Source organism: Solea solea, chromosome 7 (assembly GCF_958295425.1).
Source record: "Solea solea chromosome 7, fSolSol10.1, whole genome shotgun sequence".
In the NCBI taxonomy this organism is placed as follows: Eukaryota; Metazoa; Chordata; class Actinopteri; order Pleuronectiformes; family Soleidae; genus Solea; species Solea solea.
The window spans coordinates 9,489,894-9,633,729 of record NC_081140.1 but is presented as its reverse complement, the minus strand read 5'-3'; the positions used below and the strand labels follow the sequence as shown (position 1 = coordinate 9,633,729).

The window sequence follows — 143,836 nt, the reverse complement described above, 5'->3', positions numbered from 1 at the left end:
TGGAAGGAGAACCATGTGGTCTGTGCAGATATGAACACACACACACACACACACACACACACCAAATAAAAATGCTGATGATCTGTATAAAAAGATATTAACATATACAATTTAAAAAAAACGACAAATCCCGAGGGACAAAAGGGAACAATCTCTGTTTGAAAGTAAAAACAGAGGAGAATTCGAGAGACAGCGCACACATTTACATCCTTTCCTTCCCTCCCTCTCTCTCTCTCTCTCTCTCTCTCTCCCTTCCTTTCTCTCTCTCTCTCTCTCTCTCTCTCGCTCTCTCTTCCTCACACACACAGATACATACATACACAGACAGAGCCCCCACTCACACAGGAGTAGATAGTGAGAGCAGAAGGAGCAGGGTGGCAGGAGTGAAGCAGGAGGGCTGCTGCTGATTGCACAAAGCCAGGGAAGGAGTGCACAATCCTGGGGAGAAGAGCAGCTGTGAAATGACTGGAAGGGAGCCTGCCAGCCACTCCTGCAGAGACCTGAAGGTAAGCCTTGTGCGCGGCTGATGAGGAGAAGAGCAGAGGAAGAGGCTCAGAGAGGAAGGCAGAAGAGGAGAGGGAAGGTTTAAAAGCCGCTGATGCATGATACGACTGTGGCTCCACATCCAAGCTGCCTCGGCTCAATTTGTCTCTGGATGGCATCGCATGCTGTGATTGCATTATGTGTTTCATTGCACTGCCACAAATCCAATCTGGAGTGGGTTGCCTGGTATAAAAAAAAAAAAAAAAGTGCACGTTACTTGAGGAGAGATCAAAAACTGCAAGAGTCAGATATATCGAATCAGAGGCATGAGGGCAGATAGCAAGAGGGGATGGGAGACAATTTAAGACACTTCGAAAGCGGGCGAGCAGGAACTCTTGCCTCCTTCGCCATATGGCCCCTTCATCTGTTGTCATTGACTCCTTCATCTTGTGTCATTGCAGAGATACATAGATCATCACCATGCATCTCCTTGCCCTCACAGTGGGGGCTGGGTAATCAAAAAGCCGATGGATTTCTCTGACGCAAGCAGTGAAAAGCCTGTCAACAGTCCTGCTGCTTCTGCCTGTTCTCGTGTACGATGCTGTAGTTCTCTCAGTGCAATGCAGGAGATTTACAAGAGCAGCAGGAACAAGTGAATGTGCATCTATCTGTGCTTTGATACAATAGAGAGTGTGTGTGTGTGTGTGTGTGTGTGTGTGTGTGTGTGGAGGAGGGGGGGTGGTGTACCACACAGTGGCACGCAGTGCTGCATGTTTCAGCTCCTACATGTTTTTAAATGCTCAATAAAAACAGCAGATAAAGCAGTGTGTGGTAGTGATATAGCTCTTGGCAGTTTTTCATGAATATTGTAAGCCACACGGAAGACATTGAGAGAAAATCATTCATATCGATTCCCTGGAAAACACTCTCTGGACTGAAGATTAGCCAACATCTGATGTACACCTCTATTTTCTCCCCGGCTGTATGGCACCAGTTCAGAGTTGTCACTGTAAAACTTTGATGACAATGCAGGGGCGTAAGCACCCGCATTAACAGAGCACACTTTACCCTGACCTTCTTTGTATCCTCACCATCGGAGGAATGTCAAGTGTCCAGATAGTGTGCGGACTCCATCATTAGTTTGTCGCGTCATGGACAAATAAAGCCATCTATGTAGCACTAAAATATGACATTACCAGCTCAAATCCTTCGTAGCACAAGGACTCTGACTCTAACAATTAGTAATTTCATGTATTTTATACAAAACCTGCCTATTTGCCATACTTCAGCCTACTTTTGTTCACTGTACTATGACCTGGCTCACAGCTGGTTGAAATATGGGCTATTTAAAGAGTGTATGTGGGAGTGTGGGCTACTGAGATGTAACGGTTTTTGATGGATGGCCTTTTGACCTTATTATCACTGCTGTCATTGTAGCTGCAACTCAGTGCTGTGTGTGTGTACCTGGAGCCTCTCCTGCTCAGTTATTATCCATGCCCTGATCTCCCTAACGAGAGGACAAAAGAGGGCAGAGGGTTGATGTAATGCGCAGCAGAATCTTAGAAGACTCTCCAAAGAGAAGACACACAGTGAATAATTAATTGGATCTGTTTATTTAGTCAAGACTTTGTGTCTCAAGGGGATGTGGGGAAAGCTCTGCTCTTCAGCAGATCCACATTCCCTAATACCACAGCGGCACATTTGTGTCAAAAGCTTAGCCAGGCATGATGTGTGTGTGTGTTTTTTTTTTCATATTTAGTAGCCAGGAAAATGTGTGCATGTCAGAGAGCTGCATAAAAATGCAATGTTTTGTCATGTGGCGGTTCACAGACCTTTATGCAAATGCTTTATTTATGCAACAGAACTAGTTGCCATGTATTTATACTTCTTGAGCTCTAGTTTGTACACTTTACTTTTGGAAAAATAACTCTGTGTAGCATTGAAGTCATAGCCTTGTGTTTTATGTAAAGAATGTAATGAATACACACAATCTTGTCAACCCCTAAAGAAAACGTCGCTATAAATCTGCATCTAATGCAAATTCAGGCATCAGTGTCTACTGTGTTTTAAAGTGTCATCCATGGTACTTACATGCCAGATTGATGGTACGAGGCCCACACACTTCTTGCTGCATGCATTTATACACTATTCATAAAAGTTAATACAACACGCAGAGCTGCTGCTGCAGCCTACAGCACCAACATGAAACATAAATTGCCCCCCTCTGCGTGCTCGAGAGTTGCATGGATCTCCTTTTTGTCCTACTCACCTACAGTAAGTCAACGTGAATGATGAATGGACAAAAAGGTGAACCTACTCACCACTGACCATATACTTTAGTGTGTGTCTGTTGTTTGACGCGTGTGCATGTGCATTTTGCTTAGTTTTAATTGTGACCTGTCAGGGGACCACAGATGAAAATTAGCCCCAGGATATATCTGGTGCAATGCATCAAATGGCAACATTTATGTTTTTTTTTTATTGTACATGGTCCCTTCATACACACACACACACACACACACACACACACACACACTCACATACACTATAATGTCTCTCTATAATTGTAGAGATGTATCATATGGATTACACTCCCTCAGCCCTATGCCTCACTGTAACCATCACACGCAAATACCTTTTCTTAATCTGAGCCAAATCCTAATTCTCTTAAATCAGCACACACACGCGCACACATTCATGATATGTGTAAAATTCTCAACACATATACAGTATATGACCCTAAAGGTCTTTCTTTGTGGAGAGCCGCTTCACATTTCCGCATGAGTAAACATGTCTGTAGTTCTGTTACTGTAAATAAGAGTCCAGGTCACTCTCGCATTGTACGCATGCATACTTAATCTCTGTAGTATTTCAGGGCTGAGTTGTCTTCCTCACACACAGTAATCTCAAGCAAGTTTACACAGTAACCATCGTCTCTCCAAGAGCGTGCCACCATCTTGACTGAAAAGTGTTGTGTTACAGGGAGCATACACAGGCAGCACTTATTATTTATCCATTAATAACTGAATTGTCGACTACTTTGATGATCAATTAACATTTTTGAGTATTTTTTTTCTCTAATTAAATAAGCTCTCAGATTTTTCAGCTCCACTATATTAGGTTTTCGTTGCCTTCATATTTCAAAGAAAATTGAGATTTTTAATCCTCCATTCATCGAGATTGACAGAGAAATCAAATATTTAGTTGTGGCCCTACATACAAGGTCCCAGTGGACCGGCACAAAAATAGCCTCATCGCAAAATGTACGCCATGCATCTGTGAAAATTACCTGAGCTCATTTCTAATAGTTTTTATACTGACCAAGTGGTAGTTCTGGAATTAATAACATTTACATGACAGAAATGCCAGACTGTTGAGTGTGATGCGTTGCAGATTATACCTACAAGTGTGAAAATGCACATTCCCAGGCATGTCCTGGCTCATCTGTCGCCAACAGGTTATGTAGAAGAAAGCGAAAGGTTTGCAGTATCTCATTCCTGGCTCAGACGTTGTGGCTGCACCAGCCTTTATATGGTTAGTTTAATGAAGGCGGATGCCTCATTCCATTCATGAGAACTCCTTTGTTAAGCCTGAGAGACAATGTCAGAGATGTGTTACACCGTCTTGTGTCATCAGCTCATCAGCATTCAGGTCGGGCCAGTTATACGAAAAATCACACAGGAGTTCATGCCGATTGTGTTACACAGCTCCTGCAATCTTATCATGTAAATTCTTGTAAATACACGTACAGTTGGATATTGTTTCATACTATGTATGATATACAGGACAAGGACCTAGTTATCACAGTCCCTAGTTGTCCTGTATTACACATTCAGGTCTAATCCACATCTGGAGGCTTTTACATAACCATTTATGAAGCGTCAGCATTCATCACCCAGGGGAAGCACGTCCCTGTATATGTGCAGCTCATTAACCCACATAGCAACTAACACTGTGTGTTAATAAGGCCTGAGTGACAGCATGGATTTTTTTCTTATATATTTTATTTAATTGTTAGGGGTTTTTTTTTAAAGTAATTGCTGGGGGGGTAGGGGGGGTTCAGCACCAACGCGCTTCACATTTAAACAACTAAGATTAATTTGCACCGTGCACTGTGCCGTCAGCACAGTGGGTTTAAACAAGCGTATCTGAGGATTTTGCACACGCAACTGCAGGGTCACTGTCTCATTACATGACTGGGGATGTGCTGACTATCGAGGAGGAGGCTCCTCAAAGGGACATGTACAGGGACACAGTGAAGCATGGCAGGAATTTCAATCAAGATCGTTGGACCTTTTGGCCCCTCGAGGATTCTGCATGTGCTGCCGGGCTCTGCAGCCCAGCCCCACCCCGCTAATGGCCTCCTATCCTCTCTGTTCCCCCCCGTCCTTTACAGTGAGATGAGGCATATGAATAAAGAACCTCATGCATTGTTTGGTACGATGAAGTTTGAGGACGATGAATCAATGGATTTGATTTATGAACAAATACGAAGAGAAATCACACTGTATGTGTTACTTGACGCAGATTAGTATGTCTCACATACTCTAAGTCACTCATTCCTCATCATTATTCCAGTTTATTATTTTTGCTTCAAATACAGATCGCAGTGGCATATAAGGAATCGGATCTAAAGCCATAAATCACAGCAATGAGAGACACACACCTGATAAAAGGACAAAATAGTGTCGGGGAACATGTCCACCCACCGACATCTCTCATCTCTCTTCATCACTCTTCAGGCCAGCAGGTTTGAAGAGGGTGTTATTTGGCTCCAATAGGTGTTGGGATTTGAATCTCATCCACTCTCACTTCAACATTTGAAATCTTGGTTGTCACATTTTTTTCGTAGCAGAGCACGTGACACCGTCCCCCCCCCCCCCAAAGGTTTTGTGCAAAGTGTAGGCTACTGTAAGAGGGAGATTGAAAGCAGGACAGAGAGACTGCTGTGTGTGTGTGTGTTTGTCATTAAGGAAATTGTTTCTCGCGTGTGAGTCAAACGTCTCGATGCAGCAATGTCACTCCAGAGAAGGTCAGCCATGAGAAGGACACAACTGGATACACTCAGCTCACTATCGGGCATAATGGGGATGGTAGAAACTTTGTGTGTGTGTAATTGATTTGTCCCGGGTGTGTGTGTGTGTGTGAGTGTGTTCCTTTTGCCTGGAGCCAAACTAGCTGGGGCCATTTTAAGTCATTTGACCCACCCAACCTCAAAGTGTCATAAGTGAGCAGAGATAGGGATGAGGCCATGTTATTTCATGGGGCCAGTCTTAGCCCCGGACATAATTATGACCGGTCCTGCAACCATGACTCGTTGCTTTCACTCAAGGGGTGGAGTGAATGAGGGAAAAGGATAAAGGAAGTAGAAAGTTGTAGTGCCACCATGGACCACAGTCAGAGACAGCAGATAAGCTGGATTGACTCAGCCAGTGTAGATGCCAATCTGATGCAGTGATTCAGTGAAAAGAGTGGCTGTTTCATTACTTTTAAAAAGTGCAAAACCGCTGCAGTGTGGTCCTTCTCTCTTTTCAATCCCTCTGTCTTTTTTTCTTCTTTCTTTTCTGTTTTCCCCTGTGCACTCAGTGTAAGCATTGTATTTGATGAATCAACAGAAAATCACAGGCTATGACCTCAAAATCCATGGATGGGTGCCCAATAGTGGTCAAATCTGTACTGTAAACTAGAGATGCAGTGCTGAGTGTGCAACATAATACTGCCATTTGTAAGCCGGTCATGCTCAGCAGCAGGGTTACAACCCGGAGAAGAGGAGAAGAGGAAGACTCAGGAAGACAGAAAACACAACATGTTGTTTTTGTTTTTTTTGTTTTTTTGTTTTTTTTGGGGGGGAGGGGGTCATATTTTTCAACAGTTAATCATTCGAACCACAGCGTTTGTACTTGAGGGCAGCGAGCAGCATTGGTTGTATTAGTAAAACTTTACAATTTCAAGCAGGAAACAGTGTTTCTGAACAGAGGCTAAATTGGTTACATCTGTATAATGGGAAATAAATAAAAAAGAAAAAGAATTAAACAGTTAACGTTGATCAAGTGAGAATTATAATTCAGGCAATCAGTCTGTTGAGGTCTTATTGGGGCACTGATTAGAATTGATAAAATCCAACTCTTGGCTCCACTCCAGGCCAGCTGACCACACGCGTTTCTGAAGTTGTGGTCGTATAATTGTACAAAATTAAATTGCAGAGCTAGTCAGTGCATTACATGCCCTGTTGGAAAATTATAGATTTTGCCAAAGGTTAGAAGGAACAAGCCAAATTTTGTTGTGTGTTGTACAGATTATTTTTTGAAGCGTGCACGGTCAGCAAGACACAGGGAAATATACGAACTATAGATATCCCTTAGGAAGCAAGTTCCCTGGATTTGCTATGTTTGTCTTGGCCTTAAGGACATCATATGAGTGCTCTTGTTATCAGGACACAAACACAATCCAGCCAAAGGAGCCAGTCACTCTCCCATTAACAAGATAAATGCTTGTTACCCTCTTAAAGCACTAAGATAAATCACCCCGGCTGTTATCCATGTTCAAACACCTCTCATTTGGGCTCGTTGAGCCTGCTGCTGGAAACTGACGGTGCAATCACAGCCTCACTGAAAATATACACAGGTCTGAAGTTCACTGATCTCCGGGGAGTCATGTATAATTCATGAGAGAACCTAAAATGATTCAAAAAGCAACCCCTGTAATGTATTCTGTGAGGTTTTCCCAGAAGCTCGTGCTTGTGTGTGTGTGTGTGTGTGTGTGTGTGCTACATCTCTGCTGTCTGTCTGTCTTTTCCCCGCTCAGATGCCTGTCACGTCACTGTGCCCTTTGCTTTGGACCATCAATGTCAACACCGCATTCCTGTGTGGATCTGATTTGTGACGTGTTCTCCTCACTTCCCTGCGCTTGCTTTTGCTCTCCCTCCTCTTGCTTGTCAGCGATCAAACAGAGTAACATCAAAGACAGATGACAAGGAAATTGCAGATGTTGTTAAGGCCCTAAACCAACAGCAAAGGTATTTTTTTTTTTACTAAATTAAGAGTAGTTTATTGTCGAACAAAACCCAGAGGCTCTGTAAGTCAATTGCCTCTTGTGGAGCTCCAAAGGTGTTGCTGCTAAAATTAGGGCTTTATCAGAGGTTTGCCACACACTCGCCTCCATACCCCACTCCCCTTCATAACTACAGCAGTGGCTGTTATTCCCACATCAGTCAGGAGGCTTTGATGGAGTTCTTTTTTTTCTCCCTTTCCTGTCTCTTTGGACACATCACAACAGTTTACCTGCTTTGAAAAATCCATCTCAGCAGAGCAGAGAAATGACATCATACATTGTGCACTAGTAGCGCATCACCTAGAGCTGTGCATCCAAAACAACCACAAAGACGACACGTGCAGACATTTCATTTCAATTCATTTCATTTTATTTCATCGTCTGCGTGTTCTATTACGCTTTGATTCAATTCACATCAAAAGGGGCAACTGGATTGACGCCGGTATCCTTTATTTTTTTCAAGATGCCCCTGCATGATGTAAGAGTGCACAATGTTTGTGTGCAAACATTTGTGCGTCAATACAATAACTGTGCAAGCATGCATTGTCTGCTTGAGGTCACACATAGCTGGAGCACCTGGAGATTATGCCAATAATAAGCCTCCTCTTTGAGAAAAATGATGCAGTGCAAATTGCTGCACCTGAGACCAATTCCTCATTGTACAAGCAAAATAGAAAACAGTACGGGACACTTGGTCATCTTCCATGTGACGATAACAGCAAATGTCTAACTTTAGTATTCCAGCTGCGACAATGCAGCACCCTTATCCTCCCACTGTGTGGCTACTGTTTGGAGCACGCATACAATTTTTGTCATCATCATGATCACTGTTGTTATCACCAGAATGATACATGTTGTGATACTGAGCTACACACTGTGAAGATACATCTGCTAATTTCATTTCTCTCTTAATTTCATTGTAAGAGCGCAGGACACAGATTTTCGAGTAAAAACAAAGGTTGCCGTATAAATAGCTCCTTCAATATTAAAAAGTCATCAGCAAACATCTTACTGTGTTGAACATCTGACCTTTCAGTTCACACTGCCTTTGTGTGTTTCTTTGGGCTCTAATTACACGACAGCGAATATTGACATATTGACAAATTGTAACAATTAAAATGACAAGTAGATATTGTGCCGGAGGGGGCTGCACTGCATATCAACAAAACATTGTTAGCGTTGACACAATGTGTGTGCTTCACAAAGTGGATGTGCAATTTGGATTGCTGAGGGTTGAAAGGTTGAAAGGCCTAATGGATGTAGATTGTTTGCAACAGTCACTGGGGACTGGATCTTTGACCTTTGACCTCTGATGTACCAGTTGAATTGAAAGTTGCTGATCAGCGAATTCAAGCTCTTTCTGACACTGCAGATGGCAACAAGATATCTATGATTATTCATATAAAGCATGTGTTATGTAAGACACTAATGTATTTGTTTTGTTTCCGTAGGTGTTGAGCTTCAGCTGAGAATGGCAGGAGATTCTCGAGTCCTCATGGACCACAACATGGAGATAGGAGTCACGCCCGCACAGGTAACCTGCACAGCCTATGCCTAGACACCAACTCCTGTGTTTCCAAAATGGATATAAAAGAAATGGTGGGAATTATGTGTCATGCCCTGTCCCTGGGATTGGTGGCCTCAGGTCTCACCTTGTTTGAGGGACTGCTGGACGCTCTGTGCATCTGGGTCCTGAAAGGCCTGCTGCTGAGAGCCAACCACACAGTCACGTAATCCCCCCCACTCTAATTCCCAAATACACGCAGATGCACACATGTGGTTGTGAATGTTAATGTTGTTGCTGTCGTAATCGGTGTCTATTGGTATGGTATTATTGCTGATGTTGTTACCGTCATCGAATCATGTTGTCTTGTCCAACCTACTTGTTTTCACTCTCCTCCCTTGCCCCACCCAACCCCATCCGGTTAAGTGGCTTCACATCGCACCATAAAAACAAATAATTTATTAAGTGAATAAATGAACAGGTCGAGTATGACAGCCTCTTTCTGTGCAGAGCAAATCTGTCCCACACAAGGCGTCCAGTCAGTTACACTGCATGCCCAAGTTGTTGACCGGAACAAACGGGGGGGAGTGGTGGGTGGGAGACATGAGATATGATAGACTGGGGGTGGGGGGTGGGGGGTAAAAACACGAGAAAGATAAGGATAATCCACGGGATAGGAACGTGTCTTTATGTTAGTGATAAAGAAAAACCAGACGGATGGCTTTAAAGAATGTTAAAAAGGCCGAGATATTCTGCAGATATACAGTACGTCACAGAGGAAATCAGTGGTGCAGATTATAGATTAAGTTTCCGACAAAACCCAAGCGCCTCTCTTCTACCCAATAATGAATGGTGGAGTTGCACCACTCATCTGATAATCCTGCTGATTGGGATTTACCGTGAAACCAAGCATGGACAGAGAGGCTCAATAAGGGACAACACCAACCACTTACCACTGCCACGCAGAGAGATCTAATGAATTTGTTTATGACCACCGTCCCCAGGGACTGTATTGACTACAAAGGCCAAAGATTGGATGGCACTGGTTGTGACAGCTTCATCTATCACTCAATTAACCTCAGCTGGAAGTGTGGAAATGAAGGAGCCTATTTTGGTTGTCTACAAGCAGTGTACAGCCACCTTCACATTAAAGGATCTTGTCAGTGGAAAGTTTGACTGACTGTGATATACTGTTGGTAATAAGGAAGCCCAGTGACATTTAGTGAGTGCATTGTCATCAAGCCCACAAATTGCAATGCAGGTCAACATGCACCGTCTTTTAATTGCTCTGTCATAATGTGCCTTAAACAGGGACCCCTTCAAATCAATATCCTTAAGTGTATTTGTATGTACACAGGTCAGCAGTGAAAGGGCATCCAGTATCTGAGTGAAACCCCTTACTAAATCAGTCTGACAGATTTTATTACCCGGGCTCTCCAAACGAAAGGCACAGCAAGGATATTGTAGTGTCCTCTCTTGCTAAACTGACACAGATTGTCTTTGTGATAGCACAAGGAGGAGAACTTGGTGTAAGCACAAAAAGAATGGAAGTTTCTGGGTCAATAACATTTGTACAAGTGGTCTCATGTTACGTGTGCAAGAACATGTGCAAGAACTCATACAAAACAAAAGCAAATTAACACGACGCCCATCCCCCGACAGTCAAAATCCACTGTTTAAATAAACCTCTTCATTAGCAGAAGCCAACATTATTGTGCCTGCTATCCACACCACCCTTGGAATATGATCCAACAGTCATTACATAGCCTACCATTTTAAATGTTTATGCATATGTTAACAGTACAGTATGTCATATTTAGCATTATCTATTGGTGAAATTGCAGGTTTCAGATACCCTGACCTTCCAAGCATGAAGAACCTATGGTAACCTTCAATTTCCAGTGGTGCTTAGTTTGTTGATGCTCCAACATCGTTATTATAACATTATTTCATGTAATTTAAATACTTTTACCTAAATCGTACACACTGATGTCACCAAGGGTATAACTAGAAGTAGTATTCCGGCATTTCCTCCTTTTGTCCCAGTGTTTAAAGTGAAATTGTAATAACACGAAACTACATATTAAACACTAACTCTATTTTATCGTATCGCAATACCTGAACCAACAAGGGACACTGTGTTGCAACAAGCATAGTTACTATATATGCAATGTGGCTAACAATGAGAGGGACAAATGGCTTTCTCTCACACAGTTTGTCACAACTCTACAGAGGGATGGGTCACAGGTGTCTGATTAGAAACAGAGGCGAGGAACAAGGGCCTTTCTCTCTCATGACAAAGCATTTTATTTATCAGCTCGTGTTTTTTTTGTTTTTTTTTGCTTTGTTTGAAAATGCATAGATTCAAATCTGTATACACCTTTGGTCCACAATGATCTGACAGAAGTGTGCAAACAACAGCCTATTGTTTACATCAGCTCACATCCGTGTGTCAATGGTCAATTTTTAAAGTGTCCTTAACCCTTTTTCCTGTTTGTATCTGTTTGTTATGTATGAGTAAGTCCAAGAAGATGGTCAAAGAAAATGGCCAATTAAGTCCCTACATGTTTTCATGTGTTTTAGCTCACGTGCCCAGGCATATGGCGTTCCTTATAAGGATGGCAAAAGGGTTTATTGGGGAAAGATGGGAGATGTGTTCCAATCCAGGCCTGTCAGTGTCCCATAGGGTGTGAGGAAGGGAGCACAGGGGACAGAGAGAGGCAGGGCACAGCTGTGGAGCCAGATTGTCCAGCTGGAGCTGGGCCAGCATTGACAAAGACCTGTGTGTCCCTGTGTCCCGTGTTATGTCCTTCAGGTTCAGTTTTCACGTGTATACAGATACATATATATATTTATATCTATATACACACACAAATCAATTAGGCCAATATAAAGTACACCCACCATTCAAAACTGCCACTATTTTCTCAGCTTTGGGTTTTTGATTGACCATAATCCTTCTCCTCACTTTGCTTCCTTCCTTTTGAATCTCTCCTGTTCCATTTAGGTGAAGAAGCTTCCTAAACACTTGCGGGATGCTCCAATCACGACAGAGAGAACCCACTTGATTTCTGACCCAGCGAGGAAGCCACGGCAGCGATATGTGCAGAAGGACGGCAAGTGCAATGTCCACCACGGAAATGTACAAGAGACCTACCGTTACTTCAGTGACTTGTTTACTACGCTGGTGGATCTACGCTGGCGTCTAAGTTTTTTCATCTTCACTTTGGTCTATATTGTCAACTGGCTTTTCTTTGGCTTCCTTTGGTGGCTGATAGCACTCATCCGTGGCGATTTGTTGCATGCTGACGAGGAGGGCTGGACTCCATGTGTGGAGAACCTTAACAGTTTTGTCTCAGCCTTCCTCTTCTCCATTGAAACTGAGACCACAATTGGGTATGGTTACCGTGTGATCACAGAAAAATGCCCTGAGGGTATCATACTGCTTTTGGTGCAGGCTATCTTGGGTTCTATTGTGAATGCCATGATGGTGGGCTGCATGTTTGTGAAAATTTCACAGCCAAAGAACCGCGCAGAGACCCTCATGTTTTCACACAAGGCTGTTATCGCAGTGCGAGACAACAAGATGTGCCTGATGTTTCGGGTGGGGGACCTAAGGAACTCTCACATCGTGGAGGCATCAATCCGAGCAAAGCTGATCCGGTCACAGCAGACCAAGGAGGGGGAGTTCATCCCACTCAACCAGACCGACATCAACATCGGCTTTGACACGGGAGACGACCGGCTGTTCCTGGTGTCGCCACTAATCATCTCTCACGAGATCAATGAGAAGAGCCCCTTCTGGCAGATGTCATTCACTCAAATGGAGAAGGAGGAGTTTGAGATCGTGGTTATCCTTGAGGGAATGGTGGAGGCCACAGGTATGAAACTGGGGGTAGTAAGGGGTGGAAGATGGAGATGAGGGTTATGGGAATGGATAAACACAAAGACGGTTTGAATGGAAAGATGCACGGATGACAGATAGATAGCAAGAGACAGAGATGGACGGATGATTGCTGGAAGTGAGTTGAGTGGGTGGAATGGGAGGATGGTTAAATGGACGGAAAGGCAGAAGTGGCTTGCATGGAAAGTTGCACTGCTTAAAAGAGGACGAGCACAAGTGAGTGTCTGTGCGAGCTTCAGGTTGTAAAAGATAATATAGTAATGGATGGAAAGACGGAGAGACTAACATTAACAGATAATCGACTCTTAAAGTGAGACATGAATAATAGTAATGCATTTCGGATTTAAGTTAGTGGAGAATTTAATGAGGATTTTATAAGTTTTATAATTCACTCGCAGTTGCGTTCTGAAGAAAGATGGAAAGCGTTCTTTTTGCCGTCGTTTCTGACCTGCATGAAGTCATTTGCAAATTAGTTTTTAAGCAACAATTAAAGCAAGGCAAACAATTGAAAGCCGATCATAATAAATGTTTCCTTGTGCTCAAAAGACCCCGCATTTCCCCTGTTACTACTTCATGGTTATGTCTTGATAGTGTTTATTTCAAAATGAATGAAGCGTAAACACCCACAGTGCGGGTCTGTGTTTTGGGTAAAAGACAAGCAGTTCTTAAAAGTGCTCCAGGCTGGTTACATTTAAGAGGCAGACATGGCCACGTGGTACAGTAAAGTTCCACAAAGCTCTTATTTCCCTGCAGCCAGTCAAGGCAGCAAAAGGAAACATGTAGCATCTGCATCTCTAAGTCAAAAGCATGCAATTAACCTTATTATTCACCCCTTTACCTTGATGAATACAGGTATCTTCACGGCATGGCCCATGACAAGATGTTAATTTGATGATCTCACATGTTTTCTGTGGGGCATTGGCTGAATCGTTTATTGTTTATAAGCACAATGAATGCACGGTTTATTGTTCAGGGATTATCTGTTCAAGGACTAATTATAATACTAATACAATGCATTATACATGTTACTTTGAATATCATTGTACTCTGCATCAGTGAGTGAGACCGGCTGATGATGAGCGTGTAGAAGTACATAACTGTTGTTTTAAAAAAAAAAAAAAAAAAAAAGGCACACAACTGCCAAGCTATTTAATGCAGCCAGGCATGGTGTTGCAAGTATCTGAATATTTCTGCTCTATTTCTTTTTAGTTTCTTTTCCTTCCCCCCCCCACCAAAGCACCAGTGGTCATGTCATCATGCTTCCTGCTCATGCTGCTGCATTCTTCACTCTGACATTAAATCACATTTTGCTTCACCGACAGGGACCATGGCATCAGGCAGGGTTTATGTTGTCACTGTCCTTGAATGCTAGGCAACGCACCAATACGACCATCAAAACTAGCCCTCCCAGTATCCGTGTGTCCCCTGTTAACCCTATTGTGACTTCACAAACAGACTGGAGGATGTGAGCTTTTTATGGTTAGTTTATGGGTAATTGGCGTTCAAATAATTTGTCAGGACTGTGTGTTGTGCATTCACAGTCTCTGCACACCTTGGTTGTAATGAGTGGTTATTTAAGTGTTTATAATCAAGTAACAGAATTATCGCAGGGATAAAAATGTCAAGTGTGTTGCGATGCATGAGCTGTTAAACGCAGCATGCCTCGACTAATCAGTGCAGTTTGGCTATAAATATTTACAAATTGATGAATTGACAAATAAATGAGGCTGTAAGGACATTCAAAGCCGACTAAGCAACTCCACGTGCTGTGTTTTAAGTGATGAATCTGCTCTGTCAGTGTGGTTAGGCATCAATTGATAGTCTGGTCATTCCTTAGGTCTCATTCAGATTTGCGCCTTTGTTTTTGTCATGATTCTAATAATACAACATAAGTCCAGGTGTCTCATATCAAGCAAAAATTTATAATTTAATGAGTATTTTGGGAATGAGAAACTAAACAATAAGCGTCACTTTACATATGAGTACTTTTGTTCCCAGTGATCAAATGCCATTACAAAAAAGCAATAATAACTTGTATCTTAGTAACAATCCCATTTCCAACATTTCAAAATTGATTAAGGCATTTACTGGATAGATTTTATTTGTGGACAGCGATTAAACTTTTACTTTTTTTGCCATCACAGCTATTGTACTAAATAGTGAAAGATGCCTCCGCAGATGTGTCCTGTCTGTATACTTGTTATTCTACATATACAATCACGAAACCCGACATGATCGTTTTTGGCCCTAAACCATAAAGTTAAGCACAATATTTAGCTCTAAACAAAAAAGTGATTACGACACTGTTTACGGTTACCGGTGCCAAGCCCAGTCATATTTGTTAGTGTTGCCAACAACAATCCTTGTTTTCATTCTTGTACTAGCTCTGGAAATAACAAGTTTATACCAGTGTTGTTTTCGTCAACGATGACGCAGCGAGTGCACATGTCCGCGGCCCCAGGAAGTGGCGAGGTCCGGGCGGGGGTTTGCTGTAAACCACCTTCGCCCCAAGCCCTTCCAAGCCGATCTAGAGTCGGTCACGGCAAACCACCGGTGGAGGAAATTTCATGTCAAACTTATGTGTGACACTGTTGTATGATGAAGTCGGTAATCTCCAATCCTTATTGACCTAAATGGATTTGTTACTATACAAGACTATACTTCTTTTTTTTCTTCTTTTTTTTAAACTAAAACTGACTAAAACTTTTTTGAGTTAGAAATGACTAAAACATGACTAAAACTTTCACATATAGAAATGACTAAAACGTGACTAAAACTATTACATGTAGAAATGACTAAAACGTGACTAAAACTATCACATATAGAAATGACTAAAACGTGACTAAAACTATCACATATAGAAATGACTAAAACGTGACTAAAACTTTCACGTGTAGAAATGACTAAAACGTGACTAAAACTATCACATATAGGAATGACTAAAATGTGACTAAACTATCACATATAGGAATGACTAAAACGTGACTAAAACTATCACATATAGAAATGACTAAAACGTGACTAAAACTATCACATATAAAAAGGACTAAAACTATCACATATAGAAATAACTAAAACGTGACTGAAACTATCACATATAGAAATTACTAAAATATGACTAAAACTAATAAGCGTTTTAGTCCAAAAGACTAAAACTAAGACTAAATCTAGAATAGCTGCCAAAAACAACACTGGTTTATACCAGCTGATCTCTGGGTTAGTCCTCATCTTTCATTTATAAAAAAAATAAATGAATGAGTCCTGAAATAATTTTTCTTAAATATCGTTGATGTTTAACCAGGAGTGTCTTCATTGGAATTCCTTTATTTACACTTTTCAGGTAAATTGTTTATTCATAAGTATGGCTTATTACTATCTGGCCAAGGTGTTTGGAACCTCCACATATCAGCAAGGAAAGCATTTAGAGAAAAGTCACGTGTGTTGGCTGTATTGAGCTATGCCTCTAGTTTCCCCTTATTTATGGAAAAGGTGATACATCATGTGACATGTATTAAGTTGAGCTTAGTTTAATCTGAACTAAGCCTATCACACTGGGGAGGCACGGATAACCAAACACAGGGGAAACATGTCAGGGCATGGTAGACATTTACAATCGACAAAAGGTAACTCAAGGGATGACACACTAGGAAGAAACAACAAAGTGAAACAACAAAGGAAAACAACGTAGTTCCAATTTCAGGCCAACTTACTTTGACATTATGTTGCAGAGCATATAAATACATACAGCCATACAGCACTGACAAGTGCTCTTATTATGTGTCCAAATGAGGTTATTCCTTAATGGGATCACAGCATCTACCTGTGAGAAAATGACAGCACCAAATCATCTCACATTTGTCAAAGTTGCATATTCCGTGTTATCCTCTCTACTCTAAGTAGAGTAAGTGTTCCTCGTGACCCTGAACTCTGCAAAAGTTTGGTCTATCATATTTTCTATGAGTGTAGAGTCTAGAGTGGTACAACCATGGTTGCTATGGCAGTGGTTACTGGGCCTTGTCGTAGTCTTTACAGCTATTCAAGAGATTAAGTGAGCTATTGCGTATTATTCTAAAACGCTAACAGATATTGTGCAGGTCCAAGATTTGACCCACACACCATATTGTGAACCAACAATGAGTATGATTTTATCTGCTACACTGCTAATATGATGACTTAACTATAGCTTATTTATACATTATCCATGTATCCATTTAAATTTGACTTCACTTTCTCCCCGTTATCATTTAATATGTTGGGTTTTAAAAAATGTTTCCACACAAGCCAGCAGCTCAGTGTATACACTGTAGTATAGAATGGAGTATTTGTCGTGTGCACTTAAAATAATGTTATAGATCCAAAACAAATCTGTCAGGAGAGAATAATGACTAATATTACAGAGTACAAGCTATAACATATGCCTGCTACTTCCCGTCACATTCACTGGCAGAGAGAAATCCAAAAGCATGACGAGAAGGATAGTTAATGAAATGGCAAAAAACAACAACAGGAAAAGAAGTTAACATTGAGTGTGACCATTTACAAATTCAGCACCATGGACAGTGCAGTAGATTAGCCCTTGTGTTTCAAAACTGAAACCATTGATGGACATAAAATGAGTGTGTGTCCATTTAATGGGCACTCAGAGCTGCAGAAATCTGCAAAGCTGTCCATGAGCAACACCTCGCTTTTTATGAATGCTGATGTCAAGAGTGCCAACTCAATGATTCTGTAAATGATTAGAATTATATTTTGTTTTCCATGTCCCCAAACACACAACCCAAAATATTCTCTGCAAATCAGGACGCACATCACATAACCACCCCTGGATCAACACTGGATATCTTTGAAAATCGGATAATCTATTAAATTTATATAACCACTTCATAAGGTACACATGACACCCTAAGAATGGGTCATGGGCACCCAGTGAGGGCTTCTGCTTCAAGGTTCAAGGTTCAAAGTCTTCTGCATACCTTGATTGTAATGTGTGGTTATTTGATTCAAAGCAGTCTGGCCATTCTCCTCTGACCTCTGGCATCAACAAGGGATTTTTGCTGCTGCTTTTTCAGACCACTCTCTGTAAACAGTAGAGATGGTTGTGCCACATTTTTAGTCACATAAAATCACCATTCTTCCGTATTTGGATTCTCTGTTTTAACTTCAGCAAGTCCAAGTGACCAAGTCTACACTGATTAAGTTGCTGCCATGTGATTGGGTGATTAGATAGTGGTGTTAACAAGCAATTGCACAGGTATATATAATTAAATGACTGGCGAGTGTATATTCCAGTTTTCGACCACGATTTGTGTGTAGGAGTTTTGTAGAATGCTATGGAGCTCTATCATTGTGCAGCTTGCAAAACCTGTGACAACATCGCTTCATCTGTTTGTCATTGTTTTGACAGCATCCTTGAGGGACTCACAAAATTGCTGCTGTGGGAGAAAACCTGGTTTCTATCTAAAGATATTATTTTACACTGTATCGTTGGTTTCCAGTCCAATGTCTGCCAGACAACAATAGTTTGAGAAGTACACAAGCTGGCCTCCTTTCGTTTTATTCCAACACTGATGCACATCAGCATGGTGGCATTCTGGCAGCGATACTTGACCTCCTTGTACAACCTGTCAGAAATCACCTCCGTTTCATGCAGAGACTGTGATGGGCATTTTCCAACCGCAATCAATCAATCAGCTTGTGTTTTGTTTAGGGAAAAGTGGTAGATTTAAAAGATTAATTTACTTTGCAGGATTTGTATTGTAAAATTACACGGAAGCCACCGAGTATCACAAGTCGATGTGGCTTTACATCAGAGGTGCACACGATGCACAATATAGTGAAACAAGATTCAAAGATAACAAACAGACAAACATTAGATGTCATTATTTAGGGGCTTGTGTCAGAATCAGAATACTTGCATCTCTGGTGTTATGACATAAGAACATAATTGTCCATAGTATAAGAGCAGAGAGGTATTGCACATTATATATATCGCATGGATTATTGTAGGTATTTTGTTGATGCACAATTAATGAAGAGTGTCTGGCTCATAGAAATGAGTCCAATTCCAGTCCATTGGTTCAGAATGTTAGACACTTCAACAGTTTGATGGCAAATGGCAGGAATGATTTCTTGTGGCGCTCTGTGGTGCAACGTGGTGGAATGAGTCCGTCACTGTCTGTGCTTCTGTGTTGGACAAGCAAGCTATTGAGAGAGTGGGAGGAGTTGTCCAGGTTGCTACGTAGCTTGGCAAGAATTTTCCTGTCTGACACTGTTGCCAGTTCTATACCCTTACAATATCACCCGTCTTTCAGGTCAGTTTATTAAGTCTGTTGGTATCCAGTGCTCTCAGCCTGCTGCCCCAGCATGCAATAGCAAACAGGATAGTACTGGCCATCTCAGACTCATTAAACATGCTGAGGATTTTTGTGGAAAGGTTAAAGGACTACAGCCTCCGCAGAAAGTAGAGACAAGTCCACTGCCGCTTCTCTTACCACTCCAGCTGCAATCCTTATCGGTCGGCCTGGACAGTGTGAAAGTCAGCGATGGAATATCAGGTGTTTCAGTGAAACACATTATACTACACTCTGTATTCCATCTGACTCAGGTCCATCTTGTAGGCCAGATATCTCACACTACCCGTGATGAGAAAGGGATACACATTTTAAATTGCCTAGCTTTTTTTTTTAAGATTGTTTACAGCAGGCTCACAACCTTGTGGAGCTCACTGTCTGTGCTCCACAAGTGGCACAAGTTGGAGTGGCAGCAGCAAACAAATAAGTAGTCATCTGAAATCTTGACATTTCTTCTCTCCTCAACATTTCCACTGCTCAACCCCCATTATTTCTGGAGGTTGACATACATTGGTACTTTTCTCCGCAGCTATACATCACCGTATCACCTGAGTGACAGGCAGTAAGAGAGGTGGCACACATTTTACACGTCTTATCTTTCTTCTCTAGACACGACATCACAGCACACACTGTCTAACGTATATGTCCATGTTTGACTTTCTTTAGGATCAGTCAAACTTCAACCATATACTAGCTTACATGCATCAAACAAAGGTCTTCATAGAATCCCAGGTTTTCTGCCTCCCTACGATTCTTGCAGGCCTTCACGGGGGGGAACATTCCTCCATGCTGTGACTCTTCTGCCTCTGCTTTGCCTGCTTGTGGCAGATTGATCTTTAGGTTTGAATTTCTATTTTTAGCACCTTTTGGAGAACCGTTCAGTTTCAGTTGAAATTGTTGCTGTGTAGACCTATAATTCTAGAGAGACAGTAAACAATGGTCTCTAAAGGTCTGGTAACCCTAATACTACCTAAAGATAATTACTTGACACTAACCCTACTATGATCTGCAACACTATATATCAAACAGCACAGAAGAGATTAGTAAGTGATAACAAAAATTTCCCTTTGCATGAATTAGTCAGATGCATGTGGGCTAAAGGTCATAAGCTCTCAGGGTGCACAACATGAAAGCAGCAGCAGCAGCAGCAGCAGCATGTATTTGCAGTAGTTACGCCCGCAATGACATTTGAATATTCTGGCTCGTCAAAATTGTTAATGTGCAGGTGTCTAATAACAGTGATGACACATTTCCTTCTGTTGTGCTAGTAAGGCAGCATGCACACTTCCAGTAACCTGACAGTGACTCACCTAAGAAGAACATTTGCAATTTCAACATTTTAATTACACCTGCAGATGACGAGATAAACTGTTGACCATAAACTAAGGAGAAGCCCCATAACAGATTTGATTTCTCTGGTTTCACACGTAACATGATAATGTCACACGTCCTGCACACGCTATACTATATATGGTATGACGATAAACAGAGTGAGAGCTCGGTTGACGCAATAATAATGATGCCATTATAACTTTAAACATGCACATTCATACTTTGCAATAACAGCAGTGATTAAAAAAGATTATACTCTTCCATGTACATGATAAATTAGTGGTGTGTGAATGAGAACTAATGATGCTTTCTGACCGACAGATACTGCAGCGTTTGCGTTGACTACTTAAAATAAGCTGTTTTATATACAAAAAAATTAATAATAGTTTGCTATTTGTAGAATTGCACAGGGTGTAGATTGTGGGTCACCTTTGAAAGAAAAGAAAAATACAACATTGCTTGTCGTTGTTTTTCTTTGACAAAGAAGTCTGCAGGACAAATGCAATGAATGGCTGACAAAACTAGTTGTTCTTTAAAGCAAGACGAGCGAGTGCAGAAAACTTCAAATTATGGGGCAATATCAATACTGTCTAGTAAAGTATTGAAAAACAGAACAAAAGCTTTTGCAGGCAAGTAAATACCTAGCGAGTACAATTCCCACAGCCTTTCAGAAATGGTCCAAAACACTAGAGCACAGGAGAGACTGTGGCAGGTGCTCGTCCTGAGGTCTGACAATAAATGAATGCAGATATTGTAATTCTATTGCTAATGTGACCGTGTGGCTGTACCACACGTTCACATATATTACTCTTATGCACATATTATTCTCCCTCTCGCACATATTGTCCCTTTGTTTCACATGAAGTTACATATACTGGAGTCCTGTCCTACATGTATTAATTGATAATTTGAAAGTATCATGAGAAACATAATTATAGTGTGTGGAAGACAAGTATTTGAATATGAGAGCATACAAGTATTTCTGGGTACATTTAAGTTTGCGTTGTGTAGTAGTCAATGTCCAATTCTGATAAGTGCGAAATCCTTTTCATATTCTCCTTTTTATTCATATTTGGGAATTGATTCTGTCACATTTCGACCAAATCCCTCACATATTGGCAGCTCCTAAAGTATATTTACCACGCAATAACAGACCGCCCATTTCTACACAAACATCTCGACATTTCAAGTCAAAAGCAACTTGATATGTACCAAAAAGTGATAAAACAGCAAATCGGCAATCAGGCTGCAAAGTATTTAACTGGAATATAATAAAACCAACACATCAAACTCTTTGTCAAAACAGCGTAGAAACATGTGTCACTGCGAGGGTCATTGTCTTTGATTTTTTTTTTAATACAGTCACAGAAATAAACATTTCACTTCACAAGTTAAAAGTGGAAACTAGGCCACTCGTATTCAGAGGGAAAGCTGAAGAAAGACGTGAGGCTCAACATCAAATTAGAAATCTATGTCTATTTTGGAGCACATGCTCAGTGTTATGGGAGATACAGTGCATTATGTAACCCTGGCTGAGGAGGTTGTTGTCCTTTTAAAGGGGTAGGCCTCACTAAATTCCATATCTGTAGGCTTGATTGGTGCCTGTCATATGTTACCGTCTTCATTAGCTGTACACGTTCCTCAGTGGGAGGATAAATTCCACAGATTCTATAATGAAGTCAGACTGCAGTGAGAAAGTAATAGTGGCACATCTCCTTAAGAAGCTTATCTCTTCAAGTTCCCAGTGCGAGGTGTGAGAGTAAATTAGATGCTTGTTTTGTGTGTAGGATTATTCGCCAACTTGCCTTACAATTCATGCACGGATTTGTTTTTGCATTACCTAGCATCTGTAACATTTATTTATATTATTTATGCTAAAGCTGTGTCCCCCAAGAGAGAACAATGGTGCCTGTAGCTTAACCACTAATGAGAAGCACCTCTTGTTTCCACTCAACCCAAGACTCGTAGCATGCAGCTCAGTAACAATGAACCACCTCATTTGAGAATAATTGTGTGCTTTGTAATTCCCATTTGCTGCTATACTTCTTAATAGTGTTTGTTTTTACAGTGGAGACTTGAATGTGTTTTTGCACAGCACACATTTTTTAAAGTTTGTCTGATCTTGTCTGTGTGTGTGTGTGTGTGTGTGTACAGAGACAATTTACCAGTGACGTTATTAGTTGTGCCTGCAATAACTCAAAGAGTCACCTCCATGTTTTCACTGACTAGTAATGAAAATAGTGTAATGTAGAGTAAAGTAAAACTGTGTTTTAACATCTGTAGCACATTCTGCAAATATCTTTGCTATTTTATCTTCAACTTGCTAATTAGCAAAAACATATTAAAGATATCTCTGTTTCGATAAGTGGTGTTACCAATGTCCTTGATTATAAAAGCATGATGAAGGTTTAGCAGGAATAGTTATTAGCCTTTCTGTGTGTAGTTCCTGTACAGCCATGAATAATTGACTGGTGCTGTCTCTCTTTCTCCCTCCATCTCTTTCCATCTGTGTGTGTGTGTGTGTGTGTGTACCTGCCCACTCTGTTTGCCTCTTTTCTTTCCCTGTGCATGTGTGTGACGCATTGATTTTGTGTGTTTTGTTTTGTGTGTATGTGCTACGCGTATGCCTATCCATGCATGTGACAGGAATGACATGCCAGGCACGGAGTTCCTACCTGGACACAGAGGTGCTTTGGGGCTACCGCTTCACGCCGGTTCTCTCATTGGAGAAGGGCTTCTACGAGGTAGACTACAACAACTTCCACGATGTCTACGAGACCAACACTCCCACCTGCAGCGCTAAGGAGCTGGCTGCTAAGCTTCGGGTGGAGCCATTGCTGCCTCAGCTTTCGCTCCTCAGCCCCGAGCCTAAAATTCATACTTTTGACCCTCTGGACTGCCTGTCCAACCAGGACCCACTAAGCCAGGATGAGGACAAGGACGTGGAGAGAAATTCAGGGGCAGACAGAGGAGAGACCAATGGCTTAGCTGCAGCTCGGGATGAGCCACCCCTTGCTGATGGATTGTCTGGCTGATTGGCCACTTCAGTGAGAGCAAAGACTGGACAAGACGACAGGACAGTGTAATGCTTAATTTAGTCAATGGTCAGCAGACATCCATCTCCAGTCCCTGAATCATGCAATATTCTGATACTAGAGGGTCAATCTATAGTATAGATTGGTTTTGTAGTGATGTACACATACAGACGCACTCGTACAATATCTATATCTACACTTTAAGGTCAGTGGTTCAGGTTGTCTTTTTATAATCACAATGACCACTTACTGCTGTAACAGCTCAAGTTGTATTACTTAAACCTGAGCTAAAACTGGTAGCCATGACAGAGTACCATGGGGCTTATTATGGATACTCCAATATTCTCGATTTAGAGCGTGTTTATTCACCTTCATTTAAACAAAGTATCGGTCTCGTAAACTTAACTACTGTGTCTGACGGCAGCTTCTGCGTGCTAATGGGACCTTGTTTTTGATCATGTCAAAAGAATTGTGGGAGATCATTATTTCCTTTCTTTGTCAGTGTTGAGTCTGAAACCCAACTCGCCTATAGGATGAAACATAAAGGCCTCTAGTTCACATATGCAAGAGAAGATGTAAGAAGCTGTTCTATAAAAGGCAACTTGTACAAGCAACCGCAATCCAATTTTGTTTTCTGTGTCCATGGTTGTACCATTGTAAAAACTGTCATTCTGTGTCTGAGAGCCTTGACCCAAAAGGAACCAGCAAGTACCTCATTTTATACCAATTTTCAGGGTTTGAAATTAATACAAAAGAGTTACATGCTGGTAAATACTATGCTACTGACTAACTACATGAAAACATCATGGTTGGTGAATTATTTAATTTCCCTCCCTGCTGTGGGAACTAAAACATTAATTTTCTTTTTCTTGGTAAAGCACAATTTCCCTTGAGATTACCCCCACACTGACCCAACCACCCACCTGCTACTGGCTGATGCATGTCAGCCCTAATTACAAGTGACGTTCAAATGTAGGTGCAAATATTTATATGAAATATTTATGCTCTGCTATTTGAAATTTACTATTTTTTACACCATACATGAATATTTCAGACACACGCAAAACAAAATGCTCCATGTATCCTTTTGTGTTTGTTTTCTTTTTTCATTTAAAATATTCAAAAAGACATGAGGCTTTTGAGGCTGCACAACAGCAGTGATGATGGGAGCAGGATTTCTGTCATGAATGATGTACCTGGCTGACCCGAACACCTGCGGTAACCTTCACCTAATGACTTGAAATCTTCTTTTCCACCCACACTCAGTTCAATTTGCACTTTGACCACTTTTTCCACAAGCCTCCCCGGGTTGTTTGCCTAACATAGTTTACGGCTCTTGAAACTACGGTTTTGAAAGATGACACTTGTCCTGTGAAGGCCAGTTTTGGACTTTTTTTCTGGAAACAGACACACACAGAGTCAGAGCTTGCATGCATGAATCACCCCTTGTGCCCTCCCCATTACCAAGTAAGTTTAATACATTAAGAAATACAGGGTATTTTTTAGGCATGCAAATTATGAAATTTCTACAATATATTACCAGATAATGTATTAATATCCAATTACCATTTATGAAAAGAAAATGGATATTCTGCATACTTCAAAAACTCCTGCTCCCAAATGCTATGTTTTTATTTATTTTATTTATGTTTTCTTATTATTATTATTATCAATGTATTTATTTTTCACTGTCACATTAGAGCATCTTATATCCCCTTTGCTAAATAATTGGTTTGTCAGTAGAGATCGTCTTTCATTGCTGGAATGTCATCTGTTTTCTGTGTGTTCTCATGGGAATAAACATAATATGGCCAAAACAACAACACGATCTTGTTAGGTAACATGTGTATGCGCGAGTGAATGTAAACGGGAGTGTACAAGACAGTGCCATTATGCACTGGAAAGCGCCTAATACAGCATGTGTGATGCTGATCTCCATCAGCAGCGGTGTGACAAAATGACAGGTTTACCATTTATTGGCTCTTGGTAAAAACATTGTTTACACACCATCTACCTGAAATTCAGGAAAAGAAGACCTGACCAACCTGTAATTATCTGCACACAGGCTATTTCTTTTGTTTTTTTGCACTGAAGCTTGGGGCAAAAACTGCTTAATGCATACTAAAGAAACACATATTATATGAAGGCTAACATCAAGAACGTTGTCGCCCCCTCTCCATGTCCAATTTTGAATTACACAGCAGCAAAATCTCGATTCATCTCAGCAGCTCGCCAAACACGTACTGTGCTGAACACGAAAATCTGACAGTATTTTTCCAAGCCTGTTATAAAAGGAAAATAACCGATGGCTTCACACAGGGTGACATGATTGTCTTCAGGAGTTAAACACCAGCCCTGAGTCAGCTTTGTGTGCAATCACCACATTCAACCCCAGGAAGACACAATCGCTGAAAACAGCTGGGAAACTAATTAAGAAGGTTGGCCACAGCTATTAACTAGTGACAGCCAAGACCCTGCAGAAGTTACTGAGGTAATCACATTTATGCAGCAGCTAGAGACGACCTACAACCAGTCATAAAACAAAACGCAGTGTCACATTTGGTGTCCAGCGTGTCACAGAAAAACGCTTAATCACAGCGGTGTGTGCTGCTGTGCTGTCAAGGCTATTCTTGTCTGAGCTATTAAATTCAGAAGGTAGATCGTCAGCAAGCTGACAGTCCCTGATTTAAATCTGAATAATGTACAACGGTGAATATCATGCATCCATTGAATGGTGCATTGAAAAAAAAGTACCAGGGCAGGTGCTTGTACGTGTATGAGAGACAGGAAAGGGGTGTAGAAACTCGATCCGTCATCACAACCCTGAGCCAGTGGTGCACACGTACAAACAATGACACAACATAAACACAACAAAACACAACATTATTTAGGCTTTTGCTAAGGTAGATGTGCCCTTTATACAATAGAAAACAAAAGTATGAAAGGAAGAGAACAAAGACAAATGAAATAGCTAAATCTGACGAATGGCTCCATAGCAACAGACTAACTAGCTTTTGTTCTTTCTCTCTCTCCACAGCTTACTAATACTCTTCCTTTCTCCTTTAAATAATGCATGCTCATGATGACAAAGGAAGCACATAGGCCTTTAACAACCGTGTAGTCAGAATAAAACATTCGGACTAAGAAAATGAATTAGAGTCTGGAGGTACAGTCCATAATCTTGCTCCATCCATCTTTGACTCCCTTGATTTTGCTCAACCAAGCTGACCGAAACCCAGGCTACAACTCTCACATGAATGTGACACAATCATGCAGGGAAAAGTGAACAACTAGAGTTTTAACACAAGATTGCATGGCTTTCTTTCCTTTTCTGTTACCCATCAAGAGCAGTGGAATGAAGCAATTTTTATTTTAAGGGTATGATCCTTGACTCAGCATATGATACATGTTTATGTGAGAAAACAAGTTAAGGGGATTATTGTGTGACAGACGCTGGTGTTTGTATGATTTGTTTGTTTTCTTGTGGCTTCTCTCTCTCTCTAGGGTTTACAATGATCTGCATGTTTGATTTGGCAGAGATGTTTTGTTCATGATAAAAACAGAGAAATGGGTTCTTCAAACACAAGGGGAAATCATCTGGTACTTAGCACTGCAATATCCACAGAGAGTAATGTGCTCTGGATTGTCTTTAAAATGGTTAATGTTATTCAGAATGCAGATGTTAAAGTAAGTTCACGAATGCTGCTGTTTTGTTGTTTTTTTGTGTGTGGATATAATGAAACATAATACATATATACCAGGTTAAGTAGAATTTATTCCTTTTTACATGGTGGTAATGGGGGCGGGTGGGGGTTCAGGTCCTAAATGTCTGCAATCATAAAAATATGGATCCCTCAAGAAAAAGGTTGGGAATAACTGATAAAAGCACAAGATGAAAAGGAAAGCTCCCACACCCCACTGTCCTTTCTTTAGTAACTGTGACTCCCTGCTGCAATTATATCTTATTAAACATTCAAATCTCTTCTTACATGGTTCTGTAATGGTTCCCGTGTCTTCATCCCCTTGCTTATCCCACTGGCAAAAGACTATGTATGTCATTTCTTTTCCAAGACTGAAGCTTGTAATTTAGTACTTGTGCCCATTCTCCACAGCTCCTTTCACACAAGACCTGGTGGGTTTCCTTCCTCGGAAACAAAAGGTGTAAGCTCCAGACTCCAGCAGTGAACGTGCAATGCAGCTCCACACAGACCAAGCGATTAACCAATCACAATTCTTTCTTTCTTTTTTGCATAGTGAATGACGTGTTTGCAGTAGGTCCGTTTAAAAGAAAATAGTGTTCATAAATGTCTGAAAGTTAACATCATCCACTGGAGGCCAATCATGCCATATGTTAGTTAGGGTTTGGGCATATGGAAGGAGAACAACATTGTGAGTTAATAGGAGATTGTTGAAGAATCTCTTTCCAAAGCTTAGGATGGAACAGGCAGACAGATACAAGACCTTTGTATTTTTTCCAGCCAGGAGACAGAGGTCTGCCCTTTGATGTGCTTGGGTGATGGCAGCCTTTGATGAGGATTTCCATGGCTGCAGGGTGGCTGTGGCTTCAAACTGAGCAGTCGGAGTTTCACCTGCTAAGAAGAAATGTGAACATTTCAAGGATGTGCACACTCTGCACAGCCAGGGCTGGAGTTAAAGCAATCGTTTGACATTTTGGGAAATGGGTTTATTTCTCGCAGAGCGGGCGCGTACGTTAATAAGAGGGTTGATACAGCTCCGTGCTAATGAGAAGCTTTAACAAGCAGCAGGTTAGTTTAGCTTAACACTGAAGACTGGAAATAGCTTATCTGGATGGCTCCGGAGGTAACAACTCCTTAATTATCATGAAATATCTTGTATGTTTAATTAACTTTAGCCTCTCCTTACGTTAAACTCTGAAAGAAAACCAATAACCACTCTCCCAAAATCGAGCCACCTAAAAAGGAATTAAAAAACAATTGCCTTGAGCAGCTGTAATTTTTGAAAAATGATCTATGTGCAAATTTTCCTCGCCCCAGGCTTTGTTCAAAAGTGTATGAGCCAATGGAATGCACAGACTCAGATTAATTAACGCTGACCTTTTAGCGTCAGTGCCATCACTTCTGTATTAATGCTGCAGTGAAACAAAGTGAATGTAGAGCTTTCCGTGTGACATTGAGAGATAAGGCCACTTCAGACGACGGACTCATCATCATGCCACAGCACAGGGCAATGCAGCAAAGAAAGATTGACTTCATGGAAAAGGTTTGTTTACTCATGTTTTCTTTGTATTTGTTTTGGTTTATTAGGCAAACTATGGGACTTTTATATAGTAAGAACATGCAGGGCAAGTATCATAACCTTACCTTATCAGACATTAAATATTTAAAAAATGATAAAATCATATACAGCACATTTTTATTTCCTCAATGTTTCTCTAGCCTGCACAGATTTTAACCTCCCTCAGAGTCACAGAGAACAAGTGACCCCGTGCTTAACATCCAGCCTTACTTTGAAACTTGGTAAGTGCAGAATCATGAGTATACGCTTTCACTTCATCCCACTTTTCTTGAACCAGTAATGATATAAAACATATCCGTGTCTCTTATTGACTTGTAAATGTATGAGAAGATGGTTTGGAACGGATGCGTTTGCCTTTAAGTGATGGATTTAATCCCACTTGCGGACCCAAGAATGTGTAGGAGAGCGTGTGAGACGTCTGTGAGATGTGAGGGATCCTACATCAATGATGGAGATAAATCAATAGTTTCACACAACGGCTTCAAATGAAGGTTCACTTTGACTGGAGCTCCATTTCCAAGAAGCACTTTTGCTCTAACAGGATTTTAAGGCTCTATAAGAGCTGTGCTTTGTGTGCAAGGTTTTAGTAGCAATAGTTAAACCATCTGCCGATGAGAAAAGATTCAGCATGCTCTTTTCATAACAGCAGATAATAAAAGCAGAAAAACTGAAACTAATCATGTGAATCAATATACAAGTCAATAAAGCGGCCTCTTTTTCCGTGGAAATCGTAGTTATATTAAAATATGATATATCACAGCCCGCAGAGATGGTAATGTATAATGTTGCATTTGCAGAAAATAACTGGGTTTATTTGAGGATATCATCCAATCATACGACATAGAATACAATTGGTTTTATACACATTTAATCGAGATAACACTGAGAAGCCTGTACAGTAAACCTGCACTTTAAATCACATTAATTAACTTAAACTGCATTCTATACCAGCTCGTCTCTAAGAGGCAACTGAAAACAAATGACCTCATGCAGAGATAAGTTTGTACTTCCTATATTTATGTTTTCATTTCTCTCCTCCGTGTTGAGTAGGTAACCCCGATGACTCCTCTCCCTTCTGCGCACAATGCCAGAACAGGAAAGACCGCTGTCCGGTTCTCACCTACCCGCACATGACTAACAGGTTTGAGAACAAATGTTTCTACAGCAGCCGGGACACACGTGCGTTTAGCAGATGCTTACCACACAAAAGAAGAATGTTTCTGCCCACATACTGTATATCTTTCCAGCATGTAAAGGCCACCAAAAAACAGAGGGGTGAGCACAGGAGTTCTGTTTGTTGCCTTCTGCAATCTGACATTAGATGTCCAATTGTTACACATAGGAACTTTGAGTCCAAACTAATGGAACAAATGCATACCATACTTCACAATTCTATCCCCTTTGCTTTGTCATAGAGCCACAATGACTGTGCAGTTGTTTAGGCCTTGGGGGAAAGTGCAACAAAGTTGAATAATGTACATTTCCCCCATATGCGCAGAATTTACTTCAATGATCAAATCAGTGTACTGCATGTATGTTACAAATTTGGACTTAATTTAACTGATTTAAAAACTTTTGCGGGCTGTTTGGGTTATGAGAGATATCATTCATCTTCATCTTCTACCACTTTATCCTCCACATGAGCGCTGGTGCCAATCTCAGGTTACTGCAAAGGCAAGAGTGCTAACCACTACACCAACTGTGTGGCCTATTGAAGATAAATCATATATTTATAGATGTGACTGAATTAACACTCAAACTACCAGATATGTTACTACTAGAATGTTGACAGCGGTCATTGTGACTTTTCAGGTGTCATTTGTGCATAGTATCAATAATTGATGTACATTCTAAAAAAGAAATGGTTCTTTAATGGTAAAATAGGTGATAAACATCAGGACAAAAAAATAACATATGACTTGACTTGTGACTTTGTTCCCTCTTAATTCTTGTTTGAACCTTGTTTGAAGGCTCTAGCTACAATAAAACCAGTTAACAGGGACGTGCACCTGGGGGTAAAAATGGGCATGGTAAACACTATGCATTATTCAAGATGACCACCATTGTACATCAAAATACCATGTAAGTTGTTAGTGCAATAATATTTTAAGTCAGGAGTCCCATAGTTTAATAGGATTTATTTCATTTTATGCCCATTTATGTTAAATCTTTTGACTTCTAGCACTTCCTGCATGTAGTAGCCCTCCTTTATGAGGCATACTATAATCACATCAAGCATAAACAGGACATACATTGCTGCTGGTTCAGGAGCATTCGCGGCAGGTCGTTTATAGTGCATTGCTGAGGGAAAGGCTCCCTTCAGTCTCCTTTATGCAAACGAAGCTGATGAGTCTCAGAGACTCTTGGAGTCCCAGAAGCTTTACGTGTCTTCAACACGTGCTTCCTTGTCACTGCACATCCTCCCCGCAGACAGGCTACTTGTTTTGCCTGTGACCTTTTAACAGATTCCTCTGGCACCGCTGCAGCCTGCAGTCATTTGCAGTGTCCTCTGTCACAAGCAGCATAGTAAACGTTTCCAAAAGTGTCATAAACTGTATGTCAAGCATCAGAGGCAGGCATTCCATGGTTTTTACTTACACTGTGCATGTTGTTTTAATGATGGAACTTAACATGGGTGAAGAATCACCAACATACCCCCCCCCCCACACACACACACACACATATGCCGTGATTTGTTTGTTTGCCTTTAAGCATTGGATTAAGACTATATTTAGACAAATGAAGTATGCTAACGAGCACCTAGCCTCTGGTAGGCATATCTGACAGTCTCCAACACATGCTGTGCCATATGCGTAATCTTTATCCCAAATCCCTTTTTTGTCTGTTTCCTTTTTTGTTGACCGTGTTGTGATGCTATTGTTTATGGAGTTGTTTAACATAATGTTGGTTCACAAGGGCATTGGTGTGAGGGGAATTCTCACGTCATTATTTGCTGGACTGCATCTCAAGTTGACACCTATAAGATTCTTACATAACTGTCCTCTTTCCAACAGAGATGAGAAAGAATGTGTACCCTGTGATGCTCGAGTACCTTTTTCAGCTAAAACCATGATCAGCATCAGTCTGTCACTTAATGTTTGTTCCATGTAATAAGTTGGCATACAGATTTTATAGTTTTATCCCAGATGAAAATAAAAATTATAAAAATGACTAGTTTTCTTTTCAGTAGAATTTTGGAGTAGAGCTGCTTTCTAGGTTCAAACAGAGGTGCACAGTAATGAAATATTCAAGACTAAATGCGTCACCAATAATTTAACATCATAGCTCACAGCATTGCGAAAATCAATGGAAGCTATCTTCGGAAAAAAACTGAAATCTTTGCCAACTATTCTCTGGAAGCACCTCAGGTCATTAAGACAATCATTTCATTTTCTTACTGTCATGTAAACAAGTTAGCCCGACTTACATCAAGCTAGTCTTAGTCGGACTAACATGCCTGGATAATGATATTCATAGTCCGATTACTCCTGCATGTATTAGTCGGGCTGGAGTTGGACTTGGCGTTCCAAAGTAGAAGGAGACGACACTCTGCAGTACTGTTGCCGGAAATCGTTTTCTTTGGGCAAAACAGCAATAAAGTATTAAAAAAAATGTCAGAGATAAATCAAACATTTTGTATAACTGGATAAAAATTTATTTATTTAATGTATTAAGAATATGAAACCAAAGACAGCTTGGCCAGTAGTCATAATATTTTAGTTCCAAGTTCACCAGATAAAGATTTGCAATACAGAATAGAAGAAATAAAACTGTTTAAAATATTTAGTGTTGCATTTTGTGCAGTTAATTTTCATTTGACAACTTGATTAACTACAGATAAACCAACTTAAGTGAGCCCAATAAATGGTCATTATGCCGATATTTGTTTTAGTACAGGCAAACAGCTGCTCCTAACAGACACATATTCAGAAAGTCATTTTAATATATTTTCACATTTCTATCTGCACTTCCTTAAAAAGTGCGGTCACGCTATTCTTTGTTGTTAATCATGTGTGAGTGTAAGGAATAGGCCGTCACTTGAATGCATCGGTGTCAAAGCATTATGCAGCAAACCTCCTCTTCTACTTAGCTTTGTTAGAAAGAATAATACTCGACACCTGAGGCCATGTGAAACAGCAGGGGTCACGTTAAAGATAAAAAGACCATTTTCACAATGACAGCTTTGCATACCTGTTTACTCTGCTCTTGTGGGGCAGTTTCTTAACTTCTTAACTGAATTTCTGTAACGTACTGGTGTGGCAATAATCTCCAGCCGTTCAATTTTCATTATACATAATTTCATCATGTATTATAAAAAGTTAAAACTTTACTTTTCATCGATGCTGTTTTCACCATCGAGTGAGAGACTTTAGGTTTAGCCTCAGGCAGTAATTTTACAAGATTACAATGACTGTTTTCGTTTTTATGCATGTCAATATTTTTGTTAAAAAAAATAACGAGAAAAGAAAAAAAAGAAGTGCTTAGAAATGATCAAGGGCCTTTGCCTAGTGGCTCAGCGGATTGAGACATATACACATTTGGTGCTTAATGAAACCTCATCCCTCATATGTCCTGTGCTCACACTCCACACCATCTAATCAGGCAAAAATCCTGTGATAGCCCTCCCCTGATAGCTCTCAAGAGATGATGAATAATGTTTAGTGAGTCCAAATCCATCAGCCTAGTGATGTGCCATTTATCTGCCTGCTGTTAAAATCATGATGGGTTGAAAATCAGCTCTTTTTTTGGGCACTTATGTGTTGCCTCCACTTCACTGTTGCAGGTGATGAAGCAATAATATTCAAAAAATAATCCTATAGAACGGCAAGTTTTACTTTTACTGCTCGGGCTGGTGGATGATTTAAAAAAATAAACTATGGACAATTTACAGCTATAAAAAAAATGAAAAACCTGGAAATTGTTTGACATTTTTGGGGAGATTGCTTTCTGACACTCTTGCTGACATTTATGTCAGCTTTTGTATGGTCGATAAACAGGATTTAATGTGTTGATTTGTGAGTTTTGAATGAGCTGGTAGCTGCAGTTTGCCATGACCAGACAAAACCATTTCAGCCAGGTTTCCCCATTGTCAGACTGGGAGCTAAGCTGAAAGGGTAGAAATAAAACTCTACATTAATACGTATAATTCCACAAATACAGTTAGTTCTGACCAGTTGCGAGAAAGTAATTTATGTAATGTGTAGTATCACTCCACCTCACAGTTTCTCATAATAACAATAATTAAACTGACTAGCAGGTGACATCAAGCTACACAGTCAGGCCTGCTTTACACTGGATGCATACGTGTGCATGACTTTAATCTCAGTAAACTCATGTTAACAGATTAGAGAATTCCCACTACCAGGAATATTATATAAAACTGACACCTGACAGCTTTAGTGTTCAGGCTGAATTTGAACACATGAAAAAGATAAATATTATGTTTTTAAAACTAACATGCAAAAGTGATACACAGCAGTCCCACTGTGCTTATGTGACATCAACAAGAGAGATCATGGCACTTAATATAAGCATGGAGAGAAGAAAAGAACCCAAAAGCATGACAGGCGCAGATGCTCAGTTCAAAAAGAGCATTCAGTTTACTTGTTCCTAAAAAAAACAAATACCAGATGTTCAGTGGAATCAGGCAAACAACAATAAAAGAATAAAAAAAAAACAGCAAGCTAGAACACACAGATTAAAAACTAAGAGACTGCTGGAGAGCTTGGAGTAAACACAACACAACCTGACAGCGGTCAGGTGAAAGTGAGCCGATATATATGCACAGGGAACTAACGAGCGGCAGCTGAGGAGAAGGGGGCGTGGAGCAACAGGTGAGGGGAATGAGCTGATTGCGTCGAGAGCAGGATCTGAAAATGACAGGATAGTTAGTGATAAGACTTAAACACTAATATCAGAAAATAAAAAGGAAGAATTGCTGAGAATTGTTACACTTATAATGCATCATGGACACAAAAAAATAGCCTTTAAACAAAAAACAACTGAAAGTTGAATTAAAAAGTCACTCTACTGAGAGCAGGGAAACTATGGAGCACTGTCATATCAAGCTGTTAAACCCGCCACATTCTGACCTGACCCGCGTAGCTTATTGTTTGTGTTGCCAGGCAACACTCGGTACGTCCAGTTGTGGAACTACTAAGTAAGTTGGGCTGATGTTAAGAACAACATCAGTGATGATGTGATATCGCTTAGTTCTTTAATTCGACAAGCAAGAGCAACTGAGACGAAGGGACCTCTCTGATACAAAAGCTGACAACCTGTAACTATTTAGAACCAGAAGCAGAAATACATTATCCCGGGGGGGGGGGGACAATTGCTTTCGCTACAGCTAATGCAACCAAGAACAGAAAATAACAGAGATTCTACATAATATATTAAAGAACATACAATATACTCAGAATAAAAAAAAAAAGTACCAATAAGTACTGTCTATAAACAGTATTAGAAAAAAGAAACTGTCCCAAAACTGAAGCACAGTGGACATCTTTGTTGTACAGGGATATCATTACACAGTGGTTACGGCACAGTAGTACACAATACAGTAGTCATTACAATTGGTAAGTAATTAACTGGCGAGTAGTAATAACAGTCATTACCTATTGATTGGTTGGAATGACTTGCTGTGACGCTCTTTGGTGCATCTCGGTGGGATCAAAATAATCCATCCAGCTTCTACCGCTTTATCCTCCACATGAGGGTCACGGGGGGGGAGCTGTGGCAATCTCAGCCGACATAGGGCGACAGGCGGGATCACACCCTGGACAGTTAGCTAGTCCATCACAGGGCCACATATAGAGACAAACAACCATGCACTCTCACACTCACACCTACGGTCAATTTAGAGTGTCCAGTTGACCTAATCTCCACATTCCATGTTTTTGGACTGTGCGAGGAAGCCGGAGAACCCGGAGAAAACCCGAGCATACACGGGGAGGACATGCAAACTGCCGTGTCGCTAACCCGGGTCTTCTTGCTGCAAAGGCAAGCGTGGGATAGAAATAATAATAATTGAAATACTTAAAGACAATGATTGGTTTCTCAAGTATTTTTAAAATGTTGTAGTCTGCATATTGTAGCCGTGTACCAGTCCTGACAGGCAGCTTATCCGTGTCTGTGTCCGTGTTTTGTGCATGGCTGATTCTATGTGTCTGTGCATGTATTAATTTGAGGGCTCAGCTGTAAAAGATCTTTAATTAGTATTGGGTGGCTCCTTGTATTCTGATTATTCTCAGTGGGACGTGGCTCTGTGAAACTGGAAATGGAGGACAGCCTTTCACGTCATTTATTCAACCGTTCTGTTTATTCATCAAGTGCAACGGATTCATATTTTCCTCTGTTGTTGTACGATATGCATCTGGGACCATCTTGTGGCCATTCATCTAGAACTTTTTCTAATTAATCTCCAATATGAGACAATGCCTTGCAGATAATTGCCTCAGCTTGGTTTTCCACCAAGGTAGCATTCAGGATGCCAGCAGAGCAACGCTGGTGTCAAAATCTGCAGTTTGCGAAACACTAATGCTCCATCTGACAAATGCCTCTTGATGGCTCTTGTTAATGTCATTCTTCATCCACACATAACCCTCTGGGAGATGTTAAGGGTGAAGGGGCTAGCAGCCATCTGTGGTCTGTCAGAATCAACAAGAAAATGTCATGTGACTTTATGAGCACGTGGGAGGCATTGGTGGCAGTGGGAAACACTTTTTTGTCATGTAGTGTATGACTGAGCTCAGAAAGGATATAGGATATATATATATATATATATATATACTCATATACACAGCACTGTTTTTATGTCAGGTAGGACTGAATGTGTTGTGTATCGAGCACATGCAAGATTATCGGCTGCAGTCAATACAAAGTCCATTCATACAGTAGTTAAGACACTCCACCTATATGTGTCACGCTCCTTTAACAGAAAAAACAAATGGAAAAAAAATTAAATAGTAATGGGTGTGGATTTATATGGTGCTTTTCTAATCTCGATGACCACTCGCTTTCACTTACACAACACGTTTGTGCACTGTTTGCATTCAAACACATCCACAACATAGCAGCACAGTCACCAGGAGCAAGTCTGAGCTGTACCGTCTTGTCCAAGGACACTTTTCAGATTCCATTTCCCCATGTTGGCTGGTTTACTAACGCTCCTGTCACTTCAGATCCCGGCTTGACTCGATGTATGGCAATCACCTCACCTGGCTTCACTGATCTCCTCCCCACCTGCGGCTCATTCTCCCTAATGAGGCAGCAGTGTGTCTCTTACTCCCTTGCTCTCGCTGTCTCTGCTTTCCCGCTCTCTGCCACGTTGTCGTGTGTGTTTTGCTTCGCGTGCAAGTGTCCTTAGTTTTTCTGCTTGTTTTTCGACCTTGATTCCCCCCCCCACCCCCCCGCCCCCCCTTTGATTTTGTTTGCTTTCATTATTGCAGTGTATTGCCAGTATCCTGGTTTCTGCCAAGTAAACTGACTGAACAGGTTTTTCAAAAGACTCTACCATATACATTTGTAGCGCTGATGTGAAGAATTCATTAGTAAATAACCTTTCCTTCACCAGTTTCTTAATGAGTGTGTTGCCTTGAATTTAGAAAGCAAATGAGGGAAGTAATTTGGCCGATTGAGACATAAAATTATTTGAGGGTCATATTAATTATGAGCTACAATTTTCCTGCCACTGTAGTTTGTGACTTTAATAAACATACATAAGTCTGAAGAAGTTCACACAAACCTTATAAATCAGTTTCCAGCTAAATTTGTTTTGGTACTTGGAAAACATCTGATACCGACAAGCTCAAACGTGGACATATTGCCGGCAGAGGAAGACACTAAATTCAATGAATCGGCTGCCTAATCATGTTTGTTCTGTCTGAGGTAAATCCTCTGAGAGCAGAAGTTGTTCAAAGAACTATTTCCACTTGTATTAAGTTCGTCATGTGGAGCAGTTATTAAAAAATTGAACACTGAGATGAAGACAGATTCATATCTCTTATTATATATTGAATTAGACAATATTTTATTTTGTATAAATATTGTATTCTGAAATTGTTCTCAGCCAGAAGGGAGAGCCACATTTTCTACACCTCAGTTCTCAATTTTGTCCATAGCAATAAGTCAACCGAAAAAAGAAATGGGAATTATCGTGTTTCATTTGTACGGAGCCCCAGACATGACAAAAAAAAAACACAAAATAGATAAACATGCGCACAAATAATCATAATAATCATTCTCATGAATTACCTGGAGAGCTGCACAAGTAAAGCGAGCGAAGAGGGCTGAAGCTTCGGGATGGACAGAGATGAGTGATTGAGTTTTATTTTAGGTTGGGAATGAATAACAAAGAATAACAAAGATATTCTCAAAAGCCTGGCATTGCGTTACATTAAGTGTCGTGCCTAGGTAGTTATCCCCGACAGGATTTGTATCCCCTCCTGCGGGAGTGCGCATGCATTTAGCGAAGCGGAGATGGAGGGCTCTGCTACGTTGCTACCTGAAAAGCAGTGAAGCTCTTAATATTCTGCTTAAATGCCTCTCGCTGTTAATATGGTTGATGCAGATGGACTGGTGATCGGTCCAGGATGTACCCCACCTATTGCCCTATGTCAGCTGATTGGCACAGTGCCCCCCACTACCCTCATGTGGAGGATAAAGCAGTAGAAGATGGATGGATGGATGGATGGATGAACATTATATTTATTTCGTGAAATTAGTATTTCATGGCCAGAGTTTTTTTTTTCCCCATAATGTCAAGTCTGGGGCTCCAGCAGCAATTTCCGACCTACCGATGTTAGCTACCGATGATTTGCAACCTTTCAATTGCAAATCATTTTTTACAGTGCGTGTACATTTGACATTGCCCACAGAAATCCAAGGCCAAAGGACTTTAAGCATGATTTAACAGCGAAACCAAGAATGACACAAAACGACAAAGAAATGGAAAGACAAGATTAATTTAAAACGTGACAAAATATCTGCATTGCTTTCACGGCACATTGGCTCTTTTTTCTTCAACAGTATGTTACTGTGGAGTCTATATAATGAATAGGCTGCTGCTTCAGGTTCAACCTAGATTCCACTTTGAGATGGACAGCACATCAATCTTCCTCTTCTTTCGGCTTCTTCCTTTAGAGGTCGCCACAGTGGATCATTTGCATCCATCTTGCCCTATCCGGTGTGTCCTCACCATCTGTCATGTCCTCTTTCACAACATCCATGAACCTTCTCTGTGGTCTTCCTCTTTTCCTCCTGCCCGGCAGCTCCATCTTCAACGTCCTTTGTCCGATACACTCCCTATCCCTCCTCTGCTCATTAATATGAAGCAAGTCGGTTAGTTACAGATCCAAACTAGATGATTGGTCGAGTTTATTACAGTATTGCGAGGCATTATTTCAGACACACAATTTTGTAATGCTGGTTTTAAGGATCTACTTCATATAGTTAAAATCAATCTTGTGCAGGTCATCCCGATCCTCAGCCTAAAGGTTTGAGTAGAAACAGTGGAAATGTTTTCAAGCAGGACTTTGATGTTGGGCTATCAGAACATAAAATGTCCATGTGACTGGGATCTAGACAACAACTCTCTCCTGGACAAGAAGGCAGACAGCTGCAGACAACATACACGTGCGTGTAGTATATTCCTCTTATACCTTCAAGTTGGCTTGTGTCCGTCTACTCTACCAGTTGCACATACCACTCAGAAAATGTGTCCTATTTCCCGCATTGCAGATATCAAATCATGGATATCTCAGCACTTTCCTCAATTCAGTTATGAAAAATCGGAGGTATACTTTTATTCGATGCTCTGAATATAGTTGGCTCTGTGACCACAAATTAGAGCCTCCTGTCTGGATATTTCACACAGGCTGCAAGAAACGTAGGAGTCATCATTTATTGTAAACTCTGCTTTGAAATGATCTCCACAAATTGATGTATTTATTTATCCTAGACTAGATTATTGTAATGCTTCATACTGTGGGGTCAGTCAGGGTTCCCTCCATTAGCAGAACCACACTGGCCCTCTCTTCACTGGCCCCCCTATAAGCTTCTGTGTTGATTGTAACTTTGAGGTTAAAACCTTATATCTCTGAGCTTTTAAGTTGGTATGTACCTGTCTGGCCGCTGAGATCAATGGAGCTCTACTGGTCATTTCAAAATCTCAATATGTGACAAAAGGAGATGAAGTCTTGACACTCTGGAGCTCTATCCCTATATAAATCTCACCTCATCTTTTAAATCAAGTCTTAAAACCTTGTTTTAATCAAAGCTTTTGCTTTGGGAATATATGATTTTCACATATTTAGATTTGATTACAGTTGGTGCAATTCAAGCATTGTGGCCCAAATTGGAAGGTACGTAAACATTTGGATAGATCATTAAACCTGTTCACAAAATGTCACGTATGACCCTTAATGGATTTCTTAAATAAACATTTTAGTTGTAGGCTGTCAAAGTGTAAAAATAAAAATTGTATTTGCCTTCTGCAGTAATACTTTGTGACTGCCAAGTGAAGCTTTCTCAGACAACTTCCTGCAGGAGAACTGTCTCACTGATCATCTCAGCTAGCTCAGAGTATCTGTATTTTTTTCCAGAGCACAGAGTCTAGTAAGGTTGCCAAGCTTGCTGTTACAGCACTGCTGCAACACAGACACCTCAGGCAACTGCCAAGAGTTCCAAAAAAAAAAAAAAAGTCATGGGATATAGCGCAAAATCAAAAGGAAAAGGAAAACATTTGATGGAGATGGCACATGACAACATGGGTCCCCTTTAATGGGCCAAACTCTGAAACTGATACTGTGTTACAGTTGATGCCAACCCATGCTGCTTCACGGACAAATGCACAGGTGGCGAGGGAGGAGAAGGTTTTTCTGTATTTCCTGTTCTGCATTAGAGCCTGATCTTTAAGGAGAGTTGTGAAATTGTCTGCAGGTTACCACAACGCCACGCACCGACATTTTCCACATCAGGTAACACAGAGATGTATGCATCTCTGTGTTATTTTGACTTTGAACTGAACATTAACATGTTTAGTCTGTAATTTAATTCACATTTCAATGGTTTGATATTAAAACAACAGTGGGGGCCCAATTTTAATGAAAGCTGCCCTTGACACCTTCTGTACTGCATACAAAACTGCCATATGCTGCACAACACTGCCAAAGCACTGTTGCATGCCAAATTTGTCCGTGTACTACACACATTCATTATTAGACTGCTGCACTATGATTATGCTAATATACCAATGCGGATGTCTATGTGGGAGACCATGCTTACGCTCCGCTGCACATTCAAGTAAACTAGATGTTCACTCCATGCATTGCTTTTACGTAGTATTTCTCCATTTGTGATCTCTGTCACTGCAGCCACATACATGAAAACAACAACCAAAGGGTGGTGGATTTGACACACAAACACACAGTATATACAGAGTGTATATAAGAATATAGTTTCTTATATCCCTTTTTCAGCACAACCTAGACAATCGGATGAAAGAAATAAATAAAAAAATGTCACCAGCTATATACAAAAATTACTCAAAGTGTTCAAAATCGGACTGAATTTGTGAAATATGGAAATACATCACAGTTCAAAGTTCCCTTGTGAACAAAATGATAAGAAAAACAGTCATTTTTTCACAAAATGACTCAAAAAACAGTCATTTTGTGCCAATGACTGCTACTTTATATCACTGCTAAAAATGCGATGTATGAAATGAATCATAACTTTGACTCAACAACACATAAGAAGACAAAGCAACACATTGTTTTTTTAAAGCCTGACTATGTGACCTATAAACACACACCACCAGGATGCCCATATAAGGATGTTGTGTATTATTCCCATGGTAATCTACCATGGGTGCACCTGCGGCACAGATCTGCCACGTGCACTAAGGGTTAAGAGGTCATTTTCGGACAGAATTTTAGTGACCCTGTCATCTATATCGTATCTTGTAATGTTAAGGGTGATAAATTTAAGTGAGATGGGAAGACGTGATTATTGGCTTTTTATAAGCTTTAGGGTGAAATCTGCCCCCCATCCCCCACAGGAATCACACACCCAGGCTATATAGCTTGGACCGTGGCCTCGTTTTGCATTGAAGATGATAAATTTTTAAAGAATGTTTCTAAAATTAATCCGTAGCCAGTGAAAGATGGGTCAAGATAGGATTGGTAACGTAATGTTTCTTTGATTAGATTAAGCCTTGAGGCTGCATTTACGAGCAGTTGAGACAACTGTGGTTTGGGCAGGATTACTATAAATGAGATAAAGCCACAGAGAACTGTCTCACAGGCAGCCGAGCATAAAAAGAGCATATTTCAGAGGATTCTTTAATTAAGAAATACTGCCCTGCACCTTAACAAGCAAAACAGAGGTGTGTGCTTTAAATGAACTGTCTCAAAAAATATATATAATTACGAGGTGTCTCGATTCATCAACCCCGCTCATCTGGTGTTCAGAGACGGAGAAAATTAAATAGTCAACTATACTGCTGTTTGACGAGAGCTTTGTTGAAAAACGTCAACGTTACGAAACAAGAAGTGTGTGAGTGTGTGTGTGTGTGTGTGTGTGTGTGTGTGTGTCTATGCTAATTAACTGGGACAGGAACCAAGGGAGAGTGGATCTCCAGCTGCTCCTCCCCGCCTCTGTACCCCTGGGTTAACTCAGTCCTCTGAGACCAACATGCACACTTTCTCTCTCTCTCTCTCTCTCTCTCTCTCTCTCTCTCTCTCTCTCTCTCTCTCTCTCTCTCTCTCTCTCATACACTCACCCACGTACAAGACATGCGCACACACACACACACACACGAGAGACACAGAAAAATAAAAAAAGGTGTCATAGTGAGAAGAAGAGATGGCGACTTGGAGATTAAATGAGGCTAAATGGGAGTCAAAGGGGAAATTTGCAGCTCGACATAGACTGTTCAACTTGCTGTCAGAACGCAGCCCCTGGGATACTGTGATTATCGCCGAATACGGAACGGCTCTGAACTGTCGCTGCACACTTAAGACACACTGTACATGATCCATGAATCTTCGACCCAGCTGAACATAATTCTAGACCAATGGAGTGTCCGAAATGTATTTCTACTTGTCAAGATGATACAGCAAATGGTTACCAACTGTAGTATTTCTGCTGCTGTCTGAGGAAACTCAAGTTGTTCGGTAGGAAATGTTTCTAGTTGTCTTGTTGCTGATCGTGTTGCATCAAAGCTGCAACCTTCCAACCCGTCTGTCCCAACAAATCAAGGCTGTGTCCTTCATATGTTTGCTGCACCTCCTTGGACAGAATAAAACTAATTCAGGTTTGTCAGACATGGTCTCATTTTGAATAATATGTGGAAGTGAAGCCCTCAGAGGAAAATGGATTATTTGTCTGAGGCCAAGAATGTGTGGCCCTCTCGCTGCTGAACATATTGACGTTACTCCCTGGACACTGCCTTCTATTTAATCATATGTGGCTCAGACTGGTTTACTCTTTTTACCTTTCCTTTGATTCCTGCCAACTCATGTAGGTTTTATACTTTTATATGAAGACTGTATATACTGTATATCATGTGCTGCCGTGATCGTCATCATGGAGGGGACAGGTACGTTACAACAAGATAGGCAAAATAGGGAACTGCCTGTAGCCTCCTGAGAATCTTCAGGGCCCTGACCCCGACCCCCACAGTCGCCTGAAACAGCATCGCAAAGGGAAGTGGTGGTTTCTGTCTGTGCCTTTTATAGAGCAGGGGGTTCAGAAAAATCAGCAAATAGGCCCACAAGATGAGCTCCACTGGTTCTAATGACAGCATCATCTATCACTGTCATTTACAGGCACAGGGAAGAGAAAGCCTGAATAAGTCTAAAGTTAGCCCCAGATGGCAGAAGCTGAGCTCACTGCACAGTACAGTGGGAGTCTTGTTCTCTGTTAATATGCAGCAAAACTGGTGACAGAAACATGGAAAATAAATACATGGAGACAGTGGCTGTTATTGCAGCAATAAAAAAAAAAATCTTGAACGCTCAACGACATAAGGTACACGCAAGATGTACCAGTATTTTCAAAGAGAACTTCATGCTCCCAGGGGCACAGTATGAACTCTTCATTTGTCTTGCTGTCCTTAAATCCAGCTGCAAGAACCAAAGTTCATTTAAAGTGAGAAGAAAGTGTTGTTGTGGCATTTGCACTGTCACTCACCAAAACAGCATTAAACCATGTGTACAAAATAGACACTTCCATTACCCGTGACAGTGCTGACAAGTGGATTCTGAAAAGAAGCTCTTTTGCTCCACTTGCCTCTGAATATCATTTAGACAGCTGGGGAACAAAAATTAGGCATTTTGAAATGGTACACTTCTGTACACTTTTGTAGGATCATTATTCAAACCTCGGTATTATAAGCAGACAGGGAGAGGGAGAGAATTGACCTCTTGATAACGTGGGTGGGCATTACCACATGGAGAGGTGGTTGACAGGTACAAAAGGCTTCCGCTTCCTCCCCCCAAAACAGTCGATTGGATATTGAAAAGGCAACAACACATTATGTAAAAGCCGGCGTTGCAAGCCAAAAAAAGCCCCATCAGAGTTTAATATTCCACACAATTATGCAGAGCAGTTAGCAGCAGAGTCTATTTCACAGAGAAAGACGGAGGCAGAACAGACTCACGTGTTTCCCCCCCCCCCCCCCCCCCGCAAGCTCACAATATTGCCACACACAGACTTTTATTTACCTGTATATAACAAAAACAGTAAGATCCTGCGCAGCATGACAGATCACATCACCGCTCCTCTCGGACCGTTCGTCTCGATTTACAGTCAACATGACTTGATAAGTGAGGTGCTGCCATGTGTATTGAACAAATACTCTCTGTGTGCTGCAATGGAACACGAAACATAAGGGACTGTCAATGTTGCGTCTATACTGGTGTGTCACCACACCGTTGATGTGTAAATATTAAATAGATTTATATATAGAAGCTGCAATGAACAGTGGTATCATATAAAAGCAGATATGCTATAAAGAAGAATGGAAACCAAGCCTAATACTCATCTCTCTCTCTGCCTCACTCTCTCTTTCCAGAGAGAGGAACACGGGTGGCGTCTGTCCTGCAGTAAGTCAAAGTATAATGTACTCCAGTTGCTCTAATGCTCAGATTTTATTGACTGTTGTGGGGGAGGAGGGTCTGAGCACTGGCTGCCTGGGATGTAGTCAAAGATTTCAGACTGTTAAAGCTTAGATCCTCTACCATTCTGGTGAAACTGCATCCATCTCTGCAGTGCATATACAGAGGGAGTCTGGAGTTACAGTTTGGAAATACAGGCCTTTGTTTTACAGTGTGACAACTTAATTAAAAACACAACAAATCCTTATCAACTTTATTTTATACAGATGTCCTGATAAAACTTAATACTACGCTTAGGTTTTCTTCACCTCACTCATTTATCCTCTCAATTCTATCAGGGTGTTTGAGTTAAAATATACAGGTTCCTTGAATCGTTTGAGTCAAATATCACTGAAAATAAGTGACATGTTCAGACAGAAACTTTGTGTTTTTTAAATCCTTTTGCCTTTTCATACCTTGTGATACCACCTACTGTGTGTCCATACATCAACCAGAATTTAGTGAAACCCAATCGCAACAGTGACATTTACACTGCTAACCCTAACCCTCAAAATAAACCCTACAGTGTTATAGGAGCATATAACAAGACTTTTATCCTTTTTGTTTTTTATTGTAACATAGAAAATCAAGGTCCAGTAATGTACCATGTGGTGGTAAAACAGTGTATATATATATATATATATAAGAATATACAAATGCACGGGACAAGAGGCACGACGAATGATTTCAAGAGTCTTTATTTTCCTCTTGAAAAAGCAGGCAAAAACAAAATTGCTTCTTCACAGAAGGAGAAACTAAACTAGACTAAACTTGATGAAAACAAAAATCACTTCTTTACAGGAGGAAAAACAAGACTTGACTTGGCACTTGCGCTATGGCGACACAAACTTGGACTCTGACATGTTCTCTCCAAAGCATAAACAACACACTGAAGAAACTGGGGACACTTTATAGGGAAGAGGGAATCAAGGGCAGGTGCAAGAGATTACTAAAGGATCACCAGGTGAAGTGCATGAGGGAATTAGGGGAGATGTGTCAAAACAACTGAGGAAACTATGCGACAGGAAGACATGACATTTACCAAAATAAAAGGGAAAGTGAAAATCAAACCTAAACTAACAAAAGACCTGAGCTAAACAAGACGAAACATGAACAACTGCTACTAGTTTAATAACTTCGATGTCTAACAGTTTAACAATTTAAATGTCATTTGTGCAAACTCTGTTTTACTGCCAACCAGCAAATAACACAGCGTGTAGCACTTTGACACCTCAGTTGCCAAAAGAGTTACTAGCCTCGATTATGGGTCAGATATGGGTAATTAATGTTACCATGAAAAAGCCTCAGTACCCCTCTAAGAAATATCTTGACCAGAGGAACATTAAAAGCAGGGTTGGCGCCCCAGTGGGCAAAGGACCCATGTATAGGGGGATGCATGTTTTCCCCCTTTCACACTTCACTTTCCTGTCCAATAAAGGCAAAAAATAGCTTTATGCAGAGGAGATATGTTAAAATGGAGACTTATGAAAGCAGAGAGGACATTGTTTTTCTTTAACTTTAAACTTTTCTTAACAGGAGAGCAAAACACAAGGCTACAGTCAAGGTTAACTATTGATCTCTCTCCCATCGCTCGCTCCTCATCATGTGATAGTTCTCTGCTGCTACTGCTGCGGACTCACAACAAGTGAATATTACGCTGTGTTCCTGAAATATAATGGAGGATGGGACTGTAATGTATGTGCACGAACACAATGTAACGAAGGGTGTAAGTGCAACTCAGTTTTTGTCCATGTTCCAGAAACTTTGGCAACCGCACTCTCCATTGTTTTGAATTTGGAATGTACCAACCGTTTTAAACACTGAAGGTCGCTGTTGAACATATTTTACATAACCCTCTTTAAGTTTAAAAATAACAGAGGATTTACAAATGTGGTAGGGCCATGCTTTCTATTTGCCAATTAAATACCATAAATGTTTTTCTTCATTTTTAACTTTATCTGTAAAAAAAGGGCATTTTTTTTAAACCAAACTTTTAAGCATTTATTTGTGTGTGTGTGTACCATTTAAACAGACACATTTCTATTTCTACCTTAACGAGGGCACACAGAAACCCTGAAAATCTTAAGTACACTTTAATGGCACACGACTCTGCCACTACAGTGTGATGTTGCCTGCTGCAGCATCCGGGCCATGCAGTACATGATCCCTGCAGTAACGCAAACATATTAAAAAATAAATAAAAAATAGTGGTTTCAGTGTTGTAGAGGGGCAGAGCACACTGTCGCCTGACAGACAGACAGACTGACAGACAGACAGAGTGGTGCCAGGGCAAAACTCCACCCCCTTTGGCATGACAGAAGGACAGGACTGTCAAGTCACACTCAATGTGTAAAGACAGATAACTGCCTTGCAGTGTGTGGCTCAGATATGCAAACAACCAAGAGATCTGCTCATGGAGCCAGAACAAATCACTACATCCAAACACTAACTAAGTTGTGATTTTTATTCATTGCTGCGTCTGAGGGGAATTGCATGAAACTGACTTTTTCATATAACAGTATTAAAGCAGCTTTGAGAGGGAAGTGTACAAATCCTCAAGTTGTCTCACTGCATTGACTGCCTGACTTCATTGGGTTTGTGGAAAACATTATTGGTCCAACAGGTTTGTGGTGTCAAATGTGGACTCAAAGCATGTCCTGTGTCTCCTTGTAATTTAATTAAGAATTAATTAAAAGAAAACCCTAATGCAATATTCATCAAACCTGATAGTAAAATATTAATTGTTACATTTCATATTCTAATTTTTGCTGTAATCATCGTGGTGTTTGATGCTTTTTTTTTAATGAGTGCAGCAAAAACAAACACTGAGCTCAAATAAAACGGCCCTTTGGCTGCCTGTGTGGAAACAATGATGGCGTGTTAGCCTTTAAATCAGCTGAGCTGGCTGACCTTTTTGGTTGTGCAACAGATACATGGAACCACTTAGCATAAAGTGTTCTGAATTAGTCTGTTTCTATTTTTTTCACGTCGCTATTTTTAACTGCTAACCATTTTAAAGAAAACTGAAGCGTCACAATGTTTTGGGGGGTTTTTGTGTGTGTGTCCAGAGCCTCACTTTAGAGAGGAATGCATTAAAATCATACTCATCACAGGCAGTGTCCACATCCGAGTCAGGAAAAGGGGTTTTATGAGGGAAAGTGTAGAACAAGCAAAACTCCCACTGGAGAAAAGCTGCTTTTTTTTCGTTTCTCCCTCACTCTTCGTATTTCCTACTCATTCTCTGGGTTCCCATGGTAGTGTTGTGTTTGCATGAGCACCTGACTCACGGCAGCTCTCCAGGTTGTGGGGGAGTTATCAGTGAGCCAAGCCAGATGCCCTCTCTCTAGGTAGCCGGCTACACTCTGCACCTCTTCCCACTCAAACTGTCCACTGGGCTCCTTCCACAGACACAGCATAGCACCATAGAGTCACATTGTGTGTGTGTTTTTCTTTCTTTCTTTTTTTACTATGTTGAGAATAAAGGGGGCCTCAGGTGTCTTCACTAGATCACTGTGTACCTGACATCATCGGGTCATTGACTTAAGGGAGAGAGCTAACACCACTCACAGCTCTGCTGCTTTTTTTTTTTTTGGCATTTTGCACCTTAAAAGAAAGTGTTCTAGCCCCCGTCAGGGTGTTCAATACCTTATATTTTATTTTACAGTCATTCCCATTTCCTTGTTTTCTTTTTGTATGTGAGATGCAATATAAAAATAATAAAATATGTGTTTGATTATACTGTGCTATAATTATAGTGTGCATCATGTGCAAAATCCTCTCATCATCTGTCAGAGCACCATCACTTCCAAGGAGAAAACAAAATAAGACATGGCACCAACAGACTGAAAGCACTGTGCAGAGAGCAGATGGTGTAATGAGATATACTGTAATGACAATCACACTGTCAGAGCTTTGGCCCATATGAGAGTGCACTAACACAGAGGCACAGCAATCATCACAGATACAGACCATGTATTTGTCTATGAAATTGCAGGTTTTTTCTTTTTTGTAAAAATCTAAATTGGTGCATTCTGGGTTACAGATGAGTGTGAGTCTGCCATGGAGTTCAAAGCTATGCATTTGAAATGCATGTTATTGTTTAGGGCAGCATATGGGCTCATATGGCCACCGTCACATGCATAAACAGGCTTGTAAGCCTCAGTCGTCGGAGCGCAGAGTGATCAGTGCCAGGGTTAGGAGTGCAAAACGTACTATACATGCACTCAAGGTACCATAAAATGCCTTGGTTAAGTGCACTGGTCAGTACATAACATGTTCACTATTCAGTTATGTTAATTCAAAGATATGCTAGTTCTCCTGGAAAGTCTGAACTGGTTTTTCAGTTGTCATACAAACAGCCCGCTATATACAGCACAGGATTTAAGTCCATGTTGTGTGAGGGAAGTGTGCACAGGCCACCTAGCATGACATTACAACACTTTCTGTTCTTTTGTTGGGGAAACACATGAATATCAACAGTACCGCTAATTTCATTTTTTTTATTTTTTTTTATTAAATGAATGTGAATGACTTATGCTTAAGTGCTTTTGTTTACGTCTGAATGTAAGAATAAGAATATTATCCCCTCGACACATGATGAATGGCCCTCACAAATGAAATGATGAACTTTTAAATGGCCTGAAAAGAATGGTTGTGTTTGTACTGAACGTGAGGGAAAGTGGTTCTGTCTCTGTGGTGCTACAAATATCATAGTCCCCCGTATCAGCACTGTGCAGGCAAGATACACAAACTCAGGACCAAATGAACATAGAGCTGAGCAAATGCACCCTAGCAGAAGAGCACATGGCATGAAAACCCCTCCCTTCACGTGTTCTGCTTTAGCAATATAGCCGGCAATAACGGAGCACATTTGCCAAAAGTCATCTTTCTTCCAGTCTGACCTTGAGTACAAGGTCTGCATCACTATTCAGAAGATCCCTCCATGCACTCAAGTGGACCTCACTTGAGATTTTACTCTAATGCACTCAAAGCAGAATATCATTTATGCGGCACAACGAGAAAAAAAATGCTATTATTGTCAATAGTGTGTAGTAATTGCTGATGTATTGCGTAGTATTACACTGTTTACTGGAAGACTGTATGGCTGTTCACTTCACGTGTACCGTGACTCTGATCATGGATGATGAGCCAGGTCACAGCTGACGAGTAAGCCCAGTTCACACTGTAAACGCCATGGGCACAACTCCATTCATATTAACCCTGAGAAAGAGCTGTGTGTGGATAAACAAGAAACCATCATTAACAAATGAAGTGGCAAATGCGTGCTCATCATTGTTAGTCTTCCAGATGTTCCAGATGCTGTGTGTGAGTGTGTGTGTGTTCCCATTTGCACACGTACTTGTGCTGGTTTTGCTGTTCTCATTACCCCAGGCACTTCAAGATGGGCTGCTGCATGACTGCACCATGTGCAGTGCAGTATAGTACCAACTGTTCAATATGAGCGCAACAGAGGCTGTCTGCCATCCAGTGTTGAAAAGTAGTACTACGTTCTAAGTGTGCCAAACAAACAAGCAGCTCACAACTCAGTTGTAGTGACTCCCGACAGCAGATTGTGAGCCAATGATTCAGAAGAATAAATGTGAATAGGACAGCAAAGGGACAATAAATGAGAATCATTGTTTTCCCCCCTTTTAATGAAACTTTCTTTTAAAAAACAAATATAATAAATAAAAAATTATCTCATCTAACAATTGTAAAAAATACAACTTGTATTTCCAGTCTGAAGACGTTTTAAATTCACATGAATTTCATCCACTCGTGAATCAAATTTGACCAGGTTTTCATTTTCATTTCACTTCTTAAATTAATGTGTGCATGAAGAGAGTTCACACAGGATCCCCATTGATTCTACCTCAGCAAATATATTAAAAAAAAAATATCACTTGATAATTACACAAATTGTCAATTTTCTTGATTAATCTGAGATGTGCCATATGTAACTCTACAGCAATTGGTCCATACTGTCACATGGGCCCTAACACCAACATGTATAAGTAATAGAATTGATCATGATCCATCGTAATCAGACGTTACTGTGTGACGTTCAGTGACACGTGCTCAGGTCCATCCACACAGCAAGGCAAACAAAACGAGTGACGCAGTGTAAAATGATCGTTTGTGTCAATGGATATTGGTGGATTCTGGTCAAACAACAAAAGTATTTCTAACAATTACAATCTGAATCTATCAGTAGCCTAAACAAGCATGTTTGGTGGACATACTTTAGCGTAAACAACTGGCCCACTTTATTACAGTGCAGCAGCATTAAGTCTTGTATCCCTCAGCAGAAGGCACATTTGGATTCAGTTTAAATAAAACGATGCAAACTAAATGCATAAACCATTTGGTGTTTTATCATTGTGTGTGTGTGTGTGTATATCATGAATGTGGGTGCAGGTACAAAATGGCTCCGGAATCCTCCAGTCTTTTTAAGGCCTCAGCTTCATGATTAAGGTCATGGTAAGAATTCTGCATGAGAAAGGGGAAAAGGCGCATCAGTATTTAAAGAGCTGAATAATAACCACAGCTGAAAGATGACGTCTACTACACCCACCTTCATAGACTTCATGGTGTCACGTCCATAGTAATGAATGGGTTGCCTCTGGGTATTTGATTTAGGGTAACCAAAACCAGCAATGTGCACCACGTCACAGTAGTTGAGAGCGACAAACACAGCGAGGATGCCCGTGGTAGGATGCACTGGCATCTGAAACAAACAAAACATAATGACACACTCCAGGGGAAAAAAAAGTACCTTAGTGCATAATTTGAAATGTTCTAAATGAAAAAGACACAATGTCAGACCAAACCAGCATCGCAAAGACTGCACCACATTTCACTGGGATTTCACAAAAAGAAGAGATAAAAATGCACAAAAAAAATCCTCTTCTATGGAGAAAAGACTTCATAATTACAGTAAACGTGCAGTGGAATTAAGCTGCGCACTATAAAAGCAGTGCTAAAATGTATGAAATGAGGAAAAAAGCTTCCATGTGCATGTGCTGTGTAGGGAAGGCTGCTATTGTCAAGCAGGCTTTGAGATCACAACTCAACTGCATTCACCAAGTTTACCACTAGATGGTAGTAGAGGGCAACAGAAACTGCCCTCCAACACCTTATTTTATTTCATTTCAGATACATAATTCTTTCTTTTCTCAGTGGTAGGCTGTGTTGTTTCTGCACTTCTGCCAAATGACTGCTGTGTAATATAAAACACCCAGAACCACAGCATTCTGTGTCTGAGGAGTCACTGCACATTAGCAGGTCTTACGCTCAAATAAAGGTCACTTGATGCCAGGAACAACTACAGGCCAAGTTCTCACTTAAACACTTGATGTTGACGTTGGTTCATCTTCAGCTAAAATTTGTCTTCATATTCTATCATAGAAAGATTTCATTGCTCTGAGTGCTCAAACACAAAGGACTCAGCGACAGTGGTTAACAAAGTCAGCGATAACCGGCAAAAAGCCAATGGTGTTCAATGTGCCGTTAATGAACCGCAACATCCCGAGTTCAAATAAATCCCTAGAACCAAATCTTTGTTAGTCCCCATCTCCTCCATTGCTATCACTTGTGTCGGTCTAACTGCAGTGGTAAAAGGCAGAAAATCATCATGAGTGCTCGGTATGGCTTTTCCCCCTTCAGCGTATGAGTCATAATTGTTTCCAAAAGCTGCCGTCAGATGCTTTACCCAAACCAAAAATTGCTCAAGTGCAACCCAAATTACATCTCTTGAGTGGCTGAGTGTAAATGACACAACTAGTTTCATGCCTTTTTTCCACTGATTTACTCGTAAACGTTTATGTCCCAAAAACACACACTGATAATGTTCCGATCGGCTGACTCTCATTCATAGTTGCACAGCCCAGTAATAAACTACAGCAAAGCGGCATAACTCTAAGTTTACCTCTGGCTTTTCAGTCATTCATACATCTGTATGTGCCTAAAATCTTTAGGTTTTACCAAACGTATAGAGAAATGGGGCATTCACCAGTTCAAGTGATAATGTTCTATCCTGTACTTTCCCTTATATTATGAAAACTTATTTGAACATTTTCACTAGTTGCTCAAGGAATAATAAATTAGTCTTTTTGTAAAAAAGAAAATATGTATTTAGGATTGTTTGGCCCTGACTGAGTTGTGTGGTCTACTGCCTGCAACCATGGTTGGTATCATAGCTGCTGTCCAGACAGGATAAGTGCAAAAAAAAAAGAAAGAAAGAAAGACAAAGCCACAATTTTAAAACGGGATGAACTCCAACCATGATGACACTTCAGACTGTAAATGACAAAACATCCTAGTGGAGACATTCTGTGTGAAATGGCTTGTTTTTGTTTTCGGAAGAGAAAATAGTCATGTCTCGAGTAATCGTATTAAAAATAAACATTTGCCCTAAAAGTGCTAAAATACATCCATTCCTTGTCACTTGAGTTTTGCCTTCCTGGAAAAATGGACCAAAATAAAGAGCCATAATCTGATCGCGAGGAAAAACAAGGACTAAAAAAAAAACAATGATGCAATGTTGAATGAGTTTGGACATGTTTGTTGTGTTGTCCCTGGCAGGCGCATCCTGGTGTTACCTGGCATTTCTCATATGAATGTCAATGATTAACCATGTTCACAGAGGCCGGGGGGGGGGGGCGGGGGGGTTGTGAACACGCATCAGTGTTCACAACAACTGACTTCTCCTCCAGCTACAGTATAGTGACTGATTTAACCGAGCGATTGATAAAAGCAGAACTGAAGCACACTATAGATTTAGATAATTTGGTACAGTATGTATACATAGTATAGTGTATACTTTGATTTGATATAATCTTTTTGATTTGAATAATAAACCTATTGAAAAATTCGATATTTTCCGATATTGTCCGTCTCGTGACTTTTCTCTGTCTATTTTCTTCCACGTAAACAGTCGCTCTACTGGTTTCCTTTTTTACTTACAGTATTTTCTTCATTATGTAACATTTATTTATTTATCTGTTAATTTGTACTATTAAATAATGCATTTTTTGATGCACATGTTTGGATTTAAGATGAGATCACAGAAGTGCCAGGCAGATTTGAAAAAGACTGCAAACACAAAACGTTTTAAAAACTCATGAGATTGTACATTTTTCATGATACTGAACTTGTGTCAAATATCTGGAAAACAGCTATTTAAACAAATTAGTCTTTGTCCCTTAGTCTTTTTATGCCCTTTTCCTCCACAGGTGCTTATTAAAAATGCTACTGTTGTCGTTACAGTCGCACTGCATCTGAACAATTGGCAGAAAACCTCCAATTTAGCATTCATTCAACGTACAGCTACAGTATAAGGCCATACTTAACCTTCATGATATCACAGCCTCTAGCAACAAGGGACAGGAATAAGAAATGTGCATGCAAGCACTAGCAGAGGTGTATGTGTGTGTGACTATGGATTTATCTTTATACACATGTGCAGGGATAAACAGCTCTTTCAGGGAAACTCTTGGGTTTTTTGTTTTTTTTTAAATACCAGGCGAATTCATCGACATTTATTTCTCATTCACTCAGCCTCACGTTAATACATAAAACCCCACTGAGTGAACAAATCCTTCAAGACTTTTTGAAACAGCAGCAGCTGTGATTGAACATGCAAGTATTTAAACGGGCAGCTCTTCAGGGGGGCGCTTGTTTGCTGGTGGCGGAGAAAACATTTTAAATATTGCACGAATCACTTAGCCAAAATTTGTGATGGTGTTTAAATTACAACTGCGAAGTTTCATTTTCAGCAGTCGTGAAGAATGAAACTTTTCACAGGTGCCCTCTTAGTGTTTTCATCCGTAACGCTGCTGTATGAAACCGTCTCACTTTACCACCTCAAACTGCTACGCTGAAAAACACAGGGTTGTGTGAACTCATTTGGCAATGGTTTGAATGTAACAGACATGAATTGCATTCATCTCCGACCACTTTATCCTCCACATGAAGGACAAGGGTGTGCTGGTGCCAATCCCAGCTGATATAAGGGCAAAAGGCAGCGTGCACACTGGACAGGACTGGACTTTTTTTATATTTAAAAGTTAGGAACTACATTTAAAAGGAAAAGTACACAAAAAGTCCGCAAGTAAATGTAATCTCCTCTGGTTGCTCCCCTAATTTAGTTTCGATCACAAATGTATTCATTTAATACAAAAGGAGTTTCAGTTACTAAAGTACAGAAGAACTGAAACTTCCTTTCTTAAGGAGGGGATCACAGAGCAACCGCCTTGATAAGAAACTGAAACACAGCGTCTTCCTGTCAGTCTGTCATGCTTTTTTTTTTTTCTCTTACACTTGGAGCCTGATGAGCATCCCGCAATGGGACACAGCTGAAATTCTGTGTGTATTAACCTCATGTGGCCACGAGCACCAGCCCGGTGCATAGTTTGGACACAGGCTCATGAAGCTTTGTTAAGAGGGGGACGAGGACCGGCTGTACACAGTCGTCACTGTGGGCCAGACACTCACAAGCTCAAATCAGGAATGTGTTTGGGGAGACGAGTGGGAGCATAAGAGTGTTGTGTGTACAAGTGTCCCTCCTGTGAAGGGTGCAAACAAAGAAAGGAAGAAAAGGGAAAGTTCATTCTTGGATGAGAAATAATTTGAAGAGGACTTCAAATAGAAGGAATATCTAGTTCCCCATACAATATCACACCTCTTTTGGAAGAAACACAGTAGCACTGAATGAATCTTATAGTTATAAGATTATAGTTATATAGTTGTATAGATATTCAAAGCGACACTGGATGTGTTGTTGCATAATGAACACTGAGAATACAATTGTAAAAACTGAGTTCAACTTTTTTTTAAATGTCTCGAAAAAAATCACTTTACCTTACGTTTTTAATCAGGTAAAGTTTGCATTTGGCATTTGATAAATACATGGTAAATAAATCATAAATAAATTACAAATCATAAGGTCCTCCCCGAACAAGCCCCACATTGCATATGAGATGCAATGGGCCAATAAAAACATCATTCCAAATTGAGTAATGGTTCGAGTCAATTCCCAGCATGATTCAAAATCCAAACCCCTCAGCCAAAGAGGGAGTTTAGGTTCAATTTGTGAAACAAAAACAAATCAATGGCAAAAAAAGAAAAAAAGTATTGCGTCATGTTTTCTCATTGCACAATCACTGGTCTCCAATAACTGTAAGTTTGTAAGTTTCCTGCATGTGTTGAGTTTGTTGCCCTTTCTTCATTTAATTGGGTCAAAAAACATAAACACAAGAAAGATGGTGGAGAAAAACTGTGAGAAAATCTAAACACTGTCCTGGAAAACAGCAATAATCAGCTGTGCAGAGAGGCAACACTGAGAATGGTCCATGTTCTGGAATCAGAGTGTCTGGTTAAAAATTATACAATATTTTGGATGTCCTTCAAAAGTGTATAATTTCCCAGGGATTCTCTGTGCAGCCTTGAAGACAGAAGCAGCTTATCTTGTAATGAGATGCCAGAATGCCAAGCAGAGGCGAATCTTTATCGTCGTTTGCAGTAATTGGACCCAAAAGTTCACTGTTGACCAGCATGGCTACATTTCAGGAAAATAAACTGCTTATCACAGCACTCAGGACATATCAGTCAAGTAGCTGTGGCTAATCAGCGGATGCACCATCTAAGCTTGTTATGATTCACATGGGAAACCGGGAAGAGCAAAAGGAGATTAAAGAGAAAAAATACAAACAGGGGAGAAGCAAGTGGGAAAATTGCATCTGTGGATGCCAGAAATGGTCAGTGTTAATGAGCTGCAACACAGAGAACGCGTCACTACCACACTGTTGAGTTTGTGTATATTGTCAGTTCTACACTGATTACATTAGAGATGTGATTGGTCTGAGTAAAGACAGAGAAATAAACACCAGAATGTCTGCATGCATCTGCAGCACCTCGATTCTCACCACAGTGGCACAGAAGCACTCACTCACCTGTTTACCTTTGGGGTACAGAGGAATCTGAAGCAGGTCCTCTGCAGTCTTCTGCAGAAAGTGAGGGTCCAGCACTCTGATTTTACCAAAGTCACCCAACCACATTTGAGGCGGTGGCTTCCAAAAGCCTTTCCTGACCTGAATTTTACACATAAACAACAAGAGGATGATAAGGGGCTGGACGCTATGCACTAAGAAACAGAGGACAAAAGAAACAGAGAGAGAGAGGAAACTGTTGCTATTTTTAGCTCACATACGGACTTCAGTTTGTACAACAGAGATGCAAATTAAAGCCATGACTCTCTTTTGTCTCAAGGCAAGCACACTGATGTGGAAGTTAGCATATGACCCTGCAACTATAAGCACGGGGAGTCTGGAGGTGCCTGGAGCAGAAAAATGCAATGGAAAAAAAACAAAAAAAACATTTAACTCTAAAGACACTGAATTCAAACATTTCAAGTATTTGTTCACGACACGGATGGCTGGAAAAGGAGTGCGGTTGTGTGAGAGAGTGAAAGGCGAGTATGTGTGTGTGAGTGTGAGAGAGAGAGCGCATTCTCACACATATCCTGTACCCTCTTCTCATTATAGAGGATTTCTTTGAGCCACCGCAGATCTTGCTGTTTGAAAGGCACCAGGACCATGAGTGTGCCGGGCTCGTTGTGCAGTCCAGGATCGTAGGAGGCTGATTCAGGGTAGAAGAACCTCATGGTGGTCTTGTTCCCGACATCCTCCTCATAGTCTTTCACTGGGGCATTATTAAGCCTGAGGCAGGGACATGACACTAGATTCAGGACAAGAATTTCCCAGATTGTTTTATTGAGAGCAAATGTCCAGTCATTGGTGGAGTTAAGAAAGTTTCTGAACAACAATTAATTCAAATTAAAAAAGAAAATGTTGTTTTGGGAAAGGGAGGGGCAAATGGAGAAGTCCTATATTCAGTGTCAACATTTCATGTTTAAATTTTTAACACTCCCACTGTTGTACTGGTTTGGGAAAGTGGACTCCAGTTAATGATAATTATGAGCAAATAAAATAATAAACTTCATGTAGAAAAAGACTGATGAAAAGTATGGGAACTTGTTTGTGTCGACCATAGAATACAAATTTCCTCTGAGCCCAACGTGTTTAAACGTCACCAGTACAACATGTGTTATGTGCTAGTTTAAACCAGATCTGCCAACTTTTGCACCACACACACACCTCGATTTTTTTGGACTAATTTGTTCTTCTGCGAAGTAAACCACTCTCGCAGAACAACAACAACAAACCAGAGAGGCATATACCGCAAAAACAGTAGCCAGACATTAGTGAGCAAGTCACTAATGAGCAAAAAATGGCAGAAAAAGTGTAGCTGAAATCTTGAATCCACTAGAAAACAACTTCTAGTGTTTTCGCAGCCCAGCCTCGAGGAGAGGGGTGGGAGTGGGATCGCCTGCATGTTTTTTCAGAGTTTTGCTTTTGCTTGATTTTTTTTTTTCAAACACAATCCAACAAAGCACATAATATTGGATCATTTAATGATATGCATTATTATTATTATGAGAAGTGATGTGGTCATTTGTTAAATTGTATTTCCTTTGTGTGTAATTCAGTGTCTATCAGTGTTAGCTTGTAGAGGGTTCAGAAAAATGTTTTGCAGCTTCACAGCACATATTTTTATTGTTTTTGTGCTGAATATCATGAACATGTGCTGCTGTGATGATCCCCTCATTCTGAGCTCATATTTGGCAGCTCCGAGTTTAAATAAATTATTGTGAAATAAACTGTCCCTGTAAATAAAAGAACGATCGAGATTGTGTGACTGCTTAGGACTTCACATTTGATACAGTCCAGCATTCACATCCTTGCTTCAATGCCTTTGACAAATCTTTGCCACAACCGCATAATCATTCGTTCCTTGACCAATAATTAACCAGTTGCACAGACTAAGACTGTCTTTGGTTGAATGACTAGTCTGCATGGAAACTTTCAAGTCTCAACAGGCTTTAACATAGTCTTTCTATGACATAAGGTCCTCCCCGAATGACATCAAACTCTCAGGCATGTATTGAATTCAGATTTTCAATAAAGACATAGCCAGGGAATGTTTAGCTCAACAAAGGAGGAGAGATGTAGGGGGATTGGGGTAAAAAAAAAAAAAAAAAAAAAGAGGGGAGAGAAACACATTGTGGCCAGGCCAAATTTTGGCTGTTTGAAAGAGGCTTATAAAAACTGCATGTGTTCATTCCAAGGCTGTAAAGTCAGATGCCTGACAGTGCCTTTGTCCTTGGGTAGACTCTGTGTTTTCTTTCCTCCTTTTTAAAGAACTTGATTTGACCCAAACATCTGCTAATTACGGACAGGGCGGTTCTGTGCCGGGGTCAGGAAGTCACCCAGCCCATCATTAGTCTCCAGCCAAGGGAATTAATATCCTTCTTTTTCACTTTCTATGGTCTGGTCCAATTTCCCAACTATCTTGAAACATGATGAACACTAAGGGAAGTTTGCCTACCTTATTTATTCCTTCCAATGCATCAAATAACAGTAAAACACTTAGTAAATGTGATAACACAAAATACCACATGCTATTCTTGCTTACCGAATGACCACATCATATTTGTTGATGACGCTCCCCAGCGAGCTGTTTTTAATGGCAAAGCCATTTCCTATGACTGCACAGGTTCTGCATTCGAGCCTGTGGAGAAACACCAGACACACACACACCAATGTATATTTCATGAATATTAAATATTTGCATAAAAAACACACAGCATGGATCTGTGCCGTAGGTGCACCCATGGTAATTTTCCGTGGGAATAATACACAGCTCAGGCTTTAGAGATGTGCCTTTTTTTCATTAATTTTTTATTGCATTTTTAGTAGTGATATAAGTAGCAATAATTGTGCAGAAGTCACAAAATAGACCGTTCTTTTCTATTTTGTAAATAAAAACGAGCCAAAGGAACTCTGAATTGTGATGTATTTCCAAATTTCATAAATTCAATCCAAGTTTAAACATTTTCAGTGCTTTTTCCTCAGGTGTTTATATAGATGGTGAAAAGGATTATTTTTTCCATCAAGGCTGTGCTGAAAATGATATAAGGCACTCTATTTTACATATTCTTATAGCCTCTGTATATACTGTACGCTTTAACATAGTAATGGGAAAGAGTTATTCTAAGGGTTAACCTGACTGACTTCTTCCTTCCTTCCTTCCTTCAAGAGCAATAATTATGTTGCTTCACTCAGGTGTCAATGTACCATGGAGCATGTATACAATATAATAATATATACACATATCTATATGTAAAATTAAATTTTAAATGTAAACATGGTTAAAGCAACGTGCTAAACCAACTGTGTTCCCACACTTACTTTTCAATGTTGTCTGGCATCTCGTAACTTGCAGTTACAGCAAGAACTTTTGTTAGCAGCAGCTCTGGTAGGAGAAGTGAGAAATGGAGCAATTGAAAAGGAGCGCATGCTTGAAAACGCAAGAAAACCAGGTGCATTTTACATGAAAGAGGCACTTGTGTAGTGTTTCAGCTGTGCCGAGGGCTTAAAATACCACGTGTCATAAATCTAATCTATGGTCCATGCTTACACGTAGATTAGGGTGGTCCTTATTGGGGACCAAAAAAATAAATTCAAATTTTCATTGCTCTTACCCTCTAATTATGTTGTACTTCCTAAAATAATGGCACATGTCAATTATTGAGACAGTGAATTGATGTTTACCAATGTTTAAAATTACCAATTGATGAACAATGCAAAACATTCCTTTCAATTTAGTGTTTTTTTGCCCAATGTAAACAACCCGAATAGAATCCCAATTCAGAAATCATTGTGTCTCATTGTCATCTCTGATATTGGCATCAGTATATTCATCACTGGAGGCATCTTGATGATCACTGATGTCAATGAGATTCCAGTGAAGTTTGAACCTTTTAAAGAGTTGAATTTCCGGGGGACAACAAATACGAGCGCCTGGATTTGGAAGCTGAAACTGATTTTAACCGTGGTTGATTTCAAACGATCACTAAACTATTATAATTGTCACAGCACAAATCAGTGAGACAGAACAAAATGTCATGGGCTATACCCAGACAGACATGCATTAATTTGATTGATTGGTATTTCTGTCCCTTTTTCCCACACTGGCCAGGTAATACAGCCAGGCAATAAAATACGGGTCCACTATGGCCCAGTAAATGGATATTTTTAATAAATTAAAAATGGTGACCTAAAGCCCTGTGTGAAGGGGTCCAAGATAAGGCTGCATTCCAGACGGGATACGCAACAAGAATTCCATTGATTTGAATTGATGAAATTATCAAATTAGTTTGAAATTCCCCATATTTTGATGCCCTTGAGCTACCAGTAAATATTATGCTACAAGTGCAAGATTTGGTATGTCGTGTTATGTCCCTAAATGGAATAAGAAAAAGTTAACATACCACTGTCCTTAATTCCATAAGGTAATGCCAGCTTTGAAAGATGCTCCCGCCAGAAGAAATCATCCAATTTCAGAAAGAGCTGCGTCCGCCTGCCAATGCTGCAAGAGAAATGTCAGACCACCAGTATTACAACATTTCACTGCAGTGCGCATGGTTCCATTGTACATATAACAGCGTAAAAAACGTACCACACGAGGGTCTGTGGATAACTGAGGAGGGGAGGGCATGAATATGGGCATGGTAACTATCAAACCACACAATGTAACACACTGTACTGCCAAACAGTGCAGTGTTCATACCGGCACATGGAAAACAGATTCATGTGCTTGACTGATGCCTTAACTTTCCCTAATGTTCTGGTGTCTATTAAGCAGGTAAACCAGACTCATTATAGGCAAAGCAGCCATTCACATGATGTCATTCAATAGCAATTTCCCTCATTAATATCCTGTTGGCATTTTTGTGCTGAGGAGAGGGAAAAGAAAACAATAACATACATAGAGCCTGTGGTGTGAAGCGAATGTGGCAATGAAGCAACTGCCGGTTTCAGACTACGGCTGTTTATGATCGCCTGTCTTTTGACAGTGAGTCTCTTAGACATTTATTACCCTTGTGTGCCAGCTCACTCTCCGCAGGCGACCAGGATAAAACTCCAGGGAGGGGTTTAATTAGAGAAATGTCACTGTGATTGCCTGGAAGGCCTCCCTGTTACCGTAATGACTGATGTGAAAATCCAAGAGCAGCCAACCAGAAGCTTGACGCAAATCATGTTCTCTCATAGGTGCAAACACAAGGATTTTAAATCTTTTTCAAAGGTTAAATGCAAAGCCAGTCAGACTGTTTCAAAGGTTAAATGCAAAGCCAGTCATTTCTGCTGCCGGGGCTCCTTTTCTCAATCAAAACAATAACAAAAGACCTAGTTTGATGACATCAACGAGCAGCGTGACGGGAGAAACTCAGTTCGAGTAAGTGATTACTCTTGGTCTTTTTCCCAGAGTCGTTTTGTATTCCAGCATTTCTTAAGTTGCATAAACCACCAGCATGACACAGTCCAACTGACTAACACTCTCACACTCCTCCCCTCTCATCCCCCTCTGATAATGTCATTAAAAGTAAACAATGAACAATAACTTTAAAAAAAAGTGTAGCATGTATTGTTACGCAGGTATAGACTTCTAAACTTAGTGGTTTATTTAGCCGCAGCTACTGAAGAGCATGATTATACACCTACATGATTAACAGTGTTTAAAACTGTATTATTTATGGACATTTTTAAGTTATAACAGAGAAAGGGCGAAAATATATACTTATGGATTTAAAAATTGTAGGAAACATTCTAGCTCATGTATATCCACTATTCCAAAAAAACTGAGGAAATAGCTGAGGAAATTGATAACAGGGCAAGAGGCTTTGGTACAATGATGGGTTAACAATGCATTGTCCGACCTGTTGCCACACTGTTCTCCCTTAATAAGCCATTCACTCCCTACACACACACACAGACATGCCATTACTCACTTCAAGTTAAGGCTCTCCCACTTCTTTTGGGTTACCCAGTCGCCACACAGTGTTTTGCTACTGTTCAGATGCGTGCTCGTGCCCACGTAACTGAAAGACAATCACAGTGGCATGAAAACTTCTGCCAAATCCATACAAAAAAAAGTGTACCAAGACTAATTGGCTCCACTATCCTCTTTTAAAAAAAGTGCAATCATGGGCCTGTGTGAGAGCCCAAATTGGATGTCTTCTTAATGTTTTGTGACTCAGCTCAGCACAGACCTCAGATGTTAAGTGTTTTACCAGAAATGGGCATTTCTGTGATTATGTGACTCAATAGATAGATACGTAGATACTTTATTCATCTCACAGAGAAATTCACAATTTACCAATTTACCAATACCAGAAGAAAAGAAAGAAATGGTTGTATTCTGTTTGTGTGTGTGTGTGTGTGTGTGTGCATAATTACCTCTGAAATAGGGCATTGGAACAGTAGTATGCGACAAAGACGAAGACGAGGAGAACTAGCCGAAGGCACCATGCTGGAGTCAACAACAAAGACAAAACCAGATGCAAACATGCAAAAATTAAATAAAAAAAAAAAAAAAAAGGAAAAGAGGATCATCACAATTCAAGTCACAAGATTCACAACACATGCTTGCTTCATCATCTTAACATTCTCGACACAAGATGGGTTTTGTTACATAAAAAAATACTCATTTAAATAACTGAAGTGAAATAGACTGAAATAGATCTTGGGGGAGAAAATGTTGTTCAACATTGTGTCACTCCCATTAAAATAACTGACAAACAAAACTCTGATGCAAAATAGTGCTTTTTGTTACTTAAAGATAAGAGCAGATATATACAGTATAAGCACATTTGTCAGGATGCACACTGAGATTACTGAGTGTGTGCATTCTGAAAACCAAGTCACCAACATGGGACATAGTTTTATCACAGGACAAGTGACTTCCATTTCACAATTTTACCAAACTTGTATGGAAACCACAGGCAGCTCAATGAATTCAAACACTGTGCATGTGTGACTGAACACACACACCTGCATACCACACTTGTTTCTGTTCAATGTGAAAAATACAGCTTGGCGCCAGACATCTTATCTAAGTCCAAGTTTAGTCTCGAGAAAAGAAAAACATCAACCACGGTTAGTTAAAATGTAATTTTTTATTTTTATTTTTTTTAAACTGTAATCTGAGTAGTACATTTCTTGAGTTTCTGCTATTGCTCACATCACATCAATCTAAAAAAAAACGTTTAGTTGACTTCTGGGACCTCTTCTTCATGTACTCCTTGGTCCGCAAATAGCTACACTGGGCAGGAGGTTACCCTGGTAATGGGCACAAAATAGAGGTAGGCATTTGTTTTAGACTGAACACTTAATATCCTACCACTTCTGAAAAGATTATTCCAAAGCACTACCATGGACTTAAAACACAGCAGTTAATTTAGTCTGAGCAGACTTCCCACCCCACCATCCCTGAGATTACAGCTTAGATCAGATTGAAAAGCATTTGACACAACACACATCTGACTATTTAAAGCACAATGTGCATCTTCTGCTCCGGATTCATGACGTGCAGACCAGGCCAGTCCATCCAAGCAAATGTCAGCAGTGAGCATGCCTGACACTGCTCCAGAATCAACACATCGCTGAAAATCAACACCATAGTGTAGAAGTGCACAGCTGAATGGCTATTTTAAGTTGTGCATGCATGCACATGTGCTTGCTACATTGCAACAACAGTAACGTAATATGGCTGTAAATCTACTAGTAAATCATGCAAGCCTAAACCTGGAGACAGTCAAGGAGTGGAAACCACAGAATCGATTAACACCACCACAGGGACGTTTGGTGGATTATACACTCAGGCTCCTCCCAGCAAAATTAAAATTAAATGCGAAATGATTTGACACTGCCGCCTCATCCTTTATCCTGGGCCACATAAGAGGCGGGGCTGCATTTTCTTTAGTTGTTGTTTAGGAAATGATGAACACACTCAAGAATGTGGAAAAGAGTAACTTCAAATTTGTCTTTTTAAATTTCAAGCACAATGATTCTTCCTCCTCTGGTTAACGTTAGGCACATAATGTTCCCCTAAAAAGCAACCATTAACCTCCTCTCCCTCAAAATGTAAGTATATAAACCTAAATAGATGTATTTTCCCTAAAAATGTGAAGCTGACAGAAAACTGTTGAGCTCTTATTTCACTGCCATAAAAACTGCAGTCTAACTCTATCCTCGCCTCCACTCCACAGATTATCCTTTTGATTTTAACGCTGTGTAAGCAATCCATATATTTCCATGTTCTTGCTGTGGTTGGTACTGGGAAAACATTTTGTGCCAAAGCATTAAGTTTTAGTGGACTTCTTTCTCCTTAAGAAAATGTATGCGTGTGCTAAGATCTGTGAGTTCAATCCCACTGCTTAAAGGAGCAGATCAATCAAAACGTTCAGTCCTTCCTGGAGGCAGCTTCTTCATCGTGGTAAACTGTGCAGGTGGAGTATACTCAACTTCCAGCTGACTCACACAGTAATGGCTTATATTCTGTTTAGCCTCAAATGAATGAAAACTTTTACTTTATTTTAATTCATAGGATGAATCCAAATGTCTGGACTTCACTGCACTTGCAGACTGGCTGCTTTTGAAGGTGCATTCCCGGCAAGTCTGAGTGCTGAGGACCATCCAAACCCACATTTCATCATGTGCACAAGGGGCCTGACGTTGACTGTAAGCAGACTCACAGAGAGTCAGCTTGAGGTGCAGACTTCACTGATTTAATTGCCCACAATACAAACACGACTGATTTTTTCCATTTAGTGACTAAAGAAAAGTATAATGTGAACATAATTCCTTGACTGAAATGTGTAAGCCAGAGCAAATATGAAAGCTAAACAAAGCAGGATTTTTACCCAATTTCCACAGCTGCGGGGTTATTGTAATATGCAATAGGTTAAATGTCTTGTTGGGGGAGATTGGGGCCTGTCTCCACTCTCCCTACCATCTGTTGGCAGAAATTCAGCCTTGCAAGATCAGGGCTGCCGACCCGGAGTCCAGGTATACGCAATAAGATCAAAGAAGCGATGGCGATGCAGAGAAATTGTCTGAGGAAGCGAGGAAGAGGAAACAACTGTCTGACCGAGTGAGGGCCTCACATAAGTAAACATCAGAGCTGCTTTTTTCAAATGGCGAGAATTCAACACAGAAGCATGCAAAATGGATGCTGACTGGCATGGACATGGTTTCCACGGCTTGTGTTCGCTGGCTCCATTGAAAACAAATGCATAGAGGGGAAGGGAAGACGAGCATCAGTGGTGACTTTTTATGACAGCGGGAACAAAGCGATAGACAGTGAGCTCCATTGAGTTGAAGGCTAAAAAGTGACTGGTCTTGCAAAGTTCCACTTTAAACAACAGTGCGATAAAGAAGAATGTAGAACAACGGGCTGTGAAATAAATGATATTTATTTTTATTATTCTAGTCCTGTGCACTGTCCGCAAACACAAAAAAAACTCTCCAAGTCAGCCGAAACCTGTCAAATCATAGTGTTTCTTGCTTTACTGAATTAATGACAAACAATAACGAACAATAAAGGACTGAATAACAAGGTGGTATGCACAACTCCTTTTATGGTCAAACAATTTTTTTTTTCCCATCCAAATTGGTGACATTGGGAGAGCTAAAAGACTAAGTCAACTTTTTACAGACATGGGATCAAGTCACACATGTGCAAGTCTCAAGTAAGTCTCAAGTCTCAACCTTCAAGTCTCAAGCAAGTCCCAAGTCATTTTGTCTTATTATCGCAGTCTAACCTGCAGTATCCGGTCTTCATAAAGAGAAAAGATATTAGCAAAGGTCAAATAATGGTATTATTGGCCAATTTATCTAACCTGTATGTATTTACTTAATTTGCTCCGTCTCAAAACCATTACTTCATTTACTCAATTGTTAACACATCTTTACTGAATTTACTGTTTGTAATTACTCTATCTATACCACATTTACTCAATTTTAAAGCCATATTTACTTAATTTAGCCTCTCAGTTTTTCACGTGTACACATGTTAAGTTACTTCATTACTGTTATATGTCTGTCAGTGTCCACTTTTCGTGCCGTTTTTCATTTCTCCAAAACATTTAAAAAAAAAAAAAAAAAGTAGTGAGGGGCTTGACCATGGGCTTGACTGATTGACAGGGTGGTCATCCAATAATGACCATACCAATCCCAGCATGATCTCACATAGCGGGTAATATCGAATATTTTATATTATAATTTTTTTTATCTTTGAATTGAAAACATAAAATGAACAACAATCAAGTAATTCAGGCCATCATGTCTCAAGTCAAGTCGAGTCTCAAGTCTTTTATTTTTTGTCAAGTCAAGTCACAAGTCATTAAAACAGTGACTTCAACTCGAGTCCAAGTCGCTATGACTGGAGTCCTCCTCTTATAGACTTGATATACAGTCTATGAGTTACACAGGTTGGCCAATGGCCTATTCACAAATTTGAATTTAAATGTAGCGTTAATAAACGGCAACAGTCATGGAGGTTAGTTTTATTCATTCTATGATCAGTATGAAAGGCTACAGCAGCACCATTGTTGTGACAGAGTCACAAAATACACTATGTTCTTTAGATTTTTTTCAATTTCACCATGAAATCAATACGTTTGGTGTCCAAATGCCTTACTATTCTGCCTTCAAACTAGCATAAACACTGCAAACCGATGCTTGAGATTTTCACAAAATGACAAAAGGTAACTGTAAAATGAGAAAGCTGCAAAGTTATCTTGTGCCAACAAAGTATTTAAATCACATCTTACCTTTTCCCTCTTTCATTTCAATGAGTCTGCGAGTCTGTGCTCTCTCCTGTGTAGTAGAAACAAAAAATAATGAATAAAACAGTCTGCAGAAAGTAAACTGAAACAGGAACATGACTGGCAGAGATAATTGTATGAAGGAAATGCAATTGTACTCTGGTCTAACGATAGATGCAGATGCATAATTAAATGATGAACTGCAGAAACAGCATCCTTCCTCAAGAATATATTTTTCAAACATAAAATTAAACCAGCTGGTTTAAGCTCCTGAAATATGTTCTGCTTTTCCCATGTACAGTATAGTGTTTTTTAGATTGTCAGTTATAAAGTTAGTTTATTATGAAAATTAGGATTACTTCCATCAATACCCTTTTACCTTAATGGCAAGATTGAAAGAGCTACACCAGCTGGGCATGAAGTAGCTCTAACAGAGCGTGAAGCAAAGAGGACAGAGAATACACAAAAAAATACCACAGGCAAAACAAGAGCAGAGAATGGTTACAGTGACTGATGATGCGTGATATGCTGTGTGGGAGAGCAGAAGGGTCAAGAGATGTACTGGACAGTTCAGGGACACTGGCAGGAAGTCCTCGATATGTGAGGGACCATCAGAGTATAAGCAGAGGAGGATTTCTGAACCATCAAATGTGCCCCTCACCACAGATGTTCTTGAAGCACTGCGGTCCAAGTATGGATCATGAAAAAAAAAATGCAGACAGACCACTTTAAAACCTCTTCTTCCCTGTTGCCCCAGGGGCAGACTCTGTGTGACACATACATATCAAAACATGTCTTCCTTTGATCAATAGGACATGTTGCTCAGAAACAGATAAAAGCTCATAAAAGCCATTATTATGTTCACCAAACACAGATTAAACACCAATTGATCAAACCAGCACGAGCCGAAAACAAGGGCGAATGTCCATCAAACCGCATCATACCCATTTGCATCCTTCTGACAAGCTGTCAATCACCCAGATTGGCCAATGTTAGCCAGAACTATGGCCCTGAACAGGCTGAGGCTCAGAGTTGTCTTTGATGCTCCAGAGCACAGAGCCACAAATATATTGATTTTTGAGTAGGGTTAGGGTTTTATTCTCCAATTCAAAACAAGTTTTTTTAGGCCAATAGTGACATGTAAATAAAAATAAATGGGTTGAATAATTTGGTACCCATAGTAATCTTAAATGGCACATATAGTGCCAAACTAGGGAACGTCTACAGTGAAACTTACACTTCTGGTGGAATCACAAGAGTTACCTTTATTTTGATACCAAGATAATTCACATAGAGCTTGGGAGAAGAGGTTAAGAGCTTAGTCACACACTGGAGTGATTAAAGATGACTCAGGCTGCTACCACTGAATAGCACAGTGGAAGTAATTCCGGCAAAAGCACTGCATGGGAAAATGTTGTCAGTGATTTATTGGTTTAAGCTCCTTCCTCCCAAATTCCAGTTGAAGGTGAGAGTAGAGAGGCCTTTGAAAAAAAAAACAACTTAAGAGTTCACTAAATGAATCATTAAATACACAAAGTGTGCATTTTGATATTTCTGTATTTTATTCTTCTCTGTAAATGTAACCCTGTTAAATGTGTAGCTTCCTGGCTTGGCCTGGGCCCTCTTGTAAAAGAGATTTTAATCTTGATGACGTTTTCCTGATTATATAAAGGGAAGAAGAAGCTCTGTACTAAAATGTATTAAAAGCAGGTTTCAGCAAGGTCATAAGCACAATCAATATTGCATGATTTGCATTTATGAGAATCACTCACACATACAGTATGTCACCATGACAACATGTCCTTGTACTCTTAATCATCTCTGAATACATTTTTTCAGTTTATTGGTTTGATTCTGAAGGGATTAGAAGTGAATGTCCTCAGCAAAGACGTACATGTCCTTTACATTTAAATCCTTTTCACCAACCAACCGATTCTTCTCAACCACAATCCCACTGGGGAAATCATTTGTGTGTGTTTTATGCAAAAATGAAACAAACCAGAAAGCCACCTCTAAAATGCATAATCCCTTGATTTAATCCTCATTTGTAACATTTTGACCACTTTCACCACAAATGCTCTAAAGCAACTGCAGACTATTATCAGCCCTTAGGTTCCTGAAAGCATCATGTGAAAAGGGTATTTGTGGCAGTCATGGTGAGGGTACGTCAGGTTTAGGGAAGTGATCCTCTTTGTCAACTTCCACAGATTTCATACTACTTGTTATTAGGGCTGAACAATTTTAAAATAATTATCTAATTGTGATTATGTTTGACAGGGATTGCGATATGATTCACGATATCAGAGGGAACTGTCATTTTCACATCACTATTCTCATTTTCATTCGAAAAACATGTTTGGAGTGAAGACAATAACTAATCTAAAATGATATTTTGACACACATTTTGGCTTTAACAAATATTGCTCCTCCTGCAGAATAGGCTGTATTGTGATTTCGCTAACATTTTTTTGATTAATTGTTAATTTTCCACACAAAGCTAAACAATTCCATAGATACACACTATATTTTCCAAAATGCTTTACTTTTATATCTGGTTGAGTATTGATTGATACAATACTACCCATCGATTATAATTTCTATCAGGTACTAAGTATCATGGTTGTGCAATATGACAACTGAGAAAGACATCATGGTCGCAATGGTCGCAAGTTCAACTCCACCCCTGGCTGATTGTACTCAATTCCATTGCAATTACAATACGCTTTTTTTTTTAAAGCGTATTGATTAATGTACTGATGTTTATTTAGTTGTACCACTATATTTACATTTACAGCAATACTTTTCATCCTCTGGATGGCACTTTAAAAAAAAAGAGTCTTGGAAGTGGAAGTTCCAAGATTGGAACTGAGTCGCAAAACAAAAAGAGAAGCTCAAAAGAGATGATCCTATAGTCTCATCAATGTGAGCAATACAGCTTAAGTAATGATTAGTTACTATCACATCAGTACTTATTATCAGCCAAAGTCCCAGGTGTCAGTGCAGGTATCAGGACTGAAATCCATATTATGTGCCTACATGATAATAAACAAAGCACAAGCAGGATTTTATTATTAATCATTCGTTAACATAGTTACTAAGTAAGAGACTAACATAAGGAAGACAGGGACCATCATTTAGCCAACTCACTACAGGGGCAATGTGAAAAGTTTAACCTGAGGGTGGGGCTGTAAAGCCAGACACTGGATGATTTTTACCACAAGACAGACATGGCAATGAGGATGTTTCATTAAATTGTCATATGGCTCGATGAAACCAGTGTGCACCCTGGAACAAAATTTAAATGTGGGCCAAGAATATAAATACTTTAGACTTAACTTTAAATTTTAAACCCTTCTAGACAAGACTTTGACTGAAGGTAATTCCTCAAATTGAAGGGCCTTATTCGTGTGGTCATTGTCATTTCAGCATTACAAACTCTGTCCTCTCACAGGGTTTGATTTCACCAAGTTCAATAACTTTAATATTGTTTTAATTTCATGAATCTGTAAAAGAAAACACCCACACAGGGACTCACGGAGGCCTGTGGGCTTTCACTGCAGAGGGCAGAACACCAGAGAATGATTTAATTCATTTGCCTTTTTTTTTTTCAGGCAGCATTGACTGAGAGACTTTTTACTGCAGAGAACATGACATGGTGGGTTAGCTGATTTCTCCAAGTTATCATGTGATAAATATCTCTGAGAGCCATTAAATGCAACATCTGTGGATTAAAAGGTCCTCTGTGTGTGTGGCTGCTGCTGCTACAGTGACTGAACCAAACAAACTGTTCACCGACAAATTGCTATTACGCAGCAATTTAGAATTTATAAATGATCTAACCGACAATGTCTGTGTAAGAAAGTCAGAAGGCGCTCGTCAAACAAACCATTGCTTTAGCAAATGAAGTCAAAGAGTACGTAAACAAGAGCGAGGTGACATGAAGCTGCTTCTAACCTGAACCTGACCATAAATGTTTGTTCCCAAAAAAACCCATATGTGGCCCAAATCCTCTTCCGTAAACTATATATATTGAAATTGCATGCAATATCATCCTAAACCTTTTTAAATTGCAACATCACTCTGCAACATGATTTTTTATATAAACAGTTCATTTTTCCCAAACTGTCCGCCCCCTCCTGACCAGGCTAGAGGTTCACTGGCCCCCAGGTCATCCTGAGTTTGAGGTCCCCGATAAGGGGCATATCAACACAACGTGAACAAATTGAATCAAAATAATTGAAAATGCAATATGACCAAGTGCAATATACAAATCAAAAGTGCAAGTGCAATTATTTGATCACGGTAAAATGTGTGAGAAAACGTTCATTTGTTGAAAGACTCTTTTTTTAAAATGACAGTAAAGATGCAAACATGATTATTCGTACCGAGTCTGAATCATATCTCGGTTGCATTGCATTGTTTAAAAAGGAGGAGCCACTTCCTATTCAACTTTTTGCATGCAGTCTATAAATTGCACATATTATACATAATCTGCCGCCATATCTACAGAAACAAGTACACAAGTCGGACTATATTTGTCCAGTACAGCTGTCACATCCAGACGGTAATTGGTGACTGATTTGAGAATGACTGCTTCACTGCAGAGTCAATACTGAACAGGGAAAACAGGTTGTCTGTCAGACAGCTTAAAATGCCACAAAGCCGTACAGATTTAATGCATTTAAAACATTAACAATTGAACTATTCTCTTGTTTATTATCCTCAAATCAAGCACGACTAACGCGCAAACTTACAAAGAATTCAAAGGTCTTTCGTTGCTCAGCTCAGAATGGGAATTCTTCCCCCCTCATCCTAAAAGTTGGCAGACTTAAAAGAGTTCAAGAGTGTGTGAATTAGGAGAACTTGCACACTTTCACCTGTTTTGTCCAATTTATGATGAATTAAGAATACCTATACTGAATGGAATCTCTACAAAGTCCAGAAAAGTTCTCGTGCACTGAAGACAGAATGGAATGGTGGGTTTATGTATATGTTTTATAGATACCAATGTTTATAATGGCTGGGAAAAAACATCAGGGAGGTTTATTTGTTAAATAATATTCATGTTCTATCTTGACATAATGGTATAATTGTGTCATGATATGTTCTATGCATGACACAATAAAAAAAAAACGTGTTATCAATGATATTATACATTTAAAATAACTATTAAAGCAGTATTTTTTTTCGTGACCAGATTTTACAAAGGTTAACAATGTGATAATGCCATGGCAGCTCCCTGGCCACTGATCTGTAAGTACTGGCTAAAACCATTTTCCAGTGTAAGAGTCCTGAGGTTTACTGCCAGACTGAGACCTCAGGTTGAAACTTGTGGTTGAAAGTATGTCATTATCACAAAATATTTTCCATTCCTACCCACACTCTATCCATACGTGAGACGGAAAAAATCAAACCAGACTAAATGTACAAATCCAAACTTGTTCCAGCCAAATTTCATTTGACAACTTGTGATCCAGTGAGGCCAGTTCCAGCAGATCAGTGCTGTTCCTCTGGCACAGCATGTACCAAAATCCTGACGCACACACTGCAGCTACAGGGGCTTTAACAGTCTTACCAGCAGACGAGGAGATCCAAATCCGTGGAGCGAGCCTGCTCTGCTGTCCGATACAACCAAGTTCAAGCTTCCTTTGGTGACACTCACTGTGGGGAACGGGAAAACGACCAAATCTGTCCACTCTGCCCGCGGCGCAAGAAGAAAATCAGCAATGTGATGAGGGCATCGAACGTCCACCGGTCTGAGCAGCGGAGCGGAAACAACCAACGAACACCCAGACCGCAGGGTCGCTGCTGTGCGCTCGTGTGACTGGCATCAAATCCTCGGGCAGATGTTATGTAGCGGTTCGTTGCTTCATTTTCAGTTCTTTACAGCGCCGTCTCTTCTCGGCGCAGGGACGCATGCGCACACGCACAGCCGCTGGCTGATCCAAATACCAGCAAAAGCTTCGTCCCGCTGCTGTTGCTGCTGGTATGATGGAAGGAAGGCATGTTAGGGGAATGTCCCATGTGATCTACAGCTTATTGTAATTATTTTCCCCACGAGTCTCCAGTCTGATCCAAACTGGAGCAGAAGGGACAACATCTGGAAACCTTTGGTGTTGGCTGTGTTTTCCTCTTCTTCTTCTTCTTCTTCTTCTTCTCCTCCTCCTTCTTCTTCTTCTAACATACATTGAGAAACACAGTGAAGTACTCAGATCTTTTACTCAGAGTTCAGCAATGCCACAAGTAAAAAAGAAAAAGTGACCTTAGTTTGAAAATAAACTCAATGTACCACAAAAAAAGAGAGAAAATAAAGTGCAGAAGGACCTGTGTCAGAATAACATGGATGTGTCCCAGAGAGACCCCAGGTGGTGCTTTGACCAATAAATGGGCCCCTTCTTAAATAGGCTTTCTAATTTACATTAAAATGTGCATGCATGTATGGTTATTAAAATAAATAACAAGATTTGCCACGGCAACGTGGTTGTTTTTGCTTAATAAGAAACCCTTCAGCCCTGGTTTATGCAGATGTCAGCTTAATCTACAGTGAATTACATTTTTTTTTTTTTTTTTTTAATGATCTGTTTATATTCTGTGTGCATGATTGGATAAATGTTTGAAATGTAGTGGAACAGAAGTAATGTCCTGTTCTGTCATCCATGTCATTTTATCGTGACTTATTTTTAAGTCTTTTTCGTTCCTGTGTGCACTTTACTTTTCTCCTCTGTGATTACCCAAAGCATTTCACCTGTGTCTTGTTCATAGTCTCCCTAATTCCTCAGTGTATATAACCACTCCCTCTTCCTTTGTCTGATTGTGAGTTCGTCTTCGTCCATTGTCAGAGTGATATATGTTTTTTGAGCTTTCCCCTTGTTTTTGATTCTCGGCAGTGGATTATTTGCACGTCCGTGCTTCAGTGACTCTGTTAATCTCTGCTTCCTGTTCTAGTCTGTGTCCTGTTCAGCGATGATCCCGCGCCTGCACTCCCCCATCGGTGGGCAGCACGCCGCCCCAACTTCTCAGGTTGGGGCGGAATACGCCCTTTTTTGACCAAGTGCCGTATTCACTTCGAGCTTAATCCTGCTGCTTTTCCCACTGAACGGGCTAGAGTTGCATATGTCATCTCGCATCTGAGGGACAGAGCTGAAGCATGGGCTATTGCTGAGTGGGACAGACAGACCAGCATTTGCCACTCAGTTAATGACTTCATGGACATGTTACGTAAGATCTTCCACCATGTGGCACCTGGTAGAGAGCCGGCCAGGTCCTTGGTCAGTCTACGACTGGGGGCACAGCGGGTGTGTGATTTCACCATCCGGTTCAGGACTCGGTTGGAATGAGCCAGCGCTCATTGACGCCTTCCTGCATGCCCTCAGTCCATTGCTACGAGATCGACTCATTCCTCTGGATATTCCCGATGACCTTGATTCACTTGTCAGCCGTCTTCGTCTCCGGGAGCAAGACAGCGATTGCCGTGCAGGCGCTCCCTCTCCTCGTCCCTGTCAACCTCGTGACCTCAGCCGCCACTCTGAGATTCCTAAGCAGGTTGGTCGGACTCACCTCGACCCAGCCGAACGCAGCTGCCGCCTTTTTGGGGGGCTCCCAGTGTGTCTCTGTTCTCAGGTGCTTGGTTGGGGGCATGCTTCTAAGTGGTATTGCCATTCGGTAGGATCGTGTACCGCTCAACTTGTGGGTCGGCGCTTCTGGTGGCCGGGGATGCACCGTGACGTCAGGGAGTTTGTGGCAGTGTGTAAGTCTTCCCATGCCCAGCCTCATGGGAAACTCCTTCCTCTGCCGGTACCATCTTGGCCCTGGTCCCACATCTCCCTGGATTTTGTCACCGGGTTTCCACCATCGAAGGGAAAGACCTGCATTTTGACTGTGGTTGATCGATTCTCCATGGCACACTTCATTCCCTTGGCCAAGCTCCTGTCTGCCAAACAAACAGCAGAGGTGATCCTCAGGGAGGTATTTAAGCTCCATGGACTGCCCCTGGACATTGTCTTGGACCGTGGCCCCCATCTCACGCTTCTGGACTGAATTCTGCCTTCTCATCGGGGCCCGGTCCAGCCTGTCCTCTGGCTACCACCCGCAGTCAAACGGCCAGTCGGAACGACACAACCAGGAGCTCAAGACCTCACTCCGCTGTCTGGTATCTAACACTCCTGCTTAATGGGTCAAACCACTTCCCTGGGTAGAATATGCCCACAACTCTCTGGTCTATTCATCTACTGGTTTTTCTCCGTTCAAATGCTGTTATGTTTACCAACCCCCTCTGTTCCCCTCACTTAACTGTGATGTCTGTGTCCCCTCTGCGCAGGTTCTGGTAGGGTGGTGTCACCGTGTCTGGGCCCGAGTGTGAAGTTTTTAAGAGGGCAGCTGACCACCTTCGCTCCGCGGCTCCTCCCTACCACGCGGGATCTCCATCTGCGTCACCCCTGCAAAAAGCTGTCTCCCCGCTTCATTGGTCCCTTCCCCATCAGTAAGGTCATTAACCCCGTAGCCGTTCATCTCAGACTTCCCCCTTCCATGCGTGTTCACCCCACTTTCCATGTTTCCAGAGTCAAGCCTGTACGTGTCTCTTCCCTCCATCCTCCCCCCGGGTTCTTGAAGGCGAGCCAGTCTATACCGTTTGGCGGTTTTTGGACTCTTGCCACCGGGGACGCGGGTTCCACTACCTGGTCGACTGGGAGGGTTATGGTCCTGAGGAGAGGTCGTGGGTCCCAAGAGAAGTCGTGGGACATTCTCGACCTCTCTCTCAAGGGAATTTAATCGCTCTCGGTTGGCCTCGTACCCCTCCCTTTATGTTTTGTTCCCAAGATCCTGGGACGTTTGTCTCCCCTCCTTGTCTTCCATTTTTTCTTGGTTAAGTTTTAGTGTTTATTGTTCTATGTTTAGTGTTCAGTGTTTAATGTTTAGTGTTTGGTGCTTTACGTTTAGGGTCTGTGTTTTGTGTTTAGTGCTTGTGTGCTAGTGTTTGTGTGCTAAAAATAAACTCTTTTTACTTACCACCATCCTGCATCTGGGTCCAGTCCTGTACGTTATAAGTAAGACCAAGCAAATAAAAAAAAAAACAGTTCCTATTCAACAGCACTTGATTTAATCAGTTTCTTCCTCTGAAGACTGTGTCAAATGCAGCCTCTATGGTCATGTGGAAGGGAAACCTAGCCTTTTCTGCTGAGGTTGAGAAATGGAGATCATGTACTTTGAACGAACTGCTTCAGGTATTGATTTAGAAATCCCTGTGAAAGCATGTTGCTCATTGTTACTGAACTCAATCACTCCTGTTGATTAGTTTTGTCTGTTTTAGGCCACATGTGTCAGGGCAGTACTCAGTCTGCTGGAAAGGCATTTGTAGGCTCCTCAAACACATTTAGGAGTGGTCCCTCTTCTCTTGGGATAATTTGCGACAGGCTGTGCACCAGCGATGTATTGAACGTGTTCATCAACGCAGCTCGGTTTAACTTTGACTTGACTTTGACTGATTGTCCCCAAGACGAAATTCTTTTTCACAGCACTGCACTTGTTTAACAGTTGCAACAACACTACAGCAATAGACTTACTCACATGCATACTTAATACTTAAAACAGAATACAAAACAGTTCTGATCATATGTGATGTGGAACACTTTAAATCTTATGTCTATTTTTTAATGATTAAGTTATTTTCCCATGATGACCTTTGATCTAGGCAGATCCACCACAGTTGCACAGTAATGTAACATGCCCATGGGCTGACAGTGACGGTGCTGGAGCTGAGCTACACAGGATAATAAACTTTCTTTATGTCAATGATCTCTCTCTGATAATGTATGATGGTTCACCCCATCTCGCTTCACTGTGACTGCAGCTTTCTCCCAGAGGGACCAACATCTGCAGGGTGTTGTTGCTGTTGGCTGCAGGTTTTGTAAATTTCTGTTTGTGGAGGAGATAACGGAGTGAACCCCATGGGCTAGAATAAACATGAGCTTCTATCAGAGGGATTCTGCATACAAGGGATACATTTCCTTTTTTCAGAGTAACACTTTTCTCATTTTGAAGAGTCCTTTGATTATAAAATAATCACTGTCTAAATACTGTACCTCCTCTAATGCAGCTGCTGGCAACCAAACTGTTTTGTGCAAATGTAAACCCTGAAGACTGAACAAATGTTTGCTGGCTCTGGACCAAGGACAGTGATGAGGTTCTGTAAACACATTTCTGCTTCTACTATCCCGCAACATTTCATTCGGAAGTTGTGCTGTCCATATTTCATACTGAGTCCAGAAACAATGGGTACAGTTCATTATGTGTGCACCAAATGCAGAAAATATTTGAGAGGTTAAAGATTGTTTTCTTCAGTTGGCATAGTTTTGTGAGCTTGTTGTTGGCTATGGCATGTTTTGAAGGATTTGAAACCTCCATTTTGTGTGTTGATTCATGCTCTTGCATTTAATCAACAGCCCTCTCGTGTGTCATTACAAAACATTTCCCCTTTAATTAACTCAGTTGGCGTGTCACTTTGCAATCTGAGTTAACTCACCACAGTTCAAAATGTCAAGGTCAGTACTACTGTGCCCAGTAGAGACTACCATGGTGACCAAGTGCTTTTCCATGGAGCTGGTGGTCCGAGCACACCATCCCGTGGCCTGCACTCTCTCCTTTCTTTCAAGTCTTGCTTTGTTCTTTTAAATTGCTGGAAGGCTGAAACAGCATTTCTGTTCGATGTCTCTCCAACTCTGAATGTATTAGATTTAGTTGTCTTAATCCTGACGTTCTGCAAGTTGTGTTGTAACTTTTTTTTATTTTTTTTTTTTGGCAGGGACACAGGGGACTTTGAAATGCAAGCTGTCACACTGACACTGCACCACTCAGTCTGGAGGTGATCACTTAAGGTAACTTAAAGGGATAATAATAATAAAGTCTTGCCAAGAATATAATGAAATGATCAATAGTGTTCTCATGTTGAGATGTACCTGGCTGTAGACAATTGGGCAGACATCTGTACCCCCCTCTCTGTTAATGTTGTTTACGCTATTTACATTATCAAAAATGAGAGCTATGAAAATAAGTTAAATACCTGACTCTTATAGGTAACGATTTATTACTTTGAGTCAATAATTAAGATCAACTTCTGATACAGAGGTACTGCAGTATGGAGGTCCGCTGTACAGTTTGTATTTTTCCTCAGAGTTGGTGTTGTGTCATAATAAACATCTTGTGTGTAGATTTTGGGTAAAACAAACTATAACCTTTACTGTTTTGAATAAAGAAAAATGCAATTTAAATGGATCGTGAAAACCCCTTTGTCATGGGCAGCAGAATAAGCAATGAAAAAAACTGTTTAGTCTCTAGAGTCTAGAGCACATGTGTCAAACTGGTGGCCCGGGGGCCACATGTGGCCCTCCAATCGATTACATGCGGCCCGCCCACCACTGTGCGAGGTGATGGAATAGAGACAGAATATAAGACTAAATGTATTTGCCGGCAATATTTTTATAATAGTAATAAGACATTCGGTTGTAATCATTGCTTTATTAAATGTAATACACTCAACATGAAATTACATATATTTAAGCTGTTTTTATCACAATTACCCTCGTCATTATTTGCTAAATTTCCAATTTAATTCTCAGTTTTTGTGCATCATAAATATGTTTTTATTGTGAACCATTTGATATCAAAACAAGCACTTTTACTTTGCAATTCTGTCTAATATGATAATGAATATCTTATATTGCCCACCGGCTATAAATAGTTGTTTTTCCACTTTTTTTCCTCTATGTCGGCCCCCGCTTGACCAGACTAGATGCTCATTGGCCCCCAGGTCATTTGAGTGTGACACTCCTGGTCTAGAGGATCAATGCAGACTTTTCATTAATCGCCATTTCTGTTCTCTGTGTGTCAGTGAGATAAACTGTATAAACAAAGGTTAAATAAAACCATTTCACGTTCAAGTTAAAGTTGTCTATTCAGCTTCAAAATGCACTTTCATCACACATCCAGTGATAAAACCTACACTGACTGATTTACTGTATATCTAATATATAATTGTGTACACACTGACTCAAGATTTTATTTGTATTACAGTTAAATGCTACATTGGTTGGTCAGTGACATAATTTAAACCTAATCCTAACCCTAACCCAAGAGAAACAAGTTTGTTGATGTTAATGAGTGTTGATGTTTTTGGTTTCTTTGCAGCAAATTTACTGTAGGTTTTTCACTTAACACAGAAAGAAAGACTATATTCTTGTTAATAAATGTCTTGACTATCAGTGACGTGACAATCAAGTCACAGTGACGTTTAAGGCGGTATAAATAGTACCCCTTTCATGCCTAAGTGATTTTCTCTGATGTCATTAAACAGTCAGATAGATAGATAGATAGATCTCAGTATCTCTCAACGTGTGTGTGTGTGTGTGTGTGTGTGTGTGTGTGGGTGTGTGTGTGTGCGTGTGCGTCATCTGGAGCAGGATTTGTTATGGTAACAACAAAAGTCTCAGAACATCTGTGCCTCAGAGATTAGCCTAAATTTTTATGTTACAATGTTGGCCTGCCACAAAAGAGGCGATTATCAAGAGTCTTTTACTGTGGTCTTAATGTCTGCTGGGGTTTAGGGGGATGGTAGAGTGGGATGATGATGCACATTGATATGACTACATGCAACAACATATAACTTTATATAAAGTATATACAATGACATAAACCCAACCACATGGTCACTTTATTAAGTACACCTTTAGGTGGAGAATAAATACAATGACACTACCTGAGACTTCAGTCCTGATATGGTTTTGGTTACAAGTTAATGGCCATGATTTGTCTTCTTCTAATAATAATTTCCAGCTGGCTGTGCACTGAGAGGTGTAATGCTGCCCTCCACAGAATCCACGTAGACGCTCCACTGTTTCTCAAAATGCTCCAACTCAGTCCTCCTCTATTGAATCTAATTCATAGGCTCTCCAATTTAGCTGAATTGCTGGTTACAAGCTATGACAGCAAGCACAAGTTCCCACGGTGTGAGCTCATAACATCAGATCAACTGCAACCTTCTCTAGCACTGTACTACAGTAGGTCTAATACGGGAGAATCCTGTCCTTAAATTACTGTTGAAAGGTTATTACAGGAGACATCATTAAATATTTCATCTGTCGTCTGCACCACTTATTATGTTGCCAGTGCTGTCCATGCTGCAGTCATGTGTCTTCTCATGTTTAACTTGGTCTTCTAGGTCTGGAGGAGAGAAACAACAGTGAGAACAAAGAGTAAAGATGAAGTAAAGATAAAGATGATGTATCAGGCATAAAACAAGGATTAACATGGCTGAAAACGTGTGCATGGAGCTGGTGCAGCAAACATTATTTTTCCATTACTCACATTTGAGCACAGTCTTGTTGATGAGACTATAAGCTTGGCCAGTGTTTCTGCTCAGGTTAATATAGAAGTAGAACTTCAGTTCCCGAGGATACTGAGCGTGGGAAAGGTTCAGTATCAAGGGAATCAGCCGATTGGATACAGGACCCTCTGCCAGAGTCTGGTGCATCATATACATGCACCAAGCTTCCTGGAGGAAGTTGGGAGTGATAAGCAGCACTTGTAAGTGGCACTCCTGGACAACCTGGCAGAATTCTGTGGGAACTGCACTTCCTGGACACACGTCTCTCTGCCACAGAAAGCACCTGAGGCTGCAGGGGGAAGCCTCGAGGAAAGAGACCAGACGTTTTGCCTCTTCAGTGTCGATGTCAGCGACACTGTGGCACACAAGCAAATCATATTTTCTTCTCCATCTTGTTTGTGAGCTCAGGGCAGATGGCAGCTTTTGTGGTTTAAAAGGAGCTGTCTCTAATGATGATGATGATGATGGAGGAGAAAGTGACGGTGATACACCTGTCACTTTAGCTTCTGGGTCACGTTGTGTTGATAAAAATACCTTTGACTTGAAAAGTTTTTGGAACCATCCTGAAATGAAAAAAGACAAAAAACTATACAAATTGGTTTTGAATTAAATCTACCGATTACGCCTAGTTTAGCTAAAAGCCATAATTAACAGTTTTACAATATATCCCAAATGTACAGCAGTGCTACGTGTTTTTAAATCACACAATGACTTCACCTAACTGTGAATACCAGAAAACCTAACTTACCAGACATGTTGTTGACATTGTCAAGTCATGTCAGTTCACTTTCTCTCCCAGATCTCAGTGGAAAATCAATGTACCCAGAAATCCATGAGCTGCAGTTGCAGTATCATTCCCAGTAACTGAATGTAGCAAAGATGAAAACTATTGAGTGACAACACCAAGGAGGAAGCAACTCACACACATGGTATGTTCAGTTAATTTCAAATGCAAAGTGTCTGCCACGTTGCACCTCAGTGGTTATTAACCCTTATTGAAAAACAACATCAGCCTTGAATAAGACGGCTTTCTAACCCAGATGGTCATTTTCTGTTATAAAGGTCTGTGCGAATAAATCAGACGTGCATCCTATGCAAAGGTGAACTTTTTCTTTGTCTTTATGTGTGTGAGAAATTATGATTTTGCTCTGATGGAGAGGAAGTGAAGATGGCTGGCTGTAAAAGGGTTATATTTCCGAACCATGTTATAATCATGCATTTTCATTTCCTCCCTGGGGGACAACCAAATAGGTCCCCCTTAAGTTAAATGTGAAACATTCAGTCAGTAAAGCTGTGTCAGTAAAACCGTGTGACCTTTGCTGTTTATGGTCCTTTAATGTTTAAATATTTAAACATTAAACAAACCTTTTCCTTACGATTTTTACACCAGTAATTCTCTTTAACAGAGTTATGGTTTAAATGCTTTAAACAGGTTCTACAATTTGTTAAATAATTAAAGGGATTACAGTATGTACAATTGGGTACTTTCTATACTATACCCATTGTACCCTTATTGAAAGGTCCTCATATTTTTTAGGTGGATAAATCTTAATTTAACAGCCTAAAAAACTTCCTCCTTCTGGAGTTTTCATATTACTTTTTTCCTCAGGCTGTACACTGAGAGGTGAAATGCTGCCCTCCACAGTTTGAAGTTCTTAATCACAGTTTGAAGTTAATTCTCTCTCTCTCTCTCTCTCTCTCTCTTTTTGTTTTTTAAATGTTTCCCCATTGAATAATAAAACACATATCACGCCTATGACCTGTACAGGTTGCCCTGGCAATCATGGTGGCGTATAAAAGGCCAAAGAGAGACTACTCACCTCAACATTAACGCAGCATTTTCTGTAGGAAATGCACTTTTTCTGGTAAGGAGACATTTGGCTGGGGGAAGAAAAGGAGAGAGAAGTCTAGGAAAAAAAAAAACAGGCATAGTAATAACAGCATATGGACAAAGAGGAATGGATATAAAATGATATCTGCTCAAAAAAAAAATAGAAAAACAAAAAACATCAATAGGGTTAGTAAACATGACTTAAAATTATTATGATTGTTTAGACTCACACCACTCATGTATACTTATGTACAAAATAATAAGGAATAATCAACATATGAAATACATGTATTGCATTTCTGAGGTAGAATAGATTATATGCTGTGAATATTGCTAATTATCAGGTTGTTCTCTTGTAGTACAAATAAACATATTACAAAGTTCCATGCAGCCTGGCTTTTAATGAGAGCACGGAGACTCTATTTCCAGATCAATCTTTCTGAGACATTCAGAAATACTTTCTGGGTTGCATCGCTTTTCTTAAAAAAGAGTCTGGGGGTTTTGGCCCCTGTTGGGAACCTCTGACTTAAGGAAATGAATGCATAAACAAAAATAAGGACATATTGTGCATTTATTTATGCGAGGGACATTTTCAAACAGCTTTTCTTGTTCAAAATATGTATAGTTTTTAGGGGATTGTTAGTCTGCTTTGTTTCTGTGATGTACAGAAAAGTTTTGTATCCAAGTAAAGTTAATGTCCACACGAAAAACAAGAAAAAGGGGCTTTTGTATATTCTGCACACGGCACATTAAATGAGGACTTGAGTCCAGTGAGTTAATATATACCTTTAAACTGGATTCTGTAAAATGTCACTGTTTTTAGATGAGCTAAATATAGAATTTATATCCTGAAATGTTTAGGTTTTTTGTTTCCTGCTGTTTTTCATGACGTCAGGGAACTTACCTCTGAATCTCAGTGGCACATTTTCCACGTCAAATAGGTCAAAAATAAAAACAGCCTATCTGCGCACGCGCAACATTCAGAGTGAATAGTCACCGGAAGTAAATGTCACTTCCGGGCTGTGCATCTGACGTGTCTAAAACAGTTTCACACTGGTGGTGGATTTTAACATCGTTTAAAGTGTTACAGGGTAAGACATGTAAGTTTGAACAGTATCTCCGTCGCTTTAGATTTGCTCAGGACACGTATTTCATTTTACTTTGTATTTCCCTTCACGCTCCGTGTCTGTGTGTGTGTGTGTGTGTGTGTGTGTGTGTGTGTTTTTAATCCAGATACGTGGTGGCAAGATGCTCGATTTTTTCACCATCTTCAGCAAAGGGGGGATAGTGTTATGGTGTTTTCAAGGAGCCGCGGTCACTGAATCCTTCACGGGTCCTGTCAACGCTTTGATCCGCTCAGTAATCCTTCAGGTGAGATTTAAAAAAACAACACAAAAAACCCTGACACTTCTCTACTGCCCTTTATAATCTCGATTAGCTTGAAGGCTGACGCTAGTAAGTAGTAGCGTATGTTAGCTTATGCGCAGTATTTGTTTCCCCAACAAGCAACTTTTCGATAAACGAATGAAGTAGATGTCACACTGTTAGAATTATAATTTTTAAATTGGTCTTTGTGATACGTTGACGTATTAAGCATTGGTGGGAAGCCAACAATCCTGTCACATGTGCGTTTACGTCGTGTGTGTGTTTGTGTTACAGGAGCGAAGTGGAAACAATTCTTTCACTCATGAGGCTCTAAATCTTAAATACAAGCTGGACAATGAGTTCGAGCTGATTTTTGTGGTAAGTTTGTTAACTGTACTTCATAACAAAGTGCTAAACATTGCAAAAACTAACTCCCAAGACAGAAAGTAAAAACAGAAAACTACTAGGGAAAGCACTTAGAGAAGAAAATCCAGTGCACAGGCCACTCATAAACCCAAAGGCATCATTCTTATCAACATGGTAAAAGGAGTGATTTGAGGAGTCTCTCAGTTAAATGTTCACACAACACTACACGTGCTAATGAAGTCACAGATGTGAACAAAATGAGGAAGGAATAGAGCTCACATTGTATTCATGTCCCAAATATTGATGATAGGACACGTCATCATACGATGTTTATTTTCACCTGAAAAAATGGCCAAAATCATGTTTTTGTGTGCTTCTACCACAAAATCGATAAATTAAATAACTCACATGCTTAGAAACTTTATTTGGAAAAACGTAACCTCCTTGGCAGAGGTAATAAATAAAAAAGACATCAGTTGCAAACGGGACCCATATTCATGTTGTTTTTGTTATGTTTTTAATAATACTTCTCTACTCCAGGTTGGTTTTCAAAAGATCCTGACGCTGACTTATGTGGACAAGTTCATAGACGATATTCAGCTTCATTTTAGGGATCGTTATAAAAATGAGCTGGAGCAGAAGGGAGCTCTTAGGCTGCTTAACAACAACTTTGAATTTGAGGATGAATTCAAGGTGCTTCTCAGGTAAAGACAGTTTCATTCCCAATGGAGATTTCATAAATGAATTAGTCGTTAACTTGTTTTGCTTTACCAGACTTTAAAGTGGTGTGTTTTACCATGTGGTGTGTGTCAAGTAGTGTAATAATTTATAGGCCATATTAGCAAAAAAAAAAAAAAAAGCAATCTTACCAATCTGAAACTTGCTGATGGATACTAATTTTTTACCAAAAGAGAGGCGGAGAAGAGCAGCAAAGCTCGGAGCCATGTTACCATGCGGCCCTTTGAGGAGTCTGACAAATCCAAAAAAACTGTGAAGTCCATGATTGAGACAAAGGGTGGGGACAAAGGCAAGGAACAAGGTGGCAAGAAGAATAAAAATACCAAAAAGGAGGGTAAGTGCACTCAGAGGTAGTTGTTCATTATGTGTCATTTTTTTTTATCTAAAGTGCTGGTATAACATCATTTCAGTCTCAATACTTAACTGACTTGATATTATAATCCTCTCCAGCTCCTGCAGTTGAGCCTACCAAAGGTGATCAAAACAAAGTCACAACCTCGGGGCAGAAGATGGTTGAAAATGGTAACCAGGGCTTGACTCATGATGAGAGCATGCAGAAGAAAAGAGAGGAATTTTTTCGCAAACGCATGGTGGTGCCTACTGAAAAACCCAGGTAAGAGAAATTATATAACACAGAAATATTAGAAACAACCTTTTAGGTGATCGCATGCTTTTTTGTGTGTGTCTTTCTTGGAAATTTTTTTATTGCAAGTGTGTTTGAGTGTATATGTCTAATATCTTTAGTGTAATATTCTCTCCTCTTGTAGCAAGTCTCCAAAGCCTGCACAAAAACCGAGGGTGAAACAAAGGCGTGTTTGGGATATGGGCGGTAGCAGCGCAAAGGAACTTGACTACAGCGACAGGAATGGAAACGATTCGCACAACGATGGGGAACAGACACAGGAGGCCAATGCTGACCTAGTATGTACCCACTGCACCCCACAGCAAGAGTTCAGGCGATGTCTGTATCTGATGAAAGTTCAAACTAAATTCTCTATGGACGTGTTTTTCAGGGCATAAAGGTGAACTCCATGGGGGGAGACCTGCTGCCTGTGGATTATGAGTCCAGTGAGGAGGAGGAGATGGAGATGGAGATGGAAGAGGAAGAGGAGAGAGTGGTTGTCAATGAAACAAGCAAGATAAGGTAAGAAAGTGTTAAATTACGTTTATTCTGTTATACCTATTATAGATAACCTTTGAACCTTCTAGTCCTGATTCTGTTTTGTTATTATGACAAATGCCAGTGTCGCTTTAACATTATACTAGTGGGCAATATGGGCAAAAAATAATATCTCCATATTTTTGGGGATCTTGATGATGACAATACTTACATATTATATAAATGGACACAATGTTTTAGGAAATGGTTTTCTATAAAACTATTTCAAATATTTAGTTGCAGGGGCTGGTGTCTCCATGTTTTCTCCCTGTTAGGACAACATGTATATTTAAAACAACAATCACAATAATATCTTGTGCACCTCTACATTGTATGTTAAATTTGTCTGAAGTACCAAACTTTGTTCTTCTCAGCACCAAAAAGGGTGGCAGTTTTGGAGGCATGTTTGGGATGCTGAAGGGCCTGGTAGGCTCCAAGAGCCTGAGCCATGAAGACATGGAGCCAGTGCTGGAAAAGATGAAGGACCACCTCATTGGTATGACTTTTTATTGCTGTCTCTCTGACTCACAGTCTGTATGTAGGAAGATTTGAGAGTCAATTACCTGCTATTTTCATTTCTTTCCTGTCCTGAAGCAAAGAATGTAGCGGCTGAGATTGCTTACCAGCTCTGTGACTCTGTAGCCAAAAAACTGGAGGGCAAAGTCATGGGCACTTTCACCAGTAAGTAATGTTTACTATTTATCTAATGTACCTTGAGTGAAATAAAGACTCAGGCGCTTTCTTTTATTTTGTTTTCTTTGGTGCAAGAATTGGATTTAATTAGGTCCTGCAACAAACAATACTTTTTTGGTATCAATTAATTTCTATGGTCATTTAGGTTTCTATTCTTCATTAAATGTCAGAAAATTGAGAAAAAGAATAGAATAATATCAACTACAACAAAAGTCTTTTAGAAGGTATGCACTGCTGCCTTCAGTTCATCCAACTTAAAGGGGACATATTATACCCTATTTCCCCCATTAAAATAGTTCCCTGGTGTCCTAATGAACATGTCAGTGACATGCCTTGGTCAAAATACCATAAGGATGAAGCACAATAGCATTTCAATAACCCTGCTAAACCCGCCCCTTTCAGAACGCTCGGTTTTCGTGCATGGTCCCTTTATATGCAAATGAGACACAGGCAAACACACACCCACTTCTTCCAGGGGGTTTCTGATTTGTCCTTTTTACAGCGCTCACTCGCTCAGCTGCTTCTCGTCTCCCCCTCCCTCCACTAGTTCTCTGACAATATCAACATGGCAGCATGCGCAGAAAACAGCGAGAGTGCCGTCAAAGGAAGAGACGTCCTACATAAGGATCGAGCCGAACAGTGCCGAACTGTAAATCAGTTAAATACACCTAGGGACAGCACAGCTGATCGCCACCACTGATCGCCAGCAGCGCGCGGCGATCTGAATAAACTGGCGCTGTATCAGACCGGTGACTGTATGCTCCGGAGCTGGCGATCAGTTTAGGCAGCTCGCCGCTCGCCGCTGGCGATCGGCTGTGGCGATCAGCTGTGCTGTCCCTATGTATCCATGTGTCGGAGGTCTGTTCCTGTGACGGCACTCACACATACAGCGCCAGTTTAGGCAGCTCACCGTTTGACGCTGGCGATCAGCGGTGCTGTCTTTTTAACTGATTTTCACAGAGAGTGCAGCACCGCTGCACAGAGAGTGCAGCACCGCTGATCGCTACCGCTGATCGCCAGTGGCGAGTGGCATAAACGGCCGCTGTATGTGATCAGACTGAGTCTGTGCTCCGGTCATGGAGGACGTACTGAACAAATATTTTTAATTAGGACGTGTCAGAATGGTTAGTTATGAGCTCCATGTGACCTTTTCTTAAAAATGTGTGTGTTTGTACGTCGGTGAAATACGTTCGCTGACTAAATACGGCGACCGCTGGCCGCAGTCTGATGCGAAGTGGTGCGAACACACGTTTGCTGACTTTATCCGGAAAACATTAGCTTCATATATAAAATCCTCTGAGGCTGGAAGTTTGTGTAAAACACTGTGCTCCACTGTGCAGCCACCAACAGCACACTTGTCCCTCCGCGTTGACATAATACCGCTCTTCCTCCCTCGCCTGCACTCTCGCAGGGACAAGGTGGAGCTAAGGTGGAGCTCTCGAAGTAAACTTACTGGTGGGGCGGTAACATTCGCGGTGAAATGCGCATGCTGACGTCATAAGCGCAGGGAATTCAACATCCAGTGTTTTATCGCCTATACTTACACTTAGGGGAACCACGAAAACATGACGGAGTATTCTTTTTCCACACTTTGGTGACTGGTAGGGCCCCCAGAGTCCCAAATATAAGTATTAAAATGGTTAAAAAGTTGATTTTGCATAATATGTCCCCTTTAATACATAATGGTTTCACAAATATCTTCATGAAACCTGTGTGTGTGTGTGTGTGTTTGTGTTTGTAGCTGTGGCCTCAACAGTGAAGCAGTCCCTGCAGGAATCTCTGGTGCAGATCCTGCAGCCCAAGCGAAGGGTGGATATTCTGAGAGACGTCATGGAGGCACAGCGCCAACGAAGACCCTTTGTAATCACATTTTGTGGTGTCAATGGCGTAGGAAAGTCCACCAACTTGGCAAAGGTGAGGTCTTTAAAAGTTAGCAATTAGAGAAGGTCATCTGGCCAGATTCAAAATAAGGAAGAGTGGAAAAAAAGCAATGCCTGATGGTTTTTTTTTGTTTTTTTTGGGTGTGGTTAGTTTTCTTTTAGTGTAAAAATGGGTCTTGGACTGTGTTTGAATGTACACACTGATGTGATGCTCTAATGTCCCCATGCTTTGTAATCAATTTAAAATACTAAAGTATGAACAAGCATGTGTCATGTGCAGGTTAAATGTTTACCAGTACCAGGAGGTACTGTGACTTGTAGGTGAAGATTTTATTTGAACAATGGCTCTGCTCAGGTTTCCCAGTTAGTCGGCATGTACAATTATCAGCACACTGAAACTGCTGCAGCTGAAGGAAATTCAGTTGGATTTTGTTCGTTGAAAAGTGTAAATGATCTGACATGAAACTTGTCTTGGTCCAGATCTCCTTCTGGCTGATAGAGAACGGTTTCAAAGTGCTGATCGCAGCCTGTGACACATTTCGTGCTGGAGCAGTGGAGCAGCTCCGCACTCATCAGCGCCGCCTGAACTCACTGCATCCTCCAGAGCAGCATGGGGGACAGCCTGTAGTCCAGCTCTATGAGAAGGGCTATGGGAAGGATGCGGCTGGAATAGCCATGGAGGCCATCAACTATGGTAAAACCCTTTTCTTACTTAACTATTAGATATGAGGCAGATTTATTGGCTGAATGAGTTTTTAAATCTTGGTCTAACAGCATGCTGCATGTTTATTGGCTCACTGATGTTGATGAGATTAACTCCTTAGATAGCAAAGTTATTAAATGGAGACCCATTTTCTGTAGGTGATACAAAGGAAGTTCAATACCCAGTCTACACTGTATAGGTTTTGAAGTTCACTGCCTAGCTCAATCACACATATGGTAAAGTCACATCTAAACCCTCTGAACATTACTCCTCCAGCCCGCAACCAGGCCTTTGATGTGGTGCTAGTGGACACCGCTGGGCGTATGCAGGACAATGCCCCCCTAATGACGGCCCTGGCCAAACTTATTGCCGTCAACATGCCCGACCTTGTGCTGTTTGTTGGGGAGGCTCTGGTGGGAAATGAGGCAGTTGACCAGCTGGTAAGTCCACTGAAAACCTCAGACACATGTGACACTAACAGACAGAATCTTTCTTTTCTTTTCTTTGAAATAACAAACTGAATTGTCTCTGACAAAGAAAGAAAATTGTCCTAAAAGTGTGATCATATGTTGAAACTCGGACGTGACTGCAGCAGGGATGCATGGGTTTCAGCTTCATGGGTCCATAACAGAGGCAGCTGTGAGAGCGATGGATCACAAAATGCTGTAGGATAAAATAGGCTCATGTAGATCGAACTGTCCAGCAGGGATCAGCTGGACAGTTATTATACTAATAATTAACCCTGTTTGGAGAGATTTGGTTTCTCCTCCTCCTCCACACTTTGTAAATTGTGAGATTTACTGTAGAAGGTAGCACTACATATTAACTCTGATTCAATTACTCCTTGTGTTCTCAGGTGAAGTTTAATCGGGCTCTGGCAGATCACTCTATGTCTGACAAGCCTCGGCTCATTGATGGAATTGTTCTCACCAAGTTTGACACCATTGACGACAAGGTATTAAATAATGTTGTGATTGTCTGGTTTTATTCATCTGAGATGGGTGCAGTGTGAACTGTTGCTGCAGTAGTGTCACAGGTTATGAATGAAGTCAGAGAACTGATGGCACTCTTCCTCCACAGGTGGGTGCTGCCATCTCCATGACGTACATCACAGGTCAGCCCATCGTGTTCGTGGGAACGGGGCAGACGTACAACGACCTGCGCAGCCTCAATGCCCGAGCTGTGGTCGGCGCCCTCATGAAGGCTTAAGTGGCCGCATGTTCTGCTATTCATTCACTGTCGCAAACAAAGCCAACACCCTTTGCCACACTGCTGTGAGATGTTCCAGCATGTTCACAGCTCGCCTGTGTTTCTCATCCTGATATTCTGCCTGTCCGATGTCGCAAATGAAGAATTTGTGTCATGCAAAGACGGGACTTAATTCTCCCATTTAAGGATGTGTGCGCTTTTGAAAAACAGATCATTTTTCAACAAATCTAGAGGGGCCTCCTCCTCCCTTTGCATCATTTCTTAACTTTTCCCTAACTGAAAAGTACCTCAGCTCAGCCTGTGAAGTCACATCCAAATGACATTTTAGTTGACTAACCGGATCTAGGCTGTAAATGTCATCTGTTTACTGGTTTACACAGTAAAGACTTAGAATACAAGTCCCCACCTGGCATTCTGTCAGTCACTTTTCCCCTCTTTATGTAAATGAGGTCAGGTTGTGAAGGCTTGCTGGACGTGACATTTCAGCAGCTGCCGGTGCCTGAGGAAAGCTAAGTGACCATAGTGCCTATCTGTCTCCTGTGTTGTTAGTTGACACTTTCACTACATTGGTGTTTATCCAGAGAGCATCATGATTGTTATCATCTGAAATCAAATCACTCCTTCTCGGCTAGATGAGGGGTCTCAGTCCATTGGTAAATGCTATAATAACATTTTAATAAACAGAAAAACAAAAAAGAAGTCGGTCAAGGCTGATCCTTTTGTAAAGTGAGGAATTTCATTCTCTAAATGCATCTTCAGTTGTGCTATTTCAGATGAATTGTTCTATGAACGTCATCTTCCCGAGCTCCTCATCTGCCAAAAACACTTTTTATTACAGAATGGAGACTACCCCTTAGTTTAAGTTCAAGTGTGAAGATATTTTGTAATTTTTTTTAGTTCTTACAGCTTATTTGCAGATCATGCGACAGAAGTTCTTCGGGCCTTTTATCTATGCGTTACCCATTGATTTATTCTTTAATAATTAAGAAGAAATTGTCATTTTTAAATTATGTCCATCCCCCTTTAAGTTATAGTAGTGCAATATGAGAGAAGCTAGAATTATACGGAAGATGTAAGCTAATTTATGAGGATGTAAAAATTTCTAAATAAAGCTGCTATGTGATGTGATGGCCTGTAAGGTGGAACGTGTTCTGTCATATGTTGCAGAGGCACATGGTCCGTAGCAGCACCATTAGAGTCGGCACCAGAATGGTCATCATAAACATACAAGCATGACAGGACAAACGGGATACCAAAAGGTTTATTTTGAAAATAGTACTAATAAATACTGTCAGAAAACACATGCAAGTATTAAAAATACAAAAAAAGGCATATAAAGAACTTTTAATTTTTAGCACAGGAGTGGCAAAGTGATTGCTACAAGCAGAGCCGCTCTGCTACGAAAATGTATTCATTTACATTTCAAGAACGAGTCATAACATTGATGTAAGTAGTGTTTATGACACAGGATTCTTTCCACCATTTTCATTCCTCATCCAGTAATGTGCAAATTAAGTTCTCCTGGTTTCACGGTTGAGCATGACCGATACGATCCGAACATATCAACGCTTCTTTGTGTACGTTATAGTTTGCACCTAGAGCTTGTCATCACCGGGCAGTGGGGTCTACTCTGCTTTCTTCTATTCATGTCCACATTCTGCAACCTGAAACTGGATTTCAGCAACCCAAATGTTGAGGTTTGAACAATATTTTAATACAGTACGGCTGTGTCTGTAAGGCTGGGCGTTTGTGTTGATGGTCACCTCGTCTTTCCCTTTTTAAATGAAAACGAATAAAAGGAAAATAAATGTAAAACAATGACAACAGCTTGTAGGTCTCCTATGGCCCATAGTGTTCTGTGATTCCTATGTGTCAGAATCAGAATCAGAATGCTACTCGAAAAATACTGATCTCTCGAAGGAGCTGCGGAGGAAAATGACTTATATGGATCCCAAGTGTGTGCCTGTCAGGAATCATAGTCTGGGGCGAAAAGAGAGGGAATGGACTTGAGTGAGCAGTTGAATTAATAATAATAAAAAAAAAAAACAGCATCAAATTAAACATTGTCACTGACTGTCATACATGTGATACTGCAAAGGCAGCTGTGACTTTGTGTTAAGTAATACCAGTGGGACTTTGATGTCTTTGATTTTCTGTCTATCAGCATGCAGTAAGGAAACAAGTCATGAACAGGGTTTTTCTGAAAATGTCTTTTTGCAAGTGGCCACTGTCTGAAGTCAAAGAGAAACATTCAGTCCTAACCTTGAAGGAGGCTTTTCTGTGTGTTTAAGCCATTCTGCTGCTCTTCCCCATTTTGTGAAGGAGAACCTGTAGGTAAAGATTAAAAAAAGGGGCAGTTTAAAAATACAAGCAGCACACATTCTGAGCCCCTATGTAAAGGGTTGTAAGCTATGCAGATGTGTGAAAATGGAAAAACACACATTCTTGTCTCCAAGGAACACTGACAGAGAAGTTGTAAAAGTTGATTGTTAAAATAAGAGTTTAACTACATTCTAGCCTACAAACAGTATCAAAATACAAGCAATATTAAGACTGAAAAGCTTCAGTTGTCAAACTAAAAGTAGCTCTGGCCCCATTAGGGTTCAGAGGCAACTTATTTTCAAATGAATGTAGATACAGAGATACACCAGGAGAAGGAAGAAGACAACAGGTGTACAGAGAAAACGACTGAAAGATCAGCTTTTGACTTCATTTGATTTGAGCTCCTTGGTTGTACATCCATGTAATTTCTCAGAGACAGTGTAGCCAGAGCATGGGTTATAAACAAACAACAGAACTACAATCAGCTTTCTTTCTCCTTACCCCAGCCGTTGGTCAACGCATCACGGTTGCAGATCTCATTGGCCAGCCTCTCAAAGTACTCTGGCAGATCGGCATACTCGTCTCCATAGGATATGACTTTGATGCCTTTGTCCAGCATGTTGTCACGCAGCTTCTTGAACTCACCCACGTCCTCGCGCCGCACGAGCATGAAGTGCTCCAGGTCCGACTTGTGTTTGACTGCCTCCAAGAACAGAGCCTGGAAGGTTGTGTCGTCAACTGTTCGCCCACAGCCAAGGAACACAAATGATTTGGTCTCGTACAGCTTCTGGATCTCACACTGTAGAAACCAGCGATGATAGACTGCGTGTTATTTCTCTTGACAAAAGCTACTCCTTTTGGTACACACGGGCTTTTCTACTTTGCAAACATCACTGGATATTAAAAAATTCCACCAGAAGCATGTTTTTTTTTTATTATTATAAGATTTTACATCAGCTCATATAACACATACTGCATCTACTATCCTAACTGCACTGAACGTTTTGGTTGCATTTTTAAGAGTTTATACATCATTCATTTTTTTTTAGTTGCAAGAGCCTAGGGCTGCACCTAGACATAGCCTGCTCACTACAATGAAAACACAAGAGGCCATTAGGATTTGACAAGGATATAGTTTGATCTGTAAATGTGCAGTTGGACTCAAAACAATAGCAAGCAACAATTAAGTAATGTTCTGTCTGCTTTTCATTTATTTAAAAATGAAGTTCCAATCCCATTTATTACATTTTAAGACAGTCTTGAGACCAAGACTGGACTTAAGGACTTCTAAACTACGATCAATATCAACCTCAGCACTCACCATGACCTCAGTGTTCCTCAGTACATTCTGGTAGCCAGCAGGGTGCAGTACGATGCCACTGGGGTTGGTGTAAACGCCGTGGATATGCAGGACACTTAACCTCCGTTTCTCCTGAGCCCACTCCAACACCTAGAAATGCACACACTCTTAACAGTCTACTGCACTCAATCCTGTTCTGACTGGGCAGAGTGTAAAACCAGTGAACAGCAGCGAGAGGATATTAGCCCTGATGGAAATGAGGCATAAATACCTGGACTGAGAGGCACAGTGATGGGTCTCTCAGAAAACTCAGTTTGCAAATTTGTGTTCTGTTTAGCAAATTATCAAACTAACTTTGTAACAACTGAGACATAACTGACATGACTGTCTGACTTTTGTGGAGAAACTGGTCAGAAGATAAACAAATCTATATTTACTTATTAAACATTGTGCTTGATCCTCACCCCAGTCTTAAACCAAAAGTAAATATTGTTCAATCTATAAAATTTGACAGCTGATGAGTAATGGTTAGAACTTTAACCTTCCTCCACCTGTCAGAGATTATCTATTTTATTTCACAAAACCGGTCAATGAGGAACTTCGTAGGCAGTCAGGTATACCACAAAGTCAGGCTATTCAGGTGAATGTATCTGTGATTTCCCTTACCCAAAGAATTGAGGACTATGTTGAATGTGTTACAGTGCATTCTTTGATCCTCGTCTGACATTAAATGCTTATTTAGGTGCATGCTTCACAGACCTTTGCCCCATTTATAAAAAGCTGACACTGAAGTTCAGGACAAATCAATCAGTAATAATGACATAAACTAAGTGCTGTTTACCTTCTTCTCATCTGTCAGGTCCAAAGACTCCAGCTTGGTGCCCTGGTGAGCTGCATAAATCTCCAACAGGTTGTCAAAGTTAGTGGTGAGGACCAGAGCACCGCTCTCCATTAACTGCAGCACTGAGCGCAGTAGATGTTTCCCCGCATGCTCCATCTTGCACTCCAAATCATCAAATACCTCGTATAGACAGTCCTTGAAGAATGTGGAGCGAACATTGCCTGTTCTCTGCAGTAAAAAAAAAAAATCCTTAGGATTGTGCTTTGGAATCTTTTTTTTTGTTATTCTGTTTAGTTCACGTGTTAAAATGATAGAAATGATTCGGTTGGCATAGTTTTTTCAATCTCAGGTCTTCAAATTCAAATTGAAATCAAATAACACACGTAACTTCATAAAATGCATGATGCATTCAAGATTTATCGATTAAATTAACATAACAGCTAAATGACAAAACACACTGAACAACCAGCAGCACTCACAAAAAGTGAAACAGTAAAAATACACACATAAATAATAATCATCAGCACAGTGCTGATGAAACTAAATAATATTGACAGGGAAAAGGAAACTTTGGCTGCTACTGCAATTACGACCTCAAACCCTGACATTTCATAACAGAGTAGAAGGCAAGGCATTTCCAGCTGACACTGAATAACACACAGTGTACATATTGGACAAGTCAGGGCTGACACATAGACACAACCGACCATTCATGGTCACATTCACACTTAAAACCTAAACTGCTTGTCTTTAGACTGTGGAATGAAGCCAGGGAAACCCACAGAGGGGAACATGCAAACAACACACAAAGGGCGCTGAACTACTGGCAGCTTAGGGCGCCGCGCCTTCTGGTTAAGATGTGACAAAATTCTAAAAACTTGAAGTGACATTTCTGCTTAGGTTGAATAACTCTAAACATAAAGAATGACACTTTTCTTGTGATCCAAAATCAACACTCTGTCAGTGTCCTTCATCTGAAAACAGACTCTGTCAAGCCATACTATAAGACCTGACTGAGGGAGCATTTTTGTGTATACAGCAGCACTGCCTGGGTGGGTGGGGGCAAAAAGCATATCCCATCAGACTTCTGAAGAACCTGGTTTTCATCAAAACTCAAAATTTGTTTTGTTTGTCCTTTGTGGGCTATTGTAAAAATAAGGGTCCAAAATGGCAACTTCTATAGCACTGACCTGGCTCCTGATATAAATATTAATTCTTAAGTCATGTAAAACAATTCCTGAATCACTACAGCTAACAGCTTCTGCTGTTGACTCATTTTTGTTTCACTTTCCCTGTAATAAAAACATCAAAATCCAATTTCTTTTGCAGAAAACACCTTCTTTCTGTGCAGTAAGTCAACACAGTCAGTACAAGAGTCTCCATGAAGTGTATGTGATGTCGTCTCACAGGAAGTCAACTTTATTTTTAATATCTGGCTTGTCTTTGTTGAATCTCTCAGGTGAATGGTTCTTTATGAAGTATCCTGGCTATGTCAGTGAATGAAGCCATCCTGGACTGCCAACTGTTCATCAGTGGTATGCATAAATCATAACAGTTTTACTGATGTACCTCATTCTGGAGGAGGAACACAAGCATTTTTGTGTAACTTACTGTTATTTCTGTATAATGTCTCCCCATGTAATCTACATGTTTATCTTTGCCGTCATGTGTGCTGGCATTGTTTTGGAATATATTAAACAAAAACACACTAAAATAATAATACTATGTCTGCTACTAGAACAGATTACAAGCTGAGACTGCACAGTCAAACCTAGTAGAGCATGGTATAAAAGAGAAAAAAAGAAGGCAAGGCTTCAGAAAGAGTCTGGCTGCTAAGAATAGCAAAGAGTATGGCAGTAGATGCAGTGACCAAGGTGATCCTTGCACAGGGAAATGCTCCACTGGCTTCTAGAGATTATGGCTCTAATGGGCTAAACAGCAAGAGTGCTTTCCACAGGAAAGAAGCTCACCTGGTCGCTGTGTCCTTACTTGGACTGTTTAAGGACTTATGTAATAACCAACTCCAGTCTCATTCAACAAGTCTCCTTAAAATATCCATCCGTATCCGTATGTATGTATGTATGTATGTATGTATATATATATATATATATATATATATATATATATACATACATACATACATACATACGGATGGATATTTTAAGGAGACTTGTTGAATGAGACTGGAGTTGGTTATTACATAAGTAATCCGTATCCGTATGTATGTATGTATGTATGTATATATATATATATATATATATATATATATATATACACACACGTATATACTGAATAAAGATTCCCAGGCATCTAGGTCATGGATTTAACAAATACTTGAATAATTTCTGTCCTGGGTTTAGGCTATCACTGGATTGCCCCACTCTGTCCATGTGTACAGTTAGGCGAATATACAGTAAATATACAGTATAGTGCAGATTTGTCACAAAGCTGTTGTGTCAGGAAAACACCCACAAGGCCCTAATGCAAGGAGCAGAATACTTGACCTATATCCACAGACAATTATGGTTCATTTCACTATCACTTTAGTGACCCTGTTTTCAATTCTCACTTAGAACTAGTCAGCAAACTTAAACTAATTCACCTGCTTTTTTAAAGGGTCAACACTGGAAGAGGAGTTAAGACAAAAAAAAAAATCAGAGTTAACTTTATAGATTTAAGAGATTACATATCTGACACTGCCTGCAGAACACCAAAATCTATGTCATACATAATAAAATGCCCAGTATGTAACACTTAGTAATTTCTATAGGTTGTTTGTACAGGTGCAAGGGCCTTGCTTTACTGAGGTCGCTATCTTGAACCGCCATGTTTCTACAGCAGCAGCCTGCACAGACAAACAAGCCTGAGCAGCGTTTTTTGAGATAGAGATAGAAGCTCAAAAAGAAAATGTAGAAGATTAAAATCTTTTGTGGAATGAACACCATCGTAGTTTTCAAACGCACCTGGAAAAAGTAGGGGTGAGAGGTTTGTTCCAAACTGCAATCTTAGCATTAAATGTTACTTATTTTTACCCACTGGACCTTTAAACTCTCAAAACCCCCAGTGAAGCTCTGTGTAAGTTCATGCAGGACACGACAGTCACATGCCCCAGCTGCAATCGACTGACAGCCAGCTGATCTATCGGTCATGCTGCAAACACTCCTTACCCTCAATCAATCTCCTTCCTCACTCATTTCTTACTACACTGATGCTGCCTCACACTGCTGATACTGGCAAAGCTTTGCCACATCCACCTTTCCAGGTCAGAGTCTAACAGGCTCAAAAGTTTAAAATGTTATTTAATGTCTTGCTTAGGTTTTGCATTTGTTGCAACAAATGTTTAAATTATAATAAGAATATTCCTGACAGAACTGGAACTGAGAACAGGTTGCTCACACTCTTCTGAGGATATTTTGATAGTGGGACAAATTCTTCTCAGGCTAGTTAATAAAGCCAAAAACTTATCACAGTCAACATTTTCAAATCAGGTGATATCAATAATAATGGTGATACATATCAGATTAAAACAGATTTTTTTCTCATGAGGATGAGTTATAAAGATATTTAAAAATATTAGGCAATCATATTTATTATATCTCAGTATAAGGATGATGCATGGATAATATTCTCATGTAAATATATTGAACTATTAAACACTGAACACATTATATTGCAATGATTATGTTGTTGTTTTATTGCAAAGCCATACACTAACACTAACTTAAAATCAAACAAACACATGAAGAAATTCCTTCAGCTCAGATCGAGTGCTAACACGTGTAACAAGGAACATCTTTTTGCAGGTACATGGTGTGAATGTAGTTGCTACATGCTCATGTCCTCTTATGTAACTTAGAGTATGCTTGCTATTGGGGTGGTGTTTGGACTCTGGCTGAACGGAAAATTTGGGCTTGGGAAGTTGGAGGCAGGGAGGTGCTGGTTCACATTATTCTTTGCTTGTTTTTTTCCTCAGCATGCAATCCTGCTGTGTCTATAGCCAACAGCAATGGATAAAGCCATAAAAGTGCTGTTTGTTCCCTTTGTGACAACAGGCCAAGGGCTGAAACAAAGCATGTTTTATCAATGTCAAAGGTGCGATGAGACATAACTAACACAGGAGGCAAACGGTGTTAAGACTCCCATCTGCCAGGCTTCCACCTTGCTATTCTACTTGGGAAATGAACTATTTAAATGTCAGTATTAATGCAGAAGTTAACTGACTGAAATGCAGTGACAAAGTCTACACCAGACTGAATAATATTATCATTTAATATATCTGTGTACCACAGCCTTGCCAATTTTAAATGAAATGTAAACACTGCTAAACTTAACCAAATCCTTTACCCATCATACATAAACACATGTTTTAATGTTGTGAAGCCTTGTTGATGCTGTTGTTGTTGTTGCTGCTGTTGCTGTTGAGTGGTGAAGTGTTAGTCCAGACCACACTAACCGAGACCAGAGACCAAGTCACAACCAACCAAGGTTATACTTTTAGGGACACCAGGCTACATATTGTTCTGGATGATAAGCGAAACATTTTTCATAGGATGGATGGGCATTAATCAATCATTCATTTTCTTTCATCAGTCCTTTTCTGCAATCACAGCTCCAGCTCTCTCTTCCCAGTGAGGGAGCAGTACTGGGGTGTGTCATGTTTCCCATGTGTTTTTCTCTAAATGTTATGTTAATCAATTATATGTGGTTCAGTAAAGGACACTTTACAACAGACAATTTGGTGACATCTCTACTCCACACAAACACGCATCATTGTGTTGTTTCCATCAACCCAACTTTAGGGAGGGCTAGCAGCTCTCCAATTACAAACTGACATGTGTTATTAGTTGCATTTCCTTCCACTAAAAACAATGATTCATATAAATAAATCAGTTGTGGCCTTGAGCAGTCTTGATTTGAAATCTCTAGTCCTCTATGACCATGACCATGTGGTCTTGGTCTCAACTATAACACTTGTGTGGTGCATTAATACTATTGGGAATATGTTTTTTGTACCAGCATTAATTTCCTTAAATGAAATCCTAAAGATTGAAACTATGTTACAGCTAGCTGTTCACAGTCCCTCTTATAATTATAGTGCATAACCTTTAAAATATAAACAAATGTCTGTAACTTTATAATACTTTGTCAATTGAGTTCACACAATGATGATATAGCATATCAGCTCCACGCAATTCTGTATTTTTCAATATAGCAATGTTTTGATCCGATGGCATCCGGGGACATTGCCACACTGCACAGAGGAAGTGATTTGTTTTATGTTGAAACTGACGGAGGCGCAACAGCAACTTTGCCCTCGTAAAGCAGTGAATAGGTTAAATACAAAAGTGCCTGTGAAAAGTTTCAGAACTGACTTCTACTGCTCATAATAAACAGTTATTCAGCAGTTTGATGGGATAAATGCGTCTTGCCCTCACCCATCTCTGCACTGCTGCTGTATACACACAAATGCTCCCTCAGTCAGGTCTGATGGTATTGCTTCACACAGCCTTTTTTCAGATGACGGACAAAGCATGCAGATAATGGTACATTGCTTATGTTCATTCAGACCAAACAGAGGCAGACTAAAGCTAAGTAAAATAAATCTAATCCTTTACTAAATACAGTTATATACAGTATATGTGTGTGTGTGTGTGTGCATATATAGTGTGTGTTATAGACACGGATAAATGTGAAGGAGCTAACAGTCAATGCATGTGTGATTAATCATTTTTTAAAAACAATTCCTAAATGAGCCTGTGTCACTAGTTATAGGCCTTTTAATGAGATAAGGCTAAGATGTCTTATCTCAAGCCATGGAAGCTGAAACAAAATGTCCCTGACTGAGGAAAAGACAGTGAGCTGGCAGTCTATCAGCCATGTCTGTGCATGTGCACAAGGGTAGAGAGGAATGGCAAGGAAAAGCCTTACCGGGGAAAGTTTCTGAATGAGGTCATGAGCCACATGCACCAAATTCTTATCTTCCTGCATATGCTTCTGGAAACGCCGACTCTCCTCCTCCTCTAGTAGGTCGAAGTCATTGGCTGCATCCAGCAAGGCTTGGATGAGGCCTTTCCAGGAGCGGAGTGCGGGGACCTGAGGGGCCACTGCAGAGCTCACTCCTGTACCAATCACCAGGACCAACTCGGGAGCTCGTTTATTCTTCAGGCTGGGCAGCAGTTTCCTTTAGGGCAGGCAGAGATTGAGTAATAACAGTTTAAATAAAGTACTTCCCAAATCCTGCTGACAAGACGAAGGTTAAAAACCAATTTTCAAACACACCAGTATGCAGTGTGAAACTAAAATATACCTGTGGTGATTGCTCTAAGACAGCAAGGGAAGCTCAACTTCCTCTTCATGTCCTGTGTTGTATTTACATTTCAAGACTAAATGTGTGCTACAATGCACTTCGATCAGAATCAGCTGTTTATCACGGGTGACAGTCTTACATGATTTTCGTATTCCCGTAGCAGTGTCCGCATTAAAACTACTTGAAACTCAGCTTAAATTGTTCTCTATGGGACAGCATATAATAGGTTTTTTCACTGCAGTGAGCTTGATGGTGATTGGACAAATGTGGAAAAACGTCACTACCAGGGAAGCCGAGCTTCTCTCTGAGTCAATGGTGCAGTGGGCGGGCACGGACGCTGGGCTTCTGCATGATGATTGGAGGAACTGTCTGAAAGGCTGAACCAGTTTTTGACAGACAACTTTGCAGAAAGATACACGACAGTGGAGCCTTTTCTGCCTCAGTCCTGTGTGGTATTTGCTTGGCGATATATACACATCGTCCATTTTCATTTGTACATATACACTGTCAATAAAAACACTACTTTCATGTTTAAATAGTTATCACATTTCCTTGTTCTAATTGTTAATTTACAGACTTTATGTTAGATTTTATGTATAAATAACTGGGCCTGAAATTAGCTTCCCCTGTTTCAAAGACCAGCAACCGCCAAGCAGCACCTCAGCTTACCTGGGCTTTTTTGCATTTGAGTCTGCATCCTGAGAATCAGTTGCAGGTCGCTTCTCAGTTTTCAATGCTACAACAGAGGCCATTCAGCTCCTGAAACAGAGAGATGATCAACATGATCACATGCCACCTCTGAAAGGCTAGTGATGTAAGTTCATTGATGACTAATGTAACAAACAAGCAGCAACACATTAAAATATTTGTGGATAGCAATGTTGTCATAATTATGTGATGAATGACTAACATTGAAATCACTTCTCAGAATCTATTTTCACAGAATTGCCATCTTTTTATCTTATGTTATTGCTTTTTTGCATTCTTTTCCTCTGATCTGATGTCATCCTTCTTTTAATAATTTGTATACAGTGCTGTCCCCTTCTTGCTTGTATTTATTCGTTTTGTTTATACTGACATTTGCTGTTTACTACTTTGTAGCTTTTGCCTTCCTGTTTCTGTCCATGAGTAGGTGTGTTGACTTCATCCTCAAAGGTGCTAACGATATAAATAAATCCAATAATATTAGTATTATTTGAGGGCTGACATGTTCCTGTCCGGTTACTTGAAATGTTGCTGCAACTTACCTTGCTCAATTCAGTCCTCAACATTTTACAAACAGGAAGTAGTCACTATTTCCTTTCAGGTGACACACCTTGTTGGAGGATAACACACAGGTAGCCATTGTTAAATAGCCATCTGTTATTCACTCTGAACTGACAAGATGACTTCCTCTTTTCTTTTTTACTTCAATTATAATCAGTGCTGAACCAAACATTTTCATAAGTAGGATAAGCTGATGGGTGTCTGTCCAAATTTCTCCGCACTACTAGGTCAGATGTAGGTTTCCAACCACTTTCCAAGTGAGTGACAGGCATCATCACCACATGTAAACAGCCACCAGCTAGTATATAAAGCACACTTCAGGAGACAACCAATATTTAAGGCACGACTGTCTCTTTACACTTAAATAATACTTTATTTTTATAAAGGTTAACCAGTCAGTCGATTTTAAAGATTCTATTTGCGTGAATCAAATACATTAATACATTAGTCTAATAGTCTGTCTGATTAAATTATTATTTTATTCGCTTTGATCGTGTGCATTTTATTAGTGTGTAATACTTTGTAGACAACGACTCACAGCTATAACTCAGATGTGATGTTAAAATTAGCACATTATGTTAACAAGCATTAATTATTATTATTGCTGTTATCTTACCTTGACGCAGGCAAATTGGTGTCCAGGGTTTATTTCTATTCAAGTCCTTTTGGTTTCAAAATACGAAAAAAAAAAAAAGAAAAACAGTTCTACCTAACCTGAACCACGTTGACAAGCCTGGAAGACAACTTATATAAAGAAGTTGTAGGTTATTCGGCAGAGTTAACCAACGTTTTCTTATTAAATTAGTTATGGTCAGCTCTGCCACTTGATCACAAAGAGACAAACGGCAGCTGACATAAACACCTAGCTTAAGTTTGCTTCTTGATTTTTAGCAAAGTTAGCTTCACTGCGTGGTTGATAAAAGTCACAGACTCATCCGTTTACCGGGTCATTGTGTGCGAGTAATGTTCTAGAGTAACTAAATCCTTATAAATGTCCGCTGCTGGCTGAAAACGCTGCTCTTGTCTCGACACTCCTGGTTCCTCTCCTCCTGAGCATTGTCCGTGCCGTGGTTGAAGTCACCGCCTGCAGTGATGTGCTTGTGCTGCCGGTCTTGTGATGCCTTCAGGTTCTCTACAAACAACTTGGTTTATTTGTTGCTGTCGTTTCTCTCACAGCATAACGTAAAAGCCGCCTTTCAGTAAAACTGGATAAACAGTTAAAACCGTATTATTCTGAATGAATGAATCGCACCATATCAATTAAAGTTTGTATACGTTTGCAATACTTGCTCGACAGAGTTAAGAAACATGTGTAGTACAACCTTTAATAGTTAAATGGACCATGTGGCTTACAGTTACTGTATCCATTGCAGCACAAAGTCTATTGAGATAAACAGAGCAGTTTCAGTTGCATTAAAAGGGGGGAATGTAAGAGATTAACAAAGAGCACTTGAATGCAGCAAAACCCAGATTCTGATAATGTGACAGCAAGGCCAGGAGGCTAGTCAACAATTTCCACAATACTGGGTTTGTACTTGTATTTGTTACCTCTGCAGGACATTTACTGGCATAAATACCAAAACCTGGTCCTAATGAGGCAGGACCTAATTTTCTGAGGAACTGGTTAAGTTTAGGGATACAATTTTAATTATGGTTAGGCAAAGTTTAGGTTATCCAGATGAATACAACTAAATGCAGTGTCCCAAGAAGAATGGCTGCTCAAACATGTGTGTGAGAGTCTTTTCTAGTACTAAATAAAAAATTACTTTTTCAGGATCAGCAGTCATCATTGGAACCAAAGCTCAGTGTTAGTGAGGCACAGCCTCATTTCTAAGGTCCTGGTTAAGGTTAGAGGTAACCCAGAAGTAACCCTAACATAAGAACAATATGAATTGTTGTTGGGTTAGAAGGAAGTCAATGCAGTGTCCTAACGAGAACAGAGGAGTATTTTCTTTGCATTTCAAATCCAATCAATTCAGTTTTATTTGTATACCCTACATATACAAATCAGTTTGCCACAGTGAGCCCTACAATCTGTACCAAGAACAATATCCTCCATCCTGAAACATTCACTAAGGAACAGCTAAATCCCAAAAAACTATAGAAAAGGTTGCAGTCCCTAACAATATAGCATCACTCAAATTGGGGGCCACAGTTTCCATAAATAAAAATCAACCAATAAACTTGCAGCAATTTTAATTACCATCAACTCTGTCATTGTTGTAGAAAATTTGCCATGGTACTGATGCTCACTACAGCAGATGTCATAGACATCTATTGTCTCCCCCCCCCCCCCCCCCCCCAACTTGTGTTAAAGAGGACCACGTCAGCATATTAGACCTTCAGTTAACTATGTTTGACATAGCCTGCCATCTCATGTTAACTATGGGAACTACACTTTTAAGTAGTATAGGCAAATGTCACAAATACTTGAAAAACATTTGTAAGTCAGTTACTTTCATGGTTTTTTCAGCTGCCTGTGTCCAGTATTTTATTAACAAAGTTGGACCAAAGCAAAATATTAGATCAAAACAATACATTTTTATGGACCACATACAACCAAGATCAGCTAAGTGCTCAGTGCTGGTACTGAATTAATTAGCATGTATTATTTATTTATTTATAAATTAAAGTCATTATGTAAAAAGAAAACATTTTAACATGTGCAGCCATTTTTCCACTTTATTTTCCCTTTATTAACGATAAATCCAAACCAACATTTTATGATGGAAATGTTCTCATACTCCCAGTCTTACCCTTAAGGGTACCAAATGACACAGCAACCAACAGCATACTGGAGTGAGATGGTACACACATTTCACTTTGTGTGAATAAATTAGAATTGCAATATGTGTATAGGAATATTTGAAACAAACACCACTGCATATAAGTTAACATTAAATATTATACAAATTAATCACAAATCAATTTATCGATTGATTAATATGGGCCCATTATGTGGCATTTTGAGATAATCAACATGTCTGAACAATTTCATTTCCAATTAGATTACCTTTAACTTTATAATTAGTGCAATTAGTGTAAAGACATGATCATTATTTGTTCACTTGTGTTCTGTAATTTTGTGCTTCATTAATAGATTTTTATATTTTATCAGATGCAAGAAAAAAACACAATACTGGTATTTCATATTGACCACTTTTCTCCAATTATTCACATTCATTAAAATACCCTCTATCTGTCCACCACTAATTTTAAATCCATAACTGAATCAGCAGACACACATTCAGTCTACATATATCAATATATTCAAAGATACAGTGAGATATTCAACTTCAGTCATCAACATTCAAATAACTTTTCCCCACTTGTATTCAATGTATTCTGCTAATTAAACATAAAACTATCACAGCTGTGAGACTTCATGGACCTGAGGGTCTTTTCCATATTCCCTTCTTCAAATGGAGCAATTGTCTTTCAAAGAACACATGATACTTAAAGTCACACACAGAAGTTTCTAGGCTGGTGAATCTGCAACTTTTTCAGTACAAATTGATCTTCATAATTAATAACGGCAACACATTTACAGTAATAAACTAAGTGGCCATGAATAGTAATAAAAAGATATTACTGGTATTTGTAGATGTATCATTTGTATGATTTGTGAAAAATCTGATGAGTGATGCACCTGAACTCTTATGAGAGATCCACATATTGTAGACAAAGAGAAAGATGGCATTAAGGGCACATAGGATTAGCAGAGGTCAGGTCAGGACTCTTAACACCCATTTGCTGGATTCCTTAATCGAGCCTGATAGTAAAACTCTAAGAAGGCAGCCAAAGTTTATGAGAAAGGGAATACACTACAGGGCTAGACAGAGATGGAGCCCTCTCTAAAGTTGCTCTTCCCTATCAGAACATTGAGAAGTGTCGCCTTGCCCTCCCGGGTCTCCTTCTGAGCCTGTCTGATGATGTCGCTCAACCTGTCCTCATCCTCACGCCCTATAAGGTAGCCCTTACCCCCGTAACCGTCTGTCACTATGTGATAATCTGCAAAAAAAAATAAAAAATACATATATATTCACATTTCATTACACACTCATTACACATGTGATAAACTAATTCTGTGTCAATACGTGGCAGTAACCACTTTGCATGTTGTGGAGAAAACATACCCGTGAATGCAAGGCCACATGCCACGTTGCTGCCAAGGATGGGAACCTGGTCTCTGGAGATCTGACTCCAACATGCATCATTTCCCACCAGTGCTATAACTGGTGTCTTGAGAGGAAGAATAACATACAGAATATTAGAGGGAAAAACAACAATAACAAGAAATGGTGCTACAAACACATTACTTATCAGGTTCATCATTCAGTCGTCTGTGAGGGGTATCCCTATATTTAAAAGCTTGTGTACCACCACAGCTGTGATGAGCCAGTATTTAAAATGTATTTGTCAATTTTTCTGACCTTTAGCTCTTTGTTAGTGCCACAGATAACAGTTCCAGTTCACAGTCACAATATTATAGTGTTTGGGAGGGTGGGTGGTTTTACCTTGTGTCTTGTGAATGTGTCAAACTCGGCAACGCTGTATCCTAAGGATCCATCACCATACACTATCCACACCTGAAAAAAAACAGAGTGACATTTCGTTCCTAAAAGCTGAACCGGGATCAGCAGACAATCAGAACAGAACCATATTTGTAAAAATGCTCGAGACCTCAGAGTCAGGACGGCATAGTTTTGCCCCCAGGGCAAATCCTCCTCCAACTCCAAGTGTTCCAAAGGCTCCTGTAGATATTAATGATTATAAAGGTTATAACACTATGATGACAAGTAAGAAAATAAAACGAAAACAAATGAACTACAACTGACTAGATTACTGCAGTTCCTGTGTTCATACATTAGACAAAATAGTTAGATAATATTAAGTTCGATAATTAATAAAATCAGACACAATTTAATTTTATTAAATCCTAATAACACACTTCTTTTTCTGTGACAGTGAAGTTACCAGACAGACATTGTTTTGATCACATCAATTTTTCATTTGAAAATTGTTGTTTTGTTGACAGGAGCGTACCTGGATCTAGCCATCGAAGAGGCCCTCGTGGTCTCATTATATAAGCAGCACTCCCAACAAAGTCTCCGCCATCAGCAACAATGAAGCTGTCCTCTGCCATGAGCTCATCAACACAGTGTAAAACTTTCAGGGGATTCAAGTGGCGATCAGTCTTCTCATCGGCTTTAGCCCTGGAAGAAATTATTTCATTAATATTGCTGACTTAATTAATAATGCAGTGTTGTGTTTCCTCTTTTTTTTGCAAGATTTCACTAATGATAAACATAAATTAATGACTGACTGGGACACAGGGACAAAATATCATCACTTCTCTTCACCTGTTTGCAGTTTCTTTGGTTACATCGCCTGCTTTGAGGGTTTGAGGCCACTCGTCCGGACAGCGATGGCCCTTCAGGCCTTTAGAGAGCTGCACCAAGAATGAACCAGTGTCACCTAAAATAGATCAAATCATTTAGATTTTAGAAAATATCCATGTAATAGATTAGTCTGGTTAAACGCACACATCACAACAAAGCACAATACACAGGGAGAATAAATAGCACAGTAGAAACAACAAACCGACGGGTGTGGTTCCAGTGGAATGGCGGTTTGCAACACATCTTTAGGTTCTATAAACTCTTCAAACCCTTCTGCAAGATCATTACATTACATTACATTACATGTCATTTAGCAGACGCTTTTATCCAAAGCGACTTACAATAAGTGCATTTAAACATTTGGGTACAAATAAGAGCTAGAAGTAAGTAAGAGCTTCAAGTAAACCAAACTATGAAGTGCTATTCATAAGTCATAAGTCATAAGTCATAAGTGCAATGTATACTTTTATATACTTTTATATATTCTACCTCATAAATAAGATGAGGTAGAAAGTGATGACAGTCATCATGGTGACTCACAATGACCATCTCCTTAATTGTTTATACGTAATAAGGGCGCTGTCGTTACACAACCTAGTAACCTCTCCAAGATGGTGCAAAAAAGTAAACTGGTTAAACTGCATCCCTTTAACCTGTTTAACTGAAAGCACACAGACTTACTACTTAAATAGCACAGTAGAGACAACAATGATGGGTGTGGTTCCAGTAGAATGGTGGTTTTCAACACATTATTTGGTTCTATATATTAGCTGAGGAATACTTCCAATTGTTAAAAAATAATAATAATACCATATACTATTGAGCTGGCAGTGCCACTTTTAGATTTGCTGGACATTTTATGCGAGAGCTACAAATATATTCTCGGTGATTATGTAGCTTAACAAAATATTAGTACAATTGCTCATACAAGACTTCTCTTAGTTCTTTAGTCGTCTCTAGAGTTCTCTTAGTCGTCCACCACTCTAATGCCCAAAGGGCATAGTTGGTTGGACTGGTCATTTAATACAGCAGGTAAGCTTTTTATGTCTGTCTATTGTGGATCTTTCAGTGTTAATCACCTTGCTCCAGTCTGTAGTAATCTGCAGGAGTCTCTGACAGCTGCCGTCACTGAGAAAACACTCCCTGAATTTCTCTAAATTCAGGGAGGGCCAATCTGCTTTGGCAAAAGCTAAACATACATAAGGATGATTATCATTAAGATTTTAACATTACTACTACTTTTATCGATATTGCTTATTGATCCGGTACTGTTATTGGTTCTTTTTGTTCTTATTTAGGAGAAAAAGAAAATACACATTTTCAAAGCAGTTATTCTGAAGTATAATGTTTTCATAAAATTAAAATATTTATACTCAGAACTTCTGTTTTGTCCTCTTTGGCTTGGAGGAGTTGGATGATTCACTGTAGCTGCTACAATTTAACCCAAATGTTGAAAATTTTAAAATGGGTGATATGTGGGTGGATGTGTTTGTTCATATATTCAGTTTGACCATTAATTTTATTGGTCATAAACTCAATACATAGTATGTATACACTTGGAGGGCTATGCTATAAATAAATTACTTGCATACATATTGCATATTTACATACTAATTAAGTGTTTTAAGTGCTATGAGCTAGGCTGTCGAACAACGTGCATTTGAACAATGTGTCTATAAGTGATGGACTTTAGCTAAATGTTTAATAAGATTGCTCTTATTACCGCCTTTACAAATGTTGTAAGACTTTCAGAGCAGTGCGTGTGTGTTACACTTGGCTGGGCCCCATTGTGTCCCATTTCATCCCATTTGTCCCTTTATATTTATCTTAATTCTTATGTGTGGATAAACTGAAACTGTGTGTTTTGAAGGAGGAGAAGCTGGCGCCCCCAAGACAAAGAGGACACTAATGTGATAATTTTTCTATGCCTGTTGGAAGAAATAAATGCTCACACTCCTCCTGATTGTAGCAGGAGAGTTAACACAAGCAACAGTCCAGACTAACCAGACTTGTGGACGTTTAGCTTTCGACACTGTGACTCGGTCGCAGCATGTCTGTTTCTCAGTGTGACGATTCTGTCTGACGGAGACACACAGATCTCTCCTCAAGATTGAGAATAGAAAACTGGCTTCATTTGTCCTATACCATTATCAGCACCGTTAAGGTCAGTGCTTAATGATACTACAGTATATCAAAATTGTGCCCTGGAGCCCATTTAATTCCCATCCCTATACTTGACTCTGCATGTCTTTGGTGTCTCACAAATTCCCATAGAAATGCTTCAAAATCTGAGGAAAGTCTTCCAAGAAGTGTGGAAGCTGTTACAGCTGCAAAAAGGGACCGGCTCCATATTAGAGTACTGTATATGTATTTGAATGCATCATTACAGTCCCTGTCGGTGTAATGGTCAGGCATCCGAATACCTTTGTCCATATAGTGTGTATAATGATGAGGATGGCAGCGGATGAACATACCCTGAATTGCTAAAGTTGGCTTCCAAAACATATCCGAGTTTTTCAGAAGCTGGGTCTTATCTCTGTTGACAGCGATGATCTTGCTCCGTCTGTTGAGAACTCGGCCATAGCTCAGGCGGAAGTCACACACAGTGCCTGCAAACACAACAACGTTAACTTTCCTCTAGGAAGCATGGATAGCCTTTGACTCTGCAGACTGTTTTATGAATCAAGTTCAACCAACAGTATTTCCACAAAAATTAAAAGACTTTCTGTGTTTATTATTTTATTAAGAAACTAAACTGACAAACCTGCTAAGAGCACCAAGTCAGCTTCCTTTAGAGCATCTCTCCTGTTCTGTCTGATGTGGATGGGACTGTTTTTACCTAATAGGCCACGAGACATTCCCCCCAGAAAACAGGGGATGCCCAGATCCTCCAATGCCTTCCTGTAAAGCAGGAACACATTTGCTAAGCATTGCTAAGAATCAAAAACATTACAAATACCTGTAAATGCTATTGAAAAGCTGTGGTAAAAACTTGCAAAAGGCATTTAGATGTCTAGTATTAGTAGCAGCAGCAACAGTAAGACACAGAATAGATAGGTTGAGAAGAGCAGGGCATAAGACAATGTCCTTTACCGAAGGTCATCGACCGGCGTTGGTGGTAATGTGGCTTGGCTACCCAGCAGAATAACAGGTTTCTTGGCTCGACTCACCATCTCTATGCACCTTTGTACCTGATTTTTATTGAAAGAAAATATGAAGTAAAAAAATTGAAAACTCTGGTTTGGGTTTCCTAATTTCTGCCAAAATGAGATACAGAAGAGAACGGTACATTGGCTAGAACATATAAGCAGCGCCAAATCTCTGATATCAAGGGCAGTCACACCTGATCATCTGTGGCATATGGAATGTCAACAGGAAGCGGCGACACATCTCTGGTTTCCCAGGCTCCAGCAAACAGGTTCTTCATGTGGTTAGTGAGATACCTTGGGAGAAATCACAATATCCGATGAAATCAGATTAGTAGATTTATGTTATTTTCATTTTAATTTCTTCTATTCTACATCTGGAGTAGTGAATATAAAGAGGCCCAGATAGAGAAAATTTCCTCAAGCAATGGTCCGGAACATCATAATATCTAACGTGTTTTGATTTACAGTAATATTTAAATATCTGAATCAGGGTCTGTGTGAAGTCAGCAATTGATTTTCACGTCAATTTTCACCCTGAACTGAGGTTATAAATTCTAATGTAATAAAAAATATTCTCATATCGAATAAAAGAACACAGGCCAACATAATAAACTATTTAATAAATAAGCATTTAAACATTTAAAGTTTGTTTATAAATTTACTAAAACTCTTTTTGTTTATGCATCTGGGTGTGGACAATGACCAAGATCCGCCCTTTGGTGACCTCTCTTCTGCATATTCAGTGTTAACATGTTAGGCTTATGACATACCAAGACACAATTTTTCCCATCAGGCCTTTGGGAGTGCTCTTTACCCCAAGCTCTCTGGATACCAGGTGGTAGGGGTAAAGCGTGTCGATGGGGAATTCTATGAAAACAGGACCAGGGGTTCCAGACTGGGCGATAGCCAGTGCCTTCCTGACAGTGGGCACGATCTCTCTGATAGTCCTGATGGATGCACAAAACTTACACAGCGGCTTGAACAGAGACATCTGGTCAATATCTTGCAACGCTCCTCTGCCCTGTATTAAAAACACAGTCAGCAAACAAGTTAGAAACTGAAGATGAGCACAATGAGGGTCGGATACATTTCTTGTCTATCATAGGGGACTGGGAACTACAGTATTTCCCCCCTTTTTCTCTGCACAGTCACAACATATTTGCATTAATATTTGAATCCATGTCACCTGAAGTAGAGTAGCAGCAGCTCCACCCATGAGTAGCAATGGAGATTCAGCCATCTGCGCGTTCTTTACCGCTGTCACTGTGTTGGTGAGGCCTGGGCCAGCAGTGACCACTGCTATGCCAACAGTACCTGGTGGAAAAGACAGTCAAGAAATCAACTAGCCACATGACAATATATTAGATATAGCCTAATATGTTATGCCAGTGAGCCTGTCCTATCATACTGTGTACAGTGGGAAAGCCCTCAAACAATTCAAACCTTATAATAACAATAATAATAACAATAATAATAACAGTAGTAATAATAATACAAAACTTTATTTATAGGGCACTTTTCCTAACAAATGTTACAAAGACGTTACAAAGTGCTAAACAGTTTAACTTCATGCTCCACAACTTCTGCAAGACATGTTTTTACATATTTATTAATGTGACATGAAACTACACCTGACAGTCTCGCCACAGCGTCAGCAGCGAAGACAGTGGTGGCCTCGTGTCGGGTGTCCACAACGCGGATGCCAACCTTCTCACAAGCAACCAGGATAGGTGAGATGTGTCCACCAACTAGAGTGAAAATGAACTTGACCCCATGGGCACGGAGCACTTCTGCCACGCTCTCACCACCATGTCGTGGACTCTGTGTTTCAACCTGAAATTATTTGGGAGAACAGATTCAAGTTTACACTATAGATGATTACATTTAAATAATACTTGCAACTTCACTGATTTAACATAATAGTTTGTTTATTTTCTAATCAGAAAAAGAGTGATGGGCCAGTCTAATACTCGGTGTCAGTATTAGTCCAATACTGGTCACAATCACTGAATCGAGCCCAAATATTAAACAAACGCTATAAGCACAGACTACATGCCATAAAGGGAGCACATGGGACCACATTTAATGTAACTATTTATTTTCTGCCTCTACTATTTTTTCTGTCATTACAACACCCAGTATTGTTAATAGATACCTTAACCCATTTATATATCAGTATTGCTAGGACGTTGTGATATCAGTGCTGCTATAGAGCATGAGTGATATCGAGCCACCCATCTCTGCCGTAGATAAACAGATGTCAGTGTGAGTTGATGGCCCCTCTATAGCCTGTCTCTAGATTCACTCCACTCCTTTTATGTTTCACAATAGCCACATATTGTCAGCCTTTATTCAATCCCACGCACGGCCTGGGTGCTATTATCGCCTTTGTGCTACAAAACCAAAAGGCTGGTCAAAGGTTTAGTCCAGTTTACCTTTCACCTGAAAGTGACAATCGAAAGAGCACAGGTGAGGGAGTGTGCCAACACTTATCTATGTACACAAAGCAGTAAATGGCATGCAAGTTAAGCTTGAAGGAAAAGTTGAGGAAGCCTACCTTGTGAAAGAGCTGGTATATTAATCCAAGTCTGTGGGCTGCAAACACAAGCCCACACACCACGAAACACGCTGAGCATCCGAGAGTGGTGCCAAAGACTCCAAGAGCCTCCATGTTAGGATGCGGTAGCAGAATAAAAACTTAGCTTAACTACGCAAACCTACTCCAGTTCAGCAGCTCACCGCTTCAGGCTAATGCACTCTGAAGCAGCTTCTACAACTGCTATACCCGCATTTCAAAACTCGTACCGATTCACAGTGACGTAAGTTTGTATAAGGGTCCTGTAGAAACGCTCCAAGGACGTGAACGTTGGTTTTTTTGCACGACCCGTTAAAGTACAGTTTACGTAAATGTCATGCACTAATACAGGATATGGACAGAGGCTACGTTTACACGCAAAGCTAGCGGGAGCTACATGTATAACTTCCAGCTTTATTTTTTCAAAATAAAACCCACATGTCGTCCTCACCGATTATATTCATAAGCATACGCAAACATATATATATTTTTTAGTAAAATGTGTAATAATTAAGACTCTCGTGTCAATAAAACGATTGTGAATTCGGCCTGCACGCTTCCGACAAAAAATACAAATAAATGATGTATCTTATTGTGAAGGAAATAACGTTACTTCCGGTTAACAGGTTTTATTCCTAGCAAACACAAACCTCCAATAAGAAACCTGTGGGCGTGTCTCAAACTTTACGCTTTTTAAGCTTTATTGAAGTGAAATGTCACTCATAAGGAAACACAATAAAGTAGATGGTATACCTTTTTATTTAGTGGGTTCTGGATTAAAAACAAAAGCTTAGAAGGAATAATAAACATGAAAAAAATTAATGCAATTTCTGTAGTGGCAGTTATTTTAATCTATGTTATTTGAAATAAAGACAGCACTACGTTATAATGTCAGTTGTGATTTTATTTTTTCTGTTTTGTTATTTGTCTCTTGTGTTATTTTTATTTTTAATTTTTTCACAACAGTGTGCAGAAGGGGAGTTTGTAAACATCAGTTGTCTTTCCATGGTCAGGGTTTTCAGCAAACAGTAGTTTTTCATCCGCTGTTTGTTCCTCAAAAACAATGATCTGGAAGACAGCAAAAAAAAGCTGAAAACACACACACATTTGTACACACACAGAAACAGATTAAAGACAAGTGTAAAGCAACAAGTTAAACATAAAGATCCTGAACAGATTTACCTGATTTTCTCCAGTTCTGAGCCAAGGTCCTGGGAGGTAAAGGAAATGCTGAGGACCAATGAACCAGTGACGTCCAAGGTTCTGCCCATTGACAAACACAACTCCTTTACCCCAGCCCTGTGGAAGGATGCAGTACAATCAATAAAGGACAAAGTAACACACTGTACACAATGAAACAACATAAATACATATGTGGAATCTCTCTTTGCATTTATGCTGAGTATATTACATTACATTACATGTCATTTAGCAGATGCTTTTATCCAAAGCGACTTACAATAAGTGCATTTAAACATTAGTATATGAGTATATGAAACATTACCAATAGTACATTATCACTACAGCAAATCCTGGCACCAAAAATGTTTACCATGAAATATAAGCTACTTGTACTCACATGTAGCCTGAGGAAGGTGTCTGTGGGAGGCCCATTCACATGGAGACTGGCCTGGAAAAATCCTGGAATGGAGGACGACTGGGAGTCAGACTTCCAATGACCAGACTGAATTAATCTGAAAAAAAAACCAAAGAAAATTATAATTACTTAGTGCAATTTTAAAAAAAATCTAGACATTGTGTCAGAATGAGTTCACAATTATGATAAATATTCAGGGAAAAATAAAAACAAACAAGGACTAGAAACATACTGCAATTTACAGAGTAATTAGTGCCTGCTGCTGCAAGGCATACTAGTGAGAACCTAGAGTTCTCAAGTGAGAACCTAGAGTTCTAGAATGCATGCAAGCAACTCTTATTATTTATCTGGCTATAGTTGGACATGTATTTTGTGGCAGACTGTAATATAGCCAGCCTCACCAATGAACACCAAAATGTGTTTGGTAAAAGCTGGTTGTACACAGAGTAAGATGGATGATGTGTGAGAAGAGTACATAGTGCTTTAAGGGGAATAGTACCCTTTAATTTAACAAGAAACAAGAAAAGTTATAGTGTAGCTATTTGTGCAGCATGAAAAATGGAACTAACCTTTTAATAAAGCCTGGCTTCATGTCTAAGCAGAAGATGGTAAATCCTCTTAAGGGGACATGATTCAACAGAATGTCTCCTACAATTCCTAAGATACAAAACATGGAAATGTGGAAGTGAAACACGAGTGGGGTGTAAAATAAAACACTGAAAAGAAGAAAAACATGTACACAATAAAATAGATTTTTATTTATTTGAGTAAATTCTGTGACTAAAGGAATTTATCGGACATATTGCGAAACTTACTTGTAGGAAAGTTTACTTGTGAGTAGTTAGATAGATTTAACACTGGTGAAATGGCAGTAAACCAGCACTAAGACTGAAGGTAGAATACCTTTGCGCTGTTCATTGATGGCTTTCCCATAGTTCACCCTTCCACAGTTCTCCACAAGCAAACTCATCACCTTTTGTCCCTTAAATACACAAACCAAAACAGTCATTAATAGCAAAGAAAAGATTGCACAATGACAGAAATCAAACCTCTGTTTGTTTAAAGATAACAACCTACAGCTTCTTAGGGTCATAGTTAGATAAGTGATAAGTACATCTGAATCCTCTCTGAGCAATGAACACTATATGAAATGTGCCATATTTGCCACGATGAAACATTTATAAAAACCTTTATTGTATTTGCAGAAGCTTTTCTTACCAACATGGCGGTGTAAGCAAACTGTGTCACGTGACGTTTGGAGCTCTATTCTTGAAAAACAGCATCTCCACATAGAATGGAAATAAGTAAAATGTGCCTTTGTGTTCATGTATTGTTTTAAGAACTATTTGCTGACTCAGATATCATGTGAGCCTGAGGCCTTGTTGTGTTGCCAGAGAGTACAACTGCTCTTTGTTATATATCTTAGTTCATAAACATTACATTAGCCTACTGTTTGTGTGTTAACAGTAGATAGATTAAATGCTATTGCTATATGTGTGGCAGTAACAATAGAAAAGGTTATATTAAAGTTAATATTTCATGTCACATGAAACATCTGAAAATAGCACAACATGTGTAAACAATATCAATATTGCTTTCATACTGAGTGTATGTTTGGTAATATTGGAATTTTGTGAATGACTCAATGCAAGGCGACAGATGTGTGTTCATTATAAATAAGACATTTTGCAATAAATGCATGGAGCAAGGAGTGGATTTAGAAGGCCCCATGCACTGGTTTATAAACCTATGGTGTTTCTGCAACATCTATCAAAGTCAGAGCACAGTCTTTTCTTGGGAGCATTTGGGTGAATATGAAAACTGTGTAACAAGTGTGAACATTGACCTAAACTGACTATACTGTGTTTAAAATTATCCCAGGAGCAAGAAATCTGTGACAGTAAGAAAAAGAGTCGCAATAAACACATTTTTAACCTTTGCATCAGGTAGTGTCAGCTCGTGAGTCTTGTAGTCCAAAATACCACAGTACTGTCTGTCCACAAAAACCTGGAGAAGATTAAATGTCACAATGACAGACTGATGTATGACCTCATGTACAGTACTGTATGCGTGTCCTTGGGTTAGGGTTTTTTTCCTCACCAGTGCTCTGTCTCTGATGTTGTTCCTGGAGTTCAGGGTTCCTCCACTGCTGATGGTGGTTTCATACAGTGTGTAACCATATGATTGACCATTGTTGTTATTGACAGGTAGATTCTCCATGTTCACCGGCAACTCTGACCTGCATGGCTGGGTGTACAGTAGTCAAACAACATATTAAGGAAAAGAGTCTTGCAGAACAGCCTAGATCAGACCTGCAGAAAAAAATACAACAGATTAAATCTGTAGCAGTATATTTTTACAAATAAGGGCACCTGTAAAAAGTTAGGATGTTGAATTTTCATTGTCTGATTTGTCTGATTTGTTCATGATGTGTCTCTTTGACACAATTGGGAAACAGCATGTGACAGATACTTCCTTAAAAAGATGGTGTGTTGACAGTTTTATGTATAATCAAATCTGAGTTGCCAGGTATGAGACATATGTCTTGAGCAGCCTACCTTGTCAATGAGGTGCAGGCTGTCCCACAGTGACAGGTGCTGCTGGATGACAACAGGGTCATATGCTCGCCTTCCTTGAGGAGAAGGCACTTCTGGAAGGGGTCCAGCTGCAACATGAGTTTGCAAAAACATTCACTTGACTGTTGAAGCACAACCTCTTTTTCAAATTAAAATTATGACAGGCTCTAGTTACCAATGAAGTTGTCTGTTTAATTATTCATTGAACAAGGCTTTAAATCAGTGTAATGCGGGTGTTTAAAAAGACCTTACAGTGGTACTGGCTGAATAAATTCCTCAAGAGTTGATATTTTAGGGTGCAGTCTCCAGCCTCAGATAAAGGAGCGTCATAATCTGCAATGAAAACATTTATGACAAGAAGTTTTCCTGACTCTTTTAACAATCCTTTGTTGACTTAATAACAATTTATGGGAATGTTCGAAGGGCCCAATGTGACCTTTGACCTTTAGCTACCCAATTGAAGATCGCTACTCTGTGATAATGAACATTTGCTTTTTTGCATTTTTTAAGATAACACATTCAAGGCAAAAAGGTTTTTGTAAGATCAGGAGTTTTAATCACAGTGACCTAGATGTTTGACCACCAAAGTAACCAAAAAGTAAATATTCATACACAAATGAAAAGTTTTTTTTGCCATATAATGGTCACAAGGTTTCCATTATTGCCAGTATTTGTATATTTGTTTGTGCAATAAACCTTGAGACTTTTTACAAGCAAATTGTGCATTTTTGGGTTCAACACTGTTCATGTCCGTTCAAGATTTGAAAGATCACAAACCATAACTGGTGACCTGAGGTTTGTGTGCACCAAAGTCGATTGCACCATTCATGAAGCCAAAGCTGGTTCCACCATGAAACATGTAGAGATTGATGGAAACACCTCTCTCCAGGATTTCTGACACCACAGCCAGCATGTCTGTAGAGACGGACCACACAAATCAGAACTAAAAAAACATGAAATGATAGACAATGTGAGACAAAGAACAACATGCAGTGGTGAATTTGTGAGTGAATTTGATTGTGGAAGTGATTCACACCCTCAGCATGGAACACATGGTGATGCTCTCCCCAGACATCAAACCACCCAGACCAATACTCCATCACCATCAGAGGTTTCTGGGGCTAAACACAACAACACAAAATCAATCATATATGCAAAATCAGTAAAGTATGAAATAAAAGCTTCAGTTACTTACTTGCATATCAGCCAAGTGTTGAATCGCTCCAAAGGACAGTCTCTGAAGATTTATTGTTTTTAAAACTGAAATAAGCAAGGACTACATTAATAGCCTTCAACAATAAATAGCATCAAGGGCAACATTAAAGATAAAAAATAAAAAGCTTGTCTCCATGTTAAACTTATGCGGTTCCTTTTGACATTACCTCCCTCAACTCCTCCATATCTCAAGCCCTCCCAGTTATCTGAAGTCATCAGTAGCTCATTGATCCCCCTGGACTGGAGACACTGCAGTCAAAGGAGAAGTTAAATGTTACATCCATGAAGGATACTAACTTGTGCAATGTTTTAGTGACAAAGAAAAACATGAATAAACTCACGTTTTTTATAAAGGGTAAGTATTTCTCATCTTTTGCATATGATCCATACTCGTTCTCAATTTGCACTGCAAGGATTGGGCCTCCTTCTTCAAACTTAGGAAGACAATACCAAACATATGTAAATAATGTGTACATATATACATCTATATATATAGATGTATACATATATGTATTTATATATATGTATATATATATATATATACATATATATAGATATAGATATGTATAGATATACATAGCCTATATAAGAAAGATATAATGAAAACATTTACTTGAACTTACCATCAGTGGTTTAATGACTGAGACAAGCTTGTCAAAGTAGAGATTAACTGCATCTACAAATTGAGGATGAGTTGTTCTCAGCTGCATGTCTTCATCTTGCAACAGCCAGCTGAAAGACACATGTTAGCATCTGTGACATTCAGCTCATATGGTTTATGGCTGTATCTTTACAAAAAAATGACCGGATGGTGTTACCTCGGCAAGCCACCCAAATCCCATTCAGCGCAAATGTAAGGTCCGGGCCGCAGGATGACCCAGAGACCCATCTCTGCTGCTAAACCGACATAGGCCCTAAAGATAAGATAAGATAATATAATAACTTTTCAAAGGAGGGGGAAAATTAAGGGACTTTTACCTGAGGTCCAACTGTCCCTGGAAGTTGAATGTTCCTCTCTCGGGCTCATGAAGGTTCCATGGCACATATCTGAAAAAACAGTTAATTATTGTTTTAACTAACTATTTTTTGATGTTATTCAGGGTAATGTAGTTATTAAATGCATTATCCAAGGATCTATAAGGCTACTGTTATTTTTTACTAATGTCAACTAATGTAACCTTATTGTAAAGTGTTACCCAGTGCTTTGCAAAATCCTAGCATGTAGGTTTATTCTAATGTTAACTCTTTATAGACCATTTAATACAAGCAAATATTTGATTTAGTCTGATCTGTGTTTAACCTCATTGTCAAACAGTGAAGTCATGTACCAGAAGGCAGGGCAAGTTTATCTGTATAGCGTCATTAATACACAAGGCAATTCCAATTTCTTTGAGGATGGGAGCCTACGTTGTGAGAGTATTGAGGCCACAGGCCTTCATCTTCATCAGCCGGTCCTTCCAGTAGGCTTGGGGGACGCGGAAGTAATGGACAGAGCCTCCAAGGATGAGGAAAGGCTTTCCACCCAGAGTAAACTGAGAGGAGCTGGCCCTCAGACCCTCTGTACAGCTCATTCTTCTCTCTTCAAGGTGGTGTGGGAACTATACGATAAAATTAACAGTAGATTGCTTTCATAATTGTTTGAAATTATTTAATAGGATTGTAGTAAGTGAGATAATCCTGAAAGCACAATAAAAGCATTATCTTACCAAGGTGTGAATGATAGTCCCAAATGCAGAATTCCTGCCAAAGCTGTATGTCAAAGCTGAGCGTAGCAGAGAGCATCTGAAAAGAGAACAGTGCTGGCAGGCCTCAAACTCGATGGATAAGGGAAACTATTGTTGTTTGAGAATAGTGCTCCCTCTCTCTCTCTCTCTCTCTCTCTCTGTATGTATGTATCCAACACTCAAACTGGGCCTGGCTACTGAACTTGGGCTCCCAGCTGGCCCTAATAAGGAGTATATTCCATAAAATGTAATATATTCTATAAAGTCTTCATGACAATGTAACCTTTGCAGCTTATGTCAACATCATAGTCAGCTTGTTAACAGTCAAGTGACTCTTTAGATTTTAATTCACAACACCTAGGACCAGTCAGAAACTGAGTTGCACCTTCTCGCATAATTTGCCCAATAATTTGGGCAAGTCTTGAGTAGATTTCCGACCAGAGTTGCATGTTGCAGCTGAATATCCTTCACCTCACCCTTTATTCCCAAGTGTGTTGGGGAAATTATGTAGCCTTCAGTCAGCATCAAACCTCAAAAGATGTTATGTTTGTCCATTGACTATTGTAAAAACATGGTGGTCCAAAATGGCTCATGAAAGACGTTGAATAATTTCAAGTCCCACAGCAGATGATGAATTTGCGTTTAAATGTAAGTATTAGGTCACTCGACTAGTGAAAGTTTAACAAACATTAGATTTGTACTAAAATATCTAAAATTATAGATGCAATTAATGAACAAAAGTTAGGGTCAGTTGCCACATTTGCTGTTGTTTACTTGAAACAGGAAATTATACTATCAAACATTAGCCTTGAAATGCTTAACTGTTAACTAGCTAATTCTATAATGTCTAAAGAGTACCCATGCCTAAACTGATCGCCAACTCCGGAGCATACAGTCACCGGTCTGATACAGCGCCAGTTTATTCAGCTCACCGCGCGCTGCTGGCGATCGGCGGTGGCGATCAGCTGTGCTGTCCCTAAGTGTTTTTAACTGATTTACAGTTCGGCACTATTCGGCTCGATCCTTATGTAGGACGTCTCTTCCTGTGACGGCACTCTCGCTGTTTTCTGCGCATGCTGCCATGTTGATATTGTCAGAGAACTAGTGGAGGGAGGGGGAGACGAGAAGCAGCTGAGCGAGTGAGCGCTGTAAAGAGGACAAATCAGAAACCCCCTGGAAGAAGTGGGTGTGTGTTTGCCTGTGTCTCATTTGCATATAAAGGGACCATGCACGAAAACCGAGCGTTCTGAAAGGGGCGGGTTTAGCAGGGTTATTGAACTGCTATTGTGCTTCATCCTTATGGTATTTTGACCAAGGCATGTCACTGACATGTTCATTAGGACACCAGGGAACTATTTTAATGGGGGAAATAAGGTATAATATGTCCCCTTTAACTAAGTTTATTTTACCTGTTCATGTTTGTCTCTCAGCCTAATACATCATGTCAGTGTCTGTGGTGAAGCATCTTCCATTCCTCTAGTATAAAATGAAATATAAAAAAATATAATGACTAATGGCTCCCATATTGAAACAAATACAAAACTATAACAAACTAACAAGTTCACTATTGACACGACTACTATTACTACTTCTAAAATAATAAATACATATTTTCTGTTTACTTTGGCAGAGTTAAGCTAGGTTGCAGAAGCAGGACTTTGAGGGGGCGGGGGGATTTAGTGGGACGTTCGCTGTGAGCTGGACTGTGAGCTGGGCTGTGTCATTTCACAGCGTCTGGGATGAGATTGGTCTTTGAGGCCGACAAAATCTCCATCGTTGCCCGCGTCGTTCTGTGATTCCCCCCGCGGGCCTGCAGTTACATACAATTGATGGCACTAGACGCCAGTAACGGGCGTGCGCGCGCCCGCTGCCAACGTACACGCTTCCGTAAAGTAGGTACCTTGGCACCTGACAATAAAGTTTTGTAAATGTGTTTGGGTTTTTTTTCAGCTCTTATTCCCGGAAGTACTACCAACCTCCTGACGTAATATCAACATGGGGTAGTTCAGGTTTTGCTAATCTCTACCTCGGCAGGCAGACTCGTTTGACAGGACGAAGGAAAAGGAGCATTCGCCTTCAGCGGTGTTTTGTATTTTATTGTATGCATTAAACCGTGAGAAAGAGACTGCAGCGAAGAAGTGCCCGAGTTGCCAATGGCCCTCTTCTCGCTGTTTGGTGCTCGTCTGTCCCTGAGGCGAAGATACTTTCTTCTGTTTTGCATTGTTGTCGGGGCTGTATATTTTTATCGGTCTACAAGGTAAGGTCTTTACCAGCAACATGTCAACAAACAAACACACTGCTGAGTTTGAACATGAATGTCTGGATGCATACGCCTCCCACTCAAAACTGGATGTTAAACTCATCCAGTGGTTTAGCAGTATTCTGCTTAATTTGTTGACTCTCTCTCTCTTTAAGTGTGTGTGTATTTAGCATATATATATGATAAACTTTGACCTATCTCGTCTACTGATAAATTGTCATTTTCAATCACCATATCAGTTTTGGATACAAGGCTGACCAAAAAACCAATAACCTATAACTATAATGTAACAGTGTCTTCATTATCAATATGCTATAAGTCTGTTTATGGTTGGGTGAGATGTTTTGTTATAGGATAGCCCCCTGAGATTAATCATCTCATATTCGAGGGGGTCCAACACATTGACAAAACATACAAAAAGTGACAATAATGCGTTACATCACCTCAAGGATCAGCTCTCACACAGTTCATGTTTGCAATGGTGTTGGACAGGTTGGCAGTTAAGGTCAGCCAGGAGTCAGCATGGCTGATGGTCAGGATTAGAAATTAGCATAGAGTAAAACCACAGAGAAGGATGACGAATGAGGACGTTCGGACAGTTGGTGTAATAAAAGAACACAAGGGATAGTCTTGTTTTCTTTCCTCAAACAAGTTTTAAATCACAATTTATTCGTTTTTCTTAATTTTTACTTGAGAGAAAAAAAAACCAACATTCTGTAATTATCTGATATCCGTCATAACAACTATTGTTATTGACTCATGTTGCACAGTCTCCCTGTGTGTGCGAGGTTTTGTCCGGGTTTCTCCAGTTTCCTCCCATAGTCCAAAAACAGGCAATATAGGGGATTAGGTAAATTGGACACTAAATTGACCTAAGTGTGAGTTTGTGTAAGAGTGGATGGATGTTTGTCTCTATGTGTTCCTGTCCCGGCGATCTGTCCAGGGTGTACCCTGCCTATCGCCCTATGTCAGCTGAGATTGAGGGTCCCCCCCGCGACCTTCATGTGGAGGATAAGCACTATAAAATGGATGGATGTACGTTTTTGGTTTTATCATCCAGCCCTAAGTCCTTAATATATATTAGTCAATATAGTGTTTATGACGGTTTAAAACCACAATTAAGGTTTAAAACCTCAATTAACTGGTGTCTTCGACTCTCACTGAGTTGAACTCCGATTACAGATTTGAACGTTTTTTATTTTCAAACGTTTTAGGCCATAAAGTTCCTACTGTTTTCTAATGATTGGTATGAAATCATGTAAATAAAATGTATGGTGAGGTTTCATTCATGTGATATCTTAACATCATCTTCTAATGTGTCAATTTGCATAGTTTTCATCCTCTTAGGTGTAAAATCATATTTATATTAACACTTTGTTCTATCAGTATGCTTATTTATGGACATAGGTAGGAAGAGCAGAAACACAGGGTGATCTGTCACATTTGATCAAGTTAAGCAGATAAGTGCATGTAGCAGAGGTTCCACACCCATCACTGGTTTGGGTGTGTGAGTATAACGTATACACCAGGTTGTGCCTGTTTTGTTTACTTTTAAACTTTTGCAGTAACAGTGCATAACAGGCATACTCAGCATATCTACCCTACACAGGTTAATCCGGAAGAATTTTGAGGTGCAGCTGGGCCTGATTGTTTTTGCTCAAGAGTAATATTTGTGTCCCACTAAAGATATATGTGTCAGGTGTTTTCACTGTCTTTTTGTGTTTTGGTTCTCAGGAATCCACCTGAAGTAAAAAGAAGGAGCCGTTTGGAGGGTCTGAGGGCCAACTCCTCAGAGTTCACTCTGGAGGGGAAACCCTTCCGCATCCTGGGAGGCTCTATCCATTACTTCCGTGTCCCCAGAGCCCACTGGGCGGATCGGCTGCTGAAGCTGAAGGCCTGCGGCCTCAATACTCTCACAACGTAGGCTCTTGCTGATTACCTAACTTCAGTTTATGTGTAAAGCAGCGTAGATAGGACAATGAGACATGAGACAGAACAAAACATAGTTTTTGTAAAATGGACATACAATGCTAGAAAAAAAAAAAAATGTTACATTCATATTGTATTTCCTTACATATCCTTTGTCAGATATGTGCCATGGAACCTGCATGAGCCGCAGCGAGGCGTGTTCAACTTTGAGGATGAGCTGGATTTAGAGTAAGGAACCACAGAGATTTTGACTCTCACAAACTCACTCAATTACACCCTGATCTCTTCACTGGTACTGGGTACTGGACAGTTTAATGTAAAAAAAAAAAAAAATCGTTACACAACAATCTAGTGATCCCAAGACATGATCCTGGTCACATCCCCAATGTTGAGAATCACTGAATTAGTTGACCAGAGCCTGCATTTTCACCTCTGCACCCCAATCAAGTAACCCTATTAACACATGGAATCAGCTGTATGCATGCTACTCTGTATTATGTGTATTTTTTTTGTATTTCTGTTTCACTTTTTCTTCTTACTGTTTACTACTGTGTATTTTTTTTATTGTCCTAAACTTGAAGCAACCAAACAAATATATTATTAAAAGCATTGCCCTTTATACACCCACTATTTAACTACATTTAAAAGAGCAATGCAATCCAAATTGTACTTTTCTCTAAGTATTTTTTGCTGAAGCTTGCATTTGTGTACAGCACTTAGCATAATTAGTACATTATCAAGTAAATTAAAGATGGAAAAACATGACTATGTGAATGATTGTAGAGAGGGAGGACATATGATTTAGTTTAGTTTATGCAATAGTAATGAGTATGACTATTAGTAAGGTTTTTCATATGACTGGAGTTTTTCCACACACATGAGCACACACTGGTGCTCAGAGCAGTGACCATGAGGTGAATTTTTTGGTGTCCTGGTTAAATGCCATGCTAGGCTATCAAATCTACCCACTCAGTAGACCGAGTGAGGACTCTTACAGATATGGACAGGTTTTGTCTCATTCTTTTCTTCACAAGAAATAGTCCCTATGGTATACTCACCAAACCTCCCTTCAAAAAGTAGTCATTTTATCTGTGTTAAAAACATTTAAAATTAAAAACAAAAATGGAAACTCCCCCAAACCATCCTAGCTCATAGTTCCACTTTTTCAACATTCACCAACTTAAGTTGCCCAACCATATCAAACATTTACTGTACATGCAGTTCTCACTCTCTAAATCTAAATCTGAGTCATGCAATTCTTTGTAAAAGAACTTGGTCACGCTTATTTACAATGTCAGAGGAAACTAGGGTCATAGAAATGTAAGTGCAGTATTTCAGTAGCACTACTGGGAATTCAGAGGCTGTTGGAGAGCAGGCCAACATCAGCAGATGGCACTGTTGCACTGCTCAAATCCTGCACTTTCCTCAGTGTTTAATCAATTGATGCAAATGAGATGTTAGGGAACGTTTCTGATTTTTTAGTTGACGCTTTCAGTGTTTGTTGATTTATTGATTATCATGGCTTTGGATCCAATGTCATGTGTATGTCATTTCTGGCAACTAGTTTAGTGCAGTAAGGTAAGTACATTTTGAAGTATTTAAATGGACAGATATTTGACATTTGCCTTGCACAGCATTTGATATTGATTTGGTTTATATTGGTTTAAATCTGGTGTAAATTGAATAATCCCTAAGGAGAGCATCTTTTTGCACATGTTTGTCTCTCTCTCAGAGCCTACCTCTACCTTGCAGCCAGCATGGGCCTCTGGGTAATCCTTCGTCCAGGGCCCTACATCTGTGCTGAGTGGGACTTAGGGGGACTGCCCAGGTAAAACCATTTAATTTCACCTCATGCCATGGTTACATTATAAAGCTTCATTCTTAAATAGCCAGTGAGGTGCACAGTTAATCCTTTAAATTGTCTTGGAAATGAATGGTCAGGTCAGGTAATCTGTTAGTTGGTGATATTCTTGCTGCAGGCTAAATCCATTAAACTCTGAAAATAATTCATAGGCTAGTTATGTGATTTATTTCAAGTGTGCCATCATTTATTCAGCCAGTTTTGTGAGATGTGTTGCTACGTTCTGTACTTGCAGTTGTCCTGGTGAGTTTAGAGGTTTACATAAATGAGAGGTGACACAATTTAAGAGAACAGATTAAAGGAATCTACTAAACTTACGATGACAGTCACTGATACCGTTATTTTTTGTTTTTTTACAGGTAATAAGAATTAAATATGACAGGCACATCTCCTCAATGAATTACTTAATTTATTTCTTTAATCAAAATCAATTCAAGTGATGCGTGATTCCCTCGCCATCGCATTTTATGATATGATGTGGTGTCGTTATTTTTGACGGTTAAAAATTTTAAAGCAAGTTTACAGCACTCACAGGAGCATTTGGTGCTTTTTGTTTTTTTTTGTTGTTGTGATTTTCCCCAGTTGGTTGCTACGGGATGAGCACATGAAACTGAGAACAACGTACCCAGGATTCACTAATGCAGTCAACTCCTTTTTTGATCAACTCATTAAGAAAGTTGCCCCACACCAGGTACTTTAATCTTAGCACTGTTAAAGGGAAGAAAAACTTTAAAATGTAAATGCTGAATAACGAGCTGTCTGTTTGATTTATCTTCTCATTTTGAAAGGTGCTTACAAATAAAATGTATTATTATTGTATGCTCAACATGCTCAAAAGTTTTAACGCAAGTAAAAATTATAATTAATTCCCACAAAGGTTAAACTATGGTTACGATGTAATTGTTGTTTCTGCAGTAATTTTTCTTGGAAACAATGTTTTTGTTTCCACCTCCTCAAATATTACAGTAAGTAGCTGCTGCTGACCATATGCTCACTGATAGCAAGAAAATGAACCATAAGTATTTGGATTTTTCAAATGGGTTCCTCTCAGCCACAGTTTTTAGGTTTTTATATTTATCAGCTCCGATGCATCAGTGAACAATCTCAGATTTCAGTGTTTTGAAAAGTCACTTACGTAGTTAGAGGATAAGCAAAGTGTTCTTGAGCAAGTGCTAAGCCCTAATGTGTGTCCTCTGTCCATTGGCTAATTAATGTGCAGTACTCCAAAGGTGGCCCAATTATCGCAGTTCAAGTGGAGAATGAATATGGCGCCTATAATGCAGATGAAGAATACATGCCATTCATCAAAGAGGTAAGAAACTATTGTTAATTATTTTAATAACAACTGGTAGAACTTAGATGGGAGAGAGCGAGAGACCTTGTTCTTCCTACTGTCCTCAGTCCATTGTCTTTCTTTTCTCCAAAATTCAACAATTATATGTCTTTTGTATATTTACCTCCATAATACCTTTTCCTTCCAGGCATTATTGTCAAGGGGCATCAAAGAGCTTCTAATGACCTCTGATGGGGAGGGACTAAATCTTGGAGGAGTGAAAGGAGGTATTGTCATAGACAAAAAAACACACACACTCGGTACAGTGTTTTCACACAACAACAAGATCTGAGCTAGGAGTGACCCAGTGTCAGGCAGCTGCAATTCAGAACCAGATCTTACACACAAAGGATCCTGTGTAGTGTAGAACCAGCTAGTTGTTTCTTTTTAAATGTACAATAACAAGTGCATGAACATTGTAGTGTCAAAGGAAATTTTTATTTTTCTCATTTTCAATCCTCAATAGCACAAGTGATTCAGATGATTACAGTGATGATGTTGATGTGATGATGTTTTGAATATACTGCTACAGTATATACACTGATGTGAATGGTTTAAATGGCTTTAAAGAATAATTTGGTTAGTGCAGTTTTTCTATGTTTGTATTTTTTAATACATATTTTCTTTCTTTCTTATTGAAGCACTGCAAACCATGAATTTCCAGAAACTGAACATGGGTGGCCTTAAGTATCTGGATGAAACACAAGTGAGTCTTATTTGTATGCCTCTGCACATGGCTTTAATTTATTTTTATTTATGTTTATGAATCAGTCATTACTACTTTTCAAATGTAATCAAACGGCACTGGATTGACCTATGCATCAGCAACCTTTACTCCACATGCATGTATAAAGACGAAAATCCCAAGGTAATTGAAGGTTCCTACACATTTAGAGGTCAGGCATATATGTATATCTTGTGTTCAGTGTGGTGTGTGTTGCTTTCCAAAACTGTAGTAACACCAGACTATTACTTCACCCCCAGCCACATCAGCCTAAAATGGTGATGGAGTACTGGTCTGGTTGGTTTGATCTCTGGGGAGAACTTCATCATGTGTATGCAGCTGATGGTAAGACTCTGATTTGATACAGATGAACAGGTTTTGTTTAGTGAGACATGTATGAATCCTGGATAAGCGTGAGACTAATGTTCATATGAAAGTAAGATAGGGGTTCTTCTGATGGATTCTACGTTTAGGTCTAGAGGGTTTGTTTCTCTACACAGGGTTTGAGACCCGGGTTTGACAGATTTAATGCTGTAAGCCAATACAGAAACTGTCTGAACGAGTTAATTTTACAATAAAATAGTCTCTGTGTGCCAAGGTAAGACAGGAGAACAACATAGATAAAGTCTTCATTGTGTGTGTAAAATACTCTTGAACTTGAACTTCCTGTCTTTGTCAGAGATTTATATACTTTTCCTGCATGGTGGAAAAGTACTTTGTGGTCCAAAGCCAAGTATCACGTTGGCTTTGCTTTGTCTCTGGGCCATATTTGATGTTCAAAGGCCAGGTTTTCAAACGCTTCCTTGTACAGGATTGTTCAAAAGAGAGAGCACTGCACCAAATTCAGGTGTGGTGTTGCACTTTGCAGGAGTCACATTCACCTCACCCACTTGACACACACACACACACACATGCTGCTGACATGCTCCCATCTGCTAGACCCACATGCACACACACACACACATAGTATACACTCCATGATTGCTCTGCCCTCTGCTGTATAAGATGTCTTCTCAGTGATGGGCCTCCTCATTAGTTCTCTTTACTTATGCTGCAGCGTCTTATGCTGTCACAGGCTGCAGTATCTACCTGCCTGCAGCAGAGCATAAGTTATAGCAAAGAAAGAATCAACTCTGTAGAATGAGCTCATTGTTCTCCTCAAAATCCATTATGTGTATCCTTAAGGGTTTAAAATGAAATTAAACTCATGTTCTTGGTTTTGACATTGTCCACATCTGTCATTTTCTTTGCTAGCAATCTTGTTCTGCCCACTTTTGTTGTGGCATTACACCATGTAAGATGTTTATGCTGGAATCTGTGGTTTAAAAAGTGATCATTCACCATTTTTACTAAAACTAAGTAATAAAAATCAATGTAATCTAAAATAGAAGAAAAATCCTAGGTATTTTGAGTATATTCATATAAAAAGGGAAGATCTAAGGTCCTAAGCTACTTTCAGATGTTTGGACATGGAGGAGCTGTATGTGTGAACACAAATGTCTGCCGAAGTTGCCCCGGACATTCTCCGGAGGTTCTACTGGCAGCTAATTTATTTCCGAGCTAAACCACAGGGAATGAATAGGCAAGTGTCCTGCTGCCTCCCGCACACTCAGAAGATTCTCCTGCTATTGGGATGCAACAATCCCCTGCTGCATTTATCATATGTGAACAGCAAACTCCAGACAATGTCTGTGTGGAAAAAAATACAATATTTAATTATTTTTTGTCCTTTTCTCCATGTCCACGTCCTTAAAGAAATCATGGTTCAATAGTGTTATCAGTTTTAAAATACCCTTTTTTTTTTTTTTTTATGAGAAATAGTTAGTTTTAGTCAGAGAACCTGTAACTTCATGTAAAAGCCAGTGGTATATACACAGTATACATTCACACGATATACAATAAAGCACATGTTACAGGTTACACGGATCCAGACTGGATCCTACACACCATGGTCCACATGCTCTATCCATTAGGGTGATATTTTTCCTGTAGCGTCACAACATAAATGATAGTACCTGCTTCACAATAGTTGAAGTTAATTGCAGTACCACTCTCCCTGCTTCATCTTCATCTTGAAGTGCTCTCACATACCTCATGTTACAGGCACACGGTTCAGAGCCTGGCGCCTCATTTGTGTCCTGTCGTAACTACCAGCCTCCCAAATTATCATCATCACAACATCAGTGTCACTGATTTATTTCCTCCTCATTGAGAATATAAATAACAGAAAAACCCCATCACCATGCAGGAAATATCACAGCTATAAAGTGAACATTTGAAATATTCAGAGCAGATTCATGTCCTTGACAGTTCAGTGCACTGCTGACTGCAACACACCCAGCAGTCGGTCACAGCACAGTGCCGCCACTGTGAAACCAACCGAGTCTGACTCTTGTCATTCACCCTGCTCAATTATCATGCACCAAGGCTCATGCCCTTGTATCAAATAATTAAAGTCAGTCCAGTTTGTCTGCTCGAATCCAATTTGAATTCCTAATTATTTGCTCTGCCATGTTCACTGCAAAATACAGGCGCTTAATTTGTGTAAGGTGGTAAGCTTTTTTTCTGAGATGAAAGTAATGAATTATTGTAACCTGTAATTGGAAGTATGGCTGAGGTCCATTCCTGTTTTAATTGAAATGGACATGTGGGTAATAGGATTATTGAAACGGTGGCTCTGGATTGTTAAAGCTGAAATCAAAGTTTGTTTGTTTTTTGACCCATGTTACTTGTGGCTGCTTGTGTTAAGCATTGTATTCTTTATGTTCACCTTTGCTCACTGTTCAAATTGAAGTAATTAGGTTAATTTATTCTGTATGCATTTATGGTGTTCTATAGAACCTTTACAAATATACAAAAAATTGTGTATTAAATATGTTTTAAATATCAAGGGTGCTATTTTATCTGCCACCAAATGTGGTTACTTGCTGGATAGCAGTGGTACTCGTGTCACTTGCCTAGAGCTTCAGCATCATTGCATTTACAAGATAAGAGGTAATAATGTGCCACTGAGCAGCTCCACATTGTTATCCTCTCATGCTGATCCGAGGGCAGACTAGATGCTTCAGCGACTCCATATGACAAAGTGGTTAGTGCTGTTAAGCATGCAAACTTCATTTGAAGAAAAAAAAAAGGAAAAAAAAAGAAATAAAAGTGGAAATTGAAGCAAAATAAGCCTCTTGTTGGTTTCGACTGCCTGGAGCACTTGAGGAGAAAATTAATTAAGTTGTAAGTTGTTAAGTTGAGTTTGTGATGTTCCTTCTTGACAAAACAATGGTGATTTGCTAAAAAAAAAAAAAAAAACAAGGTAATTGAGGTATGAAACTATACTTGTTGTAAACTGTTGTGATAAGATTGATTGTGGTTTTAAGGGCAGATCACAACAAATGTCAAGAGGCTGAACATTTTACAAATGTGAGGTAAAACATTTGAAGCAATTACATCTCTATCCACACAGTGGTTAATATAGTTACATATCATTATTTTTGTTGTATTGCTTTGGGACATTGCAACATTTTTATTGTTGTATTATTCAGTCCTGACACTGTTTGCTCTGTAGTGATGGAGACATTACATTTTGCACCTTTTACATTTGTTTTTGTCACTTTTTTGACAGACATGATAAACGTGGTCTCAGAAATCATTAAACTGGAGATGTCCATCAATCTCTACATGTTTCATGGAGGGACAAATTTTGGCTTCATGAATGGGGCCTTTTCTGTTGGACTCCTAGCACCTAAAGCTATGGTCACAAGCTACGGTACGTGTGAAGAATCTGGTTTTGTTCTAGATTTGTGAAAATGTATTTTCCTCCTTTAAAAACATAGAATAGGGGAAATGAAAACATGATAAGGATACAATTAATATTTGATGTGGTGCCATCCGTACATGCTGCCTATGACATGATCTGAATATGCAGTGCATTCTGATTAATTAATTACCTAATCAAATGTAAATTTCATATTATATTCTCCTTGATGGTATTTTACATTGTAATGGCCTCATTCCTCAGGAAAGAGGATAGTAGTGCTCTACAGTAGGGAACACCACCTCTGACCTTCAGATTGTGCTTACTCCGTTGAATGCATTTTACCCCTTTGCCACAAAAAGGCACCATTTTCCACCAAGATAACCCAAAATGTGTTTCGGGCAGCAGCTGTCTCAAGATGTTTGATAGTGGAGCATGCCAGTGAAAGCATCTGCCACGGTGAGAGGCATCCCTGCCTCTCTTTGGCTCCTGAGCCTGCTGTTCTGATAGCGCATTATCTTTCAGATTACGATGCTCCATTATCCGAGGCTGGGGATTACACCAACAAGTACCATCTTCTGAGGAATTTATTCAGCCAGTTTCACAGTGAGTATTGTATGTTGTTTTTGATGACAACTGTCTCTCTTTCTCTCCTTTTCCTTTCATCCCCCCACTTATGTTAATTCCCCTTGTAGAACCTGTTCTCTGTTTGGCTAAAGCAGGATAACTTTGCATATGATTATAAGCATGGGTTTGATATTCCTTGTCTGAGATTTTGCCTCAAACACCCTCAATCTCAGCCCACAGTGAGCTTCATGGTGATTGCTTATTTATTTCAATGTTTGCTATTTGAAAAGCACACTGTTGTAGTTATTTTTCTATCATGACTAACCCCGTTATAAATGATAAATAGTCCAGCACTGTAGTGTTTGAAGGTGGTTTGAAAGTGAGCCTTTGTTTCATTCATCCTAGAGTATTGTAGTCGGCAGAACAATGCGCTGTGGCCTGGATATAAGAGTCAGAGTGAGGAGGCGTTGTGTGCTATAGCAGCCATAAACACATGACCCAGTTTTGTTAATTAAATCAGCTGGATATTTCTTTATTGTTTGCATGTAAAATTTATTGTCAAACTCTTTGCCCCGGGGTGCTGCTTTTGCATACTTTGCATACGGAGTTGGGTTTTTCTTATTGTTTCATTTAAGCTGGCACACACCTTAATTCTGTGTATGTTATACATATACAGTTTATGTGTAATACGGTTCAAACATTTTAAAACTTGACCATCAGTTATCAGCCAACTATTGTCTGTAAAGGAAGTCAAATGTCAGGTGCAAGTAAATTTGAACCCTACCAACATGTTTCTTGCACATCATCTCTGCCTCATCTGTAAGGAATTATGTGCATCATTTGAGACAATATTATTTGTTGTGGGGAAAAGAAAATGACATTAATGTATATTGTACCTTTTGCAACCTTGTAGAGAGAGTTTCGAGAAAAGGTGTTTGCATTGTCCTCTAAGCTTCTATTTAAGTGATCCAGCACTTGGAAGGGGAAGTCTGTCAACATTTCCAGAAGGACCACTGGTGTCTCTCCATGCTTTAACTGCTTTAATGCCTTTAAAAGCAGACTTTGGCAACCACTGGTAACTGTTGTAAAGAGACTAAAGGATGCTGCTGTGGAGGATAAATGGCCCACCCAAGGAGCCCTAAAAGCTTTTACCAAGAGAAGGTTTATTTTTATGATGGGTATTAAGTGATACACAAGGTGGAAAATATGATGTTTTTCAGATTCAAGAAAGAATGCAGAATGGGACAGGTCCATGAACTATCATAGATTTTTTTGTCGAGTAAATTAAATAATTGATTAAATTGTTACAGGTTTAAATTTGGACCAATTGTTCAAGTAAACGTAATTTATTACACACTGTCAAGTAATATGTGTTTGCTGTTTTTTCTTTAAATATGTAACACGCACTGTACATTAGATGTGTCTCATTGTCAAAAGCATGTAAATATTATTTCATTATTTTCAGTTCTGGGTCAATTAAGGTTAAAGAAAATTGACATGCAGACAGGAAAACTCAGAATGTTCCTTCTTATTTTTCAGCTCAGCCTCTTCCTGTACTGCCCCCTCACAGTGACAGGAAAGCGTACCAGCCTGTTCTCATTCACCAGCACCTGTCTCTGTGGGACAGTCTGCAATTCACTGACAAGGTAAGCTACAGGTGACATATAGTGCCAAAATTCAACGGGGCGATGAGGTCAGTAATTCACAAAAAACTTAATACATAAGTCATATGGAAAATCTCATCAAATGAACTCAAATAGAATTGGCTGTTAAAATTACATGAAAGTGAAGCCTAATTAAAATTGTGGTGTGTGTGCTATTTAAACTTGGTGTCTCCTGTTCAAAGACCCTTGCATTGCTGCTGTGATTCCCCAAAGACCTCCCTGTGCTCTTCCATGTCCACTGAGAGTTGTGTCTATGTCCATGTCACATATTCATGCCTGCAGTTGTATTCATGTTAAAATGAGTAGCTGCATCAATCTGGCATTTCAAACATGCAAAGCGAATACCACATTATTTTCAATTCCAAAATGCCCTGAGCATTAACAATTAATGTGTGTGGTCTGCACAGTCACACATTTTTGGCTGAATGCCGACGTCGACATAGGGGTCTGCACATACTGTCGCTGACGTGGGTGGATGGCATAATTCACATGATGGGGACATCATATAATTGACAGGAGTGGATGGACTCCATGAACTGACCATAAGATATCCTCGTCTGTGGACACTTACCTGGACAGTCATTACACTAGCACACGTATTGTCACATCTACTCACTACAGAATTTCTGCTTGCCATAATGATCATATATTAAATCTGCCACTGACTACCAGTAGCTATGTGTTTGCTGCTTCACTAGCAATGTATTTCTTCAATAGCATGGTTACAATAACACAGATAATTACACTAGTCACTAGCAGTCTAGCTGTTGACAAGAATCTCTCTCTTGCCATTCATTTGTAGGCTAGTATGTAATTAATACTCCTCTCCACACTGTACTAGTGGCCTGCTCATGGACCTCCGCAGTTATCAGTTGTTTTCAACTTGACTATTTAGTGGAAAGCTGGTATTTGGGGAAAGACTGTACATAAAATGTCCACATGCTCACCATATACAAAATAAGATCGCTTAGACAATGTGCTTGGAAGTTATTTTCATGTGTTACTTCAGTGTCCACCATTGTAGTTTGGCCATTTGCATTGTGCTCCTTTCCAAAAATAGTGTATGTGGAGTCTGGAGCCTGCCTTCAACATTGCTTATTATTATTATTGTTATTCTTGTTATTATTAGTATTATTTTACTAATCATTGCAAAAGTTGGTTCCTCCAGGAGATGGGAGATGGTTTACTTTTGACCAGCCATGCACCCTTGTTTGAAAGGAGCATGTTATCTTCAGTGGTTTCAAAGAGACGTGTGATGTCTGAGTGGTTATTTGTGTCATAGCAGCAAGTGTGTATTGTCTTGAGAAAAGTGCATAATGCTCCCCCCCAAGGGTATGCACAAACAATAATGCTGAATAAAGGATCGGCCTGACGACTAGAGATGCAAGCTTGGTTTGATAAAGCATCACTCTGGATAAAGTCAGTCTGTCATGAAGAGAATGTTTGGCAGAAATCCCATGCCTTTACTTTAAATACAGCAAACTTTCCCAAAACGTCCCGACACACATTTCAGCTCCACAGTCTTTTAAACCTGTTTTCAGAGGTAAATTGTATGAAAAATCTAATAATGTAATAATTCTTTGCATGTTTTTAGCCTTTTCATTCAGAGAAGCCAGTGAACATGGAGAATCTCCCTGTCAACAACAACAATGGACAGTCCTATGGCTACACACTGTATGAGACCAACATCAACAGTGGAGGAATGCTTAAATCAAATAACAACATCAGAGACAGAGCATTGGTGAGGATGTGAAGACACAGACGCACTGCTTTCACAGTCACTTTGCACTTGTCTTTGTGTGAACGTTTGCACTCGGAAAGCTGTAATCTGCTTGTTAAAAATGACACCCCTGTACTTGTGGAGGACAATTAACAAGATCATACTGTTACTAAGTTACTCTGGTATTAATGGCAAAGTTATAAGACAGTGCAGTTCCCAAAAGTTGAAGTTTGCAATCTTTCTTACGTGGCTAAATTCAGTTTCTCAGCATTTCATTTTCTTTTTCATTCCAGGTGTTTGTGGACAAACATTTTGTCGGCATTCTGGATTATAAAACACAAGAACTAGCAGTCCCCGATGGGAAGGTACTGCTGTGTGAACTTTCTGTGTTTTCTTTTTTTTTTTTCTTAAAAAGGATTTTGTAATATTCAACAAAATGCCACATGTGATGGATTCTGGTTTCTGGCAGCAAGGTCAACAGCAAATCATCCACTGAATTATGTTAATGTTACAGCCTCACAGTGCAGAATGACAACAGCCTTGGTCTCTTAATTAAATTGGATAAAAAATGAAAGAGTTATTCAACTTGGCTTTTATTTAGTTAATTCTTTCCATTAAGTGTAATTGCTGAATCTGAGTCCTGCCTCTCATGTGTAATATGTTTTGCCACTAAAGGAACAAAGAACTCTAAGTTTACTGGTGGAGAACTGTGGAAGAGTGAATTATGGGAAGACCCTGGACGAGCAGCGCAAAGGTACAAAATGATGATTTAAGTGAAGCTCATTGTACAATATAATATTTATAAAAAAAGAAAAAAGGTGAAACAAGAATTTACTTACTTTTCAGGTCTGATTGGAGATATCCAGTTAAATCAGCAGCTCCTTCGAGACTTCACTATTCATAGTCTGGACATGAATCCAGGCTTCATTAACAGGTTTGTGACTTTATGATGCATTTGTGTTAATCTGTCATTGGACCAATGAATGATGGTAAAATGGAAGAACTGGGACACATCCTTCCAATGCAGTATCACTTGATGGACATCCTGAATTATTAGCAGTACGGTGGGTAGATCACCCAGTGTGAGTTATTTAAGGTGTGCGCTGTTTGACATTTTACAAAGAACATTTTACCTTTGTGAACACAATGCAACACCACATGAAAAAGGAGGTATCTCAGTTAGCAGCAGGCATGTGGCAGTATGAATGTTAAGACTTCCAAGCAAAAAGTCATTAATAGGCCACTCTCAGGAGCTCAAAGAGCCACTTGATGTAAATGTGTTGGTTTCAAGAAAGGAAGATTTATTCAGTGTAGCCACAATGAGCTTCAGGGTCATGCCAAACCTGCTGCATATTTATTATACATACGATACCTTTTTACTAATGAACAGACTAGGTAACTTAATCGATGCTCAGACACATAATACACATTGTGCACATTGTGGTAACTTTGATTTAAAGGCTAGTCTTCACACAAATGTGTCACTAACTGACCAGCTCAGAACATAGACTGCTGTGTAATGGAACAGGACTGTTTTCTTGAGTGATATGTTGATCTGATAGTGAATGTCAATCTCACTGGGCTAGTATAATACATTGTTATTGTGTTTAGAATTAAAAGTAAGTTCATTTGTAAATTCAGATATACATTATTTTCCATCCAGTCTCAAGACTCTCCCCATTTACTGTTAATTGGCACTCTATCTCTGCAACATCCTAGAAATGTCGGGGCCTGGTGACTCTTATATCATGGCGACCTTTTGGATTTACTTTGAGGCACAAGGCTGCCTATAGCCAAAATATGAAGACAGAGATTCATGTCCAAACTTTCACATTTGACACATTGACATTTACTGCAGGCAGATGATACTGTAGAAATGACATGAAATACTGACAAACGGACGTCCTAAAAGCCAAGGGCAATTTTTGCCTTAATTTTTGTGGTGGATTATGTCAAGGTTGTACTTTATAATTGTATTCTCCTTTGCAGTCTGGAGAAGTCAGACCACTGGAAGTCTGTTCGTCAGCAGTCCTCTGTTCCAGGGTTTTTCCAGACCAAATTCTATGTGAACAGCTTTCCCAAAGACACATTCATCAAACTCCCGGTAAGCTGAACGGCCAGTGGAGCATCAAATCTTAACAAATTGGAATATTCCATTGTTGTTTTGAAAATTTTAAATTAAAGTTAAAAAGAGATTGAACAGTATGTGTTGCAGTTGCACTTCATGCACGTTGATTTCAATTGAAGTAGTCAAGTGCTGCTTGACTGCTTATTTCCCATCAGTGCTTGGTGTAGAGAAGCAAGAGTTGGGTTTCATGTTTTTTTGGTAGTCATTAACATATATTTAACATCGGTCGTGCTTACAGGGATGGACTAAGGGCGTCATCTTCATCAACGGCAAGAACCTTGGACGTTACTGGTCCATCGGTCCACAGCAAACTCTCTATGTACCAGGACCTTGGCTTCACAAGGGGGATAACCAGGTACCTCCGTTTTACCTTAATGTGCAGAGATGACCATCCAAGGGATACTTACATCAACCACTGTAGCATGTTAGCATTAATGACCTGATCCCATCAATGTAGGTCATTCCCATGTCCACATGCACATATGTATATTCCAATGTACAGAATAAAAAAAAAAACAGGCGTGGCCAAAATTATTATACATTTGATTCACCATGCAAAATGGTTGCCACAAATGAATGAAATCACTTGCAATCAGCAGTGATTTTCATTAGAGGTGAATACAGTTGAATAAATCGGAAGGGATTTGTTTTATGCCCAGACAGACAGAGACATTACACAGGTGAGATGGCTGTAAATAGATTGGAGTATGACTGAAAACACAGAGGCACAAGTGAAATGTTCCAGAAGTGAATTCTACTGCTCAAAAATCCTGGTTGTTCAGCATTTCTGACAGTATAAATGTATCTTGTGCCTGTCGGCCTCTGCACTGTGGGTGTATACACAAAATGCTGCCTCAGTCAGGTCTGACGCTATTGCTTGATAGAGCCTGATCACAAAAAGATAGGCTCTGCCCCTAAATATTGACTGAGCATTGTTGTGTTTTTTTTCTCTTCTGGTCCACTAACACAGCCCAATCACTGGTCAACAGTTTCAATTTCATGGCTACTGACATTCATCACTCTACACAGCTTTAGCTTTGATGTTTTTGACCTCTGCAACACTTTTTAAAAAATGGCCTGAAGCTACACCTACTGTATTTCAGCAGTTGTTGCCTTTTCTAACATTTCTCTGTACATATATTGACTTGAGTGCTCATCAACCCACTCTCTCTCTGTCGGTCCATGACCTAGCTAAACTGGTGTTATTTATATATTGCTTTGCCCTCATTGCAGGTCACAGTGTTTGAGGAGCAGGAAACCGATGGGAAGATCCAGTTCACCAGCACCCCTGACTATGGCATGGCTGTTGATGTCTAGTGAGAACAGGAGAACAAATGGAAGGGTGAATGGGGAGAGGAGGAGGAGGAGGAAGAGGAGGATGGAAGTGTAACTGTCAAGGACAGGACTGAGGACGACAGCCTTCAGTTTCTTCTATCGGGCCAGTGACGCCCAGCAGAGACCAGCAGCACTTCAAAGTAATGCATCAGTAAACATGACATTTTGTGTCAACAGAAGACGCTGACGCAGCCAGTTTCCTTACATCAATCTCTCAATTAGCGACTGTAGTGATGACATGCTCTTGCATCTTTTTTTATTCAGTTTCGCAGCATTGTAATTAAGCCTCCACATATACACGGCATAACTGCTGACCAGGGGACAGTGACAGAGAATTGGCGTGATCAGAATAAAGTGTTACAAACTTTCCTCCTCCAGCATCATATCTCTTCATTTATGCATCACATCCATGTTAAAAAAAAGAATATGTAAATAAAGGCAGGTTTGACCCTGTGTCAGCTGCAAGCCCAAGGAGACCTGAGAGCCTTTATTTACCCTGCATACAGAGAACCCGTTTGTTTTTTAAATATACCCTGCTATGATATGCTGAGCTCATGCAGAGAGCTCTCAGCATATCATAAGCAAGCTGTTTTTGGAGATCTTTTTTTTTTTCTTAAACTCATCTGTCATACTAACCGCCCTGGATGCTGTCACACTCATTTTCTTTGAAGATTGATGCAACAGAGAAGCTGTGCTGTCGCATTTTGAGAAGTAGTCACTTTAAGTTAATGGCTTCATACTGTACGTGTGGGTAATCTACAAATTGATAGGTTGTCAGCTCGGCGTCCCATGTTGCTGAAATCATCCTGGAGTGTGTTGCACCAGCTGTTTGAAGCAATTCAGAGTCGGCCTATAATTGTTTCCTCGGTGAAGATTAAACGTTGCTGAAGTAAACTAGTTCCCATCATATACAATAGGTTTTCATCCAGTGTGTAACACTTAGAACATTTATTGTGGCAGATATTGAATATACAACACCTAAGTATGTTGATATATGTATATACACACTTTAAAATAAAAATGTACTTTAGAATAAGCCTTTTATTTATGTACTTAAAGAACGGGCCTTGCTCTGTGGAGACTGCCATGCTGTGCTGTTATATTTGTAGAGCGTTTCATGCTTTGAAACAGAATCTTTCTATGCAAATGAAGAGCAACATCCTTTCTGGTGCGTAATGGTCACTGTGGTTTCCTGACGTGCTTTGGGAAAGGCAGGGACGAGTAGACGAGTCCTCGGTTTGTTACAGTCTGCAGTCTGACCATTAGATGTCACTAATTCCTTCAACTAAGATGAGTTAATATTTCTGTTATGCCGCTCACTGAACTAAGACGCATGGGATATTGTTAAAAAGTAACTGGAATATGGCTAGGTGAAACTTGGTGGTGCTGCAATGTCATACTTTATCACTAGTTTGAAACATCTTGCTGAATTTATAAACTCTTAACACAAGCCTGAAATCTTTCTGATTGACCATGGGAGCTCCTCCAGTCAACATGTACCACAGGTGATAAATACAAGAAATATGGAGGATTTACTTTTCACTTTGTAGCTGAATACTATTACACTTTGAAACTATCCATAACGGTCATTAGTCTCATCAGGCTGAAAGTGTTGAAACACAGGTGACAAATGCACATCCTAACACACTGAACAGAAAACTCTTGACCATATCAGTTGTTTGTTGTTTTTCCTCAATTGTTTATTTTTTCTTGATTCAACTAACATCTTTCTCTGAGACAGAACTGCTGTGGCAAATAAACAACCTTAACAGTCACATGCATAAAATGTGAATCACATGAGGCTGGAGGGTGACAGTGGGGATAAAGAAAAGAGAAGACGTGTGTGTGTGTGTGTGTGAGTGTGTGTGTTATGTCTATTGTGCCTTAGAGAGAAGCCCTCAGAGGGTAATGATCATTAACAGAAATTCAAAGCTGGATATGATCGACTGCTGGAGTGGATGTTCGGTACATTTATTTGTCAGTATTGGATATTGTCTGATATAGTCGTCTGCTGAAGTCAGATATTATAAGGTTTAGCTCTAGTAAATGCTGCTTGTGGGACACAGATTTAAACAATCCAAACATGTTCTACAATTGACATGATGTTTGTTTGTCTGCATCACCCCAAGTTGGCATTGGATGAGAGAAAGGAATATAGTTTGACTTGGAAAGTAAATGCACTGCAACATTCCGGGGGTGGAGAAGTGTTGTGCAGCTTTTTAAAAGGAAACCATTCACTTTAAGATGTTTACACACTGAGATTTCCCATCGTAGATCCTAACTCGAATTTGTTTGAGTGAGAAAACATTTTAGGTGAATTCATTATTCATATACTATATTAAAAGCAGATCTGTTGAAGCAGAACTTAGATTACAGTGTGACTGTATGTGTGTGTGTGTGTATCTGCCTGTGTTAAACACTAACCTTTCATTGATCTGTATGATAATCTGTTTGTACAGTATAACATGTTCACAGGCTGAGAGCAGTTTTTCGATTGTAGGAATTGCACGTCCACCCTTGAAATAAATACATAAATATATTACATTTGAGCTTCTATAAATAAAGAGATGCATGTCGAAGAAGAGATCAAATCCTAAATTAATCTGCGATCTCCATGGCCGAACCTTGTGCAGTGTAATATTAGACAGTGAGCGAGAAACAGCCAGCTTAATTAGCGATAAAATATACATTGTCTGAGTGTGTGTGTGTGTGTATATTATCATAGGCTTTTAATGTCTTTGTCAGTTTTCATACTGTGGCAGGGTGTGTTGAAGGTATGGGGGGGGGGGACTAGAGATTTGGAACTAGTACATAGGCTCACTGTCGAATTATCTCCAGCTACTTCTGCCAGGCTATGTTAGATAAGAGCCACCTTGTGTTTTGCACTAGATGAATGATTTATCAAGTCGAGGGGAGCTACTATTATGTGGTGCAGAATATCTTTGTTGCAGTGTTTAGGTGCCTCATAGCCACCGGTGTCTCCTGTAGTTGAGTCCCAGCTTATGTAAAACAAAGAGATGCTAATGTGAGAATAACCCAGAAAATCCCAGTCCATGATACTGAACATGATGTAGCTACCAAATCATTAACAAAGAAAATCTGATTTGTGCTTTTCTGTAGCCTGCTGTTACCTCAGAGCTGCATGTATTGTCC

The 143,836-nt window shown here is 39.9% G+C and overlaps 8 protein-coding genes across 14 annotated transcripts; 3 read left to right on the top strand and 5 right to left on the bottom strand.

Moving 5' to 3' along the window:
• Window positions 1-338: 338 nt before the first annotated feature.
• kcnj5 (potassium inwardly rectifying channel subfamily J member 5) lies at window positions 339-24,354 on the top strand. Its single transcript, XM_058634806.1, has 4 exons — window positions 339-506; window positions 8,985-9,067; window positions 12,045-12,918; window positions 23,270-24,354. The coding sequence occupies exons 2-4, from the start codon at window positions 9,005-9,007 to the stop codon at window positions 23,656-23,658; spliced, it is 1,326 nt and encodes a 441-aa protein (XP_058490789.1). The 5' UTR covers window positions 339-506; window positions 8,985-9,004; the 3' UTR covers window positions 23,659-24,354.
• A 26,644-nt stretch (window positions 24,355-50,998) lies between these two features.
• On the bottom strand, window positions 50,999-73,922 carry st3gal4 (ST3 beta-galactoside alpha-2,3-sialyltransferase 4). Of its 4 annotated transcripts, none has more exons than XR_009240898.1 (11): window positions 73,397-73,913; window positions 67,828-67,873; window positions 63,452-63,524; window positions 63,004-63,093; window positions 61,486-61,583; window positions 60,404-60,467; window positions 59,628-59,723; window positions 57,622-57,811; window positions 57,055-57,184; window positions 51,670-51,822; window positions 50,999-51,584 (listed from the first exon to the last, which is right to left on the bottom strand). XR_009240898.1 is itself a non-coding variant. In XM_058634060.1 (11 exons), the coding sequence occupies exons 2-11, from the start codon at window positions 67,841-67,843 to the stop codon at window positions 51,495-51,497; spliced, it is 1,008 nt and encodes a 335-aa protein (XP_058490043.1). In that variant the 5' UTR covers window positions 67,844-67,873; window positions 73,397-73,901; the 3' UTR covers window positions 50,999-51,494. The 4 variants fall into 4 exon arrangements, 3 of the variants coding, with proteins under 3 accessions (XP_058490043.1, XP_058490045.1, XP_058490046.1); XM_058634060.1 differs by having other exon boundaries at window positions 57,047-57,184; window positions 73,397-73,901; XM_058634062.1 differs by lacking the exon at window positions 73,397-73,913 and adding an exon at window positions 68,483-69,288 and having other exon boundaries at window positions 57,047-57,184.
• Window positions 73,923-80,502: 6,580 nt separating this feature from the next.
• On the bottom strand, window positions 80,503-84,001 carry LOC131462724 (toll/interleukin-1 receptor domain-containing adapter protein-like). Of its 3 annotated transcripts, none has more exons than XM_058634193.1 (5): window positions 83,932-84,001; window positions 83,017-83,077; window positions 81,945-82,060; window positions 81,178-81,759; window positions 80,503-81,033 (listed from the first exon to the last, which is right to left on the bottom strand). In XM_058634193.1, exons 3-5 carry the CDS (start codon window positions 81,949-81,951, stop codon window positions 80,945-80,947), a joined length of 678 nt encoding a protein of 225 aa, XP_058490176.1. In that variant the 5' UTR covers window positions 81,952-82,060; window positions 83,017-83,077; window positions 83,932-84,001; the 3' UTR covers window positions 80,503-80,944. The 3 variants fall into 3 exon arrangements, with proteins under 3 accessions (XP_058490176.1, XP_058490177.1, XP_058490178.1); XM_058634194.1 differs by having other exon boundaries at window positions 83,017-83,103; window positions 83,932-84,000; XM_058634195.1 differs by lacking the exon at window positions 83,932-84,001 and adding an exon at window positions 83,814-83,914.
• Window positions 84,002-84,029: 28 nt separating this feature from the next.
• On the top strand, window positions 84,030-92,285 carry srpra (SRP receptor subunit alpha). Of its 2 annotated transcripts, none has more exons than XM_058633880.1 (15): window positions 84,030-84,127; window positions 84,261-84,398; window positions 84,687-84,770; window positions 85,299-85,462; window positions 85,670-85,830; window positions 85,947-86,109; window positions 86,264-86,417; window positions 86,510-86,640; window positions 87,030-87,151; window positions 87,250-87,336; window positions 89,090-89,262; window positions 89,709-89,922; window positions 90,208-90,371; window positions 90,788-90,886; window positions 91,012-92,285. In XM_058633880.1, the coding sequence occupies exons 2-15, from the start codon at window positions 84,276-84,278 to the stop codon at window positions 91,138-91,140; spliced, it is 1,968 nt and encodes a 655-aa protein (XP_058489863.1). In that variant the 5' UTR covers window positions 84,030-84,127; window positions 84,261-84,275; the 3' UTR covers window positions 91,141-92,285. The 2 variants fall into 2 exon arrangements, with proteins under 2 accessions (XP_058489863.1, XP_058489864.1); XM_058633881.1 differs by having other exon boundaries at window positions 84,035-84,118.
• Window positions 92,286-92,383: 98 nt separating this feature from the next.
• Window positions 92,384-104,283, bottom strand: fam118b (family with sequence similarity 118 member B). The gene is made up of 8 exons (XM_058633882.1): window positions 103,793-104,283; window positions 102,580-102,669; window positions 101,532-101,784; window positions 95,604-95,831; window positions 94,784-94,912; window positions 93,964-94,261; window positions 93,403-93,468; window positions 92,384-93,120 (listed from the first exon to the last, which is right to left on the bottom strand). Exons 2-8 carry the CDS (start codon window positions 102,660-102,662, stop codon window positions 93,107-93,109), a joined length of 1,071 nt encoding a protein of 356 aa, XP_058489865.1. The 5' UTR covers window positions 102,663-102,669; window positions 103,793-104,283; the 3' UTR covers window positions 92,384-93,106.
• A 1,561-nt stretch (window positions 104,284-105,844) lies between these two features.
• Window positions 105,845-114,674, bottom strand: ilvbl (ilvB (bacterial acetolactate synthase)-like). Its single transcript, XM_058634790.1, has 14 exons — window positions 114,285-114,674; window positions 113,359-113,560; window positions 112,914-113,041; window positions 112,498-112,748; window positions 111,922-112,021; window positions 111,672-111,769; window positions 111,343-111,479; window positions 111,053-111,187; window positions 108,540-108,654; window positions 108,223-108,392; window positions 107,860-107,930; window positions 107,694-107,765; window positions 107,313-107,418; window positions 105,845-107,187 (listed from the first exon to the last, which is right to left on the bottom strand). The coding sequence occupies exons 1-14, from the start codon at window positions 114,396-114,398 to the stop codon at window positions 107,009-107,011; spliced, it is 1,878 nt and encodes a 625-aa protein (XP_058490773.1). The 5' UTR covers window positions 114,399-114,674; the 3' UTR covers window positions 105,845-107,008.
• Window positions 114,675-115,171: 497 nt separating this feature from the next.
• LOC131462814 (beta-galactosidase-1-like protein 2) lies at window positions 115,172-121,492 on the bottom strand. The gene is made up of 19 exons (XM_058634350.1): window positions 121,397-121,492; window positions 121,098-121,288; window positions 120,669-120,737; window positions 120,509-120,604; window positions 120,314-120,422; window positions 120,032-120,124; window positions 119,858-119,939; window positions 119,671-119,735; window positions 119,512-119,596; window positions 119,253-119,390; window positions 118,728-118,808; window positions 118,458-118,564; window positions 118,000-118,146; window positions 117,835-117,906; window positions 116,803-116,881; window positions 116,469-116,556; window positions 115,882-115,996; window positions 115,485-115,601; window positions 115,172-115,370 (listed from the first exon to the last, which is right to left on the bottom strand). The coding sequence occupies exons 2-19, from the start codon at window positions 121,259-121,261 to the stop codon at window positions 115,260-115,262; spliced, it is 1,818 nt and encodes a 605-aa protein (XP_058490333.1). The 5' UTR covers window positions 121,262-121,288; window positions 121,397-121,492; the 3' UTR covers window positions 115,172-115,259.
• Window positions 121,493-123,345: 1,853 nt separating this feature from the next.
• LOC131462485 (beta-galactosidase-1-like protein 2) lies at window positions 123,346-141,052 on the top strand. The gene is made up of 19 exons (XM_058633741.1): window positions 123,346-123,671; window positions 125,409-125,594; window positions 125,763-125,831; window positions 127,336-127,431; window positions 128,047-128,155; window positions 128,684-128,776; window positions 128,946-129,024; window positions 129,439-129,503; window positions 129,782-129,866; window positions 133,138-133,281; window positions 133,795-133,875; window positions 135,376-135,482; window positions 137,095-137,241; window positions 137,514-137,585; window positions 137,896-137,974; window positions 138,067-138,154; window positions 139,210-139,324; window positions 139,587-139,703; window positions 140,582-141,052. Exons 1-19 carry the CDS (start codon window positions 123,568-123,570, stop codon window positions 140,663-140,665), a joined length of 1,920 nt encoding a protein of 639 aa, XP_058489724.1. The 5' UTR covers window positions 123,346-123,567; the 3' UTR covers window positions 140,666-141,052.
• Window positions 141,053-143,836: the final 2,784 nt, after the last annotated feature.

Excerpts from the sequence above, each read along its gene's own strand:
- kcnj5 (XM_058634806.1), top strand. The coding sequence starts at position 9,005 with ATGGCAGGAGATTCTCGAGTCCTCATGGACCACAACATGGAGATAGGA. Across the intron at positions 9,068-12,044 it reads TAGGAGTCACGCCCGCACAG|GTGAAGAAGCTTCCTAAACA; the intron begins GTAACCTGCACA and ends TGTTCCATTTAG. Across the intron at positions 12,919-23,269 it reads GGGAATGGTGGAGGCCACAG|GAATGACATGCCAGGCACGG; the intron begins GTATGAAACTGG and ends TGCATGTGACAG.
- st3gal4 (XM_058634060.1), bottom strand. Across the intron at positions 61,584-63,003 it reads TGGGAGAGCCTTAACTTGAA|CATTGGCAGGCGGACGCAGC; the intron begins GTGAGTAATGGC and ends TTTCTCTTGCAG. Across the intron at positions 57,812-59,627 it reads AAATATGATGTGGTCATTCG|GCTTAATAATGCCCCAGTGA; the intron begins GTAAGCAAGAAT and ends TCCCTGCCTCAG.
- LOC131462724 (XM_058634193.1), bottom strand. Across the intron at positions 81,034-81,177 it reads CAACAAGACTGTGCTCAAAT|ACCTAGAAGACCAAGTTAAA; the intron begins GTGAGTAATGGA and ends TCTCTCCTCCAG.
- srpra (XM_058633880.1), top strand. The coding sequence starts at position 84,276 with ATGCTCGATTTTTTCACCATCTTCAGCAAAGGGGGGATAGTGTTATGG. Across the intron at positions 86,418-86,509 it reads AGGAGGCCAATGCTGACCTA|GGCATAAAGGTGAACTCCAT; the intron begins GTATGTACCCAC and ends CGTGTTTTTCAG. Across the intron at positions 87,337-89,089 it reads AGTCATGGGCACTTTCACCA|CTGTGGCCTCAACAGTGAAG; the intron begins GTAAGTAATGTT and ends TTGTGTTTGTAG.
- fam118b (XM_058633882.1), bottom strand. The coding sequence starts at position 102,662 with ATGGCCTCTGTTGTAGCATTGAAAACTGAGAAGCGACCTGCAACTGAT. Across the intron at positions 94,913-95,603 it reads ACCTGACAGATGAGAAGAAG|GTGTTGGAGTGGGCTCAGGA; the intron begins GTAAACAGCACT and ends GTGCATTTCTAG. Across the intron at positions 94,262-94,783 it reads TGAGGAACACTGAGGTCATG|TGTGAGATCCAGAAGCTGTA; the intron begins GTGAGTGCTGAG and ends TGGTTTCTACAG.
- ilvbl (XM_058634790.1), bottom strand. The coding sequence starts at position 114,398 with ATGGAGGCTCTTGGAGTCTTTGGCACCACTCTCGGATGCTCAGCGTGT. Across the intron at positions 112,022-112,497 it reads ATGGGAAAAATTGTGTCTTG|GTATCTCACTAACCACATGA; the intron begins GTATGTCATAAG and ends ATTTCTCCCAAG. Across the intron at positions 108,393-108,539 it reads ACCAAAGAAACTGCAAACAG|GGCTAAAGCCGATGAGAAGA; the intron begins GTGAAGAGAAGT and ends AATTTCTTCCAG.
- LOC131462814 (XM_058634350.1), bottom strand. The coding sequence starts at position 121,261 with ATGAGCTGTACAGAGGGTCTGAGGGCCAGCTCCTCTCAGTTTACTCTG. Across the intron at positions 120,605-120,668 it reads CAGGGACAGTTGGACCTCAG|GGCCTATGTCGGTTTAGCAG; the intron begins GTAAAAGTCCCT and ends TCTTATCTTTAG. Across the intron at positions 119,597-119,670 it reads AACACTTGGCTGATATGCAA|CCCCAGAAACCTCTGATGGT; the intron begins GTAAGTAACTGA and ends TGTTGTGTTTAG.
- LOC131462485 (XM_058633741.1), top strand. The coding sequence starts at position 123,568 with ATGGCCCTCTTCTCGCTGTTTGGTGCTCGTCTGTCCCTGAGGCGAAGA. Across the intron at positions 123,672-125,408 it reads TATTTTTATCGGTCTACAAG|GAATCCACCTGAAGTAAAAA; the intron begins GTAAGGTCTTTA and ends TTTGGTTCTCAG. Across the intron at positions 129,504-129,781 it reads AGTATCTGGATGAAACACAA|CCACATCAGCCTAAAATGGT; the intron begins GTGAGTCTTATT and ends CTTCACCCCCAG.